The sequence below is a fragment of the Maniola hyperantus genome, chromosome 20, assembly GCF_902806685.2.
Source record: "Maniola hyperantus chromosome 20, iAphHyp1.2, whole genome shotgun sequence".
NCBI classification, from domain to species: Eukaryota; Metazoa; Arthropoda; class Insecta; order Lepidoptera; family Nymphalidae; genus Maniola; species Maniola hyperantus.
The window spans coordinates 5,645,462-5,751,145 of record NC_048555.1 but is presented as its reverse complement, the minus strand read 5'-3'; the positions used below and the strand labels follow the sequence as shown (position 1 = coordinate 5,751,145).

The following is a 105,684-nucleotide window of genomic DNA, read 5'->3' as shown; positions in this document are numbered from 1 at the left end:
ATTATCTACTGTAAACGCATTCGTTTCATTTGGTCCGTATTGTTACGCGTGTCCAAAGATATTATAATATCCTGTGATATGAAGCAAATCTATACGCTTATGTGAGTGTGTGACCCGTATATGTGCGTCCCGGCCATGAAATGTGCAGTAAAGGTACCTTTCCTACTTAGCTCTCCTAATACCTATTTTAAGGAAATATCTACTTAGTGAGAAGTAGATTCATGCCGGCACAGACAGATGCTATGCTGGCGTTGTGTTTACTGTTTACGTTACGTTTACTGTTTACGCCGTTACGTTGACACCAACGATCATGCTTTAAAATATGTCGGCCATTGCGAGTCAAAAGTCATTGTGTGTGTCAATAAAGCGGATGTGCGTACGAGGGCTTATAAAGATTTATCTAATTTGTTAATTTTACTTGTTATGCTATGTATAAAGATATTACAGGAACTATAGAATTTTTCTTTAAATATGATTTAATGTTATTACAATGAAAAAATCTAAACATTTCATGATCTATAAGATTATTTCCATCATATTAACGTAGGCAACAAGAAAACATATTTTATGCACTGAATAAAATAGCGCTCTCTCACTCGCACATAATAATTTTAAAGCGAACGACAGAGATTCCTAATTATATGTTAATTGACTTTCTTTTTATTTAGTGCGCAGAATAGTCGATGTTTTTCATCAAATATCACTTTTCGTAAATAATACATTGAATGCGACGTTATCTTTCATGACTTTAAAATTTTAAAAAATGTATAGGTACCTACTCGACGTATCGTTAGTATATTGTCATGTTCTATGAATAAAGCTTAGAATATGAATGCGGTATACTACTAAATCAAAATTGTATTTCCATGTACACAACACACGCAATCTTATGACATTATTATTTTTCATTATATTTTATACATTATACGTGTATTATTTACATTTTAAATATTATTTACTGGAGCAAAAAGATTAATAATAAATGTCATTTTTATAATCGACTTCCGACTTTTGGCAATCAATTTTTATTTATTTTGCTATTTACACTCAAATATCATTGAACTAAGACTATACAGCGTGTAATGATTGTTTTCCCGCAGCGAAACCATATTTTTCTTGGTAGTAGTTGATTTTAAAATAACAATACTGATTTTGATACGAAAATCAGAATCAAAAAAAGGCAATAGTGAAAAATGAAACTCGAAATCGTCCTCGAACCAATAGTAATACTTTACGATAGCTTCGCGAATCTCGCCAACCGTGCGTTTATGCCGTATTTACTACGCGAGGAAGCTTATATATTTGCTCTTAGAAACATTTTCACTTTTCCGGATACGCGAGCGATTTGTGTAGCACGTTATGTCTACTAATTTACTATTAGTTCTCACGCTTTCGAATTGGTGAATTGTTTTTTAATTTCAAAAGTACATATTTCGAAAGAAAATCGTTCTGCTGCGGAAAAACAACCATTAAAATTTCGCGCTTATAGAATATAATGATAGTTGATAGATTGCGTGTGCGATGTTCGTATTAAATTTGGTAACGCGGAGTTGACACTTTATACCCCAATGTTGATGTAGCCGATATTCGTAATGGCTAATATCGATTCAAGGGAAATAAAATTGTAGCAAGATGAACAAACCGAATAAAAAGTTCGTTTTTCTAAAAACGATAAACAAATATACAAAATTACCGTTACTACATTAATAGTAAATAATTCTCTCAAGGCAAGGATTTGATGTAGCGAGTTTTGTACGCTCTGCGACCATCTCTTACTGCCCGTTTAAACAATTTTATTACTCTTCAATATCGATAGTAAGTTTAGTTAAGACTGCCTACAACTTTTCTAAATGTATTTTAGCGTACGGATAGGTTAACTACTTAACTTACAGTTCTTATATCGAATAAGTCGATGGACGTTCGCCGAAAATACGATTCATTGTTATTATTATTAGACGTAAATACCGGTATTGGATATAGTTATAAAATCGTCGGCTGTTATTACGAATTGAGTTTATAATATCCTAGCTTTTTGGCAGCGAAATAGTAGATTTAGTTGAGGCTAGAAGCAGTTTAGTGTCTGGTTAGCTTCGTATTAGTTCGGTCCACTTAGTTCTGGGGACGCGAGGGCGCTGTGGGGTGCGGCGGCGACGCGGGGTGCGGGGGGGGACGCGGCGCGGGACCGCGGATGTCTGTGTGATTAGGAGGAAATTTAGGTTCGGCAGGGATTTTTATTACTCATGCGTATCTCATGACTCATGAGGGTTTATGTTGGAAGAGACGCATCGGATTACGGTATTTTTCACCTTCGTGTACCATGTTTAAAGTAGAATAAACGATTATGGTGATAGATGCCAAATAATCCTATTAAAGAACTGAATTTTATATAAATACATATTAACTGTTCTGAGGGTATTTAGGCTTAGGAATTTATTTATGTAATTTATACGCTTTGGTACGTGCGTTTGTCTTGAACGTGTCGTTTTATTTATGTGCGTAATACTTACGGTGTTTTTATTTAATTGAACGTGTGCTCCGATTGAGTTTCCTACGTACTTTATAAACGTAATTACGTCCTCGTGTAGTCTTATATTTATCTAGTATCAATTATAATAACGCAATACGTATCTTCGATTGATATTTTATTTGTGCCAAGACTTTAGTTTAAGGGAAAGTTTAATGTTGCCACAAATAATACCTAATCTAACATTATTTTTGAAGACACGATAGGTGACGTAATTTCTATTTAAAAATTAAAGATAAAACATAAATAATTGGCCTAAGGAATACCTATTTTTGAATATCGTGTAGGTTTTGTATCCTAACATTTTTAGGTTTAACGTATTGTTAGCTATGTTGGTATATTATGTAAAATGCCAACATCGTTATTTATACTCATTCATCAAAAGCTTGCACTGTATTAAAAATGTGCAATATTTATTGTATTGTTGTACCCCGGTGCTTAGTATTTACTTATTTTCGCGACCACTTGCGACAATATTTCCTGGGACATTATTTACATCCTCAGAACAATTAAACGCAATTATCTTTGTAAGGTAAATTGTATTGACGAATATTCCAATCAGTCAGCAAAGATTGTTTTTATGAATTTCTCTCGCACTTGTAAATAAATAGTACAGAATGTAGTTATGTGCTTATTGAAGTTTTGAATGTATTTAGAATGTTGATGTTGGAACAGAGTACTGCCGATACAAAAGTCCACTTTCTCGACCATTCCAATAGGATCCCAATAATTCGAACGATTCAAATTTTTATGAAAACGGTTTTAGTGTTATGAGACGAATCACGATTATAATAATTAAGACAGAGAAGTATGGCGCACAAAATGTAGTTTTCTAATTACGTATTTCAAATAAGGTGCCTCGGAAAATTCTATACATTTTTACGTCACAAAATTTTACTCGGTTCATTTCTTGCACGTAAGCGAGATACGCTACGAAAATGTATAATTCAATTTATAATTTGATTCGGATAAATGTTAAATATTTTTGAAACTATAGATGATAGAATTACACTCACATCTCTAAGATGTGTAATACAGTTATTTTTACAAAAGTATATTTTTCTCATTCGCTTGCTTGTGTAATGCAATTGTAATTTGTACACCACATTATTGATACTCGTGGAAGGAGTGGAATTGTGAGGCGAAACGACCATACAATTGTTTTTATATTTGAGTATATAAGTTTTATTCCTGTCACGTTTTATGATTTTATTAGAAATATGATCCCTAAACGATTTATTAATCTGTATTATTTGGATAATTTATTAAGATTTTAAGTTATATACAGCTGTATAAAATGCTTTAGGCTTCACTTGGCAGTGACTAAGTTCGCTATCTACAATGCAATAAAGTAATGTATTCGTATTTTATTATTAGTTAGCCAATATTAAGTAAATATATGCGTATAGAATGGCGCGCCATCACAATTATTACGGGAGCGACAAAGAGAGTGTAGAATAAGACTTTGTGAAGGATGAGTGTTAGATATTATTAAGTTAATTAGTAATTGTTGCTGTTACACGACATTGCGTTGTTGTCAGTACTGTACAGCCGTAGATGGTCAGCGATTGGTTGAAATCGTATAGAGTGACTGATGTTATTTGATACTGTGAACTAAGGTCTTATTACCTCCGAGTATCAATTAAATCTATTTTAAGTTTCCTCTGTGCTGATATTACACTGTCGATAGACATTTGCGCTATTTAACTCAATTCCTTCATTATCTCATATTATCATTTTTTATTATAACTATTCGATTGTTGTCGATCGGCAGTGTAATATTAGCAACGTATGATTATGATTATTTTATCACTTATTTGTAAAGATTTTTTTAACACAACAATAAATATAAATGTGAAATATACTTAGTTTTATTAAAACAAACCTTATCCTATATTATAAAAAAAAACTACGAGTATATCTGAGACTAAGAGCGATCACGCACTCATTCGATCCGAATCCATGAAAATACTGACATAAAAATTATATTTTCACGGACTCGGATCGGATGAGTGCGTAAGCGCCCTTATAGTAAGTAGTTTACTGTACTAAAATGGTCCGCTAGCATAAAACATGCCGAAATTAGCTCTGGAAAAGTAGCTTGCGTTGTACCTACTTCTCACAAGTCAATTACTACACGATTCAGTTGCTGAAACTTGCAATTGATAATGAACAACAGCGACTTCTGCAAGTTATATTGCTAGTGGAAAGTTAGTCTTTTTATTTATTTATTCAGGTACAAGTTAGCCCTTGACTGCAATCTCAGCTGAGTGATGATGCAGGCTAACTTGGAAGGGTATGGCAGCCTTTATTATATTTTGGTTGCTACACAGCATCGTACTGGAACGCTAAGTCGCTAGGCGGTGCATCGCAAATTTCAGCCCAATCCGTTCAAAAGTTTAAGCTGTGCGTTGATAGATCAGTCAGTCAGCTATTCCTTTTATATATATAGACTAGCTTATGCTCGCAACTTCGTTCGCGTGGACTACACAAATTTCACCCCATTAGGGGATGAATTTTCAAAAATTCTTTAGCGGATGTCTTTTTTTTTTTTTTTATTCAGATACAAGTTAGCCCTTGACTGCAATCTCACCTGGTGGTAAGTGATGATGCAGTCTAAGATGATAGCGGGCTAACCTGGAAGGGGTATGGCAGTTTTTTATTAAACCCATACCCCTTTGGTTTCTACACGGCATCGTACCGGAACGCTAAATCGCTTGGCGGCACGGCTTTGCCGGTAGGGTGGTAACTAGCCACGGCCGAAGCCTCCCACCAGACCAGACCAGAAATTTAGAAATTATAAAATTCCAAACCCCTGCCAGGAATCGAACCCGGGGCCTCCCACTATTAAGACCACAGCGCTCACCACTGCGCCAGGGAGAGCTATCTGCATGCCAAATTTCAGCCCGATTCGTCCAGTAGTTTTAACTGTGTGTTGATAGATCGGTCAGTCACCTTTTCCTTTTCTACACTATATAATATAATATATAATATATAATATATAATAATATTATAAAGAGGAAAACTTTGTTTGTTTGTTTGTTTGTTTGTTTGTTTGTTTGTTTGTACTGAATAGGCTCAAAAACTACTGGACCGATTTTAAAAATTCTTTCACCATTCGAAAGCTACATTATCCACGAGTAACATAGGCTATATTTTATTTTGGAAAAAAATAGGGTTCCGTAAGATATTTGGGTTTTTCGGATACAAGGTGTAAAAAATCAACCAGAAAAGTTACTTATTTTGCGTACGCTGCCTAAACTATAAAAGATAGAACCATAAAATGTTCTAATTAATTGTAGATCTTATAAATATCTACAAAAAAGTCCGCGACACACTATACCCATCTATGTCGAGTGAGGCACAGCAACCATTTTTTTATTTAAAAATCTTGAATTTTTTTTGGACTACATTTAAACGCGTTTATTTTACTCATGCTATTAATCCTTATCAAAATAAATGATTTCATCACTAAGAACAGGTTATGGAGATAATGGGGCTAATTCCTTTGTACACAATCTCTAAACTAAACTAAAATGGCACGTCTAAATCTATTGCTATCCTTTTCATAATGTTGCTTGCGGAAAAGGATAGCACTAGATTTAGACCTGTTAATTTAGTTTAGTTTAGAGATTGTGTACAAGAGAATCGGCCCCATTATTTGGTCTTTGAATGATTAAAATTGGACGTTTGGTTTTGAAGTTATGGCGAAATTAAAATATTACGATTTCTGCTGCACGGCCCGTTGTATTATATAAAGAGGTAATGTCGTTAAGTTTGTTTGTAGGGGGTAATCTTTAGAACTACTGAACCGATTTTAAAAATTCTTTCACCAGTAGAAAGCTACATTATTCCTGAGTGACATAGGCTATACGGGATCTTTAAAAACCTAAATCTACGCGGGCGAAGCCGCGGGGATCAGCTAGTATATAATATTTAGATTCCGATTGGATAAGATAAAATATAAATTGATTTAAAAATCCTCTACCGTCTCGTCCGCGGATTTGCGCAGGTCCTATTTCTGCCGTACTCTTACTAAAAAGTGGCTAACCCCAAAAAGTAGTTTGTAAACATGAAAATTTTGGAAGAACTGATTTTTCTAGATAAAGTATGCTACTTAGAACAAAAGAAAAACCTTGGGCATACGCAGTGGCGTGCACAGGGTTTGAAGCCAGGCATTAGTCAGGTTTAATGGCAGGTCATAATGAAAAATATGCATTGAGCTATTACAACTGGGGTAAGCAGTGCATTTATGCCTCTATGACCTGCACGCCACTGGGCATACGTAACTTTTTATTACTTTTTTTACTTTTACTACTTTTTTTTAGAAACATCAATTTTTCGAATTTTGCTTTAATTGTTAAGCGATAAATCAAAAACTACTTTTGGGGTTAAGGGGTTATTCCACCTTCCTAAATCCTACGTCCTAAATGGTATCTATAGTTTCCGTCATACTAGCCAACTTTGCCATTCAATGATACTTTGCCCAAAAAGCAATTTATAAGCAAATTCGCTTTGTGATTTTTTTCAGTATCATTGAATGGCAAAGTTGGCTAGTTTGACGGTAACTGTACCATCAAGGAAAGTGGAATAAGCCCTTTAGCCGCGTTTTAGCAAAGGGGTGGTAGATTTTAATAACGATTTTTAGTACTACGTGGTAAGAACTGAGAAGTAAAAAAAGAAAACAACTAGGTACATCACAATTAAGAAACTATATTTCTTAACTTATCACAAACACACTTAATTCTGCCCTTATATTCACTGAGTATGTTCTCTTTACTTTGACACAGCTGTTCTACATCCGATTCGATTCTTACTATAAGATTATCGACATCGAAATCTAATTTTGCCTTTTTGCTTTTTGGTTCTTCCCCGTCACTCTCTTCAAACAGCGAATCTATATCTCCAAGGTCAAAATTTGTTTGACTTTTCCTCAGTCCTTGTACATTTATATCAATACATTCCATACTTATTGATTCTTGTATGTCTAAATCAGGTTGCATACATTTATGTATATATTTATTATCAGCAACTGAATTTAGTTGTTTTTGCCATTCTTCAGTATTAAAGATTATGTTTTTGTATTCAACAACTCTTTTAGATATACATTTAGTGTTTTCCAGAAGTGGTAAAATTAACTCATTAATATCAGCATTAGAAATCATAGTACTCAACATATATTGTTGTAAATCTTCGTATTCTTTTAAAATAATCTTTATGGTATTTGTTAATAGAGTCGCAATTGCATCGTTTTCGTTTTCTAATTGAAAACTTGCAAGTTTGAAAAATAATTTAAGTAAAAGATGGACTGTTTCTATATTTCCCGTCTTTAGAATGTTTGAAATAATATATAGTATCTGAAAAAAATAGTTTAAATACCTATTTATTATTTAAAACAGTACAACTACACTAAAGGTGAAAGTTTGTATGAGTGTGTTGTTACTCTATTAGGCAAAAACTACTGGCCGGATTCGGCTAAAATTTGGAATGAGCTTATACCCTAAATTAACACATGGGTAGGTTAATTTTTATCCCGGAAAATCATAGTTTCCGCGGTATGAAGCGATTTTATTCATAAAACAGCACTGAATGCACACACATCTTTCTATTTAGTATGTAGAACCGAACTATCAGATTCAGGTCATCTACTCTTAACAATAAGAATAATTTCATTATAAACTGGTGACACAATCCTCACTGAACGGAAGTACCACTATATTTCGTATCACCTGAAATTAACCCATCCTGTTAATAATATTCCAAGGAAGAAATGCAGCGCGCTACGTTATTAATAGATTTGTGTACAAGTACGACCGAACCAGGACGAATACAGTAGCCGGCAGGAAATATTGTACATCGGCCTTTAGAATGAGATTTCGGCTATGTAGAGCATTCTCTCTGTCACTGTTTGACGTTTTATCGGTCTCAACGACAGAGACAACGCTCTACAAAACCGCTATCTCTTTCTAAAGGTTGATGTACAATATTTTCTTCCGCGTACTGTACTTACCTTTACTAAATTTTTTCTTCGTTCAAATTTTTCCAAATAACATTCGGTGAAAGAGGCCAAACCCTCCAAATACCTAAAGAGCCACACTGAGCTACCATCGAGATGCCTTTGCAGTACATTATTGCAAAGAGGACAAGCTTTGAGCCATGCTCTTAACAGCAAGTCTTCTATCCTTGAATTTCTTTCAACAAATTGACAGGTTGAAGCCAATTTGAAATGTTCAATCTGTAAAATATCATTCCACAGTAAAATAAAAATCCATAGTTTCGTCGAATCCGTTACAGCTATTTTAATAAAAAGCTATTGAAGCTACAAATTGAGTCAAAATAAAGGTCAATGTGCCAACATTACATAGGCTCGACGCCCTACTCCGCTTCGACTCGAGTCACAGTAAAGCATGGAAAGGTAATAGAGCGAGTGATATTGTGTCCTTTACGGTGGAATTTTTAATATTTAATTGAGAGTACACGCAATCACAACACATCAGTATAATGCGTAAAAAATGACTTTTCACGCGCCATTTTAACTCTGGGTCAACTGCCATGTCATAAGTACGGTTCACTGTGGGTTCACATTTACAATATCGACTAAAATTGTACTTTTGACATGCCATTTGACACATACAGTAAAATGGCGCGTGAGAACTCATTTTTTACACTTTATACTTTTAGTTTTGAAGTACATTCGAATTTTGAAAAGATTTGTCCAGCAGTGGACGCCATAATATATTTTTGTACATATGTGAAAAGTAAAAAAATTAACGAACTTACCAAATTGTCTAATCTATCTTCATTGTCGTTCGAAACTTCATCAAAATAGGCCGTTAATTTATCACATATAATCTTTTCCACAGATTTTACAACACTGTTGTGTAAATTCCTTATTTTCATCACAGTCCAGATTCCAACATGTCTTTCATTTTTTACACTAAATTGTTTGTAGATTAGCATTTTATCTTTTTCGTCGGCTGTCTGGAATAGCTTATCTATAGTGTGACTCAGGTGGATTCGCTGAGGCGACGTGCCAAACAAGGGATGAGGTTCCAGTTTCTGGTAAACGTTTAATAATCCTAACAATACGTCTAACTGTAGTTGGTCATTACTGAGCCTGGAAAGATAACAATATTTTTAGTAACATTATTATTTATTGAAATGTTTATTTCTCTCTTTCTCTACTCTCTCCTCTCTCTCTACTCTCTTTCTACCAGTCTTTCATCCTACTCTCTGTCACTCTACTCTCTTTCTCCCACTCTTTCATCCTACTCTCTCACTCACTCTACTCTCTATTACACTGTTCTCTCTCACGCAACTCTTTCTCTCTCTTTCTCGCATTCTCTCTCTCTTTCTCTCCCTCTTTCTCTCACTCTCACTCTCTCTTTCTCTCACTCTCTCTGCTTCTCGAAATCTAGAAAATGCCCGTGCCTTCGTCCGCGTGGATATAGTTTGTTAAAATCCCGCGAAAATTCTTTGATTTTCTAGGACAAATTAGCATGTCACTCTCCCTGTTCTTCAACCCTATCCATGCAAAAAATCACGCTAATCCGTTGCGACGTGATTCAAGGACAAACCAACAAACAAATACACTTTCGCATAATATGGGTACTGATGTGACTAATTTTTTTACAAAGATGGCATACTTTGTACACTCTTTTTACACTCTATATCTAATCTTTTTCACTCTAAACTTAATTTAAAAAAAAACCAGTTAATTTACCTGCAAAGTAAAACCCACAAGTTGGAAGCAAAAATCGCACTATAATACTCAGTTCCTAAGAGAGCTTCATACAAATAACTCTCTAGCCTCTTATACTGCGGGCCACTGAATGTGGTCGCCAAAGCTGCAGTGTGCAGTATAAAATGTTCGTATAGCCCGTAGTATTGAGTTTCGCCTTCTGTAGATGTATGCTCGAACTTTAGCCCAATGTTAAACCACTTGTGACCTGTAATAGTTGTACAACTGGAATTGGGTATTTGCCTACTTTTGAATTTGATAAATATTATTACTTTATTATAAACAAGGATAAAAATAATGACGTACACTGAAAAAAATATTAAAATCCGACAAAGATTTACAAAGTTACAAGCATTTTAATTTTGGAGTGGGAGGGTCTTCTATCCCTCTCTCGCAAATCGAAAATTTGTATGAAACCGCACGAAGCTACTATGGCATTAGTAGGTGTGACGTCAAACTACTGTATCGCTATCTCTGTCTAATCAGAAATATTTAAATGCTTATAACTTTTTTGTTATTTGATCGATTTAATTAGTTTTTTCACTTCACGTCATTATTTTTATACTAGTTTATAATAAAGTAATAAAAAAATTGGAGTCAAATACCCAATTAGTTGCTTTTTAGGATTCCAACTTTGATTTAGCGTTCCGGTACGATGCCGCGTAGAAACCAAAGGGTTTAATAAAAAATGCCATATCCCTCCCATGTTAGCACGCTCCCATCTTAAATTGCATCATCACTTACCACCAGGCCAGATCACAGTCAAGGGCTAACTTGTATCTGAAGAAAAAATAACATCGAACTTTAGAAAGAGATTTCGGCTTCATAAAGCATCGTATTTGTCACTCATACCTAAGTGACGTTTTATCGGTTTCAACGATAGAGACAACGCTCAACGAAACTTATCTCTTTCTAAAGTTCGATGTGCAATATTTGTTGCCATGTAAAATCATTTTATTTGTACTTACAATAAGGTAAGAGTGAGAACACAAAAACAATAACTTCGTCCGTATTATCAATTGGTTCATCTTTTTTCAGAAGCGCTTTCGTTATCATTACAACAAGCAGCATATAACCCAACAACTCGCTGTCTCTCAGTTCGCTGCTTTCAGTTGCAAATATTAACTGAAAATAAACACATTTTCAAATTGAGTACCTATTTGACTACATCAAAAATAAATTATTTCTCAGTGATTATTAAATAAAGGGTACCAAAATACTTAAAATCCAGGTCCTTTGTTAGTTTTAAGTGTAATAAACATTTTAAATTATTATCGATTAAACTGAAAAAGTACGTCATTATGATGTGACGTCACATTCCAGTACTTCATAGAATATCGCATACTACAGTGCGACAAGGCCCGATCGCAATGACGACCTGTCCCGTACTATACATACTTAATACCGATTATTATTACAGAAAATATTCGCTTGGGGTGCTGCAGATGAATCTGCAAATTTAAACTTTAAAACAAGAGATTTAAGGTCCATTTTATTCTAATGATATGTGGTAACTAATACTAATAATATGATGGTTCAGTTCTCTCTTACGATGTGGCGCATTAAGCGAAAGTTATGATTGACAAACCAATGCGAGGCGGTACAGGCACTTCCGCCGTCGCGTCTCACTTCGTACCAAATAGATCGATAAATCACCCACTGCGCAAGTTTAAGGTCTCGCTACGTGTATTTCTGAGGCAAAGAAGATGTATTACTTACTTTTAGAAAACTTTCTTCATTAATTAGAATATCAATTAATATTTTTGCAGGTGTTGATATATGTGTTTTCAAAAGTGCTGTAAATTCTGATGATTTATTTGCACTGACTTCATAATATGAACTGTTGCACCTGTAATGTTTGAAAATTGATAAAATTAAGCCATATCAAAATATAGTTGTATATGTTTCTATAATAAGCTCCCAGAAGACATATTCGAGACTAGCTTATGCTCGCAACTTCATCCGCGTGGACTACACAAATTTCAAACCCCTATTTAATCCCCTTAGGGGTTGAATTTTCAAAGATTTTAAAGAGCAGTGGTGAGCGCTGTGGTCTTAATAGTGGGAGGTCCCGGGTTCGATTCCTGGCAGGGGTTTGGAATTTTATAATTTCTAAATTTCTAGTCTGGTCTGGTGGGAGGCTTCGGCCGTGGCTAGTTACCACCCTACCGGCAAAGCCGTGCCGCCAAGCGATTTAGCGTTCCGGTACGATGCCGTGTAGAAACCAAAGGGGTAATAAAAACTTAAGTGGTATGGCACCCCTTCCAGGTTAGCCCGCTATCATCTTAGACTGCATCATCACTTACCACCAGGTGAGATTGCAGTCAAGGGCTAACTTGTATATGAATAGAAAAAAAAAAAAGATCCTGTCTTAGCGGATGCCTACGTTATAATATCTATCTGTATGATAAATTTCAGCCCAATCTTCTCCTCTTTACAATATTATAATATATGTACTTTATACTTAATATGTTTATTTCAACTTTTAATCAATTTTTAATTATAAATAAACTATTAATAAACTTAAATTTAAAAAAAACAACATTAAATTAAAACTAAAATAAATTAAATTAAATCTAAAACCTCATCGAGACCACCGCAGCGAGGCATTGTACCCAAGATGCTGGCAGCATTACCCCTTTGGATGGCCAAACTAATTCTTTGGCCAAGGTAGCTGCCAGCTCTCGGGTCCCCGGTTGACTCGATAACTCTTTTCGCAATTTCTTCAAAAAGAGCTCGAGCCCCCGGGCCCCACGGCCCCAAGGTCTTCACACCAAAAGGCACGAATACGAAGCTCCCATCGAGGTTTTCATATTTGCGCCTTTTGGCCTGTTCGGCGCTGATGGCCGCTGCACCCGCCATAGAGGAGGTCGCCTGAATGTGGGATGTATATATGTACTTAGATACCGTGCAAATGACCTTATTTCTCATATTGTAATTTTTTTTTCAACATGTACAGATAATTAATTCTGTAAAACCTAAAATACGGTTAAAATAGAGAAAGTTTTTGACGACCTCTATGGCGCAGTGGTAAGCGCTGTGGTTTTATTGGTGGGAGATCCCGGGTTCGATTCCCGGCAGGGGATTGGAATTTTATAATTTCTAAATCTCTGATCTGGTCTGGTGGGAGGCTTCGGCCGTGGCTAGTTACCACCCTACCGGCAAAGCCGTGCCACCAAGCGATTTAGCATGTAGAAACCAAAGGGGTTTTATAAAAAAAACTGCCATATCCATTCCAGGTTAGCCCGTTTCCACCTTAGACTGCATCATCACTTACCACTAGGTGAGATTGCAGTCAAGGGCTAACTGGTATCTGAATAAAATAAAATATAAGTCGTAATCAAAAGCCAGATAAAAAATAAAAATACTTACAAACTAATTTGCAGCAGTAGTCTTATAATATTCTTATAGTTATTGTTGGCAGAACATTTGAATATGTTACATAGTTGGAACAGTATTTTTATAGAAAAACTTGCTACTTTCAAGGATCGAAGTACAATCTTGTCTTCTTCACTTGTCTGTAATAAATAAAAAATACTAAGACAATAGAAGACATCTCGAAGATTTTAACCTTCGAGATGTCTTCTTGTCCAAAATTCCTCAGTGCTTGAAGACCAAAGTCTCAAAGGGTTCGAAACTAGTCGGGCTAACGTCAACTGGATACGTGAGTATAGCCGTTGAAATATATTATATGTAATGAATATTACTGCTATGGTACAAAAATAATTATAATAGAAAATTACCTCCAATGCAACTTGTATATTTCTTTCTATTGTCGATGCTAGTAGTTTACTACTTGTATTAAATATATTTTTCTCCAAAAGAAAACTTGAATATTTCTCACAAATCATTGTATAGGCCTTCCACTGTTCTGCCATAGTTTTAATATCTAATGCCTGTACCACATCACTGATTTTCAAGTTTATTTCTAAAGCTTTAAAATAAGAAATATGATTAAAAACATTAACATTCACTGAATTAAACCAAACATAATATTTTTGTTTCAATATATTTTTAAACTAGCTGATGCCCGCGACTTCGTACGAGTTGTACGATTTAGGTTTTTAAAAATCCCATGAGAACTCTTTGATTTTCCGTGATAAAAAGTAGCCTATGTCACTCTCCAGATCTTAAACTATACCCATGCGAAAAATCACGTCAATCCGTTGCTCCGTTGCGACGTGATTGAAGGACAAACCAACAAACAAACACTTTTGCATTTTTAATAAGGGTACTGATGAATTCCACGCGGACAAAGTCGCAGACATCAGCTAGTCCATAAAAATTATAAATGCGAAAGTGTGTCTGTCTGTCTGTGTGCTAGCTTTTCACGGTCCAACAGTTCAACCGATTTTAATGAAATTTGGTACCTACTGAGATAGCTTGCATCCCGGGGAAGGCTACTTTTTACTTCCCACGGGATTTTCGAAAAACTTAAACCCACGCGGACGAAGTCGCGGGCATCATCTAATCCATACTTTCCATACTAATATCATAAATGCGAAAGTGTGTCTGTCTGTCTGTCTGCTAGCCTTTCACGGCCCAACCGTTTAACCGATTTTGACGAAATTTGGTACAAAGTTAGCTTATATCTTTTTTTTTCTTACTCCTAGGTTAACTTTACTATAGTTTTAGATTTATTCAATTACCATTGCAACTTGAATAATTTTTGTTTTTTGTGTTTTCACTATTTCGGAAAGTTTTAGCTACTTTTTGTTTTATTTTACTTATATTATTAATAATTGTTCCATGTAAATTGTGTGAATGTGCATGTAGTGTTTGCTTTGAAATGATTTTACATACAACGTCATATAACTTTATGTAATTTAAGATCATTTTTGTAAAAATCGCTAGCGAACCTTTTCAATAAAAATAAAATAAAAAATATCCCGGGGAAGGACTTAGGCTACTATTTATCCTGGAAAATTGAAGAGTTCCCACAGGATTTCAAAAACACGAATCCACGCGGACGAAGTCGCGGGCATCATCTAGTTATTCAAATAAATAGCAAAACTTACTCGCGACAAGTATATCTTGGTCCTCCTTTTCAGTCAAATCAAATATCAAATGCTTCTCTAAAGCCATTAAATATGTCAACTGCAACTCATGGCAGTTTCTGAACAAATCCTTCAGTTGTTTTTCCACCGTGCGTAGGTTATTGCCATAAGTACATTCACTGAAATATTAAAGTTTTTTTTAGTACTAAAATTTGACTAATTCTGTTGCATACAATCCTCTAAGCTAAACTAAATTGACAGGTATAAATCTTATGCTTTCCTTTTCCACACCAAGCATTATTAAAGAAATAGCCATATGTTTATTTTAATTAATTAAATATCACTTGCTTTAACGGTGAAAGAAAACATCGTGAGGAAACCTGCATGCCTGAGAGTTCTCCATAATGTTCTCAAAGGTATGTGGAGTCTGCCTACCCGCACTTGGCTAGTGTGGTAGATTATGGCCAAAACCCTTCTCACTCTGAGAGGAGACCCATGCTCTGTAGTGAGCTGGCGATGAGTTGATCATGATAATGATGATAATGCAACTTTTCAAATTTTAAAATTGAATATCAAAAACTAACTATGTGGGGGGTTGGATCCTTTTTGCATAACTAATTAGCTACCTTCCATTTAAGCTTACCTATCTCTACAATGAGTGAATACAGATAATATGATATTTCCAGTACTAGTGCTCAAAGTGTTTGCTGCACTGCATGTGATGGCAACAGACTCTATAATAGTCTTGACTCTATTGGATAATATTTGCAGAACACACGCAGCATCCTCCAAGTAATTACACAATTTATCTATTTCTGTGTTTGCATCTTCTAATAATAAATTATTTAGGTCCAAGCTCTGAAAAAATATTAACAATTATTTACATTATGAGTAATGACCAGTCTGTCTAACTAACTAATCTAAATATATAAAAGGAAAAGGTGACTGACTGACTGACTGACTGAATGACTGACTGACTAACTGACTGATCTATCAACGCACAGCTTAAACTACTGGACGGATCGGGCTGAAATTTGGCATGCAGATAGCTATTATGACGTAGGCATCCACTAAGAAAGGATTTTTGAAATTTCAACCCCTAAGGGGGTGAAATAGGGGTTTGAAATTTGTGTAGTCCACGCGGACGAAGTCGGGAGCATAAGCTAGTCTAAATATATAAAAGGAAAAGGTGACTGACTGACTGATCTATCAACGCACAGCTCAAACTACTGGATGGATCGGGCTGAAATTTGGCATGCAGAGAGCTATTATGATGTAGGCATCCGCTAAGAAAGGATTTTTGAAATTTCGACCCCTAAGGGGGTGAAATGGGGGTTTGAAATTTGTGTAGTCCACGCGAACGAAGTCACAAGCATAAGCTGGTATTAGTATAGAAATATTAGTGTGGATGGATTTCTCATCAACATTTCATTATCTCTGGATTTGTGGAACGAACATACAGAATATAATATCATAAAGTTATAAGTATCATTGTCAACCAATAGACGTCTACAGTGGGACGTAAGCCTCTTATAGGGACTCCTATACTCTTGCACTGCCTGAATACAGCAGCTCCCTGTGACTTGTTTGATGTTGTCTGTCCACCTAGTGTGATTTTTGGAGGTATATGCACTTTTGGTTACATTTGGAACTATCTTTATACAGCCACAGCAAACTTTATGGCCACTCTGACTCTGAACTGTGTTTCAATGCACGAATTTTGTTTAGTATCATGGGGACCTAGCCTAGCCTAGCTAGTAGTTACCATGTGCAAGTTCCAGTTCATTTATTGGTTGGTTGAACATGGTGTGTAGTTCTACTACATCTGTGGCTCAGACTTCAGAGCAGCCATAATGATTGCCAAATGCTAAGGACTGTTACATGTGTTTTAGTACCTACTTTACAAGAAATTAATTATGACTTATTTACCTGAAGTATACACAATCTGCAGTCTTCCAGAAATACAGAAAAAGGTTCCTGATGTATGTCATTTTTTGCACCAGCACAAGTCCGTGCGTAAGCCTTAATTTTCGAAACACGTACATCGTACTTTTCTATTGTAATCTGAGATTATTTTGTAAGAAAAAAATTGACTAACATCGAATTATGACGCTCATGAATTTTATTACATAACTGTTATACTTCTATAAAAGGATACTGTTGTTAAATCTGAAACACTTGTTTCTGAAAAGATATCTGAACTTTGAGAGTCATCCATAACAGCTTATTCACTTGGTCCATTTACGGCAGATGCAAGGAACTTAACTCTATCAAAAGCAGATAGGTATGAAAGTAGTTATTAAGGGTAATGGGACGTAAACACGACATAATATTACATATTAGAAGGTGATTAAAAGTAAAAGATTCGTCTGCTTCGTTATTCGTAGTTCCTTGGTTAAAAACAAAAAATCCATTTTTGGCGCCCATTTACCTATCAAATAAATTCAAATTTCAAGGGAGAATGACAGCTACAAAGTTACGATCCATAGAGATAGTATCATTCATCCAAGTTACTTGGACGATTTAACCTAAGGACGCGCCTCGCATGATTATTCCCCTCTGTCAATAGTAATGGATTTTTAATCCACTGCGTTTATAAACACTGTTTGCGGAATCGATTTTGTCATTGTCAGAATCGTTTTCGATGTGTGACGACGTCTTACACGCTGGGTGAAAAATGCCTGTTTGTGCCGTTAGTGAGTGCAAGAACAAATCAAACACATCAAATTTACAAAAAGATGGAATTTCATTTCATAAGTAAGTATTTTTGGTGTAATAAACGCTTTCTATAAATTAAATTACATAAATTATTATAATAAAATAACAATCGAGAACTTTACCGATTCAGTAATTGAGTACGTAATAATTCGGTAGAAACGAGTCACACTCCTCACGAGACTATATTTTGTTTTTTCTAAACAATTGCAACCCTCGATATATACAAATTAGGCTAAAATTTGAATACGCGTGAACAGCATGAAATTACGTAGTAGTACGATAGTGATTGCGGTTCGATTATCGATATCGATGAAAACATTTTCTTTATTATTAACGACTAAATTACCGTCTTCAAGTCAAGTAAAGAATAGTTATTATTAATTACCACAATTTTTTCGCTACCTATACTTGTAATAAAACTGGTCGATTTCTGTGATTTCACGTACTTAATACATTTAAAAAAAAAATTAAAGCAACGCAATTTTAGTGACAGGCGCGAAACGGGGTAGGGTGTCTCTGAACTGGGTAATATGTAGCTAAAAGGTGTACCTTTCTCAAGGATGAGGATCAGGTAATAATTTATCATAATCGTTTTATTTTTACAGATTTCCTAAAGACGCCCACTTTAAAATGAAGTGGGCACAATTGTGCGATCGAATACTACGATGAATACGCTACGCTGACCAAACACTGGTTTTAAGTAATTAAATACGAGTAATAAATTCTTACTTCTACTTTTGTTTCTGAAAAACTATCGATATATTTTAAAATATCGATACCGTAGCATCGCAAATCAATTTGACTGTCTTACACTCGTAATGTCTTTGTATGTTGATGTATATAACTTATTAGTGTGCGTAAAATGTAGTAGTGTTGAAGATTTAGATATGTGTGTGTTAATAATGACACAAAACTTTGTTGAGTGAGTGTGTCAAGTTGTCTATGTAGTGTTTCCTCGTCCCGCACCAAAACTGACAGGAATTTTTATTCGTAATATTAGGCGCGTTACAAGTCCATAGGTTAAATCGTCCAAGCCAAGTTACGATCGCATAGGGCGATTGTCTAAAACCCGCATCAATCATTATTACAATCTCAATTGTTCTGATTGGCTGAATTTGTGCGATTCTTGTTGTCATGTCACTTATTGGAGTCTCACAACTGACAAGTGACAAGTTGCTAGTTAAGCAACTGTCATGTGCACGAATCGCGTACCTACATGCACATAAAGAGAAGCAAACGAACACGACTCTTGGAACAAGGTTGGAAGACTCCGATATATTCACTGTTTTGGTTTGGTCCATAGAGATGGTAATCATTCATCTAAGGTTTGGTCCATGTTTGGTCACACTGGAAATGTCATGTCAATGTCATATTCACACGTGTTTTTTCTATTCACGCATCGTGACCGCATCGCATTCGCATTCACCGGCTTGGCTGCAAAAATACGATGTTTTTTTTTGCGAATAATGTGTATTTATTAGTTTAATGTATCACTAGATTGGGCCCACTGATAGTTAAGCAAAGGAGAAAATGGGTGACAAAATAATAGCTGCGATAAAGAATATCGAGCTGGAAACGAAAAACTCGGATCTGACAAAAACATGTCAGCATGTTGTGGTAAGTAAACATTTTAAATTAGTGATTTTTTAGCTGTTAAGCGTACAACTAAGGCGCACAATAACTTGGAACTATTTTAACTCCTTATATGTAACGATTTTATTTGGTATAAAAAATAAAATATATGGTAATTCTACAATAAGCGGTTTTGAGTCCATAGAAGACGCGGCTAAGGGGAAAAGTTGGAGTTTTTTGAATAACAACATCCATATAACTTTTTTAGTACCTTTTATGACACATTTACATAAGGGCAAATCAATTAATAAATATTTAGTCACTTTTAGAAGGCTAGGGTAAATACATTGGGCAGGGTAGAGACATCAAGATCAGCTGCACAATTGGATATATATTTACTTTTGAAACTTTGACATTATAAAACAATGATTAAAATGAATTTTTATTACACATTAAACTTAACTTATAATTATTAAAGTATTATTTTTGTGTTAAAGCCATTAATTAAATCTAAAACTAGATTCTTTAGTATTGGTCACAAAAAATATAAGCAAACTAACATGACACCTACCTTTTAACGGATAGTAAGGAATTATTTTATCAATACAAATTAAAAAATGACAGAAAAACTGAGAACCACTTTTATTTGTTTCATCATTATCATGAAATGAAATTCATAACATAATGTTTCTTGGTCACATTGACAGAAGTTAGCTATTATTTTGCCAGGGGAGAGACGTTTTTGTGTCAAATTAAAAAAAACTGACAAAAGTTGATATTGGGTATAGGAAGTAAACGCAAATGAATTGAGTGATTTTTGGTTGTTAGATAGTTAATTTCATATTTCATGTTTGCAGGATTCTTTAAAAAACAATTCTATTAAAATTGAAGATCTCATCACGAAGTTATCACAATTCATCCTCAATTTTGAAGATGCATTGTTGTTCAAAAAGTATTTATCAAATATACTGCTGGCATTAGTATCTACACAAATTCCTTTGAAACCTGTGTTTTCTTGTGCGAACTTTGATCAGTGCACTGATTTGGAAAAGACACATCATTTAGAGTACTCTATAATCTTGGCACTTACATCTGATCATCCTGACATTCTTCAGTAAGTTTTATTTTTACTACAATTAACTTTAACAGTCCAGGTTTCGTTTTATAAACAAAAGTAAAATGCAACAAGGTAATGATCAAAATTAGATCTTCCCTTCCCTGTGTATTGTATGTTTCAATGTAACATGCTTTCATCCAGGAAACTGCTTTATCTTTTTCACTCTGCTCATTGTTTGAAGACAGGAAGCAACTCTCAGTGAATGGTTTATGCATAATTGCTCGGTTTGAATCTGACTTAAAATTGGATTGGATTCATAGTATCCAATTTTTGGGAGGTTGATTGAGAAGAGTTGAAGAGAAACTCGGCAGAAATATCATACGCCTCTTCGCTTGTATACATTTTGTATGCAATATAAAAGAAGATATTAATGTAACAAATCATTGTGAACAGCCAATGGCAAAATCTACATCATCGATTAATTTGAACTTACAACTGTTAGTTTCCAAACTACAAATTAATCAGTACTCTTATTATAAATGCGAAAGTGTTTGTTTGTTGGTTTGTCCTTCAATCACGTCGCACCGGTGCAACGGACTGACGTGATTTTTTGCATGGGTATAGATAAAGACCTGGAGAGTGACATAGGCTACTTTTTATCCCGGAAAATTAAAGAGTTCCCACAGGATTTTTAAAAACTTAATTCCAAGCGGACGAAGTCGCGGGTATCAGCTAGTTAATAAATAAAATTGTCTTTTTAGATATGCCTTAAAATACTTTCAAATCAATTCAATACCTCCATTCGAGGTATTCATACACCATGAAGATTCCTACAATGTTGCACCAAAGAAAAGAAGGCTTTTAGACTGTCGCCAGAAGATTACTGACTACCAAATGGTGTTATGCTGTTATACATTGTTGAGCAAGCTACCAAATGAACTAGCTATGAAATGGGATTGGACTAATTTTGTTAACAATTTTAGTAATCATGATAATTCCCAAATAAGATGGTGAGTTAATAATGTTACATACAGTATAATTTTTTTTTAGATTTCCATAGTAAAACGAGGACCCTACCGGCGATTACCACTGCACTTCCGTCATCCGAGTTCTGTCCGTCATCCGTGAGAATACCAGCGATTATCTGCGACATAATATGTCATAAGCTCCCATATAAATTAGAAATTATAAATTAGAATAACAAAGAAAAAAAAAATATTTCAGGGTACTTACTAATTATAAAAACCGAAAGTCGACAAGAAAATTTTGGTTTAATTTAACTATTTTAATCATACCTTGTCGCATAGGTAGTTTAAAATAATTTTCAGTTATCATAAACAGTTTCTGTAAATAAAAAATTACCGTTTGGATACAAAACAATGATCGTCAAAGTTTCAACAACTAGCACGCTTGCAGAACCCGACCTTATGCCTGTTTTAAGTGTTTGTACCTAAATTCTTTATTTCCTGTAACTGTATTTTTATAATATTGTATTACTATTACTGAAACTACTACTACTACTATTGTATTACTATTACTGAAACTACTACTACTACTATTGTATTGCTATTACTGAAATTGGTTCTAGGTTCAAGGCTCAATTGTGTTGATAATGTTTATTTTTTGTAGGATGGTAAAAGAATGTATGGCCATATTAACAAACATGACGGAAGCTCAGTCAAAAATTCTAGCCAGCAATCTTTGTATAACACAAGAAGATGCTCTCAAAAACATTCCACAAACTAAAGAAGTACATATAATCGATGGCAATATAGATGAGCTAGATTTGAATATCAGTAGTGTTATAAACATGGATGGGATTTTGCTGCCTATATATGATAAAAATAATGTGCAGCCTGGCAGTCTGGTACCTGTTAAGTCTACTATTAATAGTTTGAGGAGTTTAGCCTTGGCTGTAGCATCAGGTACAATTTTATTTTACTGATATTATGCACAAAAAAATAGCTGATTGTATTTTATTTGCTTTAACCAAGTCAATGTAAAATATTTATTTATGGTAATTGCACATTAAAAGACAAGACGTAAGTAATTTTTTTAGTAATAATATAAAAATATTATGAGCTTGGCAAGGCAGTAAGATGTGATCAGTAAAAACAAATTAAACACTTGAAATAATATCCTCAGAAATAATATTAATCATTTTGTTTTGAGATGTAATTTTATTTTTGGTAGTTAAGAGATACAAGACTCTTTGAAATGAAATGAAATGAAATGATTTAAATGAAATGATTTATTTGTTTTAAAAGGTCTTTTTAAAATTGTGCCAGGGACCCTGAAGTAAATGCTAACTTTTTATTTCACTACTGAATAAACGATTTGAAAATATGTTTTACTTTTTTTAAATTAATTTTATAGGCACATTCTTGACCACAAACACATCTGACGGAAAGTTAAGATTAGATGCGTTTACCTAGATTCACCTATTCACTCTTTAAAAAGTTAGAAAGGCTTTAAAACAGTTCTTAATTTGGCTTGTTTATTTTTTTATAGGTTAGGACGTCCGCCTTCCACTTGGAGGTCGGGGGTTTGATCCCGGGCACGCACCTCTAACTTTTCGGAGTTATGCGTTTTAATTAATTAAATATCACTTGCTTTAACGGTGAAGGAAAACATCGTGAGGAAACCTGCATGCCTGAGAGTTCTCTATAATGTTCTCAAAGGTGTGTGAAGTCTGCCAATCCGCAGGTGTGTGAAGTGTGGTAGACTATGGTCAAAATTCTCACTCTGAGAGAAGATCCGTGCTCTGTAGTACGCCGGTCATGGGTTGATCATGATGATTTTTTTTACAGGCAAAGCATTATCACTCATGGGTCCAGTAGGCTCTGGTAAGACTTGTCTGGTTGAACACTTGGCAGCTATAACTGGACGTAAAGGTGTAGCATTTAAGAAGGTGCAACTCGGTGATCAGACGGACTCAAGAATGCTACTAGGTTCACACCAATGTACGGATATACCAGGAGAGTTTGTTTGGGCACCAGGTGTTCTAACAGAGGTATGTGATTGTTCTATTCATTTTTAATTAGCTACTGGATTATATATAATATCTGTCCCGGCTTTACTCACGTGTTTAGTCGACGTTAGCCCGACTAGTTTCGAACCCATCCGCCGCATTGCATTCGTGAGTAAAGCCGGGACAGATATTATATATAATGGAAATCACTCACGATAGTTCAAACGCTAAAATAGCTACTGGATTTTGGGTTTTTAAAAAATCCTGTGGAATTTTTTTGATTTCCCTATGTCACTCTCTAGGTCTTCAACTATCTATGTTCGTCTTTAAATATCCATGCAAAAATCAGGTCCATCCGTTGCTCTGTTGCAGCGTGATTAATTGCGTTGAAAGACACCAACTAACGCACTTTCGTATTATTTTATAATAAGGGTAGGTATAATAGGATTGAAAAACCGGCTAAGTACTCAATGAGCTCTTGATTTGAATTGAGCTCTTGTTTTTAGCCCTTTGGGTACGGAACCCTAACATACAAACCTGACTTTTACATAATATCTATAACTGAAATGGTTCAAAAGTATACTGTTCACGCTGATGTCCCGCTATTTGAGTCTTCCGTCTTAAGTTTTCAATTTCAAACCTATGTTAAAGCAACTAAAACTGTTTGAATAAATAAATAAATAGTCATTTACACAACACAATTATTGTATTTAAGTTGTTATCAAAAGGGGCACTGCACCTTAGATACACTCCGCTCCATAAGCCTGCATCAGTCCTTAGTCATCAGCTAGTTGTTGTGAGGCAGCCCCCCAAATAAATGTAATTACAGTACGCGACAGAAAGTATGTGCATCGGCCTTTAGAATGACATTTCGGCTTTGTAGAGCGTTGTCTCTGTCACTCATACCTATATGACGTTTTGTCGGTTTCAACGACAGGGACAACGCTCTACATATCTGCTATCTCCTTCTAAAGGTCGATGTACATTACTTTCGGCCGCGTACTGTAAATCTGTTGGCCGAATTCTATGTTCACAGTTTTTCTTCAATATATTTCTTGTTTTAGGCAGTCCAAAATGGCCACTGGCTGTTGCTAGAAGATATTGACTGTGCAGCATTAGATGTAGCATCCACATTGAGCTCACTAATGGAAAGAAATACATTATGTGTGCCCGGATATAGAGATGCTTTGCCAGTTACACCAGGATTTCAATTGTTTGTCACTCAAAGGTAAGAAATATTCTACAAAATTCCAGCTATTCAGTCAGCACTAGAACAATATAATGATTGAAATAATAATTTAAATAAGAGACACTGTCCATTCCTGTCCAGCACACTGGAATGAACTTACTAAATTGCTAAATTGGAATAATGTGAATCATATCTCAGACTGCATCATTACTTACCACCAGGTGAGATTGCAGTCAAGGGCTAACTTGTATCGGAATATAAAATAAATAAATAAATCTAACTATTAATTGTAATTAAATCATAAATTATTTTTACTTGAAAGATTTACTGATTTTATCGTTAAACTTTGTTTTTCAGGACAATAATAACTAATTATGGGTTTCAAAAGAAAATGTCGAATTCAAGCACATTATTACAAAAGCATTTGACACAAATCAATGTTGAGCCATTGTCAAGATCAGAGTTAGCTGAAATTATCCACGCTAAATATCCAACTCTGGCGACAATATGTTCAAAAATGATTGAAGTGTTCATGATGTTTTCTGTAGGCAGTCATGATACTTCTCTACAAACAACTGATGTAGGTGAAAAAAATACAAATGTGACTTTTATGAGAGGTTCAAGGCTTATCTCGACGAGAGATTTAATGAAATGGTGTGCCAGAGCTGTAGTAGGATTTAACGTGTCAAGTCCCGAATCGGCTCTTAAAGTACTGCAAGACGCTTTGGACATATTCACTTGTTCCATTTCCTCGCCAGAATACAGGCTCGAGTTGGCAAAGAAAGTCGGCACTTGTCTAGGCATTGTTGAAACAAAATCAGAATTTTATTGCAAGCATTACAAACCAAATGTGTCGTTACATCCAAACGCGCTAGAAGTAGGCAGAGCCAAAGTCCCAAGAGTGGAAAAAAGTTTAGATAGGATAGATTTTGATAACAAAGAAATTGTTTTCTCTTTTACGCGTCAATCGGCATGCTTGCTTGAAAAGATCGCATGTTGCGTCAGGTCAAATGAACCTGTCCTCCTTGTAGGAGAAACGGGAACGGGAAAAACTTCGTCTATACAGTATTTGGCAAAACAAACGGGCCATAAACTTGTGGTTATAAATATGAACCAACAATCAGATTCTGCCGACTTGCTCGGTGGCTACAAACCGGTAGATCTCAAGTATGTAATACGTCCAATAAAAACTGAGTATATAGAAATGTTCAAAGGATTCTTCAACACAGAGAAGAACAAAAAGTTTATAGGTCATATCGAAACTTGCTATGAAACAGAAAATTGGACTGCATTGCTGGCATTAATGAAACAGAGCCACAAAGCTGCTGTTAATAGATTAATAAACGAGAAGAAGAATGATACGTTAAAAGTCTGGCTAGGATTTGGTCATAAACTATTAAAATTAGACCAGCAAGTAAAAGCAGCGTCAAGATTGACGTTTGCATTTATAGAAGGATCGCTCGTCAAAGCCATGCAGCAAGGTTATTGGGTGTTACTAGACGAAATCAATTTGGCTTCAGCAGAAATTTTAGAATGTCTTGCTGGACTACTGGAGGACAAAAATGAAAGTATAGAATTAATTGAAAAAGGTGATAAAGTCCCTATAAAGAGGCATCCAGATTTTACATTATTCGCTTGCATGAATCCAGCAACAGATGTTGGCAAAAAAGATCTGCCTGTAGGTCTGAGAAATAGATTTACGGAGTTTTTTATAGACGAGCTGACAGAGAGGAATGATTTGATGTTGCTTATAGGTGACTATTTGTATCACATGAATCTAAGTGGTGCAATATTGGAGGCTATTTATCACTTTTATGCCACAATAAGGAAAGAAGCGAAATTAAATTTAGTGGATGGTTCAGGTATGTTAGTAATAGATAATAATATAACATTTCATTCTTTGTAGTCATTTCGTCCCTTCTAAATTTTTTTAATACATATTTTAGGTCATGCACCACATTATTCACTGAGAACGCTATGTAGGGCCCTTACAGCCGCAGCTAAAGCAAAATGTGGCACAGTCGCCAGGTCGCTATATGAAGCTTTCTGTCTTTCCTTCCTAACTCAACTTGACAGATCTTCCCATCCCAGAGTAGAAGCCATGATTGCCAAGTAAGTAACGTGAACCGTGCAAGTATTGAAATGAATTTTGCAAACAAAATTTTATAGTTTGTGTAACAAATTGTCTCACAATGTTATTTGGTTATTTGCAGAGCGGTATTAGGAAAGAAGAATATAAATTCGGTCTTAAAGCAATTGATCCCGGAGCCAAAAATACAAGGACAAAACTTTTTGCTTTTCGAAGGGCATTGGATACCACAAGGAACTTTAGATATCAATATCCCTGATGGATATATTTTGACACCAACAGTGAGAAAGAATCTTCGAGACATTGCACGTATTATTTCTTTAGGTAGATTACCGGTACTACTTCAAGGTGACACTTCCGTAGGAAAAACCTCTCTCATAACCTATATTGCCAAAGCTTCAGGGAACTACTGCGTACGAATAAATAATCATGAGCACACAGATTTACAAGAGTATATTGGCTCATATGCAACAGACTCTAAAGGTAACCTTGTTTTTAAAGAAGGCGTTTTAGTAGAAGCTATGAGAAAAGGATATTGGATTATTCTCGACGAACTTAACTTAGCGCCGAGCGATGTTCTTGAAGCTCTGAATCGAGTTTTAGACGACAATCGTGAACTGTTCATTCCTGAAACGCAGCAAGTGGTTAAAGCTGATCCTAACTTCATGTTGTTTGCAACTCAAAATCCACCCGGTTTGTATGGTGGTAGAAAAATGTTATCGAGAGCGTTTAGGAATCGTTTTGTTGAATTGCACTTTGATGAAATACCTAGGCATGAATTGGAAACAATTTTACATCAAAGATGTCACATTCCCCCTACCTATTGTAAAAAGATGATTGAAGTTATGGCGGAATTACAAGTTAGACGACGCGGGTCGGCTGCTGTTCAAGGCAAGGATGGATTTATTACTTTAAGAGATTTGTTCCGATGGGGGCAGAGGTATAAGCATGCTTCCAAAGAAATGTTAACTGCCGAAAAATTTTATGATTGGGACCAACATATTGCAGATGAAGGATATCTTATACTCGCTGGTAAAGTTCGTCAAACCGATGAAAGAAATATCATCGAAGATGTGATAGAGAAACATATTAAGAGAAAAGTTAGCCCTGACAATCTCTTTAGTTTGCACTCAAATACCTCACCTGTCACTAAACCCATTTTGGAGACGATTCTTAATAATCAACTTTCTGAATTTACACATATAGTTTGGACTTATAACATGAGGCGGTTAGCTATACTAATCGCAAAAGCTTTTACTTTTAACGAGCCTGTATTATTGGTAGGGGAAACAGGTTGCGGTAAAACGACAATATGTCAAATTTTGGCAGCATTGAGTGACAGGCAACTATTGTCTGTGAACTGTCATATGCACACAGAGAGTTCTGATTTTCTAGGAGGACTTCGTCCCGTACGACAGTATAAAAACGACGGAAAGTTGTTTGAATGGGTGGATGGACCTTTAATAAAATCAATGGAGAATGGTCATTTATTCTTGGCTGACGAAATTTCTCTGGCAGATGATAGCGTTTTAGAGAGGTTGAACTCTTTACTTGAACCGGAAAGACAGCTTGTGCTGTCAGAGCGAGGCATGGAAGATAATTCAGATATTGTAGTCGTTGTAGCTGTTCAAAATTTCCATTTTATTGGAACTATGAATCCCGGAGGAGATTTCGGAAAAAAAGAACTTTCGCCAGCTCTTCGTAATCGATTTACAGAAATATGGTGCGATCATGTCAGCTCAAGAGAGGATCTACTAAAAGTGCTTGAAAAAAGTGTGAATAAAGGAATCGCATTAGGCAACCAAGAGGATGGTAATTCCGGGATTGGAAACTGTATTCTGGATTTTACTGATTGGTTGAAAAATTCTGAAGTCACTAACAAATTCCCTTTCAGTATACGTGACTTGCTTTCGTGGGTCCAATTCATTAACGTAACAGTTTCGAAAGGTTTACTTGACGTTCCTGAGGCATATGTACACGGCGCTTGCATGACCTTTCTAGACTGCTTTGGCACAACTCTCACAGGACATATAGATACTGGAGCGCTAAGCCTGCTACGTCAAAATGCTATTAAATTGTTGCTGAATCAAATCAAAACTTTTGGATACGAGTATACGGAGAGTCTTAAAGAAATGCTGTGTAATAAACAGCTGATGCTCAAAGCCGAATCGGATGTCTCAAAGTTCGGAATTAAGCCGTTTTTTATTGAATGTGGACCACACGGTGACTTGGATGAGAAACAAACATTTACGTTTACTGCACCAACCACTGGATCTAATACTCTCCGACTGCTACGAGGCCTGCAGCTGAATAAGGCTATTCTTTTAGAAGGGAATCCTGGTGTTGGAAAAACAAGCCTGGTTACTGCTTTAGCCAAATCATCAGGGCACAGAGTTGTGCGTATTAATCTGAGTGATCAGACGGTAAGTTAAAACGCAACAGCAATTTTTCATTCCAAATCATTTCAAATTACTTACTAATATTTGTTTTTGCAGGATATTACAGATCTATTTGGAACTGACTTACCTACGGAAGATGGGTCATTTACATTTAAAGAAGGAGCGTTTCTGAATGCTCTTCAAAATGGGGATTGGATTTTACTAGATGAGCTTAATTTAGCTCCCCAACCCGTACTCGAAGGTCTCAATGCTTGTTTAGATCACAGGGGTGAAATTTTTATCCCAGAACTAGGACGAACATTTAAAGTTAAACATCAAACAAAACTTTTCGCTTGCCAAAACCCTCTAAAACAAGGCGGGGCCCGAAGAGGATTACCAGTATCATTTCTAAACAGATTTACGCAAGTGTATATTGACACATTGACTAAAAAAGATCTCTTATATATTGTTAAAGCACAATATTCACAACTGCCTCTAGACATATTACACAAAATTGTAGAATTCAACTGCAAAGTGGCTCATGAAGTTACAGAAATTCAGTCGTGGGGTCACAAGGGCGGCCCTTGGGAAATGAATTTGAGGGATATTCAGAGGTGGTGTGAAGCACTTATAGACGATAGTAAATGTGGAAGAAATATATGTCCTGGAAAATATATAAATATGTTGTACATTAATCGCATGAGAACTGAAGAAGATAAGGAACACATGGCGCAAATATATGACGATATATTTTTGCCAGAATATCCTAGAAGCGATAGCAACCCTCAAATCGCAATTGACGACGAAAACATTACTATTGGAGATGTGATATTAGAGAGAAATAAAGAGTTGATGTTTAAAAGGAGGCATACACTAGAAACCAATTTGCTGGTTCTGAGAAATCAATTGCCTATTCTAAAGGCTTTAGCTCAGAATGTTAAAATGAACTGGTTATCTATACTTGTTGGCCCAACAGCTACAGGCAAAAGCAGCATTATTCAAGTATTAGCGGATTTGACAGGCAACGACCTCCATGTTGTGCCAGTAACATCGGCCATGGATGTTTCGGATCTTTTAGGAGGATTTGAGCAAGTTGATTATAACAGAAACCTCGAAGGCTTGTATGATGAAATAGAAACAATAACAATTCAAATTGTAAGAAATGTGTGGATTATACAGGAATCGAAACAGTGGAGGTGTAATAAATTGTTGAGTAACCTCTATCAATACAAATCTATGCAAAGAAACTTTTTGGATAAAAACTCTAGAAATGAGGATATAAAAAAATTTGAAGAAAGGTTACATTTTCTTTTAGAACACTGCGAAAAATTGTTAGACTGTGCAATATCATGCAATCTCTCAACAGAAAATGTTGAGCAAGCTAAAAGTAACATAATAAAATTAAAGAATAAAGTTTCAGCACTAACCTCAGTGAACGCCGGTGGTAAATTTGAATGGGTAGACTCATTGCTCGTGAAAACATTAGTGGAAGGATCATGGCTATTGCTCGACAATGTAAACTTAACGTCAGCAGCTGTTCTTGATAGATTAAATGGACTATTGGAACCAAATGGCGTGCTGAGTATATCAGAAAGAGGTGGAATAAGTGAAATCAAACCGCACCCTAATTTCAGAGTTTTCTTTACAATGGATTCTAAGTATGGTGAAATATCTCGTGCAATGAGAAATAGAGGAGTCGAAATTTATTTATTGAGATCCGAAGACTTGGATTTAGGTTTATCGGAAACAATGAATTATATGGATTTAGTAGCCTTGCTTTCCTCTTGTGGTCTACCTAACGAGTACCACGATATTTGCATACGATGCCACGAATCATTGTCTGCGTTTGTACAAGGTGCGTATATATTTAATTAGTATTTAACTTAGCTTGATAAAATTGTAGATTATTAAGTAAAGGTGTTTTTACAGGATTAGAGAGGCCAACAGTATCACATTTGCTACAAGCCGCTCATCTAACTTGGCAACAACTGATCAGAGGAATCTCGAGTACGACAGCGTTACTGAGTAGTTTTTCAGACGTTTATATAAAACCAAGAAGTGGAAGTGATTTCACTTCCTCTGTTAGCATGTCTCTAGCTGAAATGAAAAATACAATGTTAAAAGCTTTAGAATTGGAGCTGGGAACAGAAGAATACGAACTCGTTGTTTCCAACGATGTTAGTCATACATTAAGCGTTAAAGGATTGTGTACTAATTCCTCACATGAAATCGCTAAGCAAATAACGCATCTAGTTTTAAAACAGACTATAGATTCAGAAATGTCTTTGGAAAGTGCTGCTCATGCATTACTTTGCGTGTTGACTTCATATCAGAAATGTCCTCCAGAGCTATTAGACATGTTTCATTGCATAATTAAAGCAGGTGTGAAATTAAACAACACAAATAAAATCAAAGCGCTTACACATCAGTTAAATGATAAGGCATTTGCCCATTTGAAAAACAATGAAAAAGTTGTAGCGCATCAAAGATTTTTCCCTGAAGCCTACCAGTTGGATACGGAGATAGTATCTAATATTAATTCTGAGTTTGCTCTTTTATACATTGAGATGCAAAACATTATTTTGCAATTATTCTTAGGGGAAAATAATTTTTCTGCATTTGACTACTCAAAAGCAGTATGTGAAGGAAAACTGACGGATGATTTTACAGAATATCCTATTTTAAGAAATTGTAGAATCTACCTCGAAATTATTGATCGCTATATCAAACAAACGATAAAATCAGCCGGAACTTGCTTGAATGACGATTTATTATGTCTTGTTGTACAACTATTAAACTGGCGCGAAAGATTTATAAAAGTTTGTGATATGCCAATATTTGAAAAAACGAAAAATAAAAGGGCTCCCATTCTAAAAGAAGAAATCATTCCTTTATTAAATGTGCATAGAAAATGGGTTCAAAAATATTTACTCGGTGAATTGTTTAAACTACCATCAAACCAGGACGAATTGAAAACATTCAGCAAAGAATTAAAAGCTTTGATGTTAAATACTGAGAATGAAAATTCAAAAATTGCAAAAGTTGGCAAAAAACTTCGCAAATATTATGGACAGCCAAAATTATATCATAATAAAAATGAACACGACTTGTCTACAGCAAGAACCGAAATGTACAACAAAATAAATTTCGAAATGAACGAATCCATAGATCGACAACTTTATAAAGTTTCTACAGAACCCAGTTATTTATCAGACATCACACTAGCTTTAGATGTACCAGATAAAGAAATCATTAAAGATATTGAGGATACTCTGGAAAAACTTACGAAAAATACGTCAGACACTGATAAATTAAGAACACAGCTGAAATTGCTTCCCGTAAACTTATATGTAATACAAAGGATAATAAATATTTTGCAGCCATATCTTCTTGAAGTAATGAATAAAATATCAGATAACGAATTTAGTTTGGAAATTGATCCAACAAGTATTAACTGTGTTGACATTTTGATAAGTTTGATTCAAACAGCAAACATTATAAGGGGGTTCCCTGCAGCACTTCTGGACCAGTTAAAGATAATTCAAAAATGTTTGGAAAGCAATCCCGACGTCGCCTCTCAAAGGTATATTTTCTTACTCTGTAATTTAGCTACATTGTTCAAGTGTTTTATTTGATATGTTAATATTTTATGATTTTAACTTGTTCAGGCTATCATCTCTACCAGTAATGTTCTGGACTAGTCTCTACAACATGCTTACTAGTTCTCCAGTTACATATCCAGTACCGTTTTTGAGTCAAAACTCCCTACATAACTCTGAGGAAGTTATAGAAACGATTCCAGCCAATACCAAGAGAATGTCAACTAATTTGCCTCTAATGTCTTACTACCTTCAAAATTTGACTACATTTTCTGATCAGTCAAGTAAGTCAAAGTTCATCTATAAGTATATCGTTTTAATTTGTGTCTTCAGCTATTATTAGTCTTAATGTGGTTTTCAACATTATTATTAAAAACAAAATGTAACAGGTGCTCATCCAGTATTGGCGTACGAAAAATTACCTATAAAAGATCGTGTGGAATATTCCATGCAGTTAGAGGCGATATTGAATACTTTATGGAAAAATATTGGTACTTTAGACTCAACCGCCGCGTTGAAACTGTAAGTTACAATCAATTTGAGCAAATATAAACTCGATGAATTAAAAAGTTTTTAATAAACATTGTAGTCGTAATTACTTGAAGATTAATTTTTATTACAGGAAATCAGATGCTACTTTCGAGCAGCAAAAACATATACAGCTTTTGAACTATTTACATTACGCCATCTCGGACGAAAGTAGCGTTAGTAATAATTCACGGGAATCTTATGAAGGAATAACACAAACTTTGCATGTACACTTTAAAGACGATACACATTTCCTTGATCTGCTTACAAAAGCAAGCGACGCACATCATAAACTCTCAAATGCTGTGTTGCATAATTTAAATGATACTCCCTCAAAAACAAAAGTAAAAATTTTGACTGCAGAACTATCCCTCTTGACCAGTTTTATACTCATACGAATAATGGCAGAAGTAAGTCCGATTGACCATGTGGAAAAATATCGTCTCAAAGTACAATATATAGAGGAAGATATCACTATGTTCAATAAGTTGTTGAGCGCATATTACGTACACGGCGTCATATCGGGCACTATAGGCGAAAACAGGAACATTGAAAAACCATCTCAAGTGACGACAGATTTTTACAAAGAGGGAACAGAAAATCGGGACAAGCTAAAAAAGGTGCATCCGTACTGCAAAATTATTATGGAATTGAAAGAGAAGACAGCACAGAAAGTCCATAAATATGCATCTGGTAATACTTTTAGACCCAAAGAACCATCCTATGGGAACTTTGTCAAGGTAAGATTGTTTTTGGACACTAAATTCCAAATTACTCGTGTTGGAATAACCTTTCAAGCCCTAGTTACTACATCACCAATCCCGATTTGTGCGCTTTGTTATATTGACTCTATTAAAAACAAATTTTCTCTTCTTCTGAAAAACAAATTTTGTTCACAGGACTGTATGCATTTCGCAAAATCCGTCCTATCCGACAGAACACTAACAACCATTTCTTCAAATCTTATTTCAACTGCAAATAAGTTGTATGAAATCATGGAAACAAATAGACGTGACAAAACATTACTACAACATGCACAGACAGTGATAAAGGAAACTTCTTCGTGGATGCATTCAGTGAAAGCGTTTACCAAAAAAGTGGAGAGTGCTTATTCTGTAGCGTTCCCCGATCTAGCGAAACCTCTACAAAGCTCATTGTCACAAATTGTATACAGCGTATCTTCAATGACTGATTTACTAAGACAGCTTATCGCGAAAATAGAACATGGGCCGGTTCTGCAAAATGCTCTGGCTTCTTTACTAGAATACCCTAACGCTATCCCCAATAAAGATGCAAGGGAAAAGCACCTCAATAGATTTGTTTCGGCTAATTTCATGCAACTATTGAATAAAAATTCAACCGCAGCAAATGAAGATATCTTCCAAGCAGATACGAAATGTTTAGAGTAAGTTTGTTTTTAGTTATCCTCATTTTCGTTGTGTTCCAGTTTGTGTTGTGGGTATTTTCATACAATCTTTTTGCAGGGTATTAAAAATGAACTTATCTGAAATCAGTATAAGTTGCATGGCATCAGAACGGATCGATCAGGTTACAATAAATGCTGTATTGACCACATTCAATGCGCTTACCAAAGCTTGGGAGAAGCAAAGACAAGACATTGAGAAGAAAAAACAAGATGATGAGGCTTTATATGTTACCAAGTAAGTGGTAGATGCTGTTGACGATTCAAAAATACTTGTAAAGTTTAATTGAATAAAAACATTTTTATTTATTTATTTATTTCGTGACTAGCTACTTTTTTACTTATCACTTTTATCAGAAACGTCCAGTCATCTTTTTAGGGTTCCATACCTCAAAGGAAAAAAAGAAACCGTGAATTTGTGGTTATTTATTACACAAAAAAATTGAAATGTGTTCATGAACAAATAATTAGTATATTCAAGTTTTTGATTTATCGTGCAAAATGTCAAATAAAAACCCTCGGTGCGCGAGTCTGACTCGCACTTGGCTGGTTTTTTCCTGCCACTCAACTTCTGTAGGGTGTCTAAAAGCAAGAGCGTCGTCTAGACAAGTCACTTTCCATTAGACATGACTGGGGACATAAGCGCAATCCGAAAAAAATATCGGAAACTTGGATACAACTTCTTGGGACAAGAATTAAAGAGTTCCTATAACTTAAGACCTCTTTCCGGTCATGTTGGATTACCGTCCCATCGGATTATAAGAGCTAGGGAATAGAAAGGGCACTTGTGTTTGCGTACGCAATTGTGAACTAAAAACATCTCCTTAGAGATTAGATTCTCCGCCACTCGCCAGGCCATGGTTTGTCAGGAGGATGTTATAGTGTCTGTCGTAACGCATTGACGCTCAACGCCTCAAAGCTTCGCATCTGATTGAAAAATTGCGATTGCGGCATCGTAAATATTTTAGTTTATGACCTCTTAATAATCCCTACAGGTCTAAATGTGAAGACGAAGACGAGGAAGCCATTGCGTACGAAGAAATAACGGAAATGTTCCCATCTTACTCCGAATCAGATTTCGGAGAATTTAAGCCACCAACACTTGAGCAGAGGAAAATTAAAGCTCCTACAGAAAAACCAAAACATTTGATCACCTCTGATGATGTGTCTCTCATTTACAAATGGCATTCTAACTTTGTTCGTAACATGACCAGGGCAGAATGGTTACCCGGCACAGCGAAGTTGGTAGGGTATGATGTACTCAGCCCTTTGTTACTGCGGTATCCTACATTTAGCAGTATTATCCAGGAGGCTTGGGAAGCTTTGGATGCCGACTTTGAGGGCAGAATATCACCAAGCTTCCTGGTTATACTCTCTCATATAAAGGAGAAAGTAGATGGCAATGGTGAGTCACCTTATTTTATACAGCTTTCTTTTACCTCCTAGTCGCTAGCTACATCACCAGATCAAAACCACGATAGCTACTGATAATTTTATATGAAAATTATATCATTTAGTAAATAAGAAGGCTATGATTGTGAAAAACTGCCAAACCCCTTCCAGGTTAACCTGTTTTTTCATCTAAGACTGCATATCTAATTACACAAAAAATAAAGATCAACTTATAAGTCCATGAGAAAACTGGAATAATTTAAAATAACATACTATATTATACTTACGTTTACTTACGTTTTTCTATTATACAGATGCAACTATTCAGAAACCAGATTTCTACCGCTCTCCGTGGGTTTCTGAGACAAGAGAATGTGTCCCATTGTTACATAAAGTCAACGAGAGTACTAGTGCAATGCTTGAGCAGTGGCCTGATTTCCCGACCCTTAAAGATGTAAGAACTAAGAATATATGCTTATTAAAGCTTTGCACTATCAATGTAACCAAATCCATCCATCCATCAACCTTCTCAACCTTCATGCGTCCACTGCTGGACATAGGGCTTTTCTAAATCTTGTTAACACATAATCCTCCGTCTTCCTCATCCGTCTGCTTTAGATCATTGATCCATTGGCTCGAGGTCGTACTAGATTACGCTTGCGGGTACAGTAGTCGGCAAGAAATATTGTACATTAACCTTTAGAACGAGACTTCGGCTTTGTAGAGCGATGTCTCTGTCGCTCATATCTATGTGACGTTTTGTCGGTATCAACGACAGAGACAACGCTTAACGAAACCGCTATCTCTTTCTAAAGGTCGATGTACAATATTTTCTGCCAGGTACTGTAAGACTATAATGTAAATTTTGTTAATGTATTCAATAATTATGTTTTCAGATTTTAGTCATAGTGGGCAGGATACTTAGCTTCCCAATCACTAGCCCTGTGTCTCGGTTTCTAACTGGCCTGGAATTGCTACGGGATAAAATTGAGGAATGGAACAAGAATGCTCACAAAGGAAACAATATGATAGACATTTCTCTGGCAGTAGGCCAGCAAATTATTGACTGGAGGAAACTGGAAATGAACAATTGGAAAGAGTGCCTCAATAATTTGTATCAAAGGTAACAATTCCGTAAATTCCGATAAATTCCTGTAAATTATTAATAATTCCTGTAAATTCCTTTCCGCAAAATTAGCAATGGTATTATTTTAGAGTTCTGGAATGTCGCCGATATACAATAGGTACAAGACCGGACCTCAACACTCCCTTGTGGAACTCCAGTTTTAATACATTTAAGTCCAGAGTAGGATCCTCTTGCTATATTTGTAATGTGTGATTCCAGGATACCTGCTAATGATTTGGGTAGCATTAATAAAATTTAGCATGAATAAGACCTTCATGGCAAACTTTATCTAAATCTTTTTCAATATCAAAAAACACTGTGAAGCGCACTTTTATTCCTTAATTGTTTTTCTATAGTACTGACAATTCTATGTACCTACTTGATAGTTGAACGTTTCTCTCTGGACCCTAACTGATGATCTGGTACAGATCTTGCAATTCACGAAGACGTGTGAACTATTCTTGTGGTTACGTCGTTTACATGGGCATTGCGTAAGTGTGCGTGCATGTCGGACCAATCAGTTGCGAGCAAGCGCTTACTTATACCGATACGACTTAAACGCAAGCATGTGCCACTCATCTTCGTGAAATGCAAAAACTATATCAGGTTTTTGATTTTTAAATTTTTTTGAAATTGGCTCGGTAGGTACCTCTATTTCTAAGCCTTCTATTTATAAGCTATTGAAAATAGGGGCACATTAAATTGAAAAGAAAAAACATCAATTGACTGAGAAATATTCCAATTGTTCCCTTTTGTTTTATTAGAAAACAGTCAGAGGCCCATAAATACTGGTTCTACATGTATGCAGCAATAAACTCGTACTTGGAACCAAATCCAGATGAACTGGTATCACCTTCGAGGATCATCTCAGTGCTAAAAGACTTCATGGAGACGTCCAATCTCGCTGAGTTTGAAGTCAGGCTGGACATAGTTTATGTGTACCATTGTCACTTGGTACATTTAGAACGCAGTGAGAGACGAGGTAAGTTTGTAGGGTAGATATTTTTTTAGTGACATTTTTGTGCGTGACTGCACAAGAACTTTATTTGAATTTCGATGATAAGTTATGAATTATGACAGTTTATGTGTTACCATTGTCATTAGGTACATTTAGAACGCAGTGAGACACTGATTATTGATATTTTTGTGCTTGTCTGCATAAAAACTGTACTTGATGATAAGTTGTGAATTATGATGCAGGCAGCTGTTAGTTTTATTAAAATTCAAGTTTGCCCATGACTGCAGTCTCAACTCAGTTTTTACGACAGTTATACAAAGAGTTTTTATCCGTCATAAAATATAAAACGTAAGTGGAACTGACATAGGTGTTCGCTCTAGCCTAGATTATGTGGTTAAATAATATTATAAAGCTTTTTTTATCTTTTTCTTTCTTTATAAATTACTAGAGGATGCCCGCGACTTCGTCCGCGTGGATTTAGGTTTTTAAAAATCCTGTGGGAACTCTTTAATTTTCCGGGATAAAAAGTAGCCTATGTCCTTCCCCGCGATGCAAGCTATCTCTGTACCAAATTTCGTCAAAATCGGTTAAACGGTTGAGCCGTGAAAAGCTAGCAGACAGACAGACACACTTTCGCATTTATAATATTAGTATGGATAAAGCAATTGACTCATGTTAATGCAAGAGAATAATAATTTTTATTATGCAACTTAATAAAATAAATCTTTTTAGATGAGCTTATATCCATACTATGGAACACATATAATTACTACGCACAATTTTCACCGCAAGTGGCTGCCCAAATCAAAGAGAAGCGAGCGCCTATAGAGAAAAAGTTAAAGGATTTCGTCAAGATTTGCACCTGGGACCGCGACCTTAGCTACTGGAGCGTCAAGGATACGGTGGAAAAGGCTCATAAAGCCCTGCATAAGCATACAAAAGAGTTTGAGGTTTGTTTACCTAAATCTTTTTTTAAATATTTAAAGACGTTGACAACAATACTTTTCGGTCTTTCTACTGAAATGCACTGATTTTGCATTTTTTTACCTCACAATCTCAATAAAATATGTATTTATTTAAAAAGTATTTATTTATTTATTCATTATAAGCAAACGCTTGACCCCAATCACACCTGATGGAAAGTAATCATGTGGCCTAAGATGAGACGCGTTTACCTAAAAGATGCCTATCCTATTGGCGGGAAACACATATCGTGGTATCGAGTATTCCAAACCTTAGCCATGGGCGTATGAGGAATGATGACGCAAAAAGTTTTGTGCATGTAGATGGGATGTCGACGACATATGGATAGAAACTCGCCCGACGTCTTGCGGTTCGGTGGTAAAATGGTGAAGGGGAGACAAGATCGAAAAGTTCCTGAGAAGAAAATAACGCTATCAATTTTTTTTTACTTGTGATTTTTGTGTGGAAGAAGAAATCTAATAGCTTATTTTTAATGTCCTCAGAAAGTCCTTAAGGAAAGTGTAGTGAGCTATCTAGTAGACAATTCGAGTGAAGTTGGGACGGATCACGTGGGCATATGGGACCGTCCGAAGAGAGCCACTAGTGCCAACGTCCCTACTGGCGGGGCTTACATGATTGATCCTCAAATACATATTGTATTGGCTCGGAATATTAAGGTAAGGTTATATGTATAAAGATTAAAACTGTTTCGATCGATCGTTCCGGGATTCCGGGAGTTTCCGGGATAAAAAGTAACCTATGTCACTCTCCAGCCTCTATACCCATGCAAAAAATCTCGTCGCTCCGTTGCTCTGTTGCGACGTGATTGAAGGACAAACAAACACTCTTTCGCATTTATAATATAGGTAGTGACACCGTTTGCCCAACAAGTCGGTATCCTTTCATGTTTTTCTCCGATTTAAAATCCGTTAAATTAAATGTTTGCCAAAATAAAAACAGGTTTTCGTCTCTCCTGAAAAGTATCGAAGTATTATTATGCTAACCGACGATTCACACTTTTCCTATATTCCAGAAATACACTGACCAAACAGAACAGCCATGCCCAATAATATCAGACGTCAGTCTTTTATCCAAGATACCAAGCTTGCTGAACAAAGCGAAGATGTTATGCAAAGACACCATCACGAATACTGGGTACCCTTCTTTGGTGCAAGCCCTAGATGATTTTGTTACCCTGGTGATCGAGAGCAGTGCACATTTAGGATCTTTAGAGGTAAGATCTACATACCAGTTTGAACTTCTAAGAGTTAAAAAATCCTTTTTCATTTTTTTTTAAATTCAGATAAAAGTTAGCCCTTGACTGCAATCTCACCTGGTGGTAAATGATGATTCAGTCTAAGGATCTATAGAGCGCACTCTGACTTAGCTTAGACTTAAGACAGAGTTAAAACGAGACAGAGCTATATCTCTCACATAAATCTGTCTCGTTTTAACTCAATCCTAAGTCAGAGCAAAGTCAAAGTGCGCTCTATAGATCTCAGCCTTAGATGGAAGCGAGCTAACCTGGAAGGGATATGGCAGTTTTTAGTAAACCATGCCCCTTTCTCTTAGTCTTAGACTAGACTTAGTCTCGAGAACCTAAGGCGCCATTTCCACAGACGACAGAATCGCCCTGTGGAGATTGGCCCATAGAGTTTGTATTGAATATTGTAACACGGCGAGACTATCGCCGCGATTCACCCGTCCGTGGAGATGGCGCCTTACTGTTTCGGTCCTCTTAGGTTGACACAACAGCAGCCAAAGAGAAGCAAACGTCCCAAGCCAAGAACATCGTCCAACAAAAGCGCAAAGCCCTCGCAGACTTATTCAAGTACCTCAGTAAAATGGGCCTCAACTATCGAACCGGATTAGTAATACTATCTGCCTCTGAAGAGCTGTATGACTTTACAATACCGCCAGTCGACTTGGACGCGGCTATGAAATATTTGAAGAGCAGGTTTGTCAAAAAACAAACATCTATTAGTTTTCTCTACTTTATGATTAGGGAAATACAATATGAATTTCAATGTAACTTTTGCTAATATTAATATAAATCTAATTATTATTATTTTGATATCTACAAAAGACTATAAAATGTTTCCAAATTCTTGTCAATTTTCCAATAAAATTATTTATCTTTCTTGATTTTGATAAACTAACTACTTATAGTAACACCTTAGTATAGTTCTTGCATTTCACGAAGGCGAGTGGATCATGCTTGTGTTGAAATCGTATCGGTATATAAGTAAGCTACAGTACATGTGTGCGTATGCGAGCGCTTACTCGCGACTGATTGGTCCGCATGCACGCACACTTCCGCAATGTCCATGTATACCATGTAACCACAAGTAAAGTTCACTCGCCTTCGTGAATCGCAAGAACTGTACCTATTGTTGTATTCATCATTGGCTGATATCTATTATAGTGCACTTTTACTCTGCCATTAAAATAATGAGACGCGGTTTACGCCTGACACATCTGTCTTGTTCTTGGCTGTCTTAATCTAAGTCGTTCTGCAACTCCAATATGATGGATATGACAGTAACAATATGCCAAGAAAGAAATTGTCATTTATGACAAGTTTGGCTTTTGATATGTTTTAGGTTTTGTGTGTGTAACAGGCAAATATGTTTTCAGACGGTGCGACCCTACACTGACACTTCTATGGTCAGGCTGTGAGAAATATTTTCAAAAGAATATTGCTCGACATAGATTGTTTAGCACAGCGTTACAGGCGCCACACAGTGATCTGGGCATGCAAAACATTGAACGCTGCAAAGGATTTGCTGCACAATTACTGGTATGTTTTTAAAGATTCAGTTTTAAGTCATTTTCATGAGTTTTCTATCAATCACAATGTATACAACAATTTAAAAGTTATATAAAACAGAATTGATACTGATATTGATGTCTATTTATTTATTTATTTTTCTCAGAAAATCACAAATAATCAAAAGAAATCCATATCTAAATACGCAAGAAACATTTACGATTTACGCCAAGTGACCACAAATCTGACGAATGCTCTTGAAGCTGACATTAGTGACACTAATATTTCAACTATGAAAGAAAAGCTCGATATTTTAATCGAATGCTACGCCCATACAAGCATTCTATTAGATCAACTTACTGTCGTACTCAAATCCATACCAAAAGAAGCTCTGAATACTGATTCTGTACCAGAATTCGATGTAGTATCATCAGATTCACCTTTGGCACGCTGCTTCCTAAACAGCGATGAATGGCATGAACTCTATAAGAAAATAAAAGCCATTATATCGGTAGTAAATAAACAAAAGGCAGCATTGCATAAACTTGGCAATTCGTCCCCTAAATATATAGGTGAAAATAATAATTTACCAAACGTTTCTCAAAGTCATATTGACGCAATTAACGATGCTAAACAAAATTTACTTGACTTAACTGAGAAAGTCGGAGCCACTTTACAGGAATATAAATTTAAATTTAAGATAAATATCGTTGAAGATCTTAATTCCCAACATCCAGTATTAAGATGTGTTAAAAATTTGATGCAATATTTGAAAAACACTACAAAAGAACTTGATAAATTGGACGAAGCTAAAGATCAAGAAATGACCGAGAATTCGTCTCACGCACTTATCGCAGAAACGGAAGATATTGTAGCAACAATGTTACTTATAATTCAATCATTATATAAAAAACATTTACCGGCTGATAAAAGTACGGACAATATCGATGTTTTGAACGCAATCGATGAAATTATCGATGGAGGTAACAAGGAAAAAGAGGAGTCTAAAGAAATATTAGAAGACAAGCATTTGAAGGAATTGTTGCAAGAAAAGTTATCGATTGACTCTAAAATGTTGCAGCTCGATACTTTGATAAGCAAAATTCGTTCTTTATTAGGAAACTACGTGCAATATATCGCAACAAGAACTGAAACAGAAAATATAAAAAATGCAGTAATAAGAATGGTGCCAATATTAGAACAAACTGTGTTGTTTGTCCAATATTTTCTGTCACAGAAAGTAGCGGTGCATAGAATCTCTTGTAAGATGCTTTCAGTTTTGTTGAAGATATTTTCGGATTTGGCCACTAAAGGGTATGTGAACAAAAACTTAATTAGACCTAAAACCAGCTATAGTAAAAATTCAAATATCTTGATGCATATAAAATATTAATTCAAGAGGCATTCGAAAAAGGCAGAGATGTGCCTGCGCATAGGTATATGGTTATACTACTCTTACTTGACTGACTGACAACACAATAAGCAACGGGTTGCAGTTGCGCCTCTGCCGTTGTGTCTCTCTTTGAACAAATCGATAAATCATCCACCACAGGTTCAATTACAGAGGCTTCTTTACTTGACACAATTACCATTACAAGTCCTTCTTCGTAACTTTCACACAAATAAGCTTACTTTCTGATTTATTTCAAATCATTTTACCTTATACTCATGTTTCTCAATGATATAAAATCAAACTTATTTAGATTTTGCAAGCCCTCCGGTTTGGATACGGAAGAAGGCGAGGGTGACGGTGGTCCCGGAAAGCTGTCCAGTGGAATGGGGCTTGGTGAAGGGGAAGGACAAAAAGATGTTTCTGAGAGGATTGAAAATCAGGTAAAAGTTATTAACATGGGTAATATTAAGTTTAAATATTATTCCAACTTTGATCAAATTATTATCTAACAAACAAAATTCAAAAGCCAAAAAGAGGTAGGTATGTACACAAACAAACGGGCAGACCCGCCCGTTTGATGCGTGTTTGAGCGAAATAATTCAATCGATCTAATAATGATCAGCTTATAATCTGGTGTGTGACCCTCGGAAATACGGGGTTTTAAAGAAAAAGTGTTTGTTTCAACTTTTAATGCTGGGCTAGGTTTCTCAGTAATTTAAGTATTATTTTATGTGATTGATCGTGATGAATCAATCGACTTTTTGCAGGATCAACTAGACGACGCACATCGTCCTGGTGAAGAGAAGAATGAAGAAGATAGAGATTGCAAAGAAGAAGAAAAGGGAGTTAATATGACTGATGATTTCGACTCGCATCTCCAAGATATTGAGCAAAAAGGTAATACAGATTCAGATTTAAATTTTAGTATTTTAAATATTGTGACTTTCCATTAAGTTATTGATAAAAAATATCCTCAGTTTGGTTACAAACCGCATACAAAGTCATATGGTTACATAATTAACAAAATTCATTAAGGTTAGTATTAATAATATGCATACATTTTGAAATCTCACTTTCTGTTTTAGCTATATGTGTCAACTGTCATGTCAAAACTACGATTTTAGTCCTCATTTTAAAGGTGGCCCGTAATTTTGACAAGACAGTTGACACATAGATAAAATGGCGAGTGAGATCTCAAAATGTACGCACTACATGTCTAATTGTTAGTGCTCCACAATCAAACCATTGATAGTAACGCTCGTGAGATTGGCGCATTTTCAGCAAAATTTGTCCATGTCATTTCCTAAATAGAAAAAGGTTAAAAGTCTGCACAAACGTATTTATTTAACTTTTGTAAAGTTATCTACAAAGAAAATTATGACATAACAGAAGGAGATGAATCGGACCAAGATAATGAAAATGATGATCCAGATAAGCAAATGGGTGAAACTGACAATGCTGCTGAAAAGTAAGTAGTCTTTTCTCAGAAAATCCTTAGGGGATATAATTTATAACATTATTTTTAAATTCTCAATTGCAGTAGTGAGATACTTTTATAAAAATAACACTTGCTATGAAAAAGGCGGCAATACTTTTTAGGTCTATATAACATTTCTACCGTTAACTTTCCAGACTAGATCAACAAATATGGGGTTCGGAGGACGAAGATGATATAGAAGAAGAGTCTGGTAAGAAAGAAAAGGAAGAGCGTGGCAAGGGTGAAAGTACAGGTGAGAAAGAAATGGCTGCTAAAGAACAAGAACAGGGCCAGGATGATGGTACAGACGGAAAGGAGAAACAACAGCAGAAAGATGTCAATGACATGAACGAACCCGAAGTTGATGATGACCATGTAAGATCGAGAACTATAATTACTTTAATGAGTAAATTAGGACTTTATTATTTTTACGCAAAATAACATAAATAAATAAAAAATATAAAATATGGGTGGCGGTGGGTCAAATAATTTTTAAGTGGTTTTTACATTGCTGATTGTGCTGTTTTTATTTGTTAATAACGTGAAAAAATAATTTCAGATCGATCCATACCACGGCAATCAACAACAATTGCCGGAACCAGAAGATTTTGAACTTCCCGATAACATGGACATTGATGGCGAAGAAGGAAATGATGATAAGGTAAAAAAGATCTTTTGAGTCTAATCACAATTCATATTTAGTCAAACAACCATCTATGTAGTTGCAGAAATCACTCTTCTTGAGCGTCACAGATTACAAAATATACATATGTATCTATATTTTTAATATTACATCTGTTTTAATATAGGATGGCGAAACTGAAACTGAGAATCCGTTTGAAATAGATGCAATGAAAGAAGCTATACAAGAAGAGGAAGACAAATCTAAGGTAAAAGAGGAAAAGGATAATAAAAATGGCCTAGAACTTTCTAGTGATGAAGAAGAAGGAGAGGATAAAGATGTAAATGACGAACAGGTAAATTCTGAAATGGGTAATTCATAATAGACAATTTACAAATGACAACATTTCATAACTTAATTCTAGTAAGAAATTAAATGTTCTAAAGCAAAATAGCTTACAGCAAATGATTTTAACATGTAAACTGTAGTACACACCTTTACATGTTAACAAGATAATTAAGAAAACAAAACAATTATTTACAGAACAATGAAGATGCTGAACACAAAGGTGATAATGAAAACGAATGCAAAGAAAATCAAGATGATGCTCCTAACGAAGAAAAAGAGGATCCAAACGCTCAACCGGACCTAGATAATCCAGAAACAGAAAATCCTGAACCTGAATTACAGGAAGAGAATGAATCAAAAGAAGACGAAAACTTGCCAAAGAATGAAGACAAAATAAACGAAGAGGAAAAAATACAGGAAAAAGAACACGAAGCTAATCCTCAGGCAAATCCTTCCAACAATGATCCGACGGCAGAGGAGGAAGTGGAAAATGCTGACATGGAGAGAGGCACTAATGATAATGTTCAGACTAACGCGGAACAGGCTAAGGATGAAGAAGCTGCGCCTTTTGTAAGTAGTTATTGTTATCACGTAGACTAATTAAATTTTAATTAGTAAATCTGCCAATGATTCTGAGAAGAACTAGATTAAGGGCCCTTTCAGATGAAGAATAATCATTCATATTCATACTTATGCATGCTAATTTTATAAATGCGAAAGTATGTCTGTGTCTGACTATCTGCTATCTTTTCACTGCCTTTCCTTTTAACCGATTTTGATAGGTAGAGAGATTGCTTGCATCCTGGGGAAGGACATATTAGAAGTAAATCCTGGAAAATCAAAAGAATTTCCACAAGAATAAAACAAAACTAAAACTTAGGCGGGCACCTTCTACTTGGTACTCGCGTCCCAGAGATGGATTGCTATTTTTTCCTATTTTTAAAAAGTCGGTTGAAGTCACGGGCATCATCTAGTATTTCAAAATTATTTTGCCAGCAGAACTATTCAGTGGAAAATGATTTTTTTTGTTGGTTTTGTAATATATGTTTTAGCTATTCGGATACGCTAATTTTAATAATCTGAAATCTAGAATATAATCTCAAAAATAAATTTGTCTGGTCGGTAATTGTTTTAAACTAAAATTTTTCGAATCATTTTTTCATTCAGGAGCAAGCGCAAGAACAAGTGGGTGAGGATATCCAATCTACCGGGAGGTCGGAGTTGGACAAAAGTGAGAAAGGGCATCGCGGCAACAAGGACGCTACCAGAGCTGAGACTTCTCAAGACAAAGAACAGAAACGGTTCCAGAATAAACCTGGGAGAACTGACCATGAGCGGACTTTGGGTATTTATTGAAATATAATATTACATTATTTTCCAGGTCTGAAATGAAGCAATTTACAGCCGAATAATATTTAAAGGACAAGGCGAAGCCGAGCAGGTACTTCCTAAATGATTTCAAAAAAATTATGTTAGTGTTTACATCACTACCCCTATTATAAATGCGAAAGTGTGTTTGTTAATTGGTTTGTCCTTCAATTACATTGCAACGAGCAACGGATCGACGCGGTTTTTTGCATGAACATAATTAAAGACCTGGAGAGTGACATGGGCTACTTTTTATTCTGGAAAATCAAAGTTACCATAGGATTTTTAAAAACCTAAATCAAAGTCGTGGGCATCAGCTAGTAAATAAATAAATTATAATAATCTTCAGGTGACGTAAATGAAAGAAAAAATAAGAAAGCTCACACTTTAAACGTGGAGCAAGAGGAGGCCGAGAACGACGGTGGTGACGAGGAGAAGAGCCAAGACAACGAAGCGGACGCCTACCAACACGTTAGACAGGCCCAGAAAGAGGATCTACAGGTACTGTACCAATGCAAACTAAAGTAAAGTAGTGCAGGAAATATTGTACATTTACCTTTAGAAAGAGGTTTCGGCTTCGCAGAGCGTTGCCTCTGTCGCTCATACTTATGTGACGTTTTGTTGGTCTCAACAACAGAGGCTACGCTCTACGAAACAGCTCTCTCTTTCTAAAGGCCGATGTACAATATTTTCTGCCGCTTATTGTATAGAAATGTAACTTTAGGTCAGTGGGAAATAAATACGGCACACTTCAGAAATAGCATTGTTAATTTAAACAAATACAAAAATTTAATTACTTATTTTTGTGTAGTTTTTGTGGAGAGTGTGCTAAGGAATTATTTCATCTAGCTCCCCTCTCGCCACTCTACTATCGAACCGCGCGGCATCTTAAAGGTCTGCACCCCTACATATAGTACGCGACAGGTCGAAATTGCAATCGGGGAGGGAACGCCCCTAACCCGGTGCGGCGAGTGCAGGTGACGTGCGGATATGCGGGGTCGTCCCCCCGCCTCACACCCCGATTGCCATCTCAACCTGTCGTGGACTATAGTCGAACTTCCAAGGACTCTCACGAAGCGTCTCGCTTCATTAAAAAGAGTTCTTAAGGTTTGCTTATATTTTAATGTTCTATCCAACCATCGCATAGAGGATGTCCATTGCAGCAAACCTTAAAAGATTGAAATACTGGTGGAACTATGTCAAGGCAGGAGGGCATGGAAAACTAATGCTATATTCAATCATCATCATCAGAAGCACTCTGTTTGTGTAGGTGGTTGATGCCGCTACAAAAGAACAAGCGGACCAACAGCCAACTTTGCAACAAGAAGATGAACAAGCGGACAAATTGAAGCAAGACGAAGAAGTTGCGATGGACGTGGACGAAGATGATATACAGGTGTGTGTTAGCTACTTAGCTTATAAATAAGAAAGCTGTAGTCAAGTTAGGCCGTTACTAAACTGCTTTTAATCTAGTTTAGTTAAATTTGTAATGCTGTCACTTTTCGTCAAGTTTATTCTAGGGTTGATAAGAAAAGGACAAGGATAGGAAATCAAACTGAAACGCATTTAAAAGGTTGATGGAATTCGATCGAAGCCTTTGCACATAACGACTTTTTCGCGCGCAACCAACGCGCGGTTTACGAACGCACATCGACAGCACTGCAAACTAAATTCCGAGTAATTACATCTTACAAATCCAACAATTGACAATCAAAAAGTGGACAATGTTACCTATTTTAAATGAATTATTTGGATTTAGTTGCAATTGACGTGCTTCAACTGCACGTGAATAAATATGTCGTCGTGTCTAAAGATATTTGAGTAGGTACCATCAAGCATCATAAAAAAATCTTCAATTACATTAGAGACCTATTTTTCATTATAGAAATCTGAATCAATCAAAAATTTTTAATTTTGTTTTTAAAATCCTAGGTCGATAAGGCAGAGGAATTAAAATCCGAGAAGAACAAAACCGGTCAAGATAAAGATCAAGACAAAACTGGTAACACGAAGGAAGGTGGTGATGAAGCTACCGGTGAAACTGGTATTGAAGTCGAGGGTGATATTGTGTTGACTACTACCGTGCCCCGAGGACGGGACACTACTTATCATACTAGGCTAGTATAGTTTTTTTATATAGATCAGATGAATGCGGGGACTGGTCATAAAGCTACGGGTTAAACTGGTATTGAAGTCGAGGGTGAAACTGAGTTGACTGCTGACTTACCGCGCGGACTAATAATAAAATTATTAGTATGCTGGGCATATTAGTACTTTTTTTTAAATAAAAATGGCGAGCAAACGAGCAGGCCGGTCACCTGATGTTAAGTGAATACCGCCGCCCATGAACATTTGCAGTACCAACCAGAGGAACCACCAATGCGTTACCGGCCTTTCAGAAATTTGTTAATTCGCTCCTTGAATAAGCTCATGTTGTAATCTAATGCGAACACCGCCGAAGGGAGTAGATTCCACACTTCCGATAGAGCGCTAACTGTTATTGTAAGCTGCATATTATTACTATACACTAGCAGGGCTCGGACACGTCCCCGCCGAGCGCAGCGTGCTCCTACCAACTGGATATTCGCCTAGCGATAACGTAGCGGTGAGCTCGATTTTACGAACATAATACCTAATGCATAGCGTAACATCATATTTGAGCAGTTTTTACAAACTTGTCCATCCATACTCTCCCACGCGAATTTTTCGTGATATTTCTCTTATCTTTTCTTAGAGTCGAAGAATCAAGCCAGCAAGTGGATGATATAACAATGGAGCAGTACTTAAGTCTCAGACAGTGGTTGGAACGCGGCGCGGTCGCCGGCAGCGGCGCGTCGGCCGCCGCGTGGCGCGCCGTGTGGAGCGACTGCGGCAACGCCGCGCGCGCGCTGTGCGAGCGACTGAGGCTGGTGCTGGAGCCCACTGGACGATCGCGACGAGCCGGTGAGTGACACGGAGCTACATGTAGAGGTATTCAAGGTGCTGGAATGCGATCTCGTCACCGAAAAATACCGACTAAGTGTACAGAAAACTTCAAATAAATCGCAGGGAGCCGCTGGACACAAACGGCACTACCGTAGAGTATGACGATCTCTAATCTTACATATCTATTGTGTACTGGTTGCTTCAGTCGCAGACAATGCTTAGATTAATGTGGAGCAAATTTTCTGAACCAGCGAGCTTAGGCATGTTATATAACATGGGTATAATAATATTATTTCCAGTATTAAAACGTGATATTGTCACGAATAAAATGTGCTATTAATTCCCTTGTTTTAACTTTTTAAAGTTTCCCAAAAGACGTAACACTGAAACAAAAATAATTAGTGACACTTTTTCATCAAACGATTTAAAACAGCCTGGCACATTTAACTTGAACTGTATTGTTTCGATGTTTGAAATGGCCAAGGTATATTCGCGCGAAAATACACACTTTATAGAACATGAAAATAATTTATTCTCAGTCAAATGATTTATTTCCAGGCGACTTCCGCACCGGTCGCGCAATCAACATGCGTCGCGTGATCCCGTACATCGCGTCGCACTTCCGCAAGGATCGTATCTGGTTACGGCGCACCAAACCTGCCAAGCGCGAATACAAAATCGCTATAGCGATCGACGACTCGAGCTCCATGGCTGACAATAGGAGCAAGGAACTGGCTTTCGAGAGCTTGGCTTTAGTTTCTCAGGTGGGATTTTTTATTCATAGACAAGTTAGCTCTTGCCTTCAATCTCACCTGGTGGTTATTTGAGATGTTCACAAAATATATACACAGACAGACATAGATAGATTTTGTATGTATTCTTCCCCGCTTAGACGCACGCCAAAAATGCAAAATGCTTCTGCAAACGATTTATGTATTACGCTGATTTGTAATTTCCTTTCTCCCACAGGCATTAAATCTACTAGAATCAGGAGATCTGGCGGTCCTGAGTTTCGGCGAGAAACCGAACCTTTTACACCCATTCACCGAACAATTCTCCGAACATTCGGGCTCCAAGATACTTGAACAGCTGCGATTTGATCAAACCAAAACCAAAATAGCACAGTTGCTAGATTTCTGCACGGTCATGTTTGACCAACACTCGATAAGGAGTGACGCGTTGAATGCCAAGCTTTTGGTGGTAGTCAGTGATGGGAGAGGGATATTCTCGGAGGGAGAAACCAGGGTGTTGCAAGCCGTAAGACGGGCCAGACAACAGGGAATATTTTTGGTTTATGTCATCATTGATAATCCTGATAATAAGGTGAGTTACACACTAAAGTATCAATTTATTCTGTTGTATAATATGTGTGTAAGGACCAGTTTTATGTAGCTCAATGACCAAAATTATCTAAATGATTAAAATTATTAATATTGGCCGTTTCCGGGAATGCCACAATATAAAAAAGTTCACCGTATTTTACACCACCTAAACGTATACTCCAAAGGTGTACTATGATTTTTGAATAACTATTTACTGGTATCTGCATTAAAATGTACGACACACTTGCTGACTCATTTTGATTTAGGTCGGATGGAATTCCCCTTATTGGGAAGTCTATATAATCGAACTATATGCAAAGTTTCAAGGCTCTGGACCACTAGACCCATTCAATCTCAACTGGTTTAAAATTGACGTAGTCCTCTACAAAACTTGCGCACTGAAACACATTTAGTTTACTTAGCTAAGTTATTGCCACGAAAATTGGAATTCATTAGTCGGTTTTTGCCCCATTTTTTTTATTGGGAACAATTCCAGTTGAGCAAGAAGATTGATACAGATCATCCTGTCTTTGTGTGGCCTACTTTTTCAACTTTTGTGATGCCTACTTTTTCAACTTTTGTGATACCTACTTTATCAACTTTTGTGATGCCTACTTTTTCAACTTCTGTGCGTCCTACTTTATTCGGTTTCGTTGTTCACAGGACTCCATAATGGACATAAGGCGCCCTATCCTGGACCCAGTGACTAATACCCTGTTAGGATTTGTGCCATATTTAGACACATTCCCGTTCCCGTTCTACCTCATATTACGGGATATGAATGCGTTGCCGACCGTCCTAGGCGACGCATTGAGACAATGGTTTGAATTGGCTGCTAATATTAGTTAAAAACAAATATTTAGTTTTTAAGTACAAAAAGTTAGATGCAATTATGAAATTACAAGAAAAATGCAGATTTTTACACGCGTGTATAGAAATTATGGAAGATGCAATAATATTTGATATTATGTTATTTTTTTTCTATTTTTCTTAAATAAAGAGTTTTATAAGACAAAAGCTATACATAATGTATTAAGAATGATATAAACATTAAAAATTATGACAAAATATTATTAGTACTTGTTGTGATGTTTAATGAAATAAATTTATTATTTGTGTAACTCTGTTCTTTTATTTATCTACCCGATAATGCCCGCGACAACGTCCGCGTGGATAAACACAGATTATTTAAAAATCCTGTGGGAACTGTTTGATTTTCCGGGATAAAAGTAGATTCTTGAATGCAAGCTTTCTGTCGGTACCAAATACTTAGATAATGTCCGTAACTTTGTCTATGTGCATTTAGGTTTTAAAAATCCTGTGGGAAACTAATTTTCGACGACAAAAGTAACTATGTCTGTCCATGGGATGTAAGGTGTCAAAATTGGTTATGCAGCAGACAGAAGGCGAGACTCGTATTTAAAATATAAAATATAAATAAGGATATTACCAAGAAGTTAATGCATTACAGCACAATATAAGTTTCTTGAATATTACATTCAATTTAAAGGCTGAAGAGGTAAATAAAAAATCGAGAAAATTATAAAATATTAATGTATATTTGTCAACCGAAAATTAAACAATTTTTCTTAGCTAGTCTTGATATTAACAAAGGCAAAAACCGTACGCAATTACTCAACGTGTTAACATTTTAGGCCTACTATGATTATAAATAAATCGTGACCTTACCAATAAAAAATTCAATTTATCGCGAAAATATTATCTTTTTGCGAACAAACTACATCTAAAAATGTATAATATAACTTAATATATGTATAATTATTGTTTTCAAACGAAACTTTTATACGCTAAATCAATGCACCGCTTAAAACTATGTTTTTTTTTCTAATATACATACACAAATACAGAACGCGTCTTCAATATTATAAAATAGTCTTCTCATACATTTTGTTGTAAACCATTCTGTATAATTCAACAATCGTAATAGCAAAATAGAAACTATGTTAAAGTTTGCAATAACATGTTAAACTCATGTAAAATATTAAATCTGACAACATGAATAACCTAACCATTGTTAGAACCATGGTCCTAACTAATAAAAAATTACACAATAGTTACACATGGCTTATAGACATTTTTGTTATACATTTGACATGTACAAATCATGCGGAAGCAGTTTGTAATTTTATTAGAAAAGGCTCATGTGTGTGATCAAGCCACAGATGAAAAAAAGTGTTGTAACGCAATCTGCAGCTCGATTGCGGTAAACTGACATGTCGCATGATCGCTGGAGTGACGATCGATGAATCGCAGCGTGCCTCGACCGTCAAGATTCGCGTCAGAATTTAGACCAAACGAGCGAATGCCATCATATTATTCTCTTTGGATAAATAGAGACGACGTACAAGAACTGACGCACTGTGCAAGAACTCGAGAGTCACGGAGCTGAAAATTCTGCGGTGTATATGCAACTCACACGTTGCGATCGACAACGTAATTATTTATTGTATATCGACCTTTAGAAAGAGAGTGGCTTCGTAGAGCGTTCTCTGCCGTTGAGACCGACAAAACGTCAAATAGGAATGGGTGACAGAGACAACGCTCTACAAAGCCGAAATCTCATTCTATAGGCCGATGTACAATATTTGCTAATGTGCGATCGTGTAGCACGGACACCAAAAAGCTATGACGGCACATGTCTCGACATCGCCGTCCCTGGAGTTAAACCCAGACTTGAGAGCCAATAGAATGCTCAAGACCGGGGAAAGTGGGCAGTACAATGTAGGAACGCGGACACCACCTGGGTGGGAAAACGTTAAGTCGAAGAAGAAGAAGAAATAGAGACAGTGATTTTCGGTACCCAAAAATAATTATAGAGTCGGGATAGATTGAGCGTTTGCTCTAAATCCACCTTCAGCAAGCGAAAGACTAGAGTGCACGACAAGTCTTCATACTATAAAACTGGCGTATCCGCTCCTTTAAACCGCTGCTCGTGTGGTCTGGAAATCTTTTCTAAGGTAGAGCCTATGTTACAGAGAAAAGCAGCGGTTGATATGTCGGTCATTTATTCGCTCTTTTTATATAAATATTTTAGGATATGAATCCCGTGGGCACTCATTGATTAGCCGGGATAAAAAGATACCAAAATTTGTCAAAATCGGTCAAACGGATGGGCCATTAAAGTACTACCACTTTTATAAGTTGCAGCGTTAAAATTTGTTTGCACAGAAAAGTGCAACTTAACGCAGACTAAAAGAGAATGTTGACAAATGAAATACAGACCTAACTACGCGACAGGTCGGGGTGTGAAGTGGGGGGAAGCCTCGCATACCTGCACGTTACCCGCGTTCGCCCGCACCGGGTTAGCGCGAGGGCTGTGCGGAGCGTTCTCTCATCTCAACCTGTTGCGGACTATACATAACTGTTTGACGTTAAGATTTAAAACACAAGAAACAAAGACTTGTGCTATCTTGCTCATAATTCGCGCGTACAAAACATGGCGCGTAGGCTTTCTAGTAGTTTTGTTTCTGGAACTTTTCAGTCAGCCAGAGAAAGTACTTCATATATTATTCTATTTTTGTGTAGGTAAGTATTAGGTACGTCAAATTGTGTTCCGTTCTTAGATCTTTCTTATACTATTTGTACAGATATTTTGGAAGGGATTGGTTGAGTAATACAATGCGAAAAGCCCCAAGCTTAAACCAAGGTTAAATAAATAGCATATGGTATTAACTTAAAAACGTCGCCCGTCCTGAATATATTTGAGCGTAATTAAAGCTGTAGAAGATTAAACATATATTTACATCTACCGTCTTTTTTCTATATTATAATAGGGTATTGGACTATATTCATTTAGATCGCTCTATATTATGTAACAATACTAATAGTACTTAATTTTGAAAATTGTATACACAGGTGTATTTGCAATAAGGTATAAATATTAGATAAGTAGGTATGTACACTTTTTGCAATAAGTATAAAACATTTGCCTAATTTGACTGCGTAGTTAGTTTACAATTAATATTTTATATATTAAGATTAATGTTTGTGTGTTCGTGTTCTACCTACGATTGAGTGGCTTTTAGTTGCTGTTGGCACTTGCGAAAGCTTGCCTTACCATCAACATACGGTTAACGTGCAGTCGTTCAAAGTCAAACAAATCGGTATTTTAATTCTAGCATATTTTTATTTTGGTCCAATTCTTAAATGATGTTTAGTAAAGTATAGACATTTTTATTAATAAAATCCAAAATGTGTAATAAAAAGTCAATACCCTATTTGAACATGTCAAAAAATAGTTTTATAAAAATAAGATTTTTAGGTTAAAAGTCACTGATCATAGAATAATTATTAAATTCTATCAAAAGAAGGCCATTTTGGTGTTAATGCCGGTCCACATTATTCTTGTAGCATTCCAATAAAGTGATGTATGAAATAAAGTTGAAAACTGTTGAGGTGCGTTGGAACACAAGCTTGCCAACTACGCGATGATGAGCCAATATAGTCGACACATTTAAAACTGAGTCGTCGAGTTATCTGTCTGTTTCGCTCGCACTTACCTACGACCTGTAAGTGCGAGCGAAACAGACAGATAACTCGACGACTCAGTTTAAAATGCGTCGGCTATAATGACCACTTGCGGCTTCTTTTTCGAGGGAATTTCGAAAAATCAAGCCTTATTCTTTGTCTGCATTATAAAGGGAACCTCTATACAAAATTTTTGCTTTCTAGGTCCATGGGTTTAGACTGATGAGTCAGTGAGTGAATCAGTACTTTTCTTTTCATATATTTAGTGTACTCGAATAATGTAAAGCGGCCGCTTTTTTTAAGTGACGATAATTACGTGACTACTAATTAATATTTTAGCTAGTTTAATACAAATATTAAATTACATCGATTTTAGGTGACTTTAAATTACCAAGATGTATGAAAGACAATATTGTGTAGATGTGTGTATGTGCGTGTGTACTGTCTGTAAACTTAACTTTAACACCACTACATAAGGAATAGATTTGTGTAAAAGAAAATGAGCATGAGAATTTGTTTATTAGATCATATTGGATTGTAGTTGAGGTCCATTTTAGAAAATGAGACAATGTGGCTTGAGCCTTAGAACGGGCATATTCGGGCAGCATGAGCAGTTGGTCGTTGAACAGCGTACAGGGAACGCTTGAGCACGTTGTTACACTGTTCGAGCAGTTGCCGATTCAACTAATAGGAAGATAATTGTGCCGAGCAGTATTTATTTATAAAGTTAAATAAATGACACTGGATACATTAAAGTCTGCAAAATTGTATAGAAATGTCAATTTTTGACGTTTGACCGTCTATACAAAACAACAGATTTAACATAACACATGTCACCTTTACATATTTGAAAATGAATACCCGGTGAGTTTGTTGTGGGCTCTTTTCAGAACTGGGCGCGTTTGGAACCCTCGTAGCTTGAGTTTTATGTTTATTAATTATCACCATTACATTATTATCTTACAAATCCAACAATTGACAATAAAAAAGTGTACAATATGTTATAAGTCCCGCAAATTGCTAATGCGCATGGCCGCCATTTTAATGACGTCAGCACTAGACTGAAGTTTCGAGCTGATGGTTATTTTTAATTAAATATACGTCAAAATGACGTCATTTCGATGTTAATGAGACATGGTTCCAGCGCAATAGCAATTTTCTTATGGGTACCTATTTTGAATACATGATTTGACTTTGTATGTTTTAGGTTCAGCCCCCAGATTGTGTAAGAAAAACGTATTCATCGTTGTCGTAATCGAGAAATTCTGCTCTTCGATTGGTTGATTCGCTGTTTACATTTTTTTACAGCCAATCAAGTGGCAGAATTTGCTACCGATTACAACGACAAATACGTTTTTCTTACACAATTGGAGGGCGTCTCATGTTGTTGTGGACGCATAATAAATTACATAATAATATTTTTTTTGTTTATTGCTTGCTTTCTTTACTTGTTTTCCTTGGACGAATGGTTATTGGTTTCTTCAGTCTTTTCACCGTCACCGTAGAACTTTGGCTGCGGAAAAAGAGATAATAAATTATTTAACTAAAAACATCAATTGGAAATGATAGATTTTGCAAAAAAGTTATGGATTTTGCAAAAAATTGAATAAAGTCACACATTAAATCCTTGGTTAAAACAAACGCGTGGCGGGTACGGCTCCCGGCCGCTGATGCATTTAAGCAACTTGTTTGTGCTTGCTTGTGGCTGACGCAAAGCGTTTGTTTAATCAAGCCTTTATTAGTGGTGGTGGTCCTTGGCACGCAATGTACAGTGCCCAGCCAAGTTTAGAATGAGTTAACGAATTCGTAGAGCGTTGTCTCTATCTTTGAGATCGATAAAACGTCCCACAGGTATGAGTGACAGAGACAGCGGTCTACAAAGCCGAATCTCTTTCTAAATTTTGATATACAAATATGTTCTGCCGGGCACTGTATAGCCCTCGTCAATCTTTATGGTCGCTCTGAACCACGTGACGATTCCAATCTATCAATAAACAAGCTCGAACTTACGCATGGTAAGCGCGCGTGTGGAGAGCTATACTTGGCGTTCTGCGCATCGAAAAGTGGCTATATTCAGAACGGCAATAAAAATTGCCGAGAAGCTAACGCAGAAGTCGAATACTATTGGAATATGTCTAGCGTGCCAGGTTGCGTTTGTGCACACAAACGGATTGCGTAATACTCCAAGGAATTCCTACGTTTTAAGGTCAAAAAGACAACTTTGTATCTTCATATAATATGGTTCATGGAAGTTCTTTTACACTAGAACAAAACAAATGAACTAAGTGCCAGCGCGTGCCAGACCTTCGTTATTTTATAAAAGCTAAAAGTTTCTCTGCATATTGTCCCCAACACTGAGAGGAACGTTTTTTTGAATGTTTGTTATAAGTGTTTGAGATAACAGGTAACAAAGGTGTAAAAATCTTGCGGCAAATTATAGAGCCAATTTTTTTATATTCTCTTCAGAATAGTATTAGAAATCACGTCATTACCAGATACTTAGTATCATGGCAACCCCCTGCAAACCGCCTTAAAATTTTAAAAGTTTAAGGGTGTCCAAACAAACGTTCCTCCCAGTGTTGGGGACAATATACAAATAAAAGTTCAGCTTTTATAAAATAACGAGGTCTGGCACGCACTGGCCCCTCCCTCTAAAATATAGTAACAAAAACGTCATGAGATAACAGTTTTACAAATGAATGATCGCTACAAAATGCCGATTTTGATCAACTTTTCGCCACGAGATAGTTTATCGTAGCGAAAGTCACTAGTTTAAAAGTAATAAAAGTTTAAACTGCATTTCTACGTTTCTCCTGATTTTTTACAATTTTTGTTGGTCTTATTGTAAAAACTTTATATTTTAAACGTTATTTGGGAAAGACGGGTTTAGGCCCGGTTTCCACTTAAGCCGAGCAGAGAGGAAATGTGTCCAGTCAACCAATCAGATTTTTAAAAGATGACGTGATAATTCTTTCAAATCATCTAATAATAATCTGGTTGGTCGACTGAATACATCTCTCCGCTCCACTTGAGTAGAAACCGGGCCTTAACGTCTGTTTAAACCGCGTTAGTAATATTTTCAAAAGAAATTTCCTTTCCAACTGAATGACATGTTCAGTTTGAATGATATCCTTTCCATGCCCAACTGAGTACTGACCTACGAAGCGCCTTGATAAAAAAACCGTATGTTCCAAATTCTGGGGTAAAATCAAACTGGTAAGTATAAAACCACTTCAAACATTAGTAACAAACAAAATTATCTGATTCGCCACTGCAAAAATGGATTTATGTACTTGGAAACTCTAGAAAATGTAATGAACAATGATTTTGATATGCAATTGAATTTGCTTATTGAAACTTTTCTGTCGAAAAAAAGAGGGCATAATATATCTAACATTGATAAAAGACTGCCACACTATTCGCTGAATGTTTCTCTACGATAAAAAATAAAGAAATATAAATATGAGATGATTGTTCACAGCATTGCATTTGCAAACGATAATTTTTGCTATACATCGGAAAGGTGACAAGAACACAAAGGGCAATGAAACCACAAAAACAAAAAAAAAAGCATGATGTATCCATTCATTTGAGTCGACTTACACAATGTCAACATGTACTATACACTCGTAACTTTATTTCCGAATCCGTTGTTCACGGCGTTATAACTTGTAAAGCCCTAGAAATAAGCATTTCATTTTGTCAATACCACAAAGTAAAACTGGAATGTACCCGTTTTATACAATACAAGATTTACACGTGTCAATTTAATAGACAGATTGTATATACTATAGTGTTACTCAGTTTGAATAATAAGTGATATGCCAGATCATGAAAAATATAGATCCGCGGATACGGACCATTGGTGTCAAGATCCGCTTATAAGGATACTGCAATAAATGTCTTTAATTTTGTTTCTGCGTGTGTGTGTGTATATCTGATGCGTATCTCACCTCGTCGTGGCTTTGGTCGGTCTGCAGACGGTCGTCGTCGTCGTCGCTGTCGTCGTCGGCTGACGAGTCGCCCCCCGATCCCGCGCCTTCCGCTCCTTTTACTGTTGGATGAACATACAGAGATCACAAGAAAATCTCTAATATTCTAACGTCTAATCTTCAAACGATGCATGTTGCAATGATGATAAATTATAGATTCGAGACATGGTTGCTAACTATGGGTCTTATAAGAAAACTCAGTCACTCAGCAGGCGATGGATGGAGAGCTAGGTGCTGGGAGTTTCTCTACATGATTAAATTAGAAATGATGCACATTGATCGAAGAATAACATTGATTGAAGCCCCTATAATAGAGATCTCGCACCGGAAAATGTAAGACCCATTCACACCGGTGGACAGACAACATCAAACGAGTCGCATCAAAACATCCTGTGGCCTCAGACGTATCTTGGCGGTACTCACTTGGTACAGCAGCGGACGTGGGTTGTAGTTGCGCAGGGCGCGTGCGGTCGCGAGTGAGCTCGTCATAGCAATGCAGACACATACGCAGCGGTTTCTCGCTGTGTCATGCTCATGTTGTGACGTCATGCGGCGCCGCACCGCACGCGCACTAGACTTGGAACCAGTGAGACGAGGGCTGGTACGGTACGACCCCTTACAGAGAGTACTAGAGCGGCAACGCATCCAATACATGAATTCATTGCGGTGCGGCAATACTTGTGTGACCTCAAGCCTGTCTTTTTGCGGTACTCACTCGGTACAGCAGCGGACGTGGGTTGTAGCTGCGCAGGGCGCGCGCGGTCGCGAGTCAGCTCGTCATAGCACTGCAGACACACACGCAGCGGCTTCTCGCTCTGTCCGCGCAGTACGAAGCGCTTCGACGAGCACGGCCCGCATACAACCGAACCGCATTTACGGCAGTGATGCTGAAACAAACAGCTACACGTTACAAATTATACTTTAACGTGGACTACACAAATTTCAAACCCCTATGTATGTATGTATGTATGTATATACTTTATTGCACCACAGAAACACAAATGACAGGTTACAAAAAGAAATCTTAATAAGTAGGTACAAAAAGGCGGTCTTATCGCTAAATAGCGATCTCTTCCAGACAACCTTAACGCTAGGGAAAAAACGAACAAATGGACAATGGGAGGTGGTGTAAAATAAACCTAAATACCAATAGCTAAATAAACTAAACCATATAATAAGAATATAAAATACATATTGTTAATACACTAATAAGTACATACAAATAAAATATAATAGACATACATAAAACTACATAGATATATATACACATATAGATTTAAATAATAAACTATGCTGTTACTGATGATAGCAAAGAGATAGGTAATGATCTTTGACGTCAATTTTAAATTTGTTAAGGGATTCAGCACGATGGATTTGCGAGGGAAGCTCGTTCCATAAACAGATAGCAGTGACCGTGAAGGAATTCCTAAAGTATTTTGTCCGATGTATTTTTGGGCTATTTTACCCCCTTAAGGGTTAAATTTTCAAAGATTCTTTCTTAGCGGATGTCTGTATCATAATAGCTATCTGCATGGCAAACAACCCAATCCCTCCAGTAGTTTGAGCTGTGTGTTGATAGATCATTCAGTCACCTTTTCCTTTTATATATTATTTAAGATAATTTTCATGTCTTTTCATTTGGATGATGAAAAGAAATTGGAAATTCAAGGACCTTTAAAATATGTATATTTTCAGAGGTGAAATTGAGAAGCTGTTGAACAAAACAACGTATTCATACATCTTTTCATCTGAACATTGAATCCAGACTTTTTGACCCACTGAATACAAACTTAAACTCATTTCCAAGCAAAACAGCCTAAAACTGAGGTAAAATTGAGTCCAAAGTTTGTGATTTCAATTTAAACTGTACAACTAAAGTATCAACAGCTTTCGTTCAGTTTTTGGCGCCAGGAAAATTTTGTTTCATGCAATTCAGTGCAATTTCAGCAAGCATTTGGTACACCGTTTTGTACGCCAGTTCAATCCATGATGACGCGCCCCACTCTTAGCCCCGAGCGTTTACAGTGCAAGTGTGGTATGTACTGTTAGATCAAATTTTATAGTGTTGCACCGAACAACAATGTGGGCACACACACACACACACACGACGATAAATTAGGTAAAAACTACTCCCGCACTCCATAGTTTCTCCGTACGAAAAATAGAGGGGCGCGTCTTCGTGGACTGAACTATCTATAACAGTGACTCACCCTTCTGTTGAGCACAGTGAATTGTGTTTTCTTGCAGTGCATGCAAATAGCTGCTTCGTTGTCGGGCACCCATACTGCTGCGTGCTCCAGTGGCGGCTGCTTACCACCTACAAGCAAAGGTATTATACAACTCCTAAAGGCAAACCTTCATACTTTCACATTCCAAAAAGTGAAGACAGGTTCATGCGCTAGTGTGCGTGACACGTATGCATGTGGCGGAATGCAGCATGGCTGCTTATTAAGCCATATCATGTTTTTTAAAAGAATGTAAAGCGTAATTTTTTTGCTAGGACTAAGTTTTGATATGACATTAGGGTGAAGCCACACGATGCGTTGCGTTGGCGGTGCGGCGCGGCGATCCTACATAGTGATAAGGTCGCCCTTTGTTTTTAGGTCTATCCTGTATTTTTTGTTCTTTGTCATAGTATTCTGAATATATAAAATGAAAAGGTGACTGACTGACTGATCTATCAACGCACAGCTCAAACTACTGGAAGGATCGGGCTGAAATTTGGCATGCAGATAGCTATTAAGACGTAGGCATCCGCTAAGAAAGGATTTTTGGAAATTCAACCCCTAAGGGGGTGAAATAGGGATTTGTAATTTGTGTAGTCCACGCGGACGAAGTCGCGAGCATAAGCTAGTTAAGTAATAAAGATGTTTCAATAAATAATTTATAGAAATCGCTGTAGCATGCCACACGATGCGTGACGACATCGTGCGGCGCCGCACCGCACTCGCAACGGACCAGAGAGTCGAGGCGGGAACGCAGTGCCCGTTTAGCATCCAATACTCAGACCCACAGCAGTGCGACGCCGCAACGCACGGAAACGTATCGTATGGCCAACAAGTCCGAACTCGAAATTAGAATTGAATGGAAATCCTTTGCCAAAAATACAGCTGTTTAGTAGAAAAATAATAAAACACAATGATTTTCCTTACTTTTTCTTAACAAATCCTCTATACATTTCTCTATATGTGCCATCCATTCCTCCTTCTCTGTAGCTGTAGCAGCATACACAGCAAAAGATTTAGATGCAGTGCGGATCAACCAACCATTACGATATTCTAGAACATGTAGATATTATGTAAATTAAGTAATTATATTTTTCGGCATGTTAATTGCGTATTCAATTCGAGTATTATGCTAACAAACATTGGCATAACCCAAAATAATCTCACAATCTGTAATTAAATCTGTTATTTTAAAATTATAATGTTGGTATTTAGTAGTAGCGTGTAAACTGATAACAGTAATGTTATAGTTATAGAAGTATGAGAATTGTCACCACCCTGATAAAGGACAGCTGAAGTTGTATGAAATATTTTAGGATTAAAATGTAGTAGAAATGAATCATCCTTGTGATGAGTCATAATAATGTTATATTATGATAACTTATTCTGATTTTATATCATGCTGATAAAATGTTATTATGGTTGGATGACTCAACTTTGAACTTAACTATGTTATCATTAAATTTGCATATTATGAATATAATATACAAGTATTTGGTAACTTGATTTCAAGTTTATCTATTTAAATAACATTGCAAAGATAACACTTTTTCATCATTAAAGAATAAAACTATTCAGTCTGAGGGTTCTGTACCTGCAGTCATACTTTTCGCCATTAAGCATGATAAATCAAAAACTGTGTATTATGCATAAAAATAAATAAAAATATGTTTTAGAATGTGCAGGTATAGCCCTTTCATATGATATCCTACTTCGTATAGTAACCTTACTTTAAAAGTTGAAAATACTAATTATTTGTTCATGAACACATTTTAATTTTCTTTTTGTTATGTAACCACAAATTCGAGGTTTTCGGATTTTTCCCTTAATGTCTGCTGTAAGACCTACCTACCTGCCAATTTTAATGATTCTAGGTTTCTTGACAGACACAACATACAGACAGACAACAAAGTGATCCAATAAGGATTCTTTTTTTCCTTTCGAGGTACAGAACTCTAGCAGGCACCCAGGCACCCTCATTGCGCAGGTTCCATACTACAGTCATATTTTTTCGACATTTTGCACGATAATTCAAAAACTATGATGCATAAAAATAAATAAAAATCTGTTTTAGAATGTACAGGTTGAGACCTTTCATATGATACCCCACTTGATATTGTCACTCACTTCGAAAGTTGAAAATACTAATTTTTTCGACATTTTGCACGATAATTCAAAAACTATGATGCATAAAAATAAATAAAAATCTGTTTTAGAATGTACAGGTTGAGACCTTTCATATGATACCCCACTTGATATTGTCACTCACTTCGAAAGTTGAAAATACTAATTATTAGTTCATGACCACAATTTAATTTTTTTTGTGTGTTCTAACCCTAACTTCACAGTTTACAGATTTTTCCCCAAATTTCAGCTATAAGATCTACCTACCTGCCAAATTTCATGATTCTAGGTCAACGGGAACTACCCTGTAGGTTTTTTGACAGACAGACAACAAAGTGATCCTATAAGGGTTCTGTTTTTCCTTTTGAGGTACGGAACCCTAAAAAATGAAATACATACGTCCTTCATCCTTTAATGATTCCAATTTGACTTCTTCAAGGGGTATGACATGTTGTTTATTATACTTTTTCTTGTTTATAACAATGTTGCCGTACACAAGAATGTCATTGAAGAGAAAGAACTGCCGTGCTTTGGGTTTCTTTCGGCACATTTTTGTCAGGACTCCTTCCCCAACTAGAACTCTGCCTTGTTCTGCCAGGGGCTAAAAACAACACAGATAATCTTTTTACTTTGATTACAAACTCTTGACTGATAGTATTGAGATGAAGATAATCTAAATATATAAAAAGAATTGACTGACTGACTTATCTATCAACGCACAGCTCAAACTACTGGATGGATTGGGCTGAAATTTGGCATGCAGATAGCTATTATGACATAGGCATCCGCTAAGAAAGGATTTTTGAAAATTGAACCCCTAAGTGGGTGAAATAGAGGTTTGAAATTTGTGTAAGCCACACTTGATTAGTAAGTATCTAAGTTGAGAGGTATGATTTTATTAAACCTCTAACTGTTTTCAAATCTTTTGGTGGCACAACTTTGCCAGTAGATTTGTAACTAACCATGGACCTTCCTACATTAAGATTGTTTTGTTACATATTTTCCTTTAAAATTATTGAATTACTAGCTGTTTCCAACCACTACTGAGAATTTATTTGTCCTACAGGGCTATCATAATTTCCTTGAATTCCCATACTTCCCATAGATGTGTCTCCAGAGTCCAGACTCCAAGTTGTTTATAAGAACATCAAATTTTATGAAATAAGCAGGTAAGAAAGAAAGGTAACCTCATTTTTCACATATTATACATTTGCATTATAGTATAGTAAGAAGTTTTGACTAACTTTTTCATCAAACTTCTTTTGGAACATAGGTTTCTCTGATTAAGTAGTTATTACGTTTTTTAATAGTATTAAGGATTCTGAATATTCTGTTAAGCCTAGTTTTGTACATTGTATTTTTTTATTTACACAACAGTATCAAAAGAAATTTATTGCAGTTGTAACCAATACAATGTTGTCCATCTATTTATCAGCCAACACAAAGTTATTTTTGTAAACTACACTAAAACATATCACACTGATAAAAAGGTGATATCTTTGGCCAAACCCACCAATCGTGCTAACTGAGCATTTATCTCTCAGTTTGTCGGTTGATAAAAGTATGCTAAAAGTTTGAAAGTTTCACCAAGTACTTTCTTATCAATGTAATTCATAAATAACACACACCTGACCTGAACTGCCGAAGCAGTTTTCCACCATAGCAATTCTTCTAGCATTTGCCTCACTATTCACTGGAAAAAAGGAAAACAATCTCGTAAAAATGCGGCTCAGCATCAAAGTTTGACGTCAAAGGAAAGTGAGCTAACAAACAATGACACCAATTATCAGATCAACCACAACTTTTCACCGAGAGATGCCATATTCAGACCATTGTACAGTCCCAGATCAAGAAGCACAATTAATATAAATATCCTACCTAAACGATCCACCATTATCACAAAATTTTATTCAGTTATGGTTTACACAGCTCAAAGCAAAGACACGGAAGATGAGTAAAATCAAAATGTGTCATTCATAAATTTGATAATGTTGCCGTATTTTATTACATCAACCCTAATTCTGTCAGAGGTAAACTGACAGTTAATTATTTTTAAACTTGAATTTCATTCTATCTAATTTAGAGATCTAAATAGAGCAGTTTAAAGAATATTTATCCACATGTGCTGATTTTTCAGTCGTCAAAATAACTGTGGATTAATAAATGAGTTCAACTTTTTTAGAAATCTACCAAATTATACTTCAGTTTCTAAAAAAACCGATAAAATCGTAACAAACTGTATATAGTATATTCTAGCTTTAAATTCTACACCATAGACACAAATGATCATGTGAGTTTCCATTTTTTTGTGGTTTTTGACTTTCTGACAGGCAGTGGTCGATACCAAAATAAAATCCTTTTTAAGTTTCTTGAAAACTAGAGGAAAACCCATCGAAATGGCTTGCAAATTCTGTGGCCCTAAACTTTCGCTTGTCGGAGTCGTGCTAAGTGTTTGGGGAATTATACAATTGGTAAGTTTTGATGGTCTTGTGACTTCACTGATACTTGTGGAACACTAAGGAATAATCTTATCATTTCAGACTTTAATGGGCGTTTTCTACGCTATTAAAGCAGTAGCTCTCCTTGAGGACCTGCCACTCGGTGAACAACATGAGACCCTCAATGATTTTATTAGTGAAGTTGAAACTGGATACACACAGGCAAGTATTATTTTAAACACCTAGATCTATACTATGTTCTAGAGATAGAAAGGTTCTGATGATGGATCCTTGGACATGACTCCCAACAAATCTATAAACAAATTTAAAGTTAAAGACCCATAATAATTTCCAAGTTTAACCCAGTAAATCAGTATATAAAAGTTGCTTGTTATACCCATCAATTATACTAATTAGAACAAACAAACAAGAACAAAATCCTTGACTTTCAATGAGTAAATGCTATATGATGAGACTTCGCTCAGGTAGCTTATTAGAATTTTCGTAGAGATCTCTAATTAAAAGAAATATAGCCTATGTTACTCAGGAGTAGTGTAGCTTTTTCACCAGTAGAAAATTGGTCATAATTGGTTCAGTAGTTACAAAGATTACCCCCTACAAACAAACTTTCAAACTTTACCTCTTTATAATATTAGTATAGATAATAATTAGTCACTGTTATATAATATTAAACTTTATTTATACATTACAGAATTCACATAACTGCTGGATTGCTGCACTGCTATATGTGATCACACTTGTCATCTCCGGCCATCAGTTCTGGTTGAACAATCGCTCTGCAGTTAGCATGTAAACACAAGGGCACATGCTAGAACTGTTTACCTCCATTCCATTATCTTACTTGACCAGAAAAGTAAAGTATCTCTTTTAGCAAGTAAGACTCTTGGGCAGTGCTTAAATTGAGATATGTCAGGTTTTCCTGACTTCCATAATATTCGAGGTTCTTTATCATGAGATGATTGCATATTTTGTTTAGTTAATGTTATTTGACATTAGTTTTTGCCTCTTATCAGTGTGGATTATCCCAAAGGATATCCTGTACTGCTACTGTAGATTCTATCTACTGATATTAGTTACAGTATGCGGCCATAAGTGATGAACAGCGAAAGTGAAGCGTTATATGGGTATCAGTGACAGAGACAACACTCTACAAAGATGAAATGTCATTCTAAAGGCTGATGTTCATCATTTTCGGCCGCGTACTGAACGCGTACATATAAAAGAATGGTGAATCAACTTGCACTAACAATAAAATTATAATAATTGATTTTGATCCCAATACAAATATGAGGAGACATACATAAAAACTCACAACATAGTAACCAAGTTTGTACAAGAATACATTATTTTTCTGGAAAAGTCTTATTAATATAGTGCATGTATTGAGAATATTACAGCACAATATTGTTTTTAAGTATATTAATTAGGACAGTATTTAAAGAATTCTGAATTTTTAAACTCCTAATGACCTTTATTTTATTACATAGTGGTGTATTAACTTGTTAACTTTTATCAAGGTTTACATTCACAAATGAAAGTAGTATTGAATTTTATTTTATTTTTATTGTCTTATGTGTGAAGTCTACTATTGTTATAATATTATCATGCTCTTTCTTAGTGTAATCTTGTCCAGCAAATAATAAATGACACTATATTATGTGAAATTATTATGCTTACAAGTGTTGGCTATCAAACATCAATTGTACATAAAATAAAATAACTTATTATTACAGTAGGTACATTGTAAAATGGTTCTATAGTTTTCTTGAATTAAATAATATTAATGTTAAGATATATTTTTTATTTTCTTTGTCTTGCTTTTAGTTTTTAGAGCCAGTTATGTAAGTAAATCGTGCAGAAGGATTTGGGAACCCATAGCATACTATCCCAAGAAAACTCCTACCATTATTATGATTAACTAGCTTATGCTCGCGACTTCGTCCGCGTGAACTAGACAAATTTCAAACCCCTATTTCACCCCCTTAGGGGTTGAATTTTCAAAAATCATTTTTTAGCGGATGCCTACGTCATAATAGCTACCTGCATGCCAAATTTCAGCCAGATCCGTCCAGTAGGTTGAACTGTGCGTTGATAGATCAGTCAGTCTGTCAACTTTCCCTTCTATAGATATTTAGATAAAAGGGGTCAACTCACGATTCTCAGCAATGAGGACAAATAAATTCGATGAAGAGAGAGAAAAGTAAATTATTAAACTATTTGATAGTCATAGAATTATAGCTTAGGCCGAAATTAATTCTCATCTGGGTGAAACTGAATTTATGATTTTTATTCCTGGATAGTAGATAGGTAGGTACCTACTATAAAGACCGTCAAAGGCCACGCCATTGAGATTGGTGATTCAAACTTTAAATCCATTGCCTGGCCTTCATAACATAAAGGTCAGGCTCATGTGTGTTGAGCCTTAAAAATAGCATTTAAATTCTCTTTGGATGCACAGAAAACAGAAATTGAAAAATAATTTAATGTCAAATTTGACGCCATCTTGCAAAAGACTTAACAACGTATGCAACAGCTGCACAACAATTTCTCATTCTGAAAAAAGCTTGGTGGTACCTATTCATAAATAAACCCTTGATATGGGGCTACTTCATGGTTGTGGTTTATGCTGCATGCTTTTAAGTATATGGGCAGTCCTACAGCTGGTAATTTATAGTGCACATTTAGTAATTATGAATCTTTAGGCTTTTTAAAACAAAGCCATCCATAATTTATTATATAATGCGTACAAAATGAGATCTCACTCGCCATTTTAACTTTGTATCAACTGTCATGTCAAGAGTACGATTTTAGTCCTTATTTACAAAGTACAACAAACCGTACTTTTGACAGGACAGTTGACACAGATAAAATGGCGAGTGAGTTCTCATTTTGTACGGACTATACCTGCATAGCTACCATTAGGTATCTGGTATATAGTAGGTAGGTACTATATATTTAATCTGACCTTGAGAAAACACCAAAATGTTGAACGAGTCGAAGGCAGGAGGAAGGACATAGGAACCTACTTAAGTAGGTATAACTTGTTTCAAACTATAGGTAGGTAAAGCACACGTGACGGTAAGCAATTGGCTTGATACCGGACAAAGAGAATTCTGATTTACCTATCTATACCCATTTTACTTTAGAGCTTAGAACCACAGCTATGAAGGAGATGTGTTACGATTCGTCTAAATTCCGTTCTGTCAGACTATTAGTTGGACTTGGGCTAACGGATAGTCATAGGATAATAGGGGTAGGTACTACCCAAGAAACATATTATTTACTCTGGGGAGATATAGGTACCAGCTACTACGTATAGTCCACGACAGGTCGAGATGGCAATCGGGGTATGAGGCGGGGGATGCCCCGCACATCCGCGCTCGCCCTAAACAGGTTAGCGCAGGGGGTGTGCGGGGCGTTCCCTCCCCGATTGCCATTTGAACCTGTCGCGGACTATATGTAAGATATACACAATGGAATAAACGGTACGGTTGTAGGTACCTAGGTACCTATGTGTTTTCCTCTCTGAAGAGAAAACTGACGGACCAATAGCGCAAAGGCAGAGTCTGTGCGTGCGCCAGAGGTTTTTTCTGACGTCACCTTGTAAGTACCTATTCTTGTAACTTTTCTTACGCCTGTACCTACTCGATACTTTCAGGTTGTAATGGGAATTTTATTCAAAATGGAAGTGCTCGCTTTTATAGAAGAGGCTCAACCCCACCATCACAGTTACGAGGATTACGACGACTTCATAAAACAAACTAAGGATAATTACCATAAAGTTAGTAAGAGATACTTACGTAACTACCTACCTAGAATTTTTATTCTTGTGTCACTATACTCGACGCATTTTAAACTGAGTCGTCGAGTTATCTGTCTGTCTCGCTCGCACTTACAGTTTGTAGGTAAGTGCGAGCTAAACAGACAGCTAACTCGACGACTCAGTTTAAAATGCGTCGACTATAGCACACGTGGGTCAATGGTTCAACTCTCCGGCCGTGTTTTACCCAGATTGTAGATAGGTTCGAATTTTTGCCATTCATAATTTGGAAATGGGTTTGTAAGATCGACTTTTTCTTAATTACCCCGCCCGGTGACATTCTTCAAACCAGTTTTTATTATATTTTACCTACTAATATGCTCAATATCGAACCCTCGACCACCTAAAAAGAAGGCCGAAGCGGACGTTCTAATCACTAGGCTATCACCGGGCAAGCAACTCTAACTTTCCTAACTATGTGCGTTTTAAGCAATTAGTTAAATATCACTTGATTTAACGGTGAAGGAAAAACATGGTGAGGAAAACTGCATGCCTGAGAGTTCTCCATAATGTTATTAAATGTGTGTGAAGTCTGCCAATCCGCACTAGACCAGCGCAGTAGACTATGTAAAAACCTTCTCATGCCCGTGACCCGTGGTCTGTAGTGAGCCGGCTATGGGTTGATCATGAATGATAAAAATAATGTAACTAATGATTTTAAGCTTATTTCGTGGTTTAACGACATATTTTAATGTATAAAACGGGTACATACCACGATTTTTTTAAAATAAACAATCGACAAATGAAAAACAAAAATTAATCGTGGTATGTATGTACCCGTTTTATACATTAAAATATAATGTAACTAAGTATGCTTAACAAAATGAAGCACAAAATAACTAAGCCCTAGGTTTCAATTTGCATAGTAGTTGGGCCGGCGATGGGTTAATGATAATGATGCACTAAGTATATCTGAAAAACGCACTTGTGTTTCCCTTGTTTTAGTCTGGAAGCCTATCAGTTCTAGAACTTTTTTCTATAAGAACAGCATTAAGATTCAGTTTAAGTATCCCTACCTAACTATAATAGTACCTACCTAACCTACATAATTTTTTTTGTTGTATTGGAACGTTATATTGTACCTATACCTACCTATTTTCAAACATTACACTGATAATGTAGTGTTCCGAATGCGGAATGGCGTATGTCGCGTTTCACGTGACTATTATGACGTCATGGGAAATTCAAGATGGCGTACATGGCGATGCGACTGACAAATGACAATAATTTTAATGGTTTTCAGATAGCGATTAACTGCTGGGTTGCAGCGACTATATACTTAATAACATTGGGTTTATCGCTTGTGTGCATGAAACACGCAAAGGCGAAGAAGAGGATGGTGCAAGAGAGCTTAAAAGACGATGAAGAGTTCTGTAGAGAAAAACCTAAGAAGTCTTAGGTGCTACACACACCGCTAGAGTGAGTGGAGCTGAGGCGCGAGGTCTTTCTTGATAACATACTAACCGGTTAGATGTTATCGAGAAGACCTCGCGTCTCAACCGCCACGCAATAAACAAATCTGAGTTTAATTTGCTATCAAAAAGACTAGGCTCCAGGTACCCATTATATCCATACTTCCATACTATAATTATTATAAATGCGAAAGTGTGTCTGTCTGTCTGCTAGCTTTTCACGGCTCAACCGTTCAACCGATTTTCACGAAATTTGGTACAGAGATAACTTGCATCCCGGGTAAGCTCATAGGCTACATTTATCCCGGAAAATTAAAGAGTTCCCACCGGATTTTCATAAACCTAAGTCCACGCTGACGAATTGCGGGCATCATCTAGTGTATAATAAACGCACGCACTCATCCGATCCGAATCCGTGAAAATACGGATACTAATAAAAAATATCTACGACAATATGTCATAACTCATAAGCTACCATACAAAACAAAAAGGAACTATTTTCTCGGACTCGGATTGGATGAGTGGATAATTTTCCATAATTTTCTATAAAGGCAAGCACATTATGCTTGCCCTTATAGGGGGAAAATACTTTTATTTCAATTTCAATTGGAATTTTAATTATAAGTTTCACTTTTAATGAAATAGGTATATAAATAAGATTTTGCGTTCTCGATACACTCCTTTGAAATAATGAATTTTCCTAGAATTCTAAAAATAAGAAAGGGAAGCTTGTGTCAAATGTTTATTGGACAGTTACCTACTTACAATGTTTTTGTGGATTTCCTAGATTTTAAAATAAAGGTTTAAATATAATAATTGCTAAAATAATGTTATTTAACTTCTTCCAATTTTCTATCGAATGTTACAGTTCCAATGTTTACGCTTTTTATTTCGTCTTTGCCACTTTGAGCATTATCCTGGAACAAGAGCATAAAGTGAAACTAAGTTTAGGCATTATGGGTTGGCCTTGGTCTGTGCCTCTGGCACGATGTAAAAAATAAAAAAGGGAAATTGTCATTGCCAATGGTCTATGAATGGGAATCTGTTCAGGGATGATTAGTCAAATCAGCGACTTTTTATCAAACGTCAAACTAGTAAGGGAGTTTGAGTATGAAATACATAGATGTGAGGTCATAAATGTTTGAAGTAATTTGGCATACCTACTTACTTTCTTAGTTAAATCGATAAATAATTTAAAATGGTTGGTAAACTTAAAACTAACAGCGATCGTGGATTTTAGGAATTTTTATTTAATAATTCCTTAAATAATTTATTTTTGACATAGTCATCATTCCAATTCCGCGATGAAATAGGTTTGAACTTTGAAAGAGTTGAATACCTATCTACATACTTACCTACTTGGATTAAGATTACTCTTACCGGATTAGCATCCAACTCTGCATCTTTAGTTGACTGACTGGGGCAAAGCCAAGGATCGGCTAAGATATGCGGTATTTTAGCACGGATTTTGAGAGGCGCCAAGATTTTAGTGATCAGCTTACGGCATTCAGTGGACACTTTAGGGTCGCGCGGAAAGGAGACCTTGTTCTGAACTTGCTGTTAATTAAAGACAAAACTTTATTAAAAGATACTTATAGATGAGCCAGGTAAAATCGTGCTGCCAAGCGTTTTAGGCTTTCGGTAGGTACGATGCTGCGTAGAAACCATCAGGGGCATGGTTTTAATGAAACAGTGATGCTCCTTCCAAGTATCCATCGTATCTACCACTGGAGAGTGGAGTGACATAGGCTACTTTTTATTTCGGAGAACCAAAGAGTTCCCACGGGAAATTATAAACCTAAACCCACACGTACAAAGTCGCAGGCGTCAGCTAGTATTTAATACTTAAACAAAAAGGTTTTACCAGCCGAGGTGCGCAATTGAATTACGATAGTAGGTATCTGGTACCTATCTAAGATACTTGCCGACCCATTTTCTCCGATTTTCTCAACCCGAACTTTGAGTGGGCTTAATATTGGTTGGTCTAATATCTGTCCTAAGAATGAGGAATTATAGGTGAGTAGATCTTCAACTGTGCGAAGGTAACACGCGAGAGTTTTTTATCTCAGTCCATTCAGTTCATAGGTAAATACTGATTATACCTACCACATAAAACCACCACTATCATACCACGTTTCCACAAAAATAAAACTTACCTTTAATAATTGAGTATAATTGGTATCGTCAAATGGTAGTCTACCATAAACGATGGCGTAAAGGACTACTCCCATGCTCCAAATATCGGAATCCTGAGGTCTATAGGGGACTCCTTTCAATATTTCTGGAGATGCGTAGGCATAGCTTCCGCAAAAAGTTTCACTTAGGGAGTAAACTCCATTCTTTGGCCTCATGTGACCTCTCGCGAATCCAAAATCAGATAGTTTGATGTTAAGGCCATGGTCCATCAATAGATTTTCGCATTTTATGTCCCTGCATAAAGAAAAAGAATTGACAAAATTGAAACTAATAGTTTTGGATGTCTGAGTTGAAAAGAATTTTTAAGGCACAAAAAATATCCCTAAGGTAGGTGTTTCTATTTCAAGTAATTGCAACAGGTTCTACAACGACAATCGCTCAGTTTCTACAAAATTCTGTTGTTATTTGACTTCTATCTATTTAGCATAAAGTTAACGGTATTTGGAAGCTGGTAGGTATACCAAAAGCCTATTCTAGGCTCCAGCTCCCAAATTTTACTAGCTGCATGTTGGCAGCATAGAAGGTGACTAACCGATGCACCACCCCACGTTCATGGCAATAATCTACCGCCTCGACGAGCTGCTTGAACCAGCGACGTCCGCGCGATTCGTCTATGTGTTGATCTTTGCGGATGATGTCTAGTAGGCTGCCATTTTCAGCATATTCCATAACAATGTATACTCTGTAATGAATCCAAGAGCTTTAATAAATTAGGGTTAAGACATTGCGATTTTGGATTTTCATCTTTTTCTAATTAACCTATGATATAGGTACTCCCCTGGCCGCATGTAAGGTGCATGAAGCCAAAGGAATATAGGTGCATCTTCCAGGATGAGCCTAGCACATTTAATGGAGTTCCCGAAGCTTTTTAATATGACCTGAGAGGCACCAGCGCACATTCGTTTGAGTTCCCGAAGATGCGCGCTGAGGTCACTAAGGTGGTTTAAGTGGGTAGGAACCTTCAAAAAAAAAATAGCAAGTCCCATATTTTCTTCTACCAATAAAATTAACTCTAAGCAAGTTACAAAGCACCGAGGTACGCGAGGCAGCCTCGCAAGTAAAAGCCTGGGTCAGTGTTGACGTGCCTTTTGGGTGCATCTTAACTTGCCTCAGCTGAACAATCACAAGGCTCGGTATTTGTGATTGAATCGTAAAATATTGACAGAGTATCTGACTCACTAGGCGCAGCACGTGCGCTTGTCGTTGACATTACCCATTACCACTGTGATATTTTTTTTCAACCCCATTATGCAATATGCATTCTAAAAATTTTACCTATGAGTGGTTTCAATAGCCTGTAGGAAACGTATTAGATTTTCATGCTTCAGCCCTTTGACAACTTCAATCTCTCTTGGTAGGAACTTCTTCAGGTAATCGCCAGGTGCTTGGAATTTACTTATTATTTTTACTGCCACTTGACAGCTGTGGCGATCGCTCGTCGCTACCTAAGCGTAGGACGTAGATATTTAATAATTATTATTAAGAACGTTTAGTCAATTTCATTGTTTTCTTACATCCTTACTAAACTAAGTAGTTACCTACAGTACCTATTATAAGTCGTATATGTTTCATCCATCATCATTCATGGCTTGTGGCTTCTTTATGCCTGAACTCTTAAAACGATTTCAATGAAGTGTGGTACAAAGACAGCTTGGATCCTGAACACATATGAACTGCTGCTTGCTTATACCGGAACAACAAAAGGTTCCCCCGGGATTTTTAGCACAGACTTACCTTGCATACTGGGGACAGACTTAGGATAATTTTTATCTCAGGAAAACAAGGAAGTAATTACCTACTTACTTATAAAATGGGAATCATACCTAATTATTATAAGAATTGGCAAATTTGAAAAGCCAATCTTTAAAAAAGTATATAATGGTCCAAATCCTTAACCAGGTTTATCCTAATAACCCCTGTTCATAAGTAGATTATGTACCTATACCCATGTAAACAAATCTAACCTTGACTGTGGCATATGAACCAGAACCTATGGTCCTCCCTAAAATATATCCATGTGTTTCAAGTACGGTTAATTTTCGTTCAGCTTTAGCTTCAACGCCACTGTGAACAGTTGCCGTGGGCTCTGTAGACATTTCGCCATGAACATTGTCATCGGCTCTTATATCCGGCCCTGGCATATCATAGGAAAAATATTTATTATGAAATTTTACATTAAGTATAAGTCACAGTATAATTTATTTGGCCACATTGTATTTATTTTCACGTTAATTTAATTTTTGTGTTAGTCATAATGGCATTTTGTCAACTTATTGAGGTTGAATGACGTGTTTGAATGTGCCGCGCTTGGTGCCGCGGTTTTTGTTTACCATAGACATCATCAGGCCAGTATCACGATCTCAGAACAAAAATAACAAAAGGTCTTATTTTTGGAGGGATTTTCTAAATATATTGTAGGTACCTACCGTATAAGTCCCGCAAATTGCTATTGCGCTGGAACCATGTCTCATTAACATCGAAATGAGGTCGTTTTGACGTCAGCCGAAATAAAAAACTTCAGTCTAGTACTGAAGTCACTAAAATGGCGGCCACTCGCATTAGAAATTTGCTGGACTTCATACCTTGCACCTTTTTAGTAAAATAAAAATATGTCTATGGTTTAAAAATCTACTACAAATGAGTCAACTGTCAATGTCTTCTTGACACAAAGGCTATCTATCAAAATTAAAATGGCGGGTGGCGGCATAAATAAATAATAACAACAAGAAAAATATAGGCAAGAAAGTGTGCATTTTTGCTTAACAGTGCAGAAATTAAACAGAAAAGAACATTGAAAGAACAGTTGGTGTAAAAACTTTGGTTTCAGTGACTAACTATAACGCGTACTTATTAAAGCTAAGTGTTGAAAGTAAAATACTTATTTAGGTTAACGAAAAAAACATCTAAAGACTATAATTTGTAAACAGTGGAATCCTAATTTAGGGCTAAAGTTTTAAGGTAGGTAAGTAATGTATAAATTGCATGCTCAAAGATAGATTTTTAAGCTTGAAAATATGTTTTATTTGAATTCTGGATGGGTAGGTACCAACCATTATTTAGTAGTCATTTTTGTACTATACACATACTTATTTATAATTTCTTTGCATAATGTCTTTGGTACCTACCTATGTTTTACTTATTAGTTTATTTTGTGTGTGCGTGTGTGTGTATATTTACTTTTGCTTGTAGTAGGTTACTTAATATTAATGCTTTCTATTTATTTTTAAATTAAATAAAATGACTGCTGTTAAAAAACATCTTTTATTTGCATTCTTTTTTATTTCTTGCACTTTACATTTGGTTATATACATAGTACAAAACAATTTATGTTTATGAACAGGGGACTGGCTGTAGTACCTACTTAAACAGGGGTGTAGCCAGAGTTGAATTTAATGTAGGGCAGCCATAGACTGATTATATAATATGAGGGCAGCCATGGTTATGTACAAGTAGGGCATAAGTAAAAATTTTACTTGATGATCTGGTCAATTGATAGTACAATGAAGTATTCCTGAAAAGCTAGCAACGCATTGGCAGCTTCTAAATGATTGTGACAAACCTCTATTAGATAGTATAAGTTTATTTTTATCATATTATCATAATATGAGTGTAAACAAACAGTTTCCTTAGCATATTACTTGAAAGTATTTTTAAGGTAGGGCATTGATATATTAAGGTATGGCATTGCCCCACAATGCCACTAACTACGGCCATGTACTAACATCTCAGGCTTGACTCATTTGTGTATGACAAGTTTCAGTATGGCAGGTTCATTTAATTATTATGAATTATGATTGCTTCCCAACCACTTATATTAAATTGGCAAGCAAATAATCTGGGTATGTGACTAAAATCAAACCTTTTGTAACTAACCCAGAATCTTTGCTTGTAAGTAATACAATTCAAATTAAGTAATTTTATACTTACTTACTGAAGTAAATAGTTATTAAACATTTAGTTGATTTCTCAACTGATGGATGTCTACAAGAGATAAGTAATATGCCTAACTATTATTATTATTTTTAATAGACTAAGCAGCTTTCGCTGATGTGTATAAATCAGAAGTGCTTCGAGTTTTTCAAATGTTTGTCTGATCTATTCTTGAACTGGTTAACAGAACTTTACATAACCACAGCCTTAGGCAATTTAAATATTGTAGATTTTCTTTTTCTGTTTAATATTGTTAAAGAGGGACAGAAAATGGCACCGATTCTAAGCACAACCTAATTTTAGAGTATTCGCGCCCTCTTCTTACTATTGTAATATGAAAAGGACAGAAGCAGTTTGACATTTCTAAATTTAATTTTTAGATGGTAAAACCCGTGATTTTAGCACGCACTCGCGAACCTACCGTTTAAATTTGTATTGTGCACTAAAATTTAGAGTCTTTAAATGTGAAAGTCATGTTCCGTTCCTTTTTTAGCATTAGTAAAAAGAAAAGGATGCAGATACTCTAAATTTATTTTAGAGAGAGACTAGAGAATCGGGGCCAATGAATTTTTAATTAACAACTTAAAATGTTAATGCTACAACCATCAATCTACATATTATTATATTTTAAACACTGTGCTCAAGACCTAAAGTCACAAGGTCTGACAGATTCAAATTACTTAAAATAAGTTTGTACATGTCCTTTTCTTATTGTATTAGTAGGAAGAAGATGCAAATACTAAAATTTGGTTGCCATCAGAATCAGTACCATTGGTGCTAATTCGGCTGTACACAGTCTTTAAACCGAGCTAATTTAGTAGTACAATGTTCCCATTGGTAAAGGATATCAATACCTAATTAAGACATTAATGCTGCCCCACCGAGGTTTATTCTTCTGTCAGCTTCCTTTTCGAAGTTGTTTCTCCCAAGTTGTTACCGGATCTAGGTATATGTAGGTAGTTGTAACTTGTATTCCTGAAAAATTTCGTGGGTGTTGATATTTTCGACGGAAACGAATCCCGGGACGAACAGACAAGTCTATTAACGAGTACAATTTTTACTATTGCTGCATCAGACGGCCAGCCGTCCAAATCTTGTCGTATGCGTCCCGTCTCCCATTTTACCGTCCACTTAGCGAGGTCTCTCCCGTGAACTTTTGAATTCCCATTCAAAAGCAAATTGAGTACCGACATGGGGTCTAACTCTACTGGACGTGTGCAATACCTACTTCATTCGATGACCCATTTTCGTGAATTTGCCTCTTTTTTGTACGCTTTCATTTAGAAAGCATATTTCTAGAGCTCGCCTGCTGCTTTTGTTATCGTAATTGTGAACGCTACGCTATGCACATATAGGTACGAATAGCTTATTTTCAGAAATATTTCGTTAATTATAAATGCTCGTAGCTGAATACGTTTTTTATTTAGATCATTTTGTTGTCACGAAAAAAATGAAAATGAGTTCATGAGCAAATAATTAGTGTTTTCAACTTTCAAATTAAGACTAGTTACCTACTAAGAGGGGTATCAAATGTAAGAGCTTAGCCTCTACATTCTAAAACAGATTTTTATATATTTTTATGCTAAATACTTTTGATTTATCATACAAAATGTCGAAAAAATTCGACTGTAGTAATGTAGTAGGCAACCGTGCGCGGGTCTGACTCGCAGTTGGCTGGTATTTTTTTTACTATGGAATTAAAATCTCAGAAATATAAAAATGGGTAGGAAAGTTGTAGAATTAAAAGTCAAAGTACGTATAGTAGGTTAAGACCACTAAAAATGAGATAAGTATAAAAGTAAGATAAATACTTAATTATCCATTTAAAATATGGAAATGAATGAAAATAAATTTAACTCTCTTAAAGTTATAACTACGTACCTGCTTACTTAGTTGCATTTAAACGGTCATCAATTAAACAGTTCGTGGCAACTTCGCTTATAATTTCTGAATACCTAAGTAGTTTAATCTTTTCCGAAAATGCATTAAAAACTTGTAATTTGTTCGTTAACAAGATAAGAGGAAGCTAGACTGGCACACGTATCCGAAGACGTCACATCAAACAATTAAGAGTTATCCGGACTCCGGAGTTAGGTGTGCGATACCTATATTGCTAGCTTGATTACTTTTCCCAGTCTAGGAACTAATAAAAGTTGACCAGCAAACCGAGAACTCGCGAGTCTCGTTTTTAATTGAAGTATTGGAGTTTCCATACAGAATCAATCAATTGCATATTTCTCGTTCTTTCATGTACAAGTTCCAACATTTAAACGAAACGTTTCATAGGAATTGTTTTGCCGACGTTATAACAGAACTGTACCTATTTTTTATTCCTTTGTAAACTTATCTGATATTCCCTTTTCAACTTCAATTGAAAAGCTAACAACAACACACATCTACGTACCTTACAACGAATGCCATTAAGATTTCAGCCCTACAGCCAACGGTATCGATGACTTATTAAATCTTTAATATCACTCATATTTCCAAATCGCTTGAACTGCAGTTGACAATGCCGCAGGCCATCCGGCATATACCGGGTATTTAGTTGAGACTTATGGAGTTTTCCCGCTGGGGAAGTTGTCTCCAATCACGCCAATCTTCATACAACCAATCTGCATCATAGTCCACCGACTGATCGCATGATAAGGCACAAAAAAAAATCACTCATACACCTACTCATTTATTTCGAGTAGGTATGTGTGTAGAATATAAATCTTACAATTTGGTTTGGATTAACAGAAACAGCTAATTTTCTTGGAAAGCAAGTCTAAGAAGCCTGAAGAGTCTGATTTCTTATTGCGCGTTCGTCAATCATTGAGTTGAGAGCAAAAACAAAAAAGTTGGCCCAGATCACATTATCAATTGTATCTTGGGAGTAACAGAAGAAAGTTTGTCTTTAATTTGTTGCAGGCAAAAGGAAACGCTTAATGGTTTATTCTCTTGCATTTCATGTAAAAGTTAAAGTATTACTTTGGCAATGAAACAAAGAATGCTTTCCGTTACTTTATTGTGAATTAGAAGTTTTACATCGGTCGCAATATCCAATACTGAAATAGAACCATTCAAAATCGATTGAAATTCGCAAGTCATGGGTTTTGTAACTAAAACAATAAAAGTTTAAGTTTCTCTATTTAAAAAAAAAGCATTTAATCGAGTGTGCCCTTACACCTGGAACCATAGGAAGACCTAACCGTTGCGCCTTGGAACTGGTATATTTAGGCTTCTGAAGTTAACACTTCGTTAGTGTGATTTAGGCTTCATATTGCGTATTTGAAGATACCTGTGGTGTCATCTAGTAACATCGTTGTAAGTTACTTTCTGTACTCTAGCATCCTTTCGTATAAGTGCGAGTAGCACAGTGATGTGGAGTAGCATCATCTAGTTTTTGTATGTGGAGAACATCCCACACCTTTACCCAAGTTTTACAAATATTTTCGATATAGTCCGTATAAATGACTTTTCATGCGCCATTTTAACTCAATGGGCAATGGTCATGTCAAAAGTACGGTTCACCTTCAAAATAAGGACTAATCTTATTTTATCCGCCTTATTGGATTTATCCTAGATTCCAACATCATTGGGATTTATCATGGCGTCATTAAGCATGGCGTAAAAACGTTAAGATAACTAGTAATGAGTACCTACCATCGATGTACCTACCTAATGACGGAGTCCACTAACAGACAAACCAGAACATACACAACACATTCAGTCTTTTAAATCAAGGAAAATTGTATTGAACTCGAAAAGTCATAACATAACTCTCTCGTAGTTGGTATAAATGCTCTAATATAGAGCACCATTTACGCCTTGTTCGCAGGCACGGAATGCTAAAAATGGTGGAATGGAAAACTTCTGACCTACCTTGTCAGCTTTGTCCGTGGGTGGATGGCGTACTTATGCGTGATGCACAAGTCTTTGTTTCTGACGTCCATTTGCACATGCACCTATTTTCTATTGAGCAGGCGCGTTGTAAAAATATTCGTATTCCATTTTTCCGATTTCCGTGTTTCAGATTTTAAATGATACTCGTATACTGATAGGTTAGTGAAACTAAAAGCAAATTGACCGAACTTTGACGAATTCTAAACTATCGTGAGATGTGTACAAATGTTATAATAAGAACTCGGCTAGAACTCTTATTTAATTTGGTATACGCCCGAATATATTCGGTTCGGAATTCTTCGCTTCTAACAGCTCATGAATTGAGTTCTTGTCAGTTCTTGTTATATTAATCACGTATTACCGCGTACCAACAAGCGCAGTGTGGGATGACCTCCAAACCACCGGACTGACGACCTTAAGGTAGTGGGAAGTGGGTGGATGAGGAAGACGGAGTACCGTGTGTAGTGGCGCGCTCTTGTAAAGGCCCTAGATCCAGTAGTGGACGCAAATAGGCTAATTGATTGATCCAAGTATCACCACAAACAGTCACACATTACTATTTAATTTTATCTAAGGAGTTATATGGTTATATAGTTACCGCAAAGGCCATTGTTTCTCTAAATGCTCTACAACTCTGCCTTACGAATACAATGCTGCCACCTGTCCGGCTCAATTAAAGTCTTAATAATTTAGTGGCCGCCCCAGATTTATAAGTAAAATATACGTGACCCAGTTCAAGAGACCCATTTTCAGTTGTCATGACTAAAATTTACATAACGCGAAGTGTTTCACAGCAAACTTTCGTGTATTTCGTAGCAAATTAGGGTAGAGTAGGTAGTATTTGCACATTTTTTGCGCTGCAGCTCAAAACACGTATTCGTAATTTGGGGAAATTTTTGCAATGTTTAATATCCGCAATCCGCATTCATATTTGGTTTTAGATTCATAACTCGGGGCGAATGCTTTTAGGTGAGGCTTATGTACCTATACCTGTCTATGTTTATTTATAAAGCTTTCTAATGCATATGAGGTGATTTTAGGTCTAGGATAAAATTTAGGCTTATCAACGAGTGGTTCGCTAAAATATAACAAACACACTGGAAATCCTAGGGGTCTCCTTTTAGTGGTTTGTTAAAATTATTTAATAAATAGGTAACGCAAGGAGCCTGGAGACGTATAATAGACTAGAATAACATCAGTAAATATTTTATCCTACCTTATAAGTCTTAACCTACTTTTCTAGTTCATAAGAACTCATTTCCACACCCTTCAGTAGTTTAAAGTCTAGCAATTGCCGGAAATAGTTTATCGTTAGGTACTTGTGCATTCCTAAGATGCATTGAAGTTTATTTATAGTTCTACTTAATCTATCTCACAATTTAGGTCACTATAACTACATTATAGCGCGCTGTATTCGCGCGTATATTATGTGTCGCGTAGTATGTGTTTTCTCCCTACTATGTTATAAGCCGCTAATTGGCCGCTAAGTAAAACAAAGTATTTTTGGATTGAAAAGCTCAAAGCAAGAACTTTGTCATACCGGGCAACATCGTGCGCCTCCTATTTGTTTTCCCGCCCACCAATTTACGGAGTAATGGAAATAACTGGCATTGTATCACATTCCTTTTTAAACACGGGACAGCAGGTAAGCAGACGAGGGATGGCGACACTTTGCGTCCCTTTTGTTATTTGCAGAATTTTAATAGAACGGGCCCCGCTTCGGCCTTGTGAAACTCATTCATGTGTTTCGCAAAAAGCTTTTTCATGGATCCCGTAGTAGTTACGGTTAATGGGGGGAGAAGGGGGATCATAACAACCGCAACGTTATGTTTACCGTCCGCGAATGATTATCGCTTGTTTTATAAGCCCTTGTCTAAGTAGATTTGGGGGGACACGCTAGCGGTTTGTAATGTTCTATACAGAAAATACTTGTAGCGATTTTTGGTTGGCTTATCGCTACCTTCATTAATAAAATTGTTTGTTTGCTCGATTTATTCACAAATAAATTGGGTCTATTTATAAATTGTTAATGTTTCTATCTATATTATTTTGGTCGCTGATTATTAAGATACCGATTCGACACTGAAAATAAATGGGTGACATACTTAGGTATACAGCGTCGAGAACCCACCGTTGTATCTAGACAGATTTGTATTAGATTCTGATGACCTCCATGGAGCAGTGATGAACGCTGTTGTCTTAAAAGTGTGAGGTCCAGGGTTCAATAATCAATTCCCGGCAGTTGGTATTTGAGTGATAGTAAAATAACTTTTCGTAGAAAACCTTCGGTGAATTTATCCATATTATCCATACTAATATTATAAATGCGAAAGTGCGTATGTCTGTCTGTCTGTCTGCTAGCCTTTCACGGCCCATCCGTTAAATTGATTTTGATGAAATTTGGTACAGAGATGCTTGCATCCCGGGGTACGACGTAGGCTACTTTTTATCCCAAATCTAAGAGTTCCTACTGGATTTTTTAAAACCTAAATCCACGCGGATGAAGTCGCGGGCATCATCTACGGGTTACAAAATAAAAAATGTATATTGGTGCGGAACAATTCGTTTACGAGTCCAACTCCCACTTGATCGCTTTTTATCTAAAACTAGCTGCCCCGGCGAACTTCGTACCGCCTAACAGTCGATTCTTTTTCAGGATTTTTTTTTAATTTTTCTCTCCGTAAGAACCATGCTCGTACTTCAAGGAATATTATAAAAAAAGAATTAGCGAAATCGGTTCAGCTGTTCTCGAGATTTGCGATCAGCAACACATTTTGCGATCCATTTTTATATCTAGAAAATGAATGAAATAGAAACCAAAATGAACAAAACAAACTGAGAATAAACAGTTGAGCAACTATTTAGTTTAAATTAGGCCAACAATTAAATCCAGGAGCGCGATTTCAAAACAAATACCTAGTTACCTTTTATGTACCGTGTCCTGTTGTCACAAACTGTGTAATTAGTAATTACCTTAAACGCTTTTAATTTGCACCCACTAGCGCTGTGGGGTCTATGGGAACCGGAAATGAGCTTCATTGTAATACTGAAATCTTATCTAATCTTCTTCTAAATATATAATATAAGGATTGACTGACTGACTGATCTATCAACGCACAACACAAACTACTGGACGGATCGGACTGAAATTTGGCATGCTATACTCACGTGGTTAGTCGATGTAAGCCCGGCTAGTTTTGAACCCATCCGGGGTCCTTTTTCACAGAGTATAGCCGAAATATAAATAATAAAAGGGAAAGCTGACTGACTGACAACGCACAGCTCAAACCACTAGACGGATCGAACTGAAATTTAGCATGCAGATAGCTCTTATGGGGCTGAAATATTGGTTTGAAATTTGTATACCTAGTCCACGCGGACGATGTCGCGAGCATAAGCTAGTCTACCTATATGGCTCAAATCATTCTACTTAGATCCTATAATATGAATATTCCTAATCAATTGTTATTTCTATCTATAAATTACACTTGTCAGGTTCTATTAAGTATTCTGTGATTATACTCATGGTTTTTCTTTTCAAGGTTTTTTTAGGCTGTATATGAGGTCATATTTGTAGTGCTATAAGGACTCCAATTCTGATCGTATTAGTACGTATGTACGTGCTTTCTTATAATATCGAAGATTATACTCTTCAATTTTCTGCAGAGTTTTTAGGCTGTAGTATTTGAGGGGATATTTGTAGAGCTATAAGGACTCCAATTTTGATCGTATTAGTACGAATGTACGTGGTTTCTCATAGTATTCAAAATTCTCTTTGTTCTTCATATTAATTGCACATATTTACACTTATTATATTAGTAGAACACACCGCAAAATGTTTTAATATGTGCAATAATCGCGGTAGGTAACATACAATATAATATTCCAAAACGAAATTCTAAAATGCACGTTTGCAGTGTAATAAGCATAATAAATTAGCTTATTAATTATTACGAGTGAAACATTTGTGTGGGAAAAACACATTATATGGGTAATAATATTATGTATATGCACAATAATAATATTTGGTATGTCTATTTTCTTTAATGAAAAACTTGTGTAGAAAATTATTTCAAAGGACCCGTTAGAAACAAAAGACCACTTGCCTACCGTTTTTGTTAAATATTCTAATCCTCTTAACCTATATACGGTGTTCAAAATTAAGCTACTGAGCATGTTTGTCACGTTACCCGCCAAAACCTTGAATATGGTAATTTTAGCTGCATTTTTCATATTAGAAACGTGACATCCGGAGTTAGGTTTATCTGTCAAAGTATCGAGATGTCCAATGTTTAGCTTTAACCTCATGTTCATGTCATGGTAAACTAAACTCGTTACAATTTGAAAAGTTACACTAGGTCTTGTAGTGATCAGGGGGCACGGCAGTGCCCCCGCCAAGATATATTATATGGAATAGGTTTTCAGGTGCACAAAGTGCCGTAACCCTGTTCCTGTGCGCCTCCTTTTGCGTTCCTCAGACGGTGTGTAAGGCTAGGGACTCTATTGGTCTCAGAAGAAGATCCTCAGCAGGCGCCGCTGGCTAGGTTATGCCCATAGCCCAGCCACCAGGCGGTGCATGGAACATTGTGGGGTTTTAGTTGGCAAGAGTCCGACATAACTTCCGTGCTTCCCCGGGCGCGGTGGTAGGTATCCGTAGGGAATTCTCCACTAAAAAAATGGTGCGACATGAATTGAATATTTCAATAATTTTATAGGCTTATGTTTCTACCATTTAAGCAAGTATCTTTCCATTAATTAAGTATTAATACGCGACAGGTCAAGATGGCAGTCACGGTGCGGGCGAGCGCGGGTGACGTGCGGGTGTGCAGAGCGTCCACCCTCCTCATACCCCGATTGCTATCTCAACCTGTCGCAGACTATAGTTGTTTATTTAGTAGGTAGGTACAGCTTTATGCTGTTGATTTCCACGAGGCAGTTCGTTACCTTGTTTCTTACAGGCGTGGGATAAAATCTCATGGGCGGCATTGATCTACTGACTTGTTATAATATAGGTAGGTATATGTTATGTAGGTAGGTGAATATTAAAAAACACTCAACGCGAACGCGTGTGAAACGTATTTTCTGAAACTTATTAGCAACGGTGCCATCCATTTTGATAAAAACCGGCCAAGTGCGAGTTAGACTCCGTACTACAGTCGCATTTTTCGACATTTTGGACGATAAAATCATGACATGACAGTCGGCACAAAAGGTTAAAATGGCGCGTGAGAACTTAATGCATTAATTTGGTATGGTCACAACTGTGCAAATATTTGTATTAGCCAAATGGAATTGATTGAAATTATGGATAAACTGTCCGAAAAGTCTTAGAATTAGAACCTAGGTGAGTATATTCTGGGCTATTTTTGACTCACATTGGATTAGCTTGACGCGGAAAGCTCGTAAGTGCCGTACTAGAATATTAATCGGCTATTACTCTTTTACATGGGTCAAGTTGTGGCCATTTGATAGTGATAAAAGTATATGTATACTGTATGTAATTTCGAATTATGTCCGAATTGAGTGGGGCAGTCACTTACAGCCTCAGCGATGTGGAAATCTCATTTTATGGTTTGTGAACATATCTCCCTTTATTAAATTGCATGAGGGTTGTTGTGAAATTGTTACTTTTTTAAGTGCTGAACATGGTAATTAATTTTGTGGTAGATTGTACTATGTTGTTGTGGTATTGCTGTGCTGCCAATTCGGTTCTTTAACTGTCAGCATTTTGGTTCTATCTGTAGGGACGGCTATGTAGTATTCACAGACAACTAAGCCTAGTAGTTTGTGGAAGTTTTAAACTCGAAAGTATTAGATAGGTACCTATTTCGATCAAGTGTTTGGAGTTATTCATCATCATCATCTTCAACTGATAGACGTCCATTGCTTGACATGGTGTCTTGTAGGGATTTCCACACGCTACAGTCTTGTGCCGGCTGAATCCAGCCGCTGGATTATATAGGTAGTCTTCCAACGCGGCGCTTTCCGTTGTAGGAATAAGATCGCTATTCCAACACCTTAAGGCGAGTCAGCGAGGCTAAGCGGAAAAAACTGGTTTGCTAGATCAAATGTTTTAGGTATTTACTATTAAATAATGGCCTTGCTAAAAATGTACAATATACCTAAAGACATTGTCTAAAGAATGTGCTACTTTGATATACAGTAGGAAGTACTTCACTCGATCAAATAAAATCTTGAAATAAGCCGAAATAAAAGTCTAAAACGAATTATTTCATACTAAAATTTCTGACTTGGCAAATAATTTTTATATGGAAATATTTTTCTTTAAGTACTACAGAGAACCTGCAAAATTTTGGTTTTCAACAGGACTTCTATAATTTATTAAATTCAAATTTAACGTTTGAAACACAGAATTTGAACGTTGCCAAGCGGTTTACTTCAAAGCCGCGCTCCCCGCCTCGGTGACTCGCCTTAAGACCCCAACATATGCCTTTCGAACTATGTCCACTGCCTATTGCCACTTCAGCTTCGCAACCCGCTGAGCTATATCGGTTACTCTAGTTCTTCTACGAATCTCCTCATTCCTAGTTGAAGTTATTACCCTATCCAAATATTAATTGGCTGATCTTGACAGCTTCTGCTAAATTCACTAACGGATTTCAATAGTTGCTCGAAGTAGAGATCAAAATTCAATACCTAGTTGCTTTTTTTGTTTCATTTTTAATAAAATATCACAATATGTAATCAAATATGCAATAGGTACATAAGCCATGTAACAATTAGATAGGTACACTACCTTATGGGCTGCTGGATGCAAAGCCAACCGTTTCCATACAACCTTGTCATGTACAAATTTGTCAACTCTATAGTTTCCACGAGTAAGCAAATGTTTATTTGAATGAGAACTTTCGAATTGAATTATTACCATTAATCTTTTTCGTACGAAAAAGATTGGTTGGATAAGTGGTGAGTTGGAGTGGTGACTAAAAGTCGTAGGTACGACTTTTAGTTCATTTCACGAACTACTTAGGTAACATTGAACATTAGGCTACAGCAAGCAACACTTTCATTTATGAACAACACTCATAGCTGAATTCACGTCCATCTTACGACAGGAGTTATGATGATTGTAGTGGTTTTTTTACGATGGCTCGTGGTTTTTACTTTATAAGGGACATAAGCCGGAAATTGCCTTGCTTCCGCTATTTTATTTATAGTTCCCAAACAATAACGAAAATTGCAGCAAAATGAGACTTTAGGTTAGTTACCAGTTACCTATTCGTGTTCTTATGTTGCTTGAAAATTCATCACTGAATTTGCTTGTCATGTGAATAAAATACATCATACGTATTCATAAGTACATGGTGGACGGACGACATCAGACGAGTCGCAGGGAGCCGCTGGATCCAGGCGGTGCAAGACCGTGGCGTGTGAAAGTCCCTACAAGAGACCCGTGTCCAGCAGTGGACGACTATAATTGGTTGATGATGATGATTTGTAGAGCGTTGTCCCTGTCGTTGAGACCGTCAACACGTCATAAAGGTATGAGTGACAGAGACAACGCTCTACAAAGCCGAAATGTCATTCTAAAGGCCGATGTACACTACTTTTGGCCGCGAACTGTACTATTTGACTATCAAATTATTGCGTTGACTATGACTCCGCCTAATCTTAGTCTTACTATGTTTTTGGACAAGACGTGATCTTATGTGCCTACGTTGCCGAAGCCTCGGACAGGCCCTGCCACATTTGGAATGTGAAATCATTACTATTAGGCATCCTTTCTGCTATTGTAACCCAGGCCTAAGGCCTCGTTTACGGAGACGTGCGGCGTCGCGCGTCGCGTATGTCGTGGCGTCTCGCGGCGCGTCGTTCGTTTTTTGTTTACGGTGAGGCGGCGCGTGAAGCGGCACTGATCATCGCACGCGTAATCACAAACATATGGTAATATACGATGTTGTTCATAGAGATGCGAGGCGGGAAGAGTGGCGGTGCCCGCCGCTGTGCCCGCGGCGTTGCACGCGGCGGGCGCGTCTGCGTTATGCGATTTCCAAATAAAGACTGGCAGAAGGTCACGCTGCGGGCATCGCTTCATCGAGAATTGCCACCGCGTGCGCCGCCACGATGAACGCCGCGTGGGACGCGTCGATGCCATCCGCGGGCTCGGCCGCAAAAAACGCTCCATCTCAAACAAACGCGTATAAAATTGCTTCTCCGTAAACGCACTCATACATCGCCATATGTTTAAACTCAGTGCGGGCCGCGCCGCCCATCGCAACGCGCGACGCCCCGCGTCTCCGTAAACGAGAAGAGTTCAAGGGTAGGCTCCAATTTCAATATAAATATTATTGCAGAGCCTCGCTAAACGCAGAATAACATTTGCATATTTATAACAGAGCAGCCCTTAGCAAACATGGAGGGAAATTGGAGGGGTAAGTTTGCTTTGACATAATGGTCCTTTCCTGACAGTATCGCAAGTTCTTAGTCGGCACTTTGGCTTCTGTTACTTGATATTAGCACAGAATATATAATAGTTCTATTATTAGAGACAATAGTATGTAACTACGGTATGTACTCTGCTGTCGGTATAACACTTATAGAACAAAACGTTATACCTACGACTAACACCCATAAACTTAGGAACGTAGAAGAGGTTCACTCCAAGGACTATTATAACAGTTACAATACGCGGCAGAAAGTAATGTACATCGACCTTTGGAAGGAGATAGCAGATTTGTAGAGAAGTTGTCTCTGTCGTTGAGATCGACAAAATGTCATATACGAGTCGGTATGAGTGACAGAGACAAAGCTCTACAAAGCCGAAATCTCATTCTAAAGGCGATGTACATTACTTTCTGACGTGTACCAACTGTACTGAGTATTAAGGTAGGTACCTGCCTAAGGGCCAGTTGCATGACAGGCGATTAAGGTTACGGTTAAACTTACATTCTTAAAAATAAATTGGGTTACACGGGTCAGGATTTATTGTTTGTTACCTTTGAAACTCGAACTATGTGCCCTGTTAATTGCCACTTCAGATTCATACCCCGTTGAGCTATGTCGGTTACTCTGATTCTCCTACGGATCTCCTCATTTTTGATCTGATCGCGTAGAGAAGTTCGAAGCATAGCTCTCTACATCTGCCGCTGAGTGACTCTGAGCTTTATATAGGTAGTTAACGAACATGTTTCGGATCCATATTATTATATTCATGACTGGCAACACGCACTGTTCGAAGATTTTGGTTTCCAACAACAGTGTAAGGTTTTCAGACATAGATAACACTTAAAACAAACAGAATTACAAACGGTATCTTTTTATTATAGTTAGTCAATAAAAGTACGGTTCAGTGTAACGAATCGCTGTATCCCTGAGCGTGGGGTGTGTAAAATTTTATATTGTAATTTATTTTTATAGTCGTGGGGGGATCTTGACTCGCGCAGTCCCTGGGGATGGAAATAATCACGTGTTTAACTAATTCTAATAAGTAGTTCGTAGTTCGTTATTTGGGCGGGGGGTGTGGCCAAGCGAGCCCTTTATTACACGGTGTTAGTTAAAATTCTAATCATACAGACACGGCAAACATATCATTTCATCATCATCATCATCGACACATCGCCGGCTCATTACTGAGCATGGGTATGAAAACCCCTCTCAATGAAAAGGGGTTGGCCATATGGTCCACCGCACTGGCCAAGTGCGGTTTGGCAGAAATCTTCACACACCTTTGAGAACAAAGAAGAAGTGATTTAGTTTTTCAAAACGCACATAACTCAGAAAAGTTAGAGGTGCGTGCCCGAGAATAAACTCCCGACCGCAGAATAAGAGGCAGACCTCTTAACCACTAGGGTATCACAGCTGTAAACATTTTATTTATTAGCTTCAAAAACAAATCCATTTATTTTTAGGGTTTCGTTCCTCAAAAGGAAAACGGAATCTTCATAGGATCACTTCGTTGTCTTGGTATAGTGATCTTACTTTGAACGTTGAAAATACTTAATAATTATTTGTTCATGAACACAGTTTAATTTTTTTAGCGATGTAACCACAAATTTACGGTTTTCGGATTTTTCCCCTAATGTGTGCTGTAAGATTCTAAGTCAAAGGGAAGTACCTACCCTCTAGGTTTTTTGACGGACAGACAGACAGGCAGGCAGACAGACACACTTTCGCATTTGTATAATATTTGTATGAATAGTGTGGACTAGTATGGATAGTATGGATTATAATATTAGTATGGATAATTGTATGAGCTTTGTCTATCTGGAGTTTTATAATATCTTTGGCTTGAAAAACTATCTGAGAGATAGGAAGGACCGTATCCTTTACAGAGACTCACCTAGGCCTCGTTTACAGAGACGCGGGGCGTCGCGCGTTGCGATGGGCGGCGCGGCCCGCACTGAATTAAAACATATTGTGGTGTTGTATGAGTGCGTTTACGGAGACGCAATTTTATACGCGTTTGTTTAAAATGGAGCGTTTTTTGCGGCCGAGCCCGCGTATGGCATCGACGCGTCTCACGCGGCGTTCATCGTGGCGGCGCACGCGGCGGCAATTCCCGATGAAGCGATGCCCACAGCGGAACCTTCTGCCAGTCTTTATTTGGAAATCGCGCGCGATAGCCCTTCCCCCGCTGTGCCCGCGGCGGGCACCGCCACTCTTTCCGCCTCGCATCTCTCAACAACATCGTACCTATATTGCCATAATATTATGTTTGTGATTACGCGTGCGATGATAAGTGCCGCTTCACGCGCCGCCGCACAGTAAACAAAAAAGACATACGACGCGCCGCGAGACGCCAGGACACACGCGACGCGCGACGCCCCGCGTCTCCGTAAATGAGGCCTTAGTCGAGTTGCAATGTTAAAATGAATGAGTTTCCATGAGCATTACGTAATGCTTCAGTAACTCGATACTTGTGATTTTCAGCGCCGTTAGACTATACTTAATTGGAGTTAATGAGAGACCATTAAGCATTTGTCCTTGCTTTACTAGCTTTTAGTTTGTGTTTCTGTCAGTGCCGTTTCGTGTGTCCTCTTGCAATTATTAAGAAACTAGCTTATTCCCGCGACTTCGTCCACGTGGACTACACAAATTTCAAACCTCTATTTTACCCCATTAGGGGTAGAATTTTCAAAAATTCTTTCTTAGCGGATGCCTACCATCCATCCAAATTATTATTTTCCAAATAGGTATAAGGTATAATCGAGTATAAAATACTTTTGATATATTCACTAATTATTTAGCGAATATACCAGCAAAACAGGTAAGTAGATAATATCACAATAGAGATAATATAATCGCGCTATCTTCAACAGCGATTAGTTTTAACGACACCGCAAAAGGCTTTCGCCACTATTTATTATGCAAATTGAAACCTAGGGCTTCGTTATTTTGTGCTTCATTTTGTTAAGCATATTTAGTTACTTTATTTTACCAAGAAATTATTGAAGCTCCAGCTTTGCATCAGATTTTAAGACTTATATACCTACCTTACCTTAGGGTTAGAAGGTTAAAGGTTTATTCGGGTTTATTTTAGTTTTATTTTGGTTTTATTTTGTTCTGTACAATTTTCACTAATTATGAAAATTCTGGTTCTCTAACTTTTTGATGTTCTTACCTACTTTTCATTTTTATACAATCAAAATTGTGGTTCAGTAGTTTTAATGAGATTTTTGATGTACCTAAGTAATTTTTATGTTCACTTTAGTTTTTTTTTGTTAAAAATAATGCGAGTTCGGATGACAGCCGTCTTCGCGGTCCTAGTCGGGGGTCTGGGGTTCGATTCTGGGCCTCTTACTTTTCAGAGTTATATGGTTTTAAGAAATTAAGTATCACTTGCTTTACCAGTGAAGGAAAACATTGTGAGGAAACCTGCATGCTTGAGAGTTCTTCATAATATTCTAAAAGGTGTGTGAAGTATTAGTACTCGTAAGTAAGTATGTATAATCGTACCTGTTTTGATCAATAAATAATTTATATATTATTATTATTATTATTTTATTAAGTCCGCCAATCGGCACTTGGCCGGCGGCGTGGTAGACTATGGCCAAGCCTTTTTCATTCTAAGAAGAGACCCGTGCTTAGTAGTGAGCCGGCGGCGATGGGTTTGATGATGAGCAGTCCTTTCACAATCTAGATTCTAGAAAGTAAATAAAGCGACACCTTCAAAAGCTCAATCCTAACTGGTAATGGCTATAGATAGAGTCGGCAATTCGTGCAGAATAGCGGCATAATGGCGCTAGAGCAGTTCCTTTGAAAAAGAAACACTGAAGCCAATCAATCTGCATTCACAATCGTGTGAGTATCGACCTGAGCCCAGACGTGTTCGACGACCTCGACAATACGTCTTTGTATTAGAAATGTCTCTACAAACGGTTTTAACGACTAACGAACCTAAAAATTTCTAAACAGCCTTCTAAATTCGCTTGTTTAGTTTTTGCTAAGTACGTGCTATTCCAAAAACTTGGTTTAAAAAAAAAAGGGTTTGCAATGGCTGTAAAATTAATTTCTATCGAGTTTAGAAGGATGGTGTGTTCTGTGGGATTAACCTTCCTATATCGTAGGTGCAGAAACAATATGAATTGAATGTAAATTTTATCATTTAATATAGGATAAATAACAATGTTGAACAATGTGTGTTAAAAATTACACTTTTCCGAAATACTCGTACCACGTTGTAGCCGCAAACAGGCGAGTTGTGGAGCTGGAGAACAAAATGGTGAAGTTGCACGAAATAAAATTTTACAGGAGGCGCAAAAAACGAATGAAGATTGGAATTTATTCCATTTATGGGGTAGGTCCTACCTAAGTAAGTATAGGCACTTTGTAGATCCAAACAATTTTTTCATATTATTATCTAGGTACGAATAACAATATTGTTATTCATAGTGATAAATGATGTATCCAACGCGCTGTATTGATGCAATGGACATGCAGTTACATGAAATGCACCCGGGGTTAAAATACGATTTTTAATGGCACAAACAAGTATCCGCATAAAAACGTCAATACTTCAAGTAATTTTGGCGCAACTCCAAAAAAAAAGCGCCCCGAAATTGAAACAAATCCATTAACTTCGGGTTATAACGTCAAAAGTATTTTATCGCAGTGCAGAGAATCGTCAATCGAATCGTTACGGCGAATAGTTTAGAATGACTTCATTTGAAATACGTGGAGGGTGACTTCAATAACGGATAGGAATACCGAATACGTACCTATTTGTTAGTCTCTCTGTGTCCCTCTTCATAGAAAATACACTAGTAGTTGCCTGTGATTTCGTCTGCGCGTAAAGGGTATCTTGAACTGACACAAACTGCTGCGAACTACGACCATAATGTGTCCTACGCGGTTTTAAGCAGGGATTCACACCTGATCAGGTCCAGGGGTGTTTTCGTGGATAATGTTTAAAATAATATAAATGCTTAGCGGTCAAAAGAGCAAGCGCCAGGCGGGTCACCTGATGTTAAGTGATTACCGCCGCCCATAAACATTTGCCGTACTAGAGAAACCGCCAATGCGTTACCGGTTTTTCAGGAATTTGTTGATCCGCCCCTTGAATGGCCATGTTGAAATCCAGTGGGAACACCGCCGAAGGGAGTTGGTTGGTGCCACAAGTTAATTTTATCTTGCCGCTTGGTTTACTCGGCGTGGTACGAGCCTTCGACCGAGAGAGTCGTGATCCGCAGACACACCTGCAAGCTGATCGTCTCATGAGCCACTGTGCATCCTTCTTGTAAAAAGTTGCAATTCAAGGAACTGTATCGAAGCGTTCAAAAATTTTGTAGGGATACTAACTTATACATGCTTCATAGTTGCTTGATTGCTTGTATCAAAAGTCGTACATGCGTTTTTTGTGACGTTCTAATGATTACGCTTTGTGTTTTTCGAATTCTTTAGCTAAGTAGTTTCCGTGGGACTAAAAGTTTTATTTAGGTGTATAGTTAAAAACTTTGCAGGGCTATAAGATAGATATACCTATAGCTATAAAGCACCGCAAAAGTTCCCATAAAATCGGTTTAACTAGTTATAGTTATTAGACAACCGAGGACAAACCAAGGCTGTTTGATTTTTAATACCGGGAAAATAGCCAGACGAGCATAATTCAATTATTTCAAAATCACAGACATGACACTTTATTTATAAGTATGTATACAGATTTTTTAACATGTAGCTATTGTGTCTTTTTTGTAGTCGAATAATTAACTAATGTATCTTACAATGCTATTATTACAAGAATTGAAGTGTGATTGGATAACAAAATTAAATCTAATGGAATGATTTGATTCAACTTTTTTATCAGTTGGACATGAATAAAGTATATCTTCCACCCCTAAAGTGATTTTGTAAAGCGTACCTATCACAATATGTAGTAGAATACAGTAAACATAGAAGTTAAGCTAAGTAGGTACCTACTTGATTCAGATCTCGATACTGGTACTTAGTCAAAAGCCGATTTAATAAATTTGAAGGTCGACCTTTGACTGTTTACATACAAAAGACACTTCTAAGAAAGACCACAAATTCGTAAGACAGGTCGAAGGATTTGCCTTTGACTAATTTGGCATTCCTGAGAACTGCCTAGGCAAATCTAGATGTGCCAATCTTTAGGCTTTGTCTTGTTGTTCTATAACGTATAGACATTGTCTGGAAAGTAAGTTTCTTCTGCCAACTGTCTAGCCTTGGTCTGGCTATTCTTAAAGCGAAAATAAGTTCTGTACGTGCCTCAATAAATAATTGTCCGGGTAGACTTGTCCTACCTATTCATATCACTTGTTTACAACTAAGTCTACGCTTCACAGCGATAAGGCCGCTGATTGTATGTAAGTCTAACCTAAGTCTAGGTACGTCTTTTAAGGCAGACTTGTGTTAACGACATCATTCGTACTTACATTTAGTACCTACTGAAAACTTATTTGCGTTATTTGCTGCTCGTCTCGTACCTAAACTAAGTTCGCATCTTCTCATCAGTCGCACCGTGATTCCTTGCGTCGATCAGCTGTCGTCAAGATACGAATACTAACTTTAAAATGTTCAAAACAATTGCACACAATTTAACAATTCATTTAAAGCATAATATAATTCGAATTGCACTAATATCATTCTCAGCCGAACCTACTAGTAAGTATGAAATTGAATTGATAGCTAACCGAACCGGCATACCGACCTGACGTCGCCTGGCGCGAAATTATCTCACCAATAGCTATCTCAAGACTAAGTGGCTTCCAACCTAGTGTTGAATAACTTATAACGAAATCGATCGCTTGTCCCACTCTTGTAGAAAATAACATTGGGATAGAACATTCGTTATAGCTTCGGCCAATCCTGGTAACGGGAAAAAAAACCGGCCAAGTGCGAGTCAGGCTCGCGCAATGAGGGTTCCGTACTACAGTCGTATTTTTTCGACATTTTGCAGGATAATTCAAAAACTGATACACAAAAATAAATGAACATCTGTTTTAGAATGCACAGGTGAAGACCTCTCATATGATACCCCCACTTGATATAGTTGTCTTACTAAGAAAATTGAAAATACTAATTATTAGTTCATGACCACAATTTAATTTTTTTTGTGTAATGTAAACCACAAATTCACGGTTTTCAGTCGTGGCTTGTCTTGATAATAAATTGTGCCAAATCGTGTAGTCTACTAACCGAGTTCCAATAGTTTTGAATGCGATTTATTTCATAGTTTATACAACTAATGCCATTATACATTTGTCCAGCGGCGCGTAAACAAACTGACAGCTTTATTATAGCGCGCTATTACAATGGCTTCACAATAAATATTGTTTTGGATTCAATTCTAAACGTATGTCAATTTTAAAACGTTATTGAATAAAAATAAACTGCCGTATCTATCACTTTGAATGGATTGAGTACTTGGTATATTTATTGTGTTTTGTAAAATATAAATGTTACATACCTAGGTAATACTATTAAGTAGGTAAGAGTTAAGACTTACGTCTTGGCGGGCATTATCGTCGTTTCCATCGATAGATGCAGCATTCTTATAATTTTTATGATAGTGTTTTTATCTACACTTCAAGGAAATCAAGGAAAGGACTTCTACACCCAGGGAGAAGCAGGTTCGAATCTTGCCGGATCCACAATTTTATTTTATGTCTCGGTATTTTAAAGAATACGGCGAACGAAAAAGCATAGAAATATTTCGTACGTTCCACTATAGCGTTACGAAAACTCTACCGTAGTGGGCGGTGCACTCTACCACTCACGTCTTCAATCGGTTGTTGCTTCATAACTCTATCACTGTGAATCGGCCAATCATGGCAGCGGTCAGAGTCGCATCACACAGTAAGAACCAATCATTAATCTATTGCGATTTACGCTAATTGAATTGGTTTAAGTAACGTGTTTAACTGACTTTAGTTTGCGGCCCCTATTTTCACACGACAAATTGTTAGAAACGCGCCTTCTACGCTTTGTCGTTCACTGATTGTATACGTTTAATTTTAGTTAAGTAAGAATGTTATAGTTATTTTAGGAAAGAACACGTAGCTCTCTATCTGATTCCATGTTATAATTTGCACCACGATTTCCTCCACGTACTCCCAACCAGTTGTAATTCGACAGAATCAAATTAACGTGTCAGCTAGCTCGTTTTTCTTACGAAACTTGTGTTTTAGCTCTCACGGAACTTTGTTAATTTAATTTTGATTTTTTTCCCTTCCGCCAAGATGTTCCACCTGAGAGGAATTAAGCTTTTTCATGGACTGCATGGTACTTAGAGAATTATTAACAAAGTTTGCATACAAAACCGGCTTATACTTAGCAATTTTCTGCTTAAAGGAGGGTGCTTGGAGATTTTTAGTGCATATTTGGTTTATACAAATTGTCCTAATAACATTAAAAACTACCTACTACCGGCTTCAGTCTGTGGAATATCTAAAAATCTACATATGTATAATTTTATGATAGTGTTTTACCAACACTTCAAGAATATTTCTAAATAACATATCAAAAATTGCAGAACCGGCAGGATTCGACCCTGCGCGCTGCGTCTTTCTTGGGTATCACGCATGGAGTGCCTTTGACCAAGGCCATGGTTCCCTTACTAGCCGCCAGTATCAATTTTTTTTAAATATTTTTATTTAGTACCCACTCTAAGCAACTGAGCAATTTTTTAACTTCGGTTATTAATGATTTACAGACTAACGGTTTTCTGCCCAGTTTTGCCTTTATAAGCTTGTTGAAGAGTAATGAGAAATACCTACTCAAGCATTGCTTATTTAGATTCTTAAAACAAAATACAGTAAGTTAATACAGTAAATTCGTACTACTGATTTCAATTTCAATTTTATACTCGTTTAGGGTACAAATCCACAAAATTATCTGTGTATTATAAAGTGACACAAAATGGTTATGCTAGTTCCCGAAATAGAGTACTCGGCAAGGGTTAATAGGAGGGATTTTACACTCATTTCGGGCAAAATCATGAAAATCAGTGACTTAAGATGGTTACAGTAGGTGGTAGTTCCCGAAATAGTGTCTGCTCGGTAAGGGTTAAAAGGGGGGATATAGCGTCGAGTTACAGTAGTCTTGCGGAACTACCTGCCTGCGATGAACCGGGCGAGCTTCCTAATTAGTAAGGGCAAAATGACCTTGATGATTATGAAAAAAATCACTCTATTTGTAGTTATCAGTTATCGCAGCACCTAATAAAAAGGATGATTGCGATAAATACTACTTCTTGGAGTAAAAAAAATCATTATAGTTCGGAGTCGTTTAGTGCAATATCGCTAATGTTTTTAATTCCATATACTAATTTTACACTCATTTTGGGCAAAATCATGAAAATTAGTGACGTAAGACGGTTACAGCAGGTGTTAGTTCCCGAAATAAAGTCTGCTCGGCAAGGGTTAATAGGGGAGGATGTCGTTAATTCAGCTCCTTAGCGGCGCGCGATATCGCGTCGGGTTACAGCAGTCTTGCGGAACTACCTGCCTGCGGTGAACTGGGCAAGCTTTTAACCTAATTAGGGGGGGAAAAAGACTCTTGGACCTTGGTGAATTTGCAAAATTTAAAAAAATACGCCGTTTGTACGGCAGTAGTGTAAGTATTTCAATGTTGAAGACGATTGTGATTAGCTACTAGCTTTTTTTAGTGGTTGATTGATGGAATATTACGACTTGGGCACACTAAATACTTACACACAAAAGCATTGAAGTGTTTTTTTTTTTGCAAATAAGTAGTAGGTATATTTTCATATTATTGTTTCAACATGACTTACCTACCACCTCTTTTTCCTACAACTAAGCGTAAAAGCCTGTTTTAGGAGGTAGGTATGAAAATAGTGTCACAGGTGGGGTTTGAAGGTCCCGAACTCCAGACCCTACTCGGGATACTATATTTTCGTTACTCGTACTCCGACTAAAAACAGGTACAAAGTTTTATGCTAATTCTTACAGAGTTAGTCAAAATAGTTTCCTCAAAATAGAGTCTACTCGGTAAAGGTTCCTTTTCAACAAAATTGTAAATTGAACACTGCGTGTTATGACACCCACTACTAAAATATGATCGTGTCATGCGCCATGCGAGAAAATGTAAAGAGATTTTATGACTACACGAAAATTGTGAACAGTGCAATAAAACTTAGACCATACGTGCCACTTTGAATTTCATAACGTCGACAATTAAACGTCGTTTATTTAATTTCTGCGCTGTTTTCAGGGTTCCGTACCCGAAGTGTGCGAACGGAACCCTATTACTAAGCCTCCGCTGTCTGTCTGCCTGTCCGTCAGTCTGTCAGCTGGCGGTATCTCGTGAACCGTAATAGGTAGAGAGTTGAAATTTTGTGAAAGTCACATTCTGTGAAAATTTCAACTCCCTAGTCCTAGTCCTATACCTACCACGGTTCAAGAGATAGCCGCTGACAAGCTTAGAGATGCAAAGACGGACGGACGGACAGCGAAGGCTTAGTAATACGGTCCCGTTGGCACCCTTCGGGTACGGAACCTGGAAAATGTAAGACCAAGATAAATAATGCTTGTTTCGTGCGCCAAGCGAGGAAAATGTAAAGAGATTTTGTGACCACAGGCAAATTGTGAACAGTGCAATTAAACCTAGACCATACGAACCGACCATAGACGCCACAGAACGCGAGGCCTGGACTTATTTGCATTGCGGTGGCGGCCACTTTGAATTTCATAACGCTGAAAGACAATTAAACGTCGCTTTTTTAATACCTACGCCGTCTGTTTTTATATTTTTTTCCGAAGCTTTATTTAAATACGGACACTCTGAACACAGATTGTGTGATTCAAATAATTTCATGCCTATTATTTATTAATTTGACTGATTGCAAAAGCTTTTACTATGCAAGCTGCTATTCTAGGTCATATAATATCATGATCAACCCATCGCCAGCACGCTACTGAGCGCTCAATATATTATCCTCTTGGAATGGGAAGAGTTTATCCATAGTCTACTACGCTGACCAAGTATGGATTGGCAGACACTAGGTATATGGATGTCCTTATATTACAAACCTTAGCCTAGGTAGGTACCTATAGTATACCTATAGTACGCGAAAGGTCAAGATGGCAATTGGGAAGGGAACGCCCCTCACACCCGCACATCCCCCGCACTAACAAGGTGCGGGCGAGCGCGGGTGACGTGTGGGTGTGCGGGGCGTCCCCCCGCTCCCTATTGCCATCTAGACCTGTCACGTACTATACGCACTTACTTAGAGTGGAGGTAACATGGAGTGTTTAGGATAGGAAAATTAGTAATTCAATATGGCGGAGACTCCAAGATGGTGAAGATTAGGTAGAGGTTTTAGACCTCTACCTATTTATAGATTAATGAATTTAGTCAGCTTGTCTATGTTGATGATGAGAACAAAATAATGAAAAATGTTCGGTTCGGTAAAAATTCGAACAAGATTAAAACATGTCGAACAATTCGGACCACACGCATTTTGTGAAGTGTGCATTTATTGCTAAACCAGAAGTTCGACGCACTGAGTGTGTTTGGCGCATTGCGGTTACATTGCACCCATAAATTGAGTTATTTTTACAATTTTACTAATGAAGCCTACCTATGGGCTTATTAAATCCCTTCCAGGCGCTTCTATCTAAGGGTCATTTCCACAGGAGAAAGTAATAGTTACGAATTCGTTCAATTGCAGTCTTTGAAAATATGCATTGTAACTTGTGAACATCTGGGGAAGCCTGGTGTCGGAATGAATAGTGCTTTGAGTGTGTTTTACAGGATTTATGTTTTTTCGCGTGGGGGTGATGAGTTGCTTGCTTTTCCTTCGTCTGTAGTAGCAGGAAAGCGGGCAGTGCATATCGCATACTATACAGATTTATCTGGTTTAGCAGATCATATCGAAAGCTTGTTGTTTCTTTTGCGTGGAATGCTTCTGTCCTACGTTGATTTTGAACCAGAAGTTTGAAAATGGAATATTGATAAGTTCCAGTGCTTCCAGCAAACCTATCAATAATGCATAAAAAATAAGTTTTCACGCGCCATTTTAAGGTTTTTAGGTTTTTAGCTTTACGGCGGTTACGATAGCTATTATGACGTAGGCATCCGCTAAGAAAGGATTTTTGAAATTTCAACCCCTAAGGGGATGAAATAGGGGTTTGAAATTTGGGTAGTCCACGCGGACGATTTCGCGAGCATAAGCTTGTTCTTCTATAGGTACCTACTTACTTTAAAGAATTGAATTTGAGACTCTAGTATTTGAGTATTTCTACCTCCTATATTCTTTTAGGTACTCAATTCAGGGATACTTGGACACTTGGACAGCCCCGACAAAAATTATGCTAGCGGTCAAGTGCTAACAAAATAATGTTAACAACTTTATTTTTAGTTTGCCTACGTTTTACTTTCGCCCACAAATAGGGCGTTTCGTGTTGTGCTCCACCATCCCAGTTTTCAGTCCGCCTTCGTTGTTAAAACGTGTCAAGTGCACTCGTAACATTGTGAAAAACAGACGTAGATGGTGCTTTATCACAAATCAAAAAGTACCTACGACATATTTTTTAAAGAATGTTAACCACGCTATTAACCACGTATATAAGCTGTGATAGCCTAGTGGTTAGGACGTCCGCCTTCTAATCGGAGGTCGGGGGCTCGATCCCGGGCACGCACCTCTAACTTTTCGGAGTTATGTGCGTTTTAATTAATTAAATTATCATTTGCTTTAACGGTGAAGGAAAACGTAAGGAAACCTGCATGCCTGAGAGTTCTCCATAATGTTCTCAAAGGTGTGTGAAGTCTACCAATCCGCACATGGCCAGCGTGGTAGACTATGGCCAAAAGCCCTTCTCACTCTGAGAGGAGACCCGCGCTCTGTAGTGAGCCGGTGATGGGTTGATCATGATGATGATGATGTTAACCACGCTAATCATCACTATCAATATTAAAAAAACGAATGTGTGTTTGTTTGTTGGTTGTTCTTCAATCACGTCGCAACGGAGCAACGGATCGCCGTGATTTTTGCATGGGTATAGTTAAAGACCTGGAGAGTGACATAGGCTACCCTATTATTTTTATCCCGAAAAATCAAAGAGTTCCCACGGGATTTTTAATAATCTAAATCCACGCGTACGTAATCGTGGGCATCAGCTAGTACCTAATATTTCCGTTTCCCCTCCCCTCCAAGTAAGCGTAAAGCTTGACTTGGTACGACAATAGTGCAATGGGTGGCGCTTGCACCACCAACCTTTCAGAATTCAGTCCGGTCCTGTAACCATTGAGCTATTGAGGACATACGGTCTTGTCCAGAAGACAAATTTCGTTTGCAAACCAAACTATCTCTGTATCTTCGTCAAAATCGGTCAAAAAGATGAGCCGTGACAAGGCAACAGATAGATAGACAGACAGACGAAAACACTTTGTAGTATCTACGCTGCAGGATGCAAGTCACCAGTATAATAATGGGTGTATAATTCTGAATAAATTGTTTTTTCGTTTATTTACTTTTAAGTATACCTACCTACGCGGCGAATCAACGTTTTTAGGACTAGGTGGGATACATAATAATAACATTATTACCATTAGGTAAACCTGAAGCGTGGGTCCTTTGTATACGTTATATTAACTCTTTGAGTTTTTCCATTCCTTCCGGAGTTGAATATTTTATGTTGGAGAACTTTTGACGAAGTTTTGCGGAAACGCAAACGTAATACTCTCCTTAAGTACCTAGACGAAATCTTTCGAGCTGTCTTATTAAAATAGTAGGATATGAGGGTTCATTCATGCTACACTGTGCACGGGTCGGCTCGTGCCGCGTGCGCTACTGGTCGGGGTTTTCGCAAATATTTGCGGTTTTCTATTTTGTTCACTATACCGTGTTTTGCCAACCCTTCATATTGAATTCATAGATGATTACGCTATTTTGCTGTACTTGTATTGTATCTATACTTGTACGAAGGTTGATTTAACAGTGGATTTAACAGGGGATTTAACAGTGATCTTGGGTAGGTAGGTAAGTCACTAAAAGCTAGCGCGCACCACGATTTGTAAGATAATAATGTAATGGCGATAATACTTAATTTCGTAATCGTCGTTAAAACTAAAGCTACGAGGGGCCAAACGCGCCCAGGCCTGTGAGGAGAAACTAATAAATATTTCAATAGACGACTTTACCTAACAATTTTAAAGTTAGCGATTAAAATTTAAACCTTATCAATATTGCCATGATATATACTTAATATAGTGCGTACATTTTGAGATCTCACTCACCATTTTAAATCTGTGTAAACTGTTATGTCAAAAGTACGGTTCACCTTTAAATTAACGGCTAAAATCGTACTTTTGACATGACAGTCGAAACATAGAGTTAAAATGAAGAATGAGATCTCAAAATGTACGCACTATACCAGTCATCATCATCATCATCATCATCATCATCATTATCATCATCATCAACCAATAGACGTCCACTGCTGGACATAGGTCTCTTGTAGGGACTTCCACACGCCACGGTCTTGCGCCGCGCCGCCTGGATCCAGCCATACCAGTAATTAGAACTAAATAACTCTGCTGAGGAACAAAATAACAAAAATGCACCAGTAATAACTGTACCAATAAAATTTTCCAAACATGCATAATATTTTCTCGACGAAGTAGGACAAGCTATCGATCTCGGTTAGGTTATTCAGCACGAAGGCTCGAAGCCACTTAATCTGAGATGTTGCATTTGCTGAGATAATTTCACGCCAGCCGACGTTACGATGGCATGTCGGTATGATATCGAATCAATTTCATACCTAGGTTTGGTTGCATAGACATAACTGGAAAGCAACTATTCGTTGCTATTCAGTTGGTAGTCCGTTGTGTAACTAGGGGTAACTTATGAACTCCGATGTACATACGGACGACTGCAATACATGTGCATTTGTAGATCTAAGCACTGCATCATTTATTGAGAAATGGGTGTAGTTGTCTTAATGTAGAGAAAATATTGGGAAAACGTTGTGATAGAATTAGAAATTCCAAGTTCATATTAAAGACAAAACAGTGAATTTCGCCTAATTTATATAATAACTAGATGATACCCGCGACTTTGTCTGCGTGGATTTAGGTTTTTAAATGGGAACTCTTTGATTCTCCGGGATAAAAAGTAGCCTATGTCCTTCCCCGGGATGCAAGCTATCTCTGTACCAAATTTCGTCAAAATCGGTTGAACGGTTGGGCCTTGAAAGGCTAGCAGACAGACAGACAGACACACTTTCGCATTTATAATATTAGTATGGACAGTTGACT

The 105,684-nt window shown here is 36.9% G+C and overlaps 6 protein-coding genes across 9 annotated transcripts in view; 3 read left to right on the top strand and 3 right to left on the bottom strand.

The window, feature by feature from the left end:
• Nucleotides 1-7,221: 7,221 nt before the first annotated feature.
• LOC117992077 (FIGNL1-interacting regulator of recombination and mitosis-like) lies at nt 7,222-17,692 on the bottom strand. Its single transcript, XM_034979733.2, has 12 exons — nt 17,421-17,692; nt 17,192-17,326; nt 15,906-16,120; nt 15,284-15,441; nt 14,009-14,199; nt 13,638-13,783; nt 11,985-12,114; nt 11,234-11,390; nt 10,248-10,473; nt 9,305-9,641; nt 8,535-8,759; nt 7,222-7,881 (listed from the first exon to the last, which is right to left on the bottom strand). Exons 1-12 carry the CDS (start codon nt 17,478-17,480, stop codon nt 7,228-7,230), a joined length of 2,634 nt encoding a protein of 877 aa, XP_034835624.1. The 5' UTR covers nt 17,481-17,692; the 3' UTR covers nt 7,222-7,227.
• Nucleotides 17,693-19,395: 1,703 nt separating this feature from the next.
• On the top strand, nt 19,396-52,571 carry LOC117992140 (midasin). The gene is made up of 41 exons (XM_034979816.2): nt 19,396-19,597; nt 20,410-20,666; nt 21,371-21,619; nt 22,239-22,534; nt 23,420-23,622; nt 24,645-24,808; nt 25,127-26,631; nt 26,716-26,881; nt 26,983-29,281; nt 29,354-31,091; nt 31,166-32,819; nt 32,905-33,119; nt 33,225-33,357; nt 33,458-34,103; nt 34,263-34,768; nt 34,848-35,024; nt 35,782-36,191; nt 36,493-36,632; nt 37,075-37,301; nt 38,069-38,286; nt 38,995-39,212; nt 39,729-39,902; nt 40,259-40,459; nt 40,968-41,182; nt 41,863-42,025; nt 42,162-43,309; nt 43,699-43,828; nt 44,156-44,285; nt 44,778-44,856; nt 45,021-45,240; nt 45,425-45,526; nt 45,675-45,842; nt 46,031-46,405; nt 47,003-47,180; nt 47,553-47,704; nt 48,474-48,599; nt 49,136-49,320; nt 49,938-50,146; nt 50,687-50,892; nt 51,098-51,451; nt 52,114-52,571. The coding sequence occupies exons 1-41, from the start codon at nt 19,511-19,513 to the stop codon at nt 52,297-52,299; spliced, it is 16,209 nt and encodes a 5,402-aa protein (XP_034835707.1). The 5' UTR covers nt 19,396-19,510; the 3' UTR covers nt 52,300-52,571.
• Nucleotides 52,572-52,988: 417 nt separating this feature from the next.
• On the bottom strand, nt 52,989-66,258 carry rush (rush hour). Of its 3 annotated transcripts, XM_034979377.2 has the most exons (9): nt 66,158-66,258; nt 65,908-65,972; nt 64,679-64,880; nt 63,083-63,208; nt 62,141-62,247; nt 60,646-60,817; nt 59,892-59,992; nt 59,542-59,617; nt 52,989-57,451 (listed from the first exon to the last, which is right to left on the bottom strand). In XM_034979377.2, exons 1-8 carry the CDS (start codon nt 66,171-66,173, stop codon nt 59,558-59,560), a joined length of 849 nt encoding a protein of 282 aa, XP_034835268.1. In that variant the 5' UTR covers nt 66,174-66,258; the 3' UTR covers nt 52,989-57,451; nt 59,542-59,557. The 3 variants fall into 3 exon arrangements, with proteins under 3 accessions (XP_034835268.1, XP_034835267.1, XP_034835269.1); XM_034979376.2 differs by lacking the exon at nt 59,542-59,617; XM_034979378.2 differs by lacking the exon at nt 59,542-59,617 and having other exon boundaries at nt 65,913-65,972.
• A 310-nt stretch (nt 66,259-66,568) lies between these two features.
• On the top strand, nt 66,569-68,528 carry LOC117991677 (ribonuclease kappa-like). Its single transcript, XM_034979277.2, has 3 exons — nt 66,569-66,750; nt 66,820-66,939; nt 67,430-68,528. Exons 1-3 carry the CDS (start codon nt 66,676-66,678, stop codon nt 67,529-67,531), a joined length of 297 nt encoding a protein of 98 aa, XP_034835168.1. The 5' UTR covers nt 66,569-66,675; the 3' UTR covers nt 67,532-68,528.
• A 4,268-nt stretch (nt 68,529-72,796) lies between these two features.
• On the bottom strand, nt 72,797-76,395 carry LOC117991675 (testis-specific serine/threonine-protein kinase 3-like). The gene is made up of 6 exons (XM_034979274.2): nt 76,131-76,395; nt 75,442-75,611; nt 74,699-74,848; nt 74,127-74,400; nt 73,351-73,527; nt 72,797-72,887 (listed from the first exon to the last, which is right to left on the bottom strand). The coding sequence occupies exons 1-6, from the start codon at nt 76,305-76,307 to the stop codon at nt 72,801-72,803; spliced, it is 1,035 nt and encodes a 344-aa protein (XP_034835165.1). The 5' UTR covers nt 76,308-76,395; the 3' UTR covers nt 72,797-72,800.
• A 455-nt stretch (nt 76,396-76,850) lies between these two features.
• Nucleotides 76,851-105,684, top strand: part of Sema1a (semaphorin 1a) — a 474,106-nt gene continuing 445,272 nt past the window's right edge. For both annotated transcript variants that reach the window (XM_034979239.2, XM_034979238.2), the window contains exon 1: nt 76,851-77,124. The gene's annotated coding sequence lies outside the window, so the exon portion shown is untranslated. The remainder of the gene's footprint in view (nt 77,125-105,684) is intronic.

Coding starts and splice junctions, on each gene's coding strand:
- LOC117991677 (XM_034979277.2), top strand. CDS start 66,676: ATGGCTTGCAAATTCTGTGGCCCTAAACTTTCGCTTGTCGGAGTCGTG. Junction 66,751..66,819: donor TTTGGGGAATTATACAATTG/GTAAGTTTTGAT, acceptor TTATCATTTCAG/ACTTTAATGGGCGTTTTCTA. Junction 66,940..67,429: donor TTGAAACTGGATACACACAG/GCAAGTATTATT, acceptor TATACATTACAG/AATTCACATAACTGCTGGAT.
- LOC117991675 (XM_034979274.2), bottom strand. CDS start 76,307: ATGCCAGGGCCGGATATAAGAGCCGATGACAATGTTCATGGCGAAATG. Junction 75,612..76,130: donor GTTCATATGCCACAGTCAAG/GTTAGATTTGTT, acceptor TCCTACGCTTAG/GTAGCGACGAGCGATCGCCA. Junction 74,849..75,441: donor GCTATTGAAACCACTCATAG/GTAAAATTTTTA, acceptor GATTCATTACAG/AGTATACATTGTTATGGAAT.
- LOC117992140 (XM_034979816.2), top strand. CDS start 19,511: ATGGGTGACAAAATAATAGCTGCGATAAAGAATATCGAGCTGGAAACG. Junction 21,620..22,238: donor GATAATTCCCAAATAAGATG/GTGAGTTAATAA, acceptor TATTTTTTGTAG/GATGGTAAAAGAATGTATGG. Junction 50,147..50,686: donor TGGACGATCGCGACGAGCCG/GTGAGTGACACG, acceptor ATTTATTTCCAG/GCGACTTCCGCACCGGTCGC.
- rush (XM_034979376.2), bottom strand. Junction 62,248..63,082: donor AGAGGATTTGTTAAGAAAAA/GTAAGGAAAATC, acceptor CTTTGCTTGTAG/GTGGTAAGCAGCCGCCACTG. Junction 57,452..59,891: donor CCGACCAAAGCCACGACGAG/GTGAGATACGCA, acceptor CTTTTTCCGCAG/CCAAAGTTCTACGGTGACGG.
- LOC117992077 (XM_034979733.2), bottom strand. CDS start 17,480: ATGGATGACTCTCAAAGTTCAGATATCTTTTCAGAAACAAGTGTTTCA. Junction 14,200..15,283: donor CCAAGATATACTTGTCGCGA/GTAAGTTTTGCT, acceptor CTTATTTTAAAG/CTTTAGAAATAAACTTGAAA. Junction 11,391..11,984: donor ATGAAGAAAGTTTTCTAAAA/GTAAGTAATACA, acceptor GTTTATTTTCAG/TTAATATTTGCAACTGAAAG.